This window comes from Oculina patagonica, chromosome 5 (genome assembly GCF_052425735.1).
Source record: "Oculina patagonica isolate OP01 chromosome 5, crgOcupat, whole genome shotgun sequence".
Taxonomy (NCBI): Eukaryota; Metazoa; Cnidaria; class Anthozoa; order Scleractinia; family Oculinidae; genus Oculina; species Oculina patagonica.
Genome location: NC_135762.1, coordinates 22,121,849 through 22,239,738, shown reverse-complemented (window position 1 = coordinate 22,239,738; position 117,890 = coordinate 22,121,849). Strand labels below are relative to the sequence as shown.

General features: G+C 39.2%; 7 protein-coding genes and 2 pseudogenes across 8 annotated transcripts; 3 read left to right on the top strand and 6 right to left on the bottom strand.

The window, feature by feature from the left end:
- Positions 1 to 3,799: 3,799 nt before the first annotated feature.
- Positions 3,800 to 9,755, bottom strand: LOC144654098 (uncharacterized; annotated as a pseudogene).
- Positions 9,756 to 9,778: 23 nt separating this feature from the next.
- Positions 9,779 to 10,404, bottom strand: LOC144654097 (uncharacterized; annotated as a pseudogene).
- Positions 10,405 to 13,805: 3,401 nt separating this feature from the next.
- LOC144653319 (protein YIPF5-like) lies at positions 13,806 to 18,580 on the bottom strand. Its single transcript, XM_078513293.1, has 5 exons — positions 18,159 to 18,580; positions 17,748 to 17,782; positions 16,764 to 16,874; positions 15,876 to 16,060; positions 13,806 to 15,280 (listed from the first exon to the last, which is right to left on the bottom strand). The coding sequence occupies exons 1-5, from the start codon at positions 18,523 to 18,525 to the stop codon at positions 15,118 to 15,120; spliced, it is 861 nt and encodes a 286-aa protein (XP_078369419.1). The 5' UTR covers positions 18,526 to 18,580; the 3' UTR covers positions 13,806 to 15,117.
- A 51-nt stretch (positions 18,581 to 18,631) lies between these two features.
- On the top strand, positions 18,632 to 41,549 carry LOC144653305 (H(+)/Cl(-) exchange transporter 5-like). The gene is made up of 17 exons (XM_078513280.1): positions 18,632 to 19,395; positions 21,937 to 22,143; positions 22,651 to 22,731; positions 23,383 to 23,565; positions 26,509 to 26,598; positions 27,626 to 27,681; positions 30,230 to 30,298; positions 31,247 to 31,397; positions 32,147 to 32,232; positions 32,841 to 32,965; positions 33,061 to 33,175; positions 34,175 to 34,270; positions 34,679 to 34,737; positions 36,055 to 36,162; positions 36,905 to 37,029; positions 39,384 to 39,478; positions 40,747 to 41,549. Exons 1-17 carry the CDS (start codon positions 18,736 to 18,738, stop codon positions 40,835 to 40,837), a joined length of 2,397 nt encoding a protein of 798 aa, XP_078369406.1. The 5' UTR covers positions 18,632 to 18,735; the 3' UTR covers positions 40,838 to 41,549.
- A 14,043-nt stretch (positions 41,550 to 55,592) lies between these two features.
- Positions 55,593 to 59,231, bottom strand: LOC144653329 (uncharacterized). Its single transcript, XM_078513303.1, has 3 exons — positions 59,097 to 59,231; positions 57,017 to 57,196; positions 55,593 to 55,909 (listed from the first exon to the last, which is right to left on the bottom strand). Exons 1-3 carry the CDS (start codon positions 59,153 to 59,155, stop codon positions 55,699 to 55,701), a joined length of 450 nt encoding a protein of 149 aa, XP_078369429.1. The 5' UTR covers positions 59,156 to 59,231; the 3' UTR covers positions 55,593 to 55,698.
- A 4,765-nt stretch (positions 59,232 to 63,996) lies between these two features.
- Positions 63,997 to 70,889, bottom strand: LOC144653325 (uncharacterized). Its single transcript, XM_078513299.1, has 5 exons — positions 70,758 to 70,889; positions 70,435 to 70,655; positions 67,049 to 67,096; positions 66,126 to 66,290; positions 63,997 to 65,187 (listed from the first exon to the last, which is right to left on the bottom strand). Exons 1-5 carry the CDS (start codon positions 70,849 to 70,851, stop codon positions 65,140 to 65,142), a joined length of 576 nt encoding a protein of 191 aa, XP_078369425.1. The 5' UTR covers positions 70,852 to 70,889; the 3' UTR covers positions 63,997 to 65,139.
- A 37-nt stretch (positions 70,890 to 70,926) lies between these two features.
- Positions 70,927 to 80,297, top strand: LOC144653320 (AN1-type zinc finger protein 2A-like). Of its 2 annotated transcripts, XM_078513294.1 has the most exons (12): positions 70,928 to 71,084; positions 71,282 to 71,324; positions 71,585 to 71,636; positions 72,103 to 72,177; positions 75,719 to 75,775; positions 76,201 to 76,245; positions 76,730 to 76,833; positions 77,394 to 77,420; positions 77,561 to 77,662; positions 78,090 to 78,156; positions 79,367 to 79,531; positions 80,067 to 80,295. In XM_078513294.1, exons 1-12 carry the CDS (start codon positions 71,030 to 71,032, stop codon positions 80,100 to 80,102), a joined length of 828 nt encoding a protein of 275 aa, XP_078369420.1. In that variant the 5' UTR covers positions 70,928 to 71,029; the 3' UTR covers positions 80,103 to 80,295. The 2 variants fall into 2 exon arrangements, with proteins under 2 accessions (XP_078369421.1, XP_078369420.1); XM_078513295.1 differs by lacking the exon at positions 77,394 to 77,420 and having other exon boundaries at positions 70,927 to 71,084; positions 80,067 to 80,297.
- Positions 80,298 to 83,655: 3,358 nt separating this feature from the next.
- Positions 83,656 to 87,737, bottom strand: LOC144653310 (vesicular inhibitory amino acid transporter-like). Its single transcript, XM_078513285.1, has 2 exons — positions 87,653 to 87,737; positions 83,656 to 85,140 (listed from the first exon to the last, which is right to left on the bottom strand). Exon 2 carries the CDS (start codon positions 84,988 to 84,990, stop codon positions 83,656 to 83,658), a length of 1,335 nt encoding a protein of 444 aa, XP_078369411.1. The 5' UTR covers positions 84,991 to 85,140; positions 87,653 to 87,737.
- A 2,530-nt stretch (positions 87,738 to 90,267) lies between these two features.
- LOC144653292 (uncharacterized) lies at positions 90,268 to 115,813 on the top strand. Its single transcript, XM_078513248.1, is given in 12 exon segments — positions 90,268 to 90,833; positions 91,791 to 92,023; positions 94,992 to 95,325; positions 96,571 to 96,679; positions 97,512 to 98,898; positions 98,900 to 102,865; positions 104,450 to 105,262; positions 106,873 to 107,100; positions 109,970 to 111,818; positions 113,726 to 113,931; positions 114,705 to 114,858; positions 115,175 to 115,813. Coding segments are annotated over 12 exon segments (9,849 nt in total). The 5' UTR covers positions 90,268 to 90,349; the 3' UTR covers positions 115,261 to 115,813.
- The last annotated feature ends 2,077 nt before the right edge of the window (positions 115,814 to 117,890 follow it).

Sequence of the window (117,890 nt, the reverse complement as noted above, 5' to 3'; positions counted from 1 at the left end):
GTGTAAAGTTTAGAATAAAAACGTAGAGCCGTAGAAGTGTAAAGTTTAGAATAAAAACGTAGAGCCGTAGAAGTGTCAAGTTTAGAATGAAAACGTAGAGCCGTAGAAGTGTAAAGTTTAGAATAAAAACGTAGAGCCGTAGAAGTGTATAGTTTAGAATAAAAACGTAGAGCCGTAGAAGTGTCAAGTTTAGAATGAAAACGTAGAGCCGTAGAAGTGTAAAGTTTAGAATGAAAACGTAGAGCCGTAGAAGTGTCAAGATTAGAATGAAAACGTAGGGCCGTAGAAGTGTACAGTTTAGAATGAAAACGTAGGGCCTTAGAAATGTACAGTTTAGAATAAAAACTAGAGCTGTAAAACGTAAAGTTTAGAATAAAACGTATGACCTAAGAAGTGTACAGTTAAGAATGAAAAAGAAGAGCCGTAAAAGCGTAAAGTTTAGAATGAAACGTAGGACCGTAAAAGCGTAAAGTTTAGAATGAAAACGTAGGGCTGTAAAAGCGTAAAGTTTAGAATGAAAAGGATGAACCGTAAAAGCGTAAAGTTTAGAATGAAAACGTAGGGCCGTAAAAGCGTAAAGTTTAGAATGAAAAGGTAGAGCCGTAAAAATGTAAAGTTTAGAATGAAAAGGTAGAGCCGTAAAAATGTAAAGTTTAGAATGAAAAGGTAGAGCCGTAAAACTGTAAAGTTTAGAATGAAAACGTGGGGCCGTAGTAATGTACAGTTAAGAATAAAAACGTAGGGCCGTAGAAATGTACAGTTAAGAATAAAACTGACGTAAAGCCGTAGAAGTGTAAAGTTTAGAATGAAAACGTAGAGTCGTAGAAGTGTCAAGTTTAGAATGAAAACGTAGGGCCGTAAAAGCGTAAAGTTCAGAATGAAAACGTAGAGCCGTAGAAATGTACAGTTAAGAATGAAAACGTAAAGCCGTAGAAGTGTCAAGTTTAGAATGGAAAGGTAGAGCCGTAAAAGCGTAAAGTTTAGAATCAAAACGTAGGGCCGTAAAAGTGTCAAGTTTAGAATGAAAACCTAGAGCCGTAAAAGCGTAAAGTTTAGAATCAAAACGTAGAGCCGTAGAAATGTACAGTTAAGAATGAAAACGTAAAGCCGTAGCGTAAAGCCGTTCAGTATTATAAATTATTTGTAAATAGCGTAGTTAAATTTTAGTCTGTTTTTATTGTAAATATCAATTTTAAGTCTTTTTATTATTATTATTTTTATTTATTTTATGTGTCCCCTATTAGTAGAGAGTGTTTCACTCTCGGCTAGAATTCCCTTTGACACATTAATAAAGTTGTTGATTAAAAGTTGTTGAAGTGTAAAGTTTAGAATGAAAACGTAGGGCCGTAGAAGTGTACAGTTTAGTCGAGTGGAGTGGAGTGGAGTAGAGTTAACTGGAATCGAGTCGAGTAGAGCAGAGTCGAGTTGAGTCGAGTCGAGTCGAGTCGAGTAGAGTACAGTCGAGAAGAGTAGAGTGGAGAAGGGTTGAGTTGAGTCAAGTGAAGTAGAGTCAAGTCGAGTATAGAGTAGAGTCGAGTCGAGTAGAGGTGATTCAAGTCAGTCGAGTCCAGTATAGAGTCGAGTCGAGTCTAGTTGAGTCGATTTGCCTACAGTAGGGTAAACTTGAATGAAATATAGCAGAGTAGAGTCGAGTCGAGTAGAGCAGCGTTCAGAAGAGTAGACTCGAATAAAGTATATTATACTAGAGTAGAGTAGAGTAAAGTAGCGTAATAGTATAGTAGACTCGAATCAAGTATAGTAGACTAGAGCAAAGTAGAGTACAGTACAGTAGAGTCGAGTGGAATAGAGATGAGAACAGTCACATAAGCTTATATAAACGTACAGTAGCGTAGCGGAGACGAATAAAGAAGTGTTGAGAGTAGAGACCAGTCCAATCGACAATCGTAAAGTAGAGACAACTAGAATATTGTTAATAGAGTAGAGTAGAACAGAGTGTAATCTAGTAGAGACGAGTTCAGTCAAGTAACGTACGTAGATGCGGGAGTAGAGTACATGATAGTAAACCAGGTTCAAGTGGTGTCCAGCAGAGTAGGGTACAACAGTTGGGTATCCACGTATTGCGTCGAGTTGAAAAAAGTTGTGATGGTGTAGTAGAGTTGAGTCGAGTTGAGAAAAGTTGTTATTATGTGTTATATTTGACTTGAGAGATAAGAGTAGAAAGTTTACGCGAGATGATAAGAGTAAAGATGTGATGTTAGTACTTAGTTGCGAAGAGTTGAGAAAACCTATTATCATGTGGTAGGGTTCAATCAAGATAATGAGAAGAGTTTTGATGGTCTAATAGACTTTATTGTGGTTCAGAGTGAATCGAGTATAGTTGAGTACTTACAGATCAACCGGAATGTTACTAAAAGAGGCCGGACTAATAACGTACAGAATAACTTAATGTAAAGGCAGTCGAGCTAGTCGAGATACAGAAAAAACTCCACCAAAATTTTCTATCCAATTTCGTGCCAGGTATAATACAGGGATCCATATTCATTTTTTCTCCAAGTCGTCAGCCGGGCAAGTATGCAAGATGACATACTTGCCCTGGCAAAATTTTACTTGCCCGTTCAAAAGTGAAAAATGGCGACCGTACAACAAGTAAATGAAAAGTTGACTTTTTTGTTATTATCACATGTATGTAACACTGTGTATACATGAAATCTTCAAGACAACGAATCTGTTTTAATAAAGTTTGATTCACAAGTATTTGTTAATGAGACTTTTTACTTGTCTACCTTGGCTGCCGGTTTACAAATTTCACAAAACATCACGCCCCCAAGCGGCTTGCGATGTTGCAGAAGCGTATGATGCGGGCACAAATGAAAGCCAGGGCCTCTTCGACTGCAACCACGGAAGAAAAGAACGCTTTTGCTCTTCTTATTCATATTTGGTTTGTTTTTCTGAAGTGTTAACATTGCTTTTTTTTCTTTGCTGGCAGCGCCAGACCGAGATAACGGCAAATTTTGATCAAAACATCAGCTGATGCGATCGCCTCGTGTTTTCGCGGATGCAGCTGCAGTACAAAATATCAGCGGTTGAGAGCTTGAAAATTGAGCCTGCAATGATTTCATTGATGGAAAATACCGCATCAGCCAAGATGGCGGCCAAAATTATGATTTTATCGCGACAGAACAGGGTCGGTCAGGGTTTTTAGGTATACAGTATACAGGGGCATTTTAAACTGGGTATACTGTATTTTTACCTCAAATTGGGCCTTTTTGGGTATAAAGTATACTGTGTTATTCCAAATTTTGGTATTTTGCATGATTTTGAGGGGAAATTTTGGGTATACCGGGTACATGCTTTTCAGGTATACTGGTATACCGCTTACCCCCCTGGCCGACCCTGACAGAAAGTTGCAAATTATGTTCTGTTTTCGAAAAGTTATGAATGGATGACAAGTGGTCAGAACGCAAGTAACTCATAAGGAAACTTAATAATTGTTTTTTTTTTTCATTAAGTCAAACTTAAGTCGTCCAGCGGACGAGTTTATGTAATCATTTGGTCGTCCATACGATGTTTTAGGGGCGACCCTAAAACGCGGAACGACGGAATGGCGGAATGACGGAACGGCGGAACGGCGGAAAACCCCACCGGCGGACGCACTAAAGAGCGGAACTGCCTTGGAACGTTACCCCAAAAAAAAAATAAAAATAGCAAAAAAAAATAAAAATAGAGGAAAAAAAAAACAACTCTCATATAGCGGGGCTTCTTAATAAAAAAACATAAGCTAATGTAAAAAAAAAAACGGCTGTCATCGTCACCTAGGCTAATTTTAAAAAATCTAATTTCATTGGCCGCTTTTTTCCTCGCGAAAAAAGTGCAGACAAAATACTAATACACTCTTGAAATGGGCACTCCACCTACTTTTTCCCCTCCTCCTTTCGGCTTTCGACCCACAAGGGTAAATTTTCCCGTGGGCGCGACGAATGCAAACATTTGGGTGGTATGGACTGGCTCTGGCTTGAACGACATCTTAATCTCATACGCTAGGGATTGGCCTTATTTCCAGTCTCGCAAGAAAAAATCCCATGGTGGTGGGGGAACTACTTCGGCGTCTTTCTGGGGTTCGGACGGATGTTTTGCCGAAGCCATAACATTTGTACACTTTAGAGTTCTTAAGCCATTTGACTTTGAATGTAGTTGTGTCTAGAGTTGGTTTTGAAGGTGTTGGAACTCTCTGGGTATATCCATCAGTGGCGTTGCGTCTGCGGCACACGTTTTCGTTTCTCTCTGCTTCTCCTGGTTTTTCACCGACTGACTTTGGTACATTTTTATACGCACACTAGTCAAATTTTTTGCTTGCTTCTTGGTAGGATTAGTTGGTCCTCTTCCCAGGTGTAAAGCCGCCTCCATGGAAAGTTCGTGAACCTTCTTATTGATCTTTGCTTTTTCGGCGTGTGACTTGCCGATGTAGGCAGAGAAAGAAACCTGAAGCTTTGTAGTGAAGGTATCCCTTATTTTGTAGGGCCCTCATCCATAGCTCTCTCAAATCCTTTCCTCCTCTTCGGATAGACTTCAGTAGTCGACCTTTGTCCAGGTGAGTTTTCGTCCCGTACATCTTCACCTTTCGGGCCTTTATCCGTTGATGTTTTGACTCGGCTGCGTTGTTGTAGTAAAAGATTCGCCAAGGCCTGCTTGTTTTCTAACAGGTGCAATCATTTTCTTCTTCATTCTTGGGAAACGTGCGTAACGAAATAGGCGTGAAATTCCGCTGCACTTGACTCAGACAGCGCCGTCCCTCTTGCCTTCTTTTCTCTGGAATTCCAAACCTCTTGCAAGCTGTCCAGCTTAGCATCGAAATCTTCGCATCCGTCTGAGTCGATAAGCCCCTTTTCTTGCTTGAAATCAGACCCAAATATGTCATGAAGGAATGCTGTGCAATGCTCTGACGAGATTCCTAAAGAGTGAAGCTTCCTTTACAATCCTCTTCTACATGTCTTTTACATGCAGCCATGTTGCTATGGGAAGAAAAGGACTCTTCCCTTCTCCACTCTTTTCACGATCCGACCCTAAAAATCGTACATTCTTCACTTCGTTGTCAGTCCGGTTAGTGTGGCGCCGAAGTAGTTGAAAGTGTCGTGTTCTTTCTCGTGTGTATTAATGTTGGCCCTAGTAAAAGGGGGGACTTCCCAGTCTTTCTGTCTTCCAACAGAAGATGTCTGTAAGTTGTTGGCGTCACGTAAAAGTTACCTATATTGAATGTTGTGTCGATGGAAAGTATAGAGAACTGGAGAGTAGCGTTGGCACAAAACCGCTTAACATCGCCAACCTGCCTATTAGAGGCTAAAACACATGCTGGACTCGGGGCAACTTGCAGGCGTCGTATATAAACTTTTCCTGTTTCTTCCTCGTCTTTTGACTTGAGTGTAAGATCATACAACTCGTCTTGACTTCGGACTGCTTTTCCTTGATATTTGGCATTCTCGACTTGCTTTCTATTTCTTGGAATATCTGAAATACTGCAGACGTTAAGAAGACCGCCGGCTTCCTCGAACACCTCGTCATAAACTTGTGACGGTGGAGCAGAAGCTTTTACTTTGCCTTTAATGCTCTCTAAAACTCCTGGTTTGGTGCGAGTGAAGGCTTTCCCTGACTTGGAATTACCGTGAGCTTGTCCAGTAATCGCATGTGGTTTTCCGATGAAACTGTACTGTAGAAGTATGAATTTCTCTGGGGTGAAATTCTGTCCATCATACCTGAATAGTTCAAAGGCTTTCCTGTGGAAATCAGAATGGACACCATGCTTCCAATACGTCCTCTTTAGAAGGATGGTATGGCGGTTGCAGTTCTCGGGCTTTGTTCTAGAGACGTATCTGACTTCCGAAGCTTTTTCTTCGTAGTAAGCGACAACACGACTGCCATCATTTTTAAAAACACCAAATCATCTGCTTTCCAATCGTTTCTATTCCGAAAATAGGATGACTTTGTATCGATTAAGAAGACATGATTTTCTTGACACTTCACAGGTGGCTTGGACGCTATCTTCTCTTCGGGTGGATCCAGCAACAATCGTGCGATATCGATGTTCGACAATTCCTTAATGTCAGTAGAAAAAATTGGAATGTTATTATCATCGAGATAAAAAGGGGAGACTCCTCAAACTTCGACTTGTCCAGTTTGCATTGACTCTGAGCAGAGTCATTAGATTCATCAGATGCAACCCTACGAGAAATTATAGAGGAACGAATATCTTAGCCAATGCAAGAATTTCATGAGAGGTGGCATTGCAAAGCATGACTGAAAGATACCTGCCGCTACAACCAAACTGCAAGTAGATTTTATGGAAGTAAATAAATTAGAATTGAACGCTGATTATTTGTTTAGCCATCACGATCTGGGTCAAAAATATGTAATTTAAAGATAAAGGTCTACAATACTAACACGAGAGTGAATTGGTAAACCTAGAGTGAGCTAAAAAGGCAATGGCGTGACCTGCCACTCCTCACCTCTCTCCATCACTACCGCTGGACATGCTAACAGCAACCCCGTCATCTTCATCTGAGACTTTGTTGTTGCGGCTACAACAAAGAGGAAATGGATACATCAGAGGTGTTACAACAACTATTAACAACTATTCACCGAAGTGGAGGTGGCTAGAGGTGGATAGCTAACACTAGCCACCTACAACGAGGTGAATAGTTGTTTTAGTATATGCTCAAACAGTGAGATAAAATAGCCCGAAAGGATAATTTTCGACTAGTTTTTGTTCCCTGTCAACGAGTAAAGTTTTTGCGCGCAGACCAACAATATTTTGAACGCCAACAGAATCAATTTAACGCTTAAAAACTGCGAGAGAAGGTTTACAAAAGTAAGCGGCCTTTTAGAAAATATTTGAAGGGTAATAAAGACAATAGCGTAACAATACAATATGTTCTTGATAAGCCAATGTCGTGACCTCCCCCTCCTCACCTCTCTCCTTCACTGCCGCTTGAAATGCTTGCACGACTGTGGTCAACTCCATCAGCTCGTTCACCGTTGCTCGGACTCGGAACGGGTGCATCTGATACTTTGTTGCTGTGGCTACAATAAATAAATGTTATGGGATACCATATCAAAAAGTGACTGGCGATTATTTCTTTGACTTCTAGGAACTGGTTTAAAAAAAATAAAATATGCGTTTTAATTTAGCGACAAAGATATACTTTGATAAATCGATACTGAAATCAAGTGTGAAATCATAAGGCAATTGTTTGCTATGCCCCGCCTTCGACCAGTGCCGTGGTTTACAGATAGTCGCAGACGTCAATGTTTCCAACTGTCTCTTTTCCGTGCAGCTATTGCCCTTTCGCTTTGAAAGTAGTACACATGTTGACTTGTTAACACTTGTACTTCTGCAAGTGTTGGTAAAGATTGAGTAAGCAAAGCGGATGTATAGCTACCTGTTTGCGACAGGAACACTTGAATTCCTTACACATTGTTGCACGTCTTCTTCTGAACTGTCAAGGACAGTAGGATCTAGGACATTGCTAGTTTTGCTGTAAAAAAATTGACAGGAATAAGGGGTTTCTTTATCATTGTCATTTCCTGGAGCTTCATCAGGGGCGGTTTTTATTCACAAAGTTCTCTACGGGGAGACTCTTCCCTATCGTCCCACCCTTTACCCTTGCATATACCATTTAGAAGATAAGGTACTTTCGTAAACCTCCTTCTGAATAAAGGTACCCCTTTTATATGCCATGTCATTTTTATGAAGGGGAAAAAGAAATAAAATATACAGCCATAAGGTGCTTCTGTTTGAAACATTTTAATTGAACGCCCTTTTCAAAACCTAAATAACCGATATCCCTACCCTTTCATATAAATGAAGTCTGAAAAATAACCGGAAGTAGCCTGCCCCCCACCGGGTAGCATCACGGCGTGATTATATATCAGTAACTGTTACCTGTCCAGGTTAAGCCTCTTTTTACACAGCTCATTTCCTTTTCTGTCAGCAGGTTCAAACCTAAAAGATGTCAATGTATTACAGTAATTTTGCAGTAAGATATAAATAGTGAAGAAACAGTAACAAATTTGAAAAAGCAAAACCTTTTTATTTTTTCTTTAAAGGAGATCGTGAAGGTGAAAAGGTGAGTGTTCGGCCTTTTAAGAGCGCTATTAGTATTAGAATGTAAAATTAAAATGCGGTTTATAACATACTTTGGAATGCACCTTTCTATTTAAGTTGGCGTCATACCGAGTCGAGATCATGAACTGTGTAACAAGAAAAAATAAGGACATGCTGATTTGAACGAAAACTATAATCTCTAAGCCACTCAAAATTTAAGTACGATAAGAAAATAAATTAAAATAATTTGTTTGGCACTTATTATAAAGGTAACCGCTTCATCACTCATGCAAATCCTTGTCCCCCTTGCCTCCCAACGGGATGGGTTCCAAGGATAGTTATTATTTCTAATACTAACGGTGACCGGATGCGCCTTCGGTATTAATATTTATTTTATCTTGTTATTATATTTTTTTATTTCATATCATAGAAAAAAATTTAGTTATAGTATATACTTACTTGAGACATGTCGTCCATGCAGTATCTGCGCTGCTTCGTGCTGTTGCTACAAAAAAGAGAAAGAGAAACAGGTGCTGACCGAGTCCTCTCATTGCAATTACTAACTTGTGGGACGTTTGCTAATGTTGATCTCACTTTGTGTAAATTCTCAGTACATGTAACGGGTTTGACTTAAGTTACCTTTTTTAATATTTATTATATTTTGCTGTTACCTGTACTTTCTCATTCGGCCAATGACTGCCTGGCCATCTGAACTCCGCTTAGCCGGAGTCGTCGCCCCACGAACACATCGTCTACAGCTACTGTAAGTCACTTTGAAGAAAACCTTCACCACCCGTTGCCGTCACCACCGGCTCTCCAGGCATGACATGCGTGTCCATAATGAACAGCTGTCCGAGTGCCCATCCTATCGTAAAGATGTAGCCCCCGCAAGAATAGAAGGCAATCCTCATCTTTGTTTCCGTCGTAAGACGGAATACGGCCGCCATTAGCTCCTCTCTAGCACTGCCTGTGTAAGCGCCATGATTGCCAAGAATTTCCTCTGTAAATTCGTACTCCTCTTCGACCACTTTAGATTCCCTCAAAAGTCCGTAAGCCTCCAGAACATCATAATGTCTACCCTTGTCGCGAAAGGGGTTGAACTTTAGGGGAGAATTAATGATGACATCCTCGGCCACGCGGGAAATATCTTCGAATTTACTGATTGCCATCCTCTCATTTAAGCATATCAAAAGTTCACCGAAGTGAACAGACATAAATGCGCAAGCATTTGTCCCGTCATCAGGAATGTTAGAGCAATTTGCGTTCTCGACTGAGCTTCCTTGGCTTACTTTGAATGCGATATCTCTGCTGTTTCCCTGTGCTTCATTGCCTAAGATATCCACTACATATTTTGCATCTGGCCTGTCTTTGGGATTAAAACGCGTACAATGGTCGTGTAATTTGCGCAAACGGAGACAACTTGTTGCATGCTCTATGCAGTAGTAATCCGAGTGAGCCGGCTTCTCGTTTTTAGAAATTAGCCTTTCTAAAACTGAAAGAGAATTTCCGGTTTGAACCTTCTCCAATTCTAACTGATAAGGATACTTTACATCTGATTTATTAGCACAAATAAGAGCATACCTAGGGCCCAAACATCCACAGCTTTTAGGTCTTCTAAGGACAGCGATGATCCGCTCTGACGGAAAAGTTCAGGTGCTCGATAAGCGGGAGTTCCCCGGATAATATTGCTAGTCACCATGCGGCAGACACTGTTAGTCTGGTTTATGGCTGAGCGGCTTTCTCCAAAGTCTGCAGCTTGCAAACTATTGGCCTGGTCTGGAACATCTGTTCAAGTTCGTGTTTGTCCTTTGAAGCACAATAGTGTTGGTTGGAGACCAGCACATTGGCGGGCTTGATGTCTCGGTGGACGATCCCAAGATCATGCAAATGTGCAAGCCCTGCCGCTGTTTCTCGGGCGATCCTTTCTTGAAAGGCAAATTGTTCGACTGCCTTATTGGAATGGATGTACTGAAGAAATTTATCGAGGCTGCTCACCTTTTGTGATACTCCGAATGGAGCAAAGTCGAAGTACAGATATTCAAGCATCATTGCGCACGGTTCGATGCAAGCGGCTTTGAACTTAACGACATGTTCACTTGTGATGCCTTGAAGAATTTTCGCTTCTTTTAGGAACAGTCGCTTTTCCGTGTTCTCGTCACTCAGTATTTCTTTATCACGACCTTCTCCCCCTTCGCTTTTGCCACAAAAACCAATCCAAAGGAGCCACGGCCGTGTCTCCTCCTTGTCTTGTAGAAGACCCCAGTCAAACAGTGTTAGGCCCGTATAATCTTCGATAGAAGGTTTTCCGAATTTACCCTCCCATTAAGGGAGGGCAATTTAAAAGCCATACAATCTAACAATTACGATGAGACAAGATATATTCGGGTTCAATATCGACTTCAAAAATAAATCTGCACGTGACGCGAGTGTAATTGCTCCCGGGATTGCTGTGTTAGCCGTCGGGTCAATTATTACTTGTCAGTCGTCTGTAAGTCAGAATCTGGACTTTTTTCTGATTGGTCAGGAAACAAAAGGGAACATTAAACTCTATCCTGATTGGCTAATTGAGTTCGAGTGTAACTTCCGGTCCAAAACTATCACGCATAGAGGATTTTATTTGTGTTGAGCAGAATGAAGTAGAGAGCGAGTTTTCTAGCTTTAAGAAAATCCCTCAAAAGTTGTATTAACAAAACACTTAAAGATGAACAAAGGGAGTGTATTCGACGAATAGTTTGTGAAAGAAAAGATGTTTTGGCGGTGCTTTCGACGGGACAAGAGCGTAATCTATCGCCAATGGTGTCGAAGATTATCACAACATTCCCGGGCAACATCGCACCACACGCCAGACGATCGTGCCAGTGACGAAAACTACGACCTTGAAATGTCTGATCTGACAATTTTGTCCAGAGCGTTGGAGCCTTGCACAAAATGAGCCTTTGCTGAAAAAAATTTTTAAAACCCGCCGATCAGTAAAAATATAATTGAAGGCGTTTGAATAATGCGACACGACCACAAAAAGGTTCACGGGGATTTCGTGCGGCCTGCTTCAATTTTTTACAAAGGGATCAGTACCTTCACCAACCGAGACATACTTAAGAGGTGTATTTTTTTCTTCGTCTGCATTCTCAAAATAAAACAACCTTTGCTGCAAGCTAGCTTATCTCTTATCTGATGGCATCGCCGACTCCGACGTTGACAGACACTTTAATTAGGGGGCGACAGACGACTTGAAGTATTGTATCAGGCGTTCATTTTTCCGTTGACTGCACCGCCGCGAGAAAAATAAACGCCTGATCGCAGGTTAGCTGCAAAGCAGCTGAGATTTCGAGTAAAGAATCAGATCGTTGGGCGGTTTAAAATTCCACTTAACGATTAAAATATGAAGATGTTAAGTTTATTTTTATTCCTCTATTATTATTATTATTATTATTATTATTATTATTATTATTATTATTATTATTACTTTTTTTGCTATTTTGCATTTTGTATTTTTTTTTTTTTGTATTTTATTCCGCCTTTTAGGGTTTGCGGTGTTTTCCGCCATTCCGTCGTTTAGGATTTGGGGTAGTTTTCCGTCTTCCTCATTTAGGGTTTGCAGTATTTTCCGCCATTCCGTCTTTTAGGATTTGGGGTTATTTTCCGCCGTTCCGTCATTCCGTCGTTCCGCGTTTTAGGGTCGCCCATGTTTTAGTCGTCTCTCGTCTCGGACGACCGGACGACTGCGAATATGGATCCCTGGGTATACTGATAGACACTGCTGTTCCGTTTACGTCTTTTTCCATTTCTTAGCACACCAAAGAGGGAAAAATTTCTCACTTATTATACTAGTATATAGTATATTTCTAGTATACTAGTATATATTTCACGCTTTTAAATTTTATTTGCGCTCCGAGTTTGAAAACATTTTAAACCCTTTTAACTATGTATCCGGAGCAGGAAACCAATATTTTCAATTGTATTATACTAGTCTTTTTTACGTTTTCCACGTATTTGTGTGTTAAGTCCATGGGAAAACTGAAACAGTACATAACATTAATTCATAAACAATTATTGAAGAAATACAGAAATTGATAACAGAAGCTATCTACAACCACCATCTATAATTCATAATTGCAAAGTGTTGAGAAGAGAGTTTACTGGTGAAAGCCTAAAGCGCAGGCTGAAGACAGACAGGCAAAACTGATGTTGTAATCACAAGCCATCTAGGGGGGTCAGGGGGCATGCTCCACCGGGAAATGTTTATATTTAGGCCTCCTGAAATCGCTAGAAAAACTGCTCACTTCAAAAAATTTATCAATTTATACTGATATAAATAAGATGACACACCCCCTACGTGTAGATCAAAACTACATAACCAACCCCTATTGGAGGGCTCAAAACCTGATGACCCACCCCCTTTCTGCTCCAGCACACCCCCCCCCCCCGCTCTACTTATTGACCAGTCCCTAATTTCCCTGAAAACTACTCTAGCTGAATGCCAAAATTAAAGAGACCAATAGAAAGAGCACAGACTGAGACGAAAAAAAATGGAAAATCTAAAAAATTATATTAACTTATTGCATGCATGGGTGAAAAAGAAATTGTAGATATTTTCTACCATGCCAAAATGAAAGTCATTGTTAAATAAACTCATAAGTTTAAGGGATCACAGACGAGGGCTCAAAATAGCGGCTAGTCATCAAACAATGTCCAGTCAAGATGACAATTTCTCCTGACAAAATAAATTTACGGTTTGCCGGTCATTTTAACCGGTCACTTTGACCAGTGACATACATGGCTTTATAAAATAATAACCAATGACCAGAAAAAAAATTAATAAGGGAAGCGTTGAGACTGAATTTTAAAAAAGCCTGCTAGGCATGCTTTGAACCGAGAATGAGAAAACCAATTTTGTATTCTTTTGCTGTAATTAAGAAGAGCTATAATAAGAACAAGAATCGTTGTAATTTGCAGGCGCGTAGGAGGGGGGTTCGAAGGGTTCGAACGAACCCCCTTTGGAGGTCAATAAAGGAGGACTGAAACACAAACTGTTGATTTTCAGCTTTTAGCAAATAGTGGGGGAATGGAAAACAAACTTTGAGTGTTGCAGCTTTTAAATTACCCTGCAAGAAAACGCTAAAAGTTTCGGGAAAGTATTAAATTGTTAGGAGAAGTGGATCCAAGTGACCTAGTATTATATGCAGTCAAAATAATCCCATCGTTGAAAAAATATTTCCTTAACAGGCGTTCGGGATTTGATAAATGGAGTATCAATAGACGACTGGCGGGGATTACAATTTCGGGGGATCCAGGTGATACGTGTATTTAGTGCATATTGACGCTTTGACGCCGCTTTTAGTACATTGACGATGGAGCCAGGGGGTGGGGGCTTAACCTTTTACCCTGAGATGCCTTTGCAGCACATGTCAAGCTTTTGTAAAACGTTTCGTGTACTAAGCCGGTATGTATGTATAAATGTATCAAGTTAACAAAACGCCGGATATATTGTTGTTATGACTAAAAATACCTGTTATTTTATACTCCATTGAAAATAGCATTTTCGGGCCTCTAGATTTTAAAATATTCTGGGGGGCTGCCCCCAGACCCCCCGAGAGGCTCGCGCCTTCGGCGCTCATATTAAGTAACCCCCCCTCAATAAATGTTCCTACCAATACGAACACCCTTCCAAAAACCTCAGCTACGCGCCTGATTTAAAACAGTTTTTATTCAAAAGCAAAGCAATAAATTAGCAGTAAATTATTTTTTTAAATTTATGTCCTTTCTTCACCAAGTACATACTGTTGAACCTCAACTTCCTATTATAGCCAGAGCTTTTTTCCCAGCATGCTCATCAATACACATACCTTTAGTGAATCTCCTTTACAATTCTCTGCAATGGCCAGTTAATTCTATGCCATGGGTGGCCAGCATAATGATATAGCCTGGGAACGCAGACGTATTTACGACTGTCGCTTGTCTTTACCAAGACCCCAGGGGGGTACTCAAAGTATTCATGATGGGGGCCGACGGAGCTTTATATTGCAAACCCAAAAAATACACACCCCTGAAATTTTAGACCCCAAAAAATACCTGGCATCAGTTTGAATGAATATTTTTCTGATCCTCTGATCGCAACAAAAACCCAAAACGAAAAGTTCGCTGGGAGATAAGACCCCCAAAAATACGCATATTTTTTAAGACCTAAAAAAATACGTGACAGATCCCTTGACCCAAAAAATACCAAGTGTGTAAATTTTCAACTCAAAAAAATACGCCAGACCCCCCCCCCCCATCATTTATACTTCGAGTACCTCCCCTGGGACCAAGACAAGCGGCAGTCAGAAATACATCTGCATTCGCAGGCTTGCCATCATAGAGAACTTCAAGATTCTCCAAAACTAAGTGTATTTTCAACTTTAACAAGAATAACCAAGTTGGCAGCTTTTCCAGTTTTAAAATGTGTGCAAAGCCTGAGAGTAACTGTAATTACAAAATCCAATGTCAAAAAATTTCCCAGATAACATAAGTTTTTTTTTTTTTTTACTTTCTTACATTGTCTTTGTTGTATTTAGATAGTAATTATATATTTCAATCTGCAAGTACACGTACACTTGAGATTTAAAAAATATGAGGAATGTAAATTTACTAAAAGTGTGCAGTCAATCATCCAATACTTAGTTCCTTCCAAACACATATTTCATTTGACAAACACCATGAAATAATTACCTAAATGAATTTATTTAGCAAACTACAATACAAGTAAAGCACTTCACGCAGTAATGTGTTGTTCCAGAAAATATCTATAACACCTCTAATTGACAGTTTTTTGGGGGTTATCAACCCCCCCCCCACCCCCCTAGAAATCCCAGTTTAGTTTCATATAGAGACCCCCACCCGCTCAGAATTTCAAATAACCATCCATGGGAGGTTATGGATATTTTCTGGAACCAAACAATAAATTAATTTTTGAACATCACCAATGGTTAAAAAGTGGCATGACCTTCATCTGGCCTCATTATTAGTTCAGTTTGTTGCAGACCAATGGAATGGCAACACTAGCTTTGATAATGTTTATGTTGCTGCTAAAAAACTGTCAGAAGAGCAAACACGCCGTACAACAGAGCACAAGGGTAAGCTACAAGAAGCTGCTGTGCATCCATAGCAAGCACTGTTACAAACAGCTTTGATGCCGACAAGCTGCACCAACCTATCGTTGTGGCCGTCAATAATGTCCCAAGGATTCCTCTGTAAAAAAAAATAACAACAGTGAAACATTCAATCACTCATCAGTAGCAATGGGGGGCTAACTTCACGACATCACAAACATCAAATTCTGAATTTTAAGGATTTGAACAGTAACAATCTTGGAACTGCCTCCCTGAATTATTACTATTTTATCAAAAATAGCCCACTATAGCATAACAGGCTGAGATGTAGAGGCATTTCAACACCAAAGGATACAAGGCAGAACTAGTCTTTCTTATGTTGTGTCTCCTTTTGTTTAGAACAATAATGTTTTCTGGGAAAGTGGTCTGAACTTCCCACTCAATTCCCTACCTTTTTTCTCCCGCTTCTTGCCCTTCCTAAGTCATTCCCACCTCTTGGAGCTTTTCACATTGCAAAATATCACAAAATTTTACATTTTTTCCCTTGTTCTCCCAGTCCCATCACCTTTACTTGGGAATACCACTTCCCACCCTTTCTTCTCCATCACCCATAGAGCTACCACCCACCCTACACAGCACAACACTTCCCCAGCTAGGCCTCGAAACCTGGATCTTTAATCTGGGACCCAGCACACTAACCATAAAGCCACAAGTAATATTAAAACAATACTCACTGTAATGAAAAAAGTATGGGAATGCAGGACAATATGACCATAGGTAGCAGACAGTAACCAAGAACGCTAATAACACAGCTAAAAGAAACTCCTGTCATACTCATAAGATTCAGAATGGCGTACATAGATAAACAGCCTAGGAGACCAACTCCGTAGATATAACCAAACCCATGAACCTTGCCAGACTAAATGGAAAACAAAAAAATAATGATATTAAAACAAACAACTAATCTTATGCTTGGTAATGTTCTAAAATAACACAATCCTAGTTATAATCCCTTAGCATATCATAGCTCAGCAAAGCATTGCATAGCATATTTCAGCACAGCATATACGTACCATGACATACCACACTATACTGCTCGTAATACACCACACATTTGTTATTTTGTTGTTGACCAAGCATAAGGTCAAGATCCCAGGGGGTATGCACTCCAACATGAAAGGGACAGAGCCCGAGGGAGGTACTCTGTAAAATTTTGGGTGGGGGCACCAAAAATCTATACCCTATCCCAGACTCCCTTCTTTTCCGAATTGTATCACTATTTGTGTTTTTAATGGAAAACTACAGTATCTGTCAACAACATTGGCGTGATGATTTTATTTATGTTTATGAATGCCTCTTTCTCTTCAGAGTTTATATTCCTATTCTGGACTTAGATGCTTCCTACCACTGATCAGTTTTCCGGCAAATGACACCCTATTCTAGACCAAAACTCTTGATTTCTACATCCTTACCCAAAGGAGGCAAATCTGGGCGTGGCTCAAGCCTTTTTTGACCCCTAAAAGATACCATTTTTCATGGCACATTGGTCTAGACTACCAATACAGTATGATGGAGGTTATTGTTTGTTTCTCTGCTGATCATAAGCTACCCTTATCTCTCACCAACAACAGGCATCCACCAAATGCCAAACAAAACACCAGGGGACCAGCAAGATCTGTGTCATCCATTATGTTAGCTTCTGTGTGTTGCAATGGATTTAAAACAGACAGTGTCTACAACACAAGAGAGAGAAAAAAATCAGCTTTTTTTGTGAGAAACACAGACTCAGGCTAAAAGTTGTGAGCCAGGGGTAAAAATTGATCCACACATATGCATGACAATGCAGAAGAATGGACGCCATCTTGACGAGTAGGCAAAATGGGAAGAAATTACAGTGTTTCTATGGGAATCCAATGGCAAATATCTTTTACAAAAATTGAATTCAGGACAATTTATGAATTGTAAAGGTAAGATACTAGGCAAAAGGTTTTATTCGCCAAGTTTGAAGGTTGTCGCTGGGCTAGAAAGTGTTCAGTTACGTTTTTAATTTTTCCATACATTTGTCTATAATTTTCCCTGCGAACCACGTCAATCGTGGGGAAAAAAATATAGACAAATGTATGGGAAATTAAAAACGCAACTGAACGCTTTCTAGCCCAGCTACATCCTTCAAACTTGGCGAATAAAAACTTTTGCCTAGTATCTTAACTTTACAATAATATTCACGAGTTGTCCAGAATTCGAATCCCTGTACAAACACTGTAATTACTATCTGCTTTGCCTACTTGTCAAGATGGCGTCGAAAACTGTGATAAGGCCTTTAAACTTTCAGACCTGCAGGTTTGATACTTATGCATAATTAACAATCTAACAGGTATACCATTTCATACTAGACTTGTCAAAATCAAGAAACTAGCACTCATAAATTGTTTCAAAAGAGGGTCTCAAAATGATTCAAAACAGATTTTAATTAAGAAATTAAGTAATTAATTTTTAGTTAATAAAAATCAATTCATCAAGGGGTTGATTTATAGCCCTTTCGCCCTTATCAAGAAGTTGACAACCCATATCTGCCACTGCATAATTAGCAAAACAAAACAACTCACCTTTTGCCATATATGTTCAAAATTGATTCCTAATTCTGCAAAAAGAAGTAACACATGTACAACATGTCTTTCAAAATAAATTTTATTGCTTTTTAAAGTGAGGATTGAAATTTTGATGGGTGCAATTTCTGTTTCTGTTTCACTTGAAACGAAAGCTTTCTATGTACTTCTAAGTTATACTGACTTGTCAAAGTAAGCTTAACTTACTTACAGTTTACAACTTGACAGAACAAAAGGTTTCATTACAAAGGGTATAGGGTACAAAATTATCAAAATTGGTCGTATACATTCTATTCAAAGCTAAAGGAAGAGTCGTAAGTAGTACTCGAACTCAGAATTTTTCCGTGGTAACGCCAAGAATGTGAAATCGTATTAAATTTCCGTCACTCTATGCCACGTTGTTAAGCTTACCTTCCAAAAGAGGAGGCTCGTCCTCAAAACTTGTGTAGTCCTCGCTCGTCTGTCGCGGTCTCATCGATCCTTCTATTCCATAACCTCCACCACTGCTAGACCTCATCGTTGTCGGGCCTGAAGCACCGTAGTCGTAAGATAATTTCCCACCATACTCGTACGAAGTTGAGTCGTAAAACCCTTGTGCATTTTCTGCAGAAGGGTAGTCATAAGTCGGCACTTGCTGTGCCGTTTGTCCGTAATCTGGGTACTGTTGACCGTAATTGTATCCGCCATACCCCTGTTCTTTCTGTTCACCGTAACTGTAGCCGCTATCGAAGAAATCCTGATCTATAGAAACGCTGCTATCCGTGTTGAAGTTCGACATTTTTTTGCGACATGTACAGATCTTGTTGTTGTCTGGGCGGCTTGGTGACCACGCTACACGTTGTAGTCGTAAGGCCTGGCTGCTCAGCGATAGGGAACAAGTGCAAAAGACTTTCGTTTCCGTTCGTGTGTAAGCCATCTGATCTTGTTAGTCTTTTATTTCCCCGTTTCATAGAGTCCAGATGAGTGATTAAAAAGAAGGAAATACAACATGAATTGTGACCGTATGTCGTCGTCAGATGTTTCTGAGATTTCGCCGAGAGATTATAGACTTCAGAACGTTTTAGGAAGTTTCGACGATGAAGAATCTACAATCGTCGATGGTAGCAACTTGCGCTTTTCACGAAGTGCAAGAGACGATGTCTTTCTCGAAGAACCCGAGGCTGCCGCTCTAGCGCAATACGACGATTTTAACACTATTGATTGGGTGCGTGATCGGCAAAGAGAACGAAAGCGGTTTCGAGAAATGAGAAGGATGAAACGAGGGACTATTTGGGAGCGAATTCGGCAAGCGAACGATGCATGGGCAGGCTGGCTTATAGTCTTCCTTGTTGGTCTCGCCGCGGGACTATGCGCTGGGATCATAGACATTGGAGCTACCTGGATGACAGATCTTAAGCTTGGGCTATGCCCAGAAAATCTCTGGTTTAATCGAGAGACTTGCTGCTGGTCGGATAACTCGAGTTTTGAAGAAGTTGGTTGCCATCAGTGGAAGTCATGGGCACAGATATTGACTGGCTCTGACAGCGGAGCCGGAGCATATGTCCTTGACTATTTTCTCTACATAATTATATCTTTATCGTTTGGTTTGCTTGCTGTAACCCTTGTTCGATGGTTTGCGCCATATGCTTGTGGTAGTGGCATTCCGGAGGTGAGCTGTCACAATGTTTATGATCTACAGGTCAAAATTAATTGAGATTGAACGCCAGGTTAATTACGTTTCTGTTAATATAAACTTTTATAACAGGGCTATCTCTTTATATATGTGGTGGTTTAAATTTATCTTTGGTTTTAAGTGTTTTTTTTTTTTCGTTGTTTCAATTTCATTATCGTAATCTGAAACAAAAGGAAATAAAAATCAAACTGGTTCAAAAAATTTTAAACCAAAGATAACTTTGAACCACAACATATGTCTATCCCCCACCCCCTAGACAAGATTTCCTAAAGGCAGGGCTGGAAATAACGGCCGGTCAACGGACAATGTCCGGTCTGATTGGGGATTTGACCGGTCAAACTTTCCACTTGCCGGTCATGTTGACCGGTCACATTCAATTATATTGAAGTAAAGTAAAGTTTTCATGCTGTTCAGTTGTTTTCTATACGTAGGCACATCGCTTAATTGTGGAACTTTGACCTGAAATGATCTGTAACTGTTGCATTTGAAACAGACATCGGCGTTCTCACACATCCGGTCTAGACGGTCTTATACTCTTTATTCCGTAATTTTCAAGTTCTCCATTTCCTCCCGCATTTAAAAAAGCTCTAAATCCCAGAAATAAAAAAAATATAATTTAAAGAAGTTACAATTAAAACAATATTTCACATCTTTGCACGTTTTGTAGTCTGTTACTTGCTGTGGCATTTTCGTAGTGTAAATACGTGCGGCGAACGTAGCAATACGAACCCAGTTGTTTACATTGAATAATTTCATGTCTATAAATACTACAAGCAGTTGAATGAAAAAATGAAAAAGCATTTTATTGTCGTGAATGAGAACGGCTCTCAAATAGTTAATACACAGAAAATAACAATCAGATCAGAACACAAAAATTATTAGAGCGAGTTTTTATTCTTAATTAATGTCTCAACTACTTTTATTTGCAAGTTCAAATTTATGCAAATTTCGTGTGAAATGTAATTTGATTCTACAGTCTTCTTTTTCATGTTTATGAATGGTGAAAACAAAACTTTTATAAAGCAAGTTGTATTTTCATGAATGAAACACTGTTTCACTTGAATTTAAAAGTCAATTGCTGACTACAATGTAATTTAATTTCTATTTTTCGAAGTTTTTTTGTAACATGAAACGAATGATGTGATTTTGCAAGTGTCTCACGTCTGGCTCATAATTTGTATTTGTCTGAATCGCTAAACTTAACAAATGGGACATTACTTTTCAATGCTTGGGGCCATGGGTTATAAGCCCTTTTTAGATTATCAATGATTTGTACAGTAACAAAATCTGTGGTCTCCTTTTTGGAACTTTTGCAAAATCTAATTTTAGACACAAGTATCACCTCCGGAATTTTTTCATGAAAAGATGTAGATTTCACGTTGCGTTTTGCATCTATTAAAATATAAAACAAGCAGTAAGAATAAGAACATTTTCAACAGCTTTAGAAAAAAGGTCGGCTTGTACTTTAGGGATGGGGGGTCAATTGTATTTGATTAGAAGAAAACGTCATGTTGTGTTTGACCGGCCAGAAATGAGGTATGACCGAGCTAAAATTTATTTGGCCGGACATCTTGACCGGCGATCATGCGGCCGTTATTTCCAGCCCTGTAAAGGGTCTTTAAAAGTCATTTTTAAAGGGAGTTGCTCCATTGACAATCTTTGATTTTTTGAGTATTTCTGAAGGGGTTTGGATACAGGCATAAGAAGAGTCAATCTGTCTCACAGAAAGTCAGTTTGTGTGTGACTTAATCCTCGACATGACCTGGGAAAAGGGGTGAAACTGATCGTGATGATCTAGCCAAGTTGCGACAACCCGTCTATGCAATAGTCAATTCATCATAGGGAGAAGTCAGCTGGCAAGAGACTTGGAAAATAACCTCCACATGACCTGGGAGAAGGGGCGAACTATGCTGATGGATCGTAATGATCTGACCAACCAGAGAAACCCCCTTGAAAAATGATTTTTTAAAGCCTTTCAGAAAACCTCTGTCATCAATCTGGGGGTGGGGGTGGGGTGGATATAAAAATGAAATAAACTTGATCCCACCTGACATTTTAAGATTTGGGCATGCAACATGTACATATTTGTATAGCTGGTCTCAAATTGTGAGTCATTTTAAAATAGTTGATATTCGTGCCAAATTTATTCATGACAGGGAGCAGTATTTTGGTACTTTTCACAGACCAATGCCTACACTCTAATTCTGAAATAATTATGAGAAAAGGACTTGTAGGTGGAATTCTTTGGTCAGAAATCAATTTCTGGTCTGTTTTGGTTCAGTCCCACAAAAAAATTAGGCACTACCTCTGGAGGTGGTCCTCTTTGATCAGTCAGACCATTGAGACCAGTCAGACCAAAATTTACTGTTCCATGCTAACAAAGCAGAACATTGCAGTACTTCAGAGGTGGTCCCAAATTTTATGGTGGGACTGCACTGAAACAGTCCATTTGACTTGCGACCAAAATTTGAGTTAATGGAAAGCACCCATAGCTACCATACTTTCTTTCTCTTGCAGATCAAGACAATTTTAAGTGGTTTTATCATTCGTGGTTATCTTGGTCGTTGGACCCTGATCATCAAATCATTATCAATGATGCTTGCTGTGTCTGCTGGTCTGAGCTTAGGAAAAGAAGGTCCTCTTGTCCATGTGGCAAGTTGCTGTGGAAACTTCTTCTCATACGTTTTTGCCAAATATCACAAGAATGAAGCTAAGAAAAGGGAGGTGTGTTCCCAACTCCTAATTAGTGTATTGTTACAAAGAAATGTACACTTTTGTAATTTTTTAGTGCTTTGAAGTGAATTTCAACAAGGCGCTTGCAAGCTCTAACAGGGGGTCATATGCACTAAAGTGGAACAAACAAACATGGGAACAGGTCTGTTACTTTGTGATTAACTGACTGTGTGAATCAAAAATGTCCGTGTAAGACCAAAGAAAAAAAATTGGCAAGGTTATTATTTCACAGTTTTCACTACCAACACCAACGTGAGGTATGGACTAGACAACCAACTATAACAACTGCATGCTTGAGCTTGAGTTGATGGAAAATGTCTCTTCTCTTGCTGCTAGTGCCACTAGTGGGCACTGAATCTTGTGATTTGGTGCAAGCTGTCAAATATGCAAATTCCAAGACTCAACTACATTTATTTTTGGCTATTTTCACTCATTCATTTCCCTGACCATTTCAAGGGCTAGTAATGTGCTTGTAAACGTGTGTTGTGTTGTTTGTAGGTTTTGTCAGCCGCTGCTGCAGCTGGTGTGTCTGTGGCTTTTGGTGCTCCTATAGGTGGTGTCCTGTTCAGCTTAGAAGAGGTGAGTGTTTTCTGTCACGCAAGTGTTGACATCCAAAACTGTACTAGTGTTTGAGAAGACTAGCCCTCTGGGAAGGTTGTTACTTATGATCTGAAACTGTCTCTTGAGTGGTAGAGTTAAAACACCCATTTTATTGCAACTGCATGATCAAATGCAATTACATTTCCTTGACTGATTGTTAACTCCTCATCGAAGCCCTGCTTACTTGATCAATTTAGTTTGCTATTAGAAATATAAAATTGATATTTAGTTTTGTATGTTTTTCTAGTTTTTGATGGCTCTAGATCCATAGATCCAATCAACATAGACTTCACAGATTTGCAGTAATGTACATGTTATTTACATGAATCACATGCAAAGTCCCTAAGGACAGATGCATAAAAAATGACTTCAAAAATGCTGTTGACTAACTTTCTTTGTGTTGTTCCAGAAAATATCAATATCGATCCCCACTCAAGGTTTTTCAGTTTGAACACCCCTTCCCACCCCGCTGGAAATTCCAGCTGAGCTTTATAATTTCCTTTAAAAAAAAATTGACATTTGAGACCCCCCACCCCCTCGAAATTTTCAAATACCTTCTGTGGGGTGGGTATGGAAACACACATTCATCATGTAAGAAAAATTTATTCTGGAATTTTTGTTCTGTACCAGGTCAGTTATTACTTTCCAATGAAGACATTATGGAGATCTTTCTTCTGTGCAATGATTGCTGCCTTCACACTGAAGTACATGAATCCATTTGGAACTGGTCGCCTGGTTATGTTTTATGTGGAATATGACAATCCTTGGAAACTGTTTGAACTTCTCCCATTTATTATCTTGGGCGCTTTAGGGGTGAGTCTTCTTTATAAGTAAAAATGTTCTGGGATCTACATGTGTGGGCTGAAGAGTTTTTGGTACAAGGCAAGAAGTCCACATTTAAACTGTGGTTATTGGCACTGTGTTGTGTTCTTGGGTGTGACATGCAACTGTCACAGTACTCATCTCCACCAATTGTGTTTTCATCAGAAAGTTTACAGGAATGTAGATAATTGACAATTATACGTAACTTACAGTATTGAAAGCTTACATGAGAATGTAGGGTTTGTGATCCCATTTGGCTTAAAAACTGAAGTGTAAATATTGAGTTGTGGCCATTGCTTCACTGTCTTCTATAGTGCTGTACCTAGGTAGGTAAAAGGTAAAGTCTGCTTCGAGCCTAGTGGCCCATACAGGCCGGAGCTTATCTCGGTTTCCGTAGCATTAAGCGACTAGGAGTATTGCTACTCCCCCCTGGATGGGATGCTAGTCCATCGCAGGGTTACCCCCAGCAGTAAATTCGCCGGTACCCATTTATACATCTGGGTGGAGAGAGGCACTGTGAGAGTAAAGTGTCTTGCCCAAGAACACAACGCAGCGCCCCGGCCAGGCCTCGAACCCGGGCCGTTCGACTCGGAGTCGAGCACGCTAACCATTAGGCCACCGCGCCTCTCTAGTGCTGTACTTAAGTTCGTATTAAATAGGTACCAGCTAGTGTGTATGTTGTGGTTTAATTTTTGCCAGTGGTTCATTTTTTTTTTTTTTTCAAACCAGTTTATTTTTTTGAACCAGTTCAATTTTTTTTAAACCAGTTTATTTATCAACTGTCTGAAAAGGGCTTTCATTTTTTGGGGTGTGGTGAAAAATAGGAGCATGGTATTTTTAGGGGGTTAAAAGAATAAACACGGAAAAATTACGGGAAATTTTCAGTCCCTACCTCCCTAATCTCTTTCTCCCCTTCACCTCCCCCCTGATATAACCTACACCCTCCCCCTTTTTATACTACCCCCACTACCCCCGATACACAGATATTTATTTATTTATTTTTTTCTTATACCTTACCGGGTCTTGAACCACTGAACTTCCCGCTCTGTAATACTTCGCCTCTATCTAATCCAATTCACCACGAAGGATTTGTTGCAAATTTCACCCAGATTTGTTGTTATTATAACTTATAAGCTAAATATGCGTACATGCGCACTTCACAGCAAATGAGACTTAAAAAATTCGAAAGATGGCTGAACCATGCCATATGTGTTTGGAAAGAAACATTTTGCAAAGAATTAGCGGCATTGAAAGAGAAACAAGTGAAAAAAGAATCGCCAATAACGCTATTTATCAGAGACAAGTTCTTTGACATTAGCAAAGCCAAAGCTTACCTGAAATACCAGACCGTGAAGCAGCATGGAATTCAATCGCAAGAAGACAGCTATTGAACGTTCGAAGTGGGAAATCTCGACAATAACAGGTAGGAAGTGGGCTTATTTCAGCAGACAAAAGAAAAGTGGTGGCTAAAAGAGATTTTTACGGAGTGCTATTTCTCCCTCGAACTGCTCATTGTGGTCAAGAAATTACTTGTAAACAGAGACATGACAACTATTCCGAAGTCAACGTGAAAGTGACAGCCATGTTTGCCCATCTGTTCGTACAGTTTTTCATGCGAAGCAGCAGTCAAGCACAAGTTGTGTTAAGATTGTTGATAAACCTATTCTGTCTCCGAAACTGTTATCTTTCCTGGAGATTGATTTAATGGATTCTCGTAACTGTCCATGCAATTGCAGCAAGGAACATAAGTGGGCCATGAACATAACTGCTCATCACACAAAGTATATTAATCATGGTGCAGCCCAAGGCGCTAAAACAGCCGGAGAGACACAAAGAGTATTCAAACGCTACTTCTTCAGTTGGAGACTTTATCTCTATTAAAGTTGATAGTGTCGACAAGACATTGTTCCTTCATTCAAATCTCCTTCTGGGAAAAATTGAAGTAATTGTAATTACTTATGCACATGTTGTGACCGAGTTTGGTAGAATAAATGCATTATTTCACCCACCAGTTTATATCCTTGAACAGCTAGCACTCAGAACATTGAACTTGATTATACTACTGTGCTGTCATTTTCTGCAGCATGTAGAAAGGGTATTTAAATGCATTCTTAGAATAAACCCAAATATCCAATTCTAAATACCTGTTGTTTTTAATTAGTGACTGGGTGACTTTGTTGTGCAATGTCCTAACCTCAAATAAAAGTTAACCGTCCAAAATGAGTGCTCTACCCTAATCACTAAACTGAGTGCTTAATCCTTCTGGCTTACAGTTGATTTCAGTTTACTTTGGCCGCTCGCTTTGCAAAGTTCGTTGCGAAATTGGAAACTTTGTTATGAAGTTGCCAATTTTCGAATATAGAGTGTAGACGTGTAGAGTGTCAAGTAGACCATGTCAGTGGTATACAAGTTATGCAATGCAAAGAAAATGTTGGAAATCTCAAGAAATTGTTGTCAGTGGCTTTTCCAAAACCAGAATCCTGCGAGTTGGGAAATGTCAACTGGGATATTTGGGGTAAAATTTGGCACACATTTGTCAGCTTCGAGTGCAAAAACTACGATCTTAGTGATCTTACAAGCTGTCAGACATGCATGCTATTTCGCACTGATTTTTCATCTAAATCACCGGTGATGTCATAAAACGTCCAATACTTTGCAGTGAAACCACTAGCCTAATGGCTTGTGGTTTCACTCATTACAAGTTTGTACAGTTTATGGCATCATTTCTTTGGTCTGTACTAATGAAGACCATGGAAAATGTTGTCAATCTGTTAATTGGAGAGGAAGGAGAAACTATAATTGACTAGCCCCCATCCAGGGGGAAAGTGGGAACATGTAGAAATGCTTGAGTTGTTTTGTTCTTTAGAAACAAACTTGCATTGGCTTATACATCAACATCACCTTTAATACTCCACTTGCTCTCTCTTGTTTTAGGGGCTGATTGGTGCTTTTTTTATCAAAGCTAATTTGTGGTATTGTAAACTCAGGAAAACTTCAAAATTGGGAAAATATCCAGTTACAGAGGTAAGTCAGAAGTTGTTGCAAATAAAAAATTTTAATACCCGGTAGTTGAAACAAATACCTTAAGGTTACTATTTTTAGCGGCTACTATTTTCGGTGACATTTTTAGAGCAAGATTTAGTGACTATTTAATTATAAATAAGCAATTTTCCGAAAATTTTAAAAGTTAGTGATATCATGTAAATCAGTTTTTAAGGAACATATAGCTAAGATGGAAATAAATGTTCAGTAAAAAAACAAACTCACTTGAAATTGAACGACCATTTGTATTGGTAAAATTGAAAGAACGAAGTTACCAGCATGTATTTTTAAAAGAATTTTTCAAGTTGACTATGCTTATTTTGTTTCCCTTTGGGGTGGGGGGGGGGGGGTACTTAAAGGGGCCTTTATCACGGATTTTACCAAATTTTTGAACATCCAAAATTTATATTTGCATCATTGGAAACCTGAAAATAATGGTACATTTTTATTAGATATTGCTATATTAGAGCAGTGAAACTGTAAACAAGCATCTTTTGCTGCGGATAGCTTGGATGAAAATGGATTGTAATTTGAAAAGTTAAGGCTTAATTTTTCAAATGGTTTCTGCACATCTTCAAAAAATCGTTATTTATAGCCATAGCTTGATTTCTATCGGCAAATTAAGAGCATATCTTCCTTTAGATTTTCAAAGATAATATTTTTCATGGGTTAAGTTGCCTACCACTAATTTCAGAGCAGTTTGGATCAAAAATCTGCTCAATCTCCATGACGTAGCCCCTTTAAGTTAAACGAGTATTAAATTTGACTGAGACAAATTTTAGCGAGCACTACATCTAGCGATTTTTGCTTAACTCGCTAAACTTAGTAACCGCTAACAATAGTAACCTAAAGGTAATTTAAATTTTTATTCATTTTTTCCCAGTCCTCCCATGTTTTTGCAATGAACTTTTTCAAACAATAATGCAATTTTTTAAAGTAACAGTCTTTGGAGTGAAAGTAGGACTTAGTGTTGTGTTTGATTATTCTGCTGGGTTTTGTTTTTCTTTAGGTTTTACTGGTGACTCTTGTTACTGCTTTGTTAGCATACCCCAATCCATATTCAAGGTAAAAGAATATAATGAGAGATCTTATTTCATACAGAGCAAAAGTACCTATGACAAATCTCTTTAAATCATTGTTTTGATCCATACTGACTTACTATTGCATAGCAAATGACATCTTAGCAAAAGCATAGTACAGTACAGTTCAGCACAGCATACCAAAGTTTTTTTTTGTATTTTAATATTTTTATTTATTATTATTATTAGTAGTATAATATTTAATTATTTATTTTATTTATTTAAATTTATTTATTTACCAATTGAAAGTGACCACCCCACACCACAGCGCACATAATACATCACACATTATGGTTGTAACTGGCCAAGCGTGAGTGCCAGATGGTTGGGGGAGGGGAGGAACTCCTACATGAAAGGGACGGGAATGCCTGTTGGACAATTTGAATTAAACCCCTAAAGGAGACCAATCTGGGCGTGGCTCAAGCTTTCTTGGACTGCTCGAAGATACCATTTTCCATGCCTAATCAGTCTAAACCACCAACACAGTATGACAGTGTTTTTTTATTTCTTCACACGCAACCTTAAACAAGACCTCCTTTCACTTCCTCTAAAAGGGAAGCCATAAGCCAAGCGGCCCACACTGCCGGAGCTTATCCTGGTTTCCGTAGCATTAAGCGGCTAGGAATATTTCTACTCCCCCCTGAATGGGATGCTAGTCCATTGCAGGGTTATCCTCCAGCATTTTGTTGCCGGTACCCATTTATACACCTGGGTGGAGAGAGGCACTATGAGAGTAAAGTGATTTGCCCAAGAACACAACAGAAGTGACCCCGGCCAGGGCTCGAACTCAGATCACTCGATTCGGAGTCCGGTACACTAAACATTAGGCCACTGCGCCTCCCACAGAAGCTACCTCCTCTAAGTCAGATGCAAATTAAGGCTTTATTAATAAATTAAAAGGTAAAATGTAAGAATAACAAATAAAGACAATTATACAAGGAATATTAATCAAACTATTCCCAACAAATATGAGTGTGCAAATGCTTGTGCTAAAAAAGTTAGGCAGTAATAATAATTAAATATAGTCGTGTGGTAAGACTGCAGGCTCAAGAACACTGCAAACGTACATTTACTGTGTTTGTAGTATTCTATAGCTTGTAGTTTTATTGAATAAATACTATCTGGTGACAAAATCTTGTGTTTCAACCAAGCTAAACATACCATTACTTCTGCATCATTTTTACTTTTTAGCCTACCCTACCCTACTCTGACTATGCCATGCTACTCTATGCTTCTCTACCCTACTCTACTCTACTCTACTCTACTCTACTCTACTCTACTCTACTCTACTCTACTCTACTCTACTCTACTCTACTCTACTCTACTCTACTCTACTCTACTCTACTCTACTCTACTCTACTCTACTCTACTCTACTCTACTCTACTCTACTCTACTCTACTCTACTCTACTCTACTCTACTCTACTCTACTCTACTCTACTCTACTCTACTCTACTCTACTCTACTCTACTCTACTCTACTCTACTCTACTCTACTCTACTCTACTCTACTCTACTCTACTCTTTTCTACTCTACTCTACTCTACTCTACTCTACTCTACTCTACTCTACTCTACTCTACTCTACTCTACTCTACACTACACTACTCTACTCTTTACTCTACTCTACTCTACTCTACTCTACTCTACTCAACTCAACTCTGCTTTACTCTAAGTACTCTACTCTACTCAACACGAAAGTATGCCTTACTTTACACTAGCATCGCAAGTGCTCTACTCTACTCAACACGAAGTATGCCTTTCTTTACACTAGCATCGCAAGTGCTCTACTATACTCAACACGAAGTATGCCTTTCTTTACACTAGCATCGCATTTTATGGCATTTTTGTTGGGGCATGTGCTCAAATTGAAATTTTGAGTTAGTTTTTGGAAAAGAAGTGCCCTACTACTATAGGCTTTTCGTTTTTCAATTTTTTTTTTCTCTTTTCCTTTTTCTCCTTTTCTTATCTTTTTGCTGCAGTTGTTGGCCTTCCACTGGGCTTTCTTTTAGATCAAGAATTGCTGAGAAAGGAACATCCTAGCAGGAAACTCTTGCCATTAAGTCGCCAAGGGTGCTTGAGGCATTTTTTCCACGAGTTTCCCCCTTAAATTTCTCAGCATTTTTGTGTGTTTCAAGCTTAATTAACCCAATTAGTGTGACCTGTGTATTACTGGAAAGATCATTTCCTCCAGCAGAGATTGAGTATAAGTTATGCCTTTTTTGGTCAAAGATGATGACGTCAGAAGTGGAACAAAGGGCAACATTTGTCACAGCCGGTTTTGGCCAGCACTAGGCACCAATGGGTTAAATGCAAGATACCTGAGTTAATACCATGTGATAGGTCTCTTGTGCCTTTAACTTCAACTTTTAATTTCAATGCCATATCAATTTAATACAATATACAGGCTAAGCCACATTAAGCCTTAATGGCTAGTCAAGACAGCTAGTCTGTCTTGTTGTGTCGCTTACAACAGTGTGTTGGTAATGACAATACCAGCTGGACAGTTTGTATTTTTGCTTTTTTTGTTCTTGTAGAATGAGCAGCAGTGTCCTCATCAAGCAACTGTTTACTCAATGTGGCCCTGATGATGTCACAGAGTTATGGTATGACAACTCAACATCTAATTTCTTTAAATCAGTAAGTCATTAAGATGACAGCTTATGGAAATGGGTATTGTCTTGTGGAGTGGGACAGGGGGCGGGAGCCCCAGAGAAAAGGGGCAGGAGATGGGAAAAGAGAGGGCGGGAAGTAGGATTCCTAAGGTGGTGGGAACCGGGAGAAAACCATTTCGCAATAGATATGGGACAAAGAGGAAGGAACCACTACGTAAAGGGGTGGGAAGCAGGAGTAAAAGTACAGGAGGTTCAGACCCCCCTGTCCCTCTCCACTGTCTTGATATACATTCCCTAAATTCTCAGTTCTGGCATAAAGAAAATGTATATATGCGCTTTGCAAAGTTGCCCCCTTTGTGATTAGGAAAGTAATACACAGATAAAAATTGGTGAACTTACAGTGGCTTTGATGCACAAATGCCAAAAGAGTACAGACATGCAAAAGTTAGAATTCTACCAATAAAAAAATGGCTGCAACCAGCTGAGGGAATATTTTTTAATCAGAATGATGCTGGAACTTTAAGGATACCATATTTATTCGATTAAGCGCCCAACCTCGAATAAGTGCCCACCTCGAATAAGCACCCACCCTGAAGGTAGGAAAAGTTAATAAGCGCCCAGCCTCGAATAAGCGCCCACCCCCTTAGTATTTTACAGAAACTTTCAATGAACAGTTAAAATTCTGCTTTGGTACATCTTCACATTTTGTTATTATTTATTGTTTTGTTACGAAAAAAAACTTACTATTTGCTGAAAATCATGAACATTTAATAAGCACCCACTCTCAAGGTCCAAAAATTTAATAAGCGCCCAGGGCACTTAATCGTATACCACGGTATGCTGTCATAAAGTCCTACAATTTTTTAAGAGTACATTGCTGGTTACCACAACTGCTGTTACTGGTAATCTTTTAAGCATTTTCAATTGATTTTTTTGCAGTGACTATGAGAGTGCTAACTCCACACTGAATGTTAATGATCCTCGCTGGCCAGGAGCCAAGGCAGGGCCTGGAGTACATACCGCAGTTTGGCAGCTGATTTTGGTAATGATTTTTAAGGCTGTCATCACCATCTTTACATTTGGAATAAAGGTAATGAAGCTAAATGGATGTTGTCATCAACGAGGCCTTCCAAGGGGTGAAAATTTTGGCAACACAGGAACATTTTAACAGCCACAAGCGACATCATTACGGCACTGAAATGCGACAGCGACATAGTGCAACAGCAACACAATAGAGCGAAAAACAACAGCGACATTTACAGCTGTTGGCTAGGCAACATTGGTTCCCAGAAACATGCGACATTGCGAGACGGCTACCCCCTTGGAAGGCCTTATCTATGAACAAGCCTCATTTTAAGATAACTAGTGACTCTACTCGAAATGTCGAACTTAAATATAAAACCTTGCCCATGTTAAAAAGAGGGAATGGTGGCCAAATGTTGTTTGCACTAGACTCCTGGTCAAGTGTTTCAAATAAATTTTTTATTGTTAATTTTGTTTATTTTTAGCATAATTTTGTTAAAAACTCTAAAACATTCAAAGTGTAGTGCAACTAAGTTGGTTTAACAAATGCACTTGGCTTCAAAAATTGCTTTGTTTTATCTGATATTTATAGTTGTACAGTGTGAATGCAATGGAGATTTTGTGTTATCTGAGGCATTAAACAGTTGATTCAAAATATGAAATTTTTTCAATAGATTTAGTTAATCAATGTAACTTCATCCGTCAAGTTGCTTTTCTACATTCATGTAATAAGACTTCCAACTCTTACCACCAAATTTTGCTTGGTAATTTACTTACAGTTACTCTTAACATGTAATATACAAATGTACTTTTCAGGTGCCTGCTGGTTTGTTCATTCCAAGTATGGCAATTGGTGCTTGTATGGGAAGAGTTCTTGGTATTGGAATGGAGCAACTTGCCTAGTAAGTTAGTTACCACGACATTTGGAATTTAGAGATTTGGGCCAGTCCACATCCATCCATATTCATTTGAAACCCAGCTTTTCTACCTTTATTTACACGGTAAAGATTAAAGCTATAAGCTTGTGGGGCCGTGTATTCCTGATGGAATTGGAATTTTGAAGTGTTGATTTTTGTGGAAGGTGGAAAACCGGAGAACCCAGAGAAAACCCTCGGAGCAAGGACGAGAACCAACAACAAATCAACCCACATATGACACCAGGCGAGAATCGAACCCGGGCCACATTGGTGGGAGGCGAGCGCTCTCACCACTGCGCCATCCCTGCTCCCCTTCTCCCATCCACTAGTGGTTCCCAATGAAAATGGCCACCAAAAACACAACAGTTACTTTTCAAAAGTGCTCTTCAAAGTGAAAATTTGTTAAAATTATGTTTTCTGTACTTGTGTAGATAGGGAAAACAGAACTTTTCAAGAAAGCAGAATTTACCTTTACACTCAGACAGTCCGAGTCTCCAAACCACTACCCCAAAGTACATGTATACCTTCCCTCCTTTGTAAGATCCACAAATTTCTAACCATATTTATTTATTATTTTCTGTTTTCTTCATTAGCTACAATCCACACTGGTACATATTTGAGTCATCGTGTGGCAAGTCAATAGCAACCTGCATAACGCCTGGTTTGTATGCAATGGTTGGTGCTGCGGCAGTGCTTGGCGGAGTCACGAAAATGACAGGTGCTTGCATTTTCATGAATTAAGCCCTGCTCTTTCTCCATTCATAACATACTTCCCTCCCCTATCTTAACTGACCTTTTTTGTTTTTCTTGCAGTTTCACTTGTTGTGATCATGTTTGAGTTGACCGGAGGATTAATGTACATTGTGCCACTAATGGTGGCCGTCATGACAAGTAAATGGGTTGGAGATGCATTTATCAAGGAAGGAATGTATCCTGCTGTACCAGTTATAGCTGTTTAAGACGGATTCCGCTGAAAGTTCGAGCAATGAGTGCGAAAATTAAGTACCAAAAATCTACTCATAGTAATGCAACATTTTGTATACCATTTAAAAGATTTTATCGAAATTCATTTGTCTTAGTGACCCCGCAATTAAATTCTAAAGCATTCTCGAGAAAATTAAAGTCAAACGTCAAAAAAATGTATAAAACACGCGCCGTTTTGTTTTGAACTGGCGCGAAACGTCCATTTTAACTGAAATAAAGACAACTTCAAATCCATTTTTCTCTCGCGGGGTCAGCTTGAGTGCTAAATTTTTGGCAGGTTTTTGTTAGCTGTACTAAAACTGTTGCCATGATAAGAGGTCTTTTTGGTAACTTTATTTTTGCCTGTATTGCTCGAAAATTGTGCGGAAACCATCTTAATACACATTCTCTAGAACATGTAAATTAATGTCTGAATAATGGCAGCATAAAGTGGCTAGGAGTATTGCTTCTCCTTGTGGATGGTATGCTAGCCCATCGTAGACTAGCCCCTGGCAAATTGATAAGTTGCCCTAACAAGTCTGCATACGATCCTAGTGGCCCATCAGGCGAAGCGTATCCCACTTTCCATAGCATGAAACAACTAGGAGTATATCTACTTCCCCCCCCCCCCCCTAAATGGCCGGTACCCATTTGTACACCTGGGTGAAGAGAGGCACCACGAGAGTTAAGTGTCTAGCCCAGGAACATTATTGGGAAGTGCCCTGACCAGGAATCGAACCTGGACTGCTCAATCCGGAGTCCAGCTCACTAACCATTAGGCCACCACACCTCCCGAACACCAGGGTAGGGAGGCCAGGGTGGAGAGAGGTGAAAACAAACACAACACAGTGACCCTGGCCAGAGTATAATAGCTCTGGTCACCAGATCTGGAGTCCAATACTCTGACTGCTACCACATATGGTACCCTTTTGTGTTATGTTCAAAGCCTTGACTTCCTTCAAAGTTATGATGGACACATTCATCTCAATGGCTACCCATTCCTTGACAGCAAAGAAGAATTCACTCACACAACACTGGCAGCAGATGTCATGAGACCCAGGTAATCACTTTGCAAACTATGTATGCAAAAAAGAGGGTTATATATTTTAAATTTAAGACATTGGTGTAAGAATCCATTGATATGGTCCTGTAGAATACAGTATTGAGTACTGGAAGTTGACATGTGTAAAGACCCGATGGCAGCGATTTCAAAGAAATGTTTTGAAGTAGGCGTCAGCAACTGGAAGAGTAGACGGCTGTGGCAAGCCAAAGTAACCGGTGACATAAAATCAAGAAGCCAGTGGAGCTCTAGCGGGTGCCAGCTTGTTTTGAAAACCCGTGATGGATTGACCTGAGCTGGTCAGGAAAAAAGTTCTCCAGTCCACAGATGTCAGCAATTCATTGAAATATTTTTACATAATATTTCCTACCAAGATAAGGTCAAAAACCCTTTTTCTTGTCTCTGCAGGAAAAATGACCCTCCTTTATCATGCATAACTCAAGACAGCTTTACTGTTGGAGAAATAGGTATGTACTTACTACACTCTGTATTCCCCAAGTCAAACTAGAACTGCCTGTAACTTGCAGTGCAAACCAATGTTAGGAGTGTTTCTTTTTTTCAAATAAAAATAACATCATTTAGTGTTATTCACCCTTACAAGCTTCCATTGCAAGCTAGTTACTGTTCAATCTAAATGGTCATTCCTGACTTATAAAACACAACAGTTGGGGACAACTAAAGCTCCATGCTTGGTTTAAGTCTCCAAACACGGGTGGAAAACTCCTTATGGAACTCATGATATCTGAGGGCAGCATATTGACTTCGAGCTGAATCATTCTGTCTTACGTCTAGGGTGGTGAGTTTCTTGTGAGACTCATGTTATCTGAGGGCAGCATATTGACTGCGAGCTGAATCATTCTGTCTTACGTCTAGGGTGGTGAGTTCCTTATGGAACTCATGTTAATTGAGGCAGCATATTGACCTCGAGCTGAATCTTTCTGTCTTACTTGGTTGGTGAGTTCCTTGTGGGACTCATGTTATCTGAGGGCAGCATATTGACTGCGAGCTGAATCATTCTGTCTTACGTCTAGGGTGGTGAGTTCCTTGTGGAACTCATGTTAATTGAGGCAGCATATTGACCTCGAGCTGAATTTTTCTGTCTTACTTGGTTGGTGAGTTCCTTATGGAACTCATGTTATCTGAGGGCAGCATATTGACCTCAAGCTGAATCAGTCTATCTCATGTCTTGGCTGGTGAGTTCCTTATGGAACTCATGTTATCTGTGAGCAGCATATTTTCCTCGAGCTGAATCAGTTTGTCTCACGTCTTGTTTGGTGAGTTCATTATGGAACTTATGTTATCTGTGAGCAGCATATTGACCTTGTGCTGAATCATTCTGTCTCACGTCTTGGGTGGTGAGTTCATTATGGAACTCATGTTATCTCAGGGCAGCATGTTGACCTTGAGCTAAATCGTTCTGTCTTACTTGGTTGGTGAGTTCCTTATGGAACTCATGTTATCTGAGGGTAGCATGTTAACCTTGAGCTAAATCGTTCTGTCTTACTTGGTTGGTGAGTTCCTTATGGAACTCATGTTATCTGTGAGCAGCATATTTGCCTTGAGCTGAATCATTCTGTCTCACGTCTTGGTTGATGAGTTCCACAGCCATTTATCAACACTAATGTCTTAAGCTCAATAAAGGTTTTCAGGACACATGTACAGTGCCATTGCTTTTGTTAGGGATTTTTCTGACATATGAAAGACCAGCTTTATGGAATAATATGTTAATCTTAGTCTAATATTTTTAATCAGTTTTTTTTAACCAAACTTTTTTTTTCTCAAAGAACAACTTCTAGAAGAAACAGACTTCAAGGGATTTCCAGTGATTGTAGATAATGAATCTCAAAGACTTGCAGGGTTTGTTTTGAGGAGAGATCTCAACATTGCCATTAGTAAGTACACATTTAACCCCTTGATCTTTCTTCAGGTGGTGAAATTGGCACACTCAGAACATTTTGGTACGTGCAGTATCATCAATAGGGAACTTGAATGTCAGCTTGATTGTTCAAAGGATGATTAATCAAGCTTATCTAAGACTGATGGCTAATCTTCAAATTCAGTTTTGCATCAAGTTATGATCATCATGATCTCAATCAAAATCCTTCACTGCTTTAGTTGCTGTATCTCTGACAAGTTGTAATGTGTTGTTCCAGAAAATATCCATACAGCTCCCATGAAAGGTTGTTTGGTTTGAACCACCTCAACCCCTCAGGCAATTCCAGTTTTGCTTCCTACTTTCTTTTAAAATTTTGGTTTTAAACCTCCTCCTCCTCCCTCCCCCCCCCCCTCAGAATTTCCAATGACTTCCTTGGCTTGGGTATGGATGTTTCCTGGAACTGCACAGTCGTGCTTTATAGCACTTTGCCTGTAAGTGTATGCCAGTTAGGTTAAGGATTTAAGAAGATTATGCAGGCTTTAACTATAAACCACTTGTTTAAACACTTCAACAAAAGTGGACAACCTATAAATGAAAAAACTTTGAGAGGGGCATACCCTATTTGCACATCACAATTTACCCTTTTCGTCACTAAATTTGACAGTTGCCCTTGCTGAAGTTGATGCTTGCTTTGTTGATTGATTCCTGGTACAGTTATAGTGTTTAGTGTGTACTTATTTTATGCTATCTATGCAAAGGTCATGCAAGGGCACGGGATGAAGAAGTGGTGTCAGCGTCACCAGTTTACTTCTTACCAAACCCCCCAAGGTACCCCCCTCCTGGCCAGCCACCTGCTTTGAGCCTCAGACACATTGTGGACAAGGTGAGAAAATAATCACTCACAAGTTTTGAGTTTTCGTGGTTTAGTTGTCAAGGCATTGAGCTTTAATGGTGCAAATCCCACTTTCTCTAGTCAACTCCTGAGCTAAAATAGGGATGGAAGCTGCCAAATAGGATTTTTTAAAAAGAAACCAAACATTTCAGGCAATGGCCCTTCTTTGGTGGTAAACGTTGCACATTGTTAAAAGCTTCCTCCTCGCTAACTCTGACAATATCATACCACTTTTATTGCGGGGATGTAGCTGAGAAAAAAACTAAGCAGGCTTATTATCAAACTCTGTCAAGCTTTTCTGGCTCCTGTGTACTTTCAAAATTATCCCAAGTCTTTGTTTTCTAGTGAAAATTCAGCTGGTAATAAGCTCTCATTCAGCTAGTGAAATTAGCCAGTAACTGGCTTTTAGGTTCATCCCTGTATTGAGCTTGATTGATTGAAAAGTCTTGGCAAATGAAAGGCTCCCGACAAAAACGTCCCCTGGACTTTCTTGCTAAATCTAACGTTATCAAAACAACTCCAAATTGCGCATGCAGGTTTGTTTACGTGTGCTAAACACTGTCCTGTGTTGCATTCGGCTGGTCTTTTCTTCGTTTTTCAGAAATTATGTATGCAAAAAAAGGCATTTTGCAAGCTTACGTGCTCCCAGTCAGCTAGCAGTCTGAGTTTTCCAACGCTTTGCGTGTACATCTTTCCCTGTAGGGTTTTCTAAGCGTCTACGGAAGGCGAGAAACCATTTAACAAGCATGTCTTCGACTCGCTGCGCATGTTTGTTGTTGATTTGAGAAGAGTAGGACTGGATACTGCATTGTGACGTAAGGTCACATGTTAGAGGCGGAAGAGTTTGAATTGAGCGAAATGGCGCCTGTGAAAGTAAAACGGAAAAGTTTATAGCTTTAGCTCCAGTGCGGCTGCCAGGTGGTTGAAGGACATCATTAAGTCTGAATACCCGTAAGTTTACAGCATCGCTCGAAGAACTGAGTGATGTTTTTGAAAAAACGTTGCAAACAAGGTAGTTTTGAGCCTGGCAGCATAGAAGGCCTAAAACAAGAGGTTTCTTGCCTTGAACTTCGTCAACGCGAGTTTTACAGGGTCCGCTTGGGTTCTGCCGGGTTCTGTTTGGGTTCTGACAAAGTTGCCGAGAAGTGACCTGGTTTTAGACTTTCAAAAATTCTTTATAGGTTTGGCAGGGGACCTCCCCTTGCCAAATTATTTTCTGTGCCTCATTAAATATTCATCAATCAATAAATCAATAAATCGATTCGTGCCTTAGTTTATCTTGTTTTCGTGAGATTTTGTAGATGTGTGATGATGTAAGGAGTGGAGATAGAAGTGAGAGCAAGCCGGCAGCACTTAACTGAAAGCAAAACTAGTATAATGTGACAACACGAGCAAACGTATTCAATCAACAATCAGTCTTTATTTCACTTTCACCTCAAAATTACAGCTAACGGTAACAGATTACAATAGTCTTGCCCGAAACAACAAAAAGAAGCTAACCGCAAGCAGACTGCCGCTTGAAACGCTAACCCTAACCCTAACCCTTAAACTTGGGTTTAGCTTTTTAACCCTAAATTTGAAATGAAACCCTAGTGTCAGACCCTAACCCTACCCCTTGGGGTTTAGGGTTAAGCTTTTTTCGCTAGGGTTAAGCTAAGGGGTTGGGGCTAGGCCTGTAATCCCAAAACTTTAGCTGACTTCATCGTTTTGAGAAACAAAAGGTTTCCTTTGTTTATCGTTTGTAAAAGAAAAGACAAAAGAAGCCGCGCGAGCAAAAACCTTGTCTTTTTGCATGTGTAATTTTTCAAAAACGAAATAAAGACCAGTGAAATAAAAGACAGGACAGTGTTAAGCACACGTAAACAAACCTGCATGCGTAATTTGGAGCTGTTTCGATAACGTTCGATTTAGCAAGAAAGTCCAGGGGAAGTTTTTGACGGGAGCCTTTCAAATGTTCTCAATAGTTTTTCTTAAATAAATTGCTAACGTGTGTGGTGCCGGACAGTTTTTACTGGGTCTGTGCATGTCTAGCCTGATTCTCAGATGGTCCAGTTTACTTGCAGCCGGCCGGCTAGTGCATGTCAACCCATCTCACCCTACACACAGTATTGTTTTCTGCTGCTGCTGCTCCGGTAGTCTCTTTTTTAACCCTCCTCCACATTATAAGCCCTCTCCCAGGGAGGGGCCCTTATGTATTTTTAGGTATTTGACGAAACTGGGATAATTACCGGCAAGCACAATAATTTTGACAATCATCAGTGGTGTTAAATTTTGTATAAATATTTGCAAAGTACGTATGAAGCATGGGATTAGTCATTGTCTCATTTGTGTTTGTTGTAATTTAGAGCCCAATACAGATCACTGATGCTACGCCCATGGAAACAGTGGTGGAAATGTTTCGTAAGGTGGGACTGCGACAGACATTGATTACACACAATGGGTAAGTTAAAGATCAACATAATAGCACTGTTAGGTCAAATGAAGGGGTGCATTGAATGAGGCCCTAAGTGACTCCTAATCTAATACCGTAATGATTGGATTTAGCGCCCTCCTTCCAATAAGCGCCCACCTTCGAATGTGTTTTTGTCAATAAGTGCCCCTATTCCAATAAGTGCCCCTATTGTGGATAACTGCCCCTACTGAAGTCATCCACATCGAATAGATGTGGAATAGATTCTGCGAACCTTGCAAAATCCATCATTCTCTGAAGAAGACTGCAGAAGGCGATCGAAAATTTAGAGTATCCTTTTATATTTTTAGATCTGTTTAAACCATTTTTATATTTTAAGCTATGACCACAGATCGCTCCAGCAGTTTTATTGAATAGATAAATTCTAGAACATTCACTGAACCGTACATGCATATTTTTACTGTTAAAATGAACAATTCTTTTAAAAGTAACTGAACTTTTAACAATTTGTAACTCTTACAGTTTCTGTTTTTGTCAGTTTTTTTAATATTTATAAAAGTTGATAAGTTCAATGATCTTCATTAATAACAATAATAATTATTATTAATACAGGCATATGGATCAATTACTGGGGCTACCACCCATCCCTCCCTTCCCTCCCCCCCCCCCCCAAATTGTGTTAGATCATTTGCCATAGAAGTTCACAACTACAGACGAAGCTCTCGTAAGCGGACACCCTCGGGACGCGAAAAAAGTGTCCGTAACTGGAGCTGGCCGCTTACGAGAATGGTATTCGTAAGCGTCCACTAGAGGTGCAGGGGATAAATGGCCGCTTAAGGAAGCTTGCCCTGCTAGCAATAACCGGACGGACGTGGATGACGACAAAACAAGCACTGAAATATGGTACTGTAATTACTTTAAAATCATTGTGACGAACGGCGGTGTGAAATTTGATGAATAAACACAAGATGCAGAGGTTGTTAATAGGTTTTCCTTTGGGGTGTCCGTTTACGGGAGCTTAAAAACAAAGAAAAAGTCTAAGTCGTAATCTCTGAAAGTGTCCGCGGCCGCTTACAGGAATGTCCGCTTACGAGAATGTAAAAATACAGAGTTTGTATGGGAGTAAAAACGGGGTTCAAACAAGGCGGTCGTAAGTAGAGCTGTCCGCTTACGAGAGTGTCCGTTAAGAGAGCTTCGACTGTACCCATTTATACTCCTGAGTGGGGAAAAAGCTCTTTTAAAAGCAGCTCACTACTTACAGTTTTTATTGATTTTTTTATTTTTTTTTTTTATTTCAGTCGTTTACTGGGAATCATCACTAAGAAGGATGTTCTACGTCACATTGCCACACTAGCCAATCAGGATCCAGACTCTATACTCTTTCATTAATAGTTATAATATAAAGCATCTTGGTCATTCTGATTACAAGAGATATTTGTATTCTTGCAGCTTTCACTGGAATATCTATAGTATCACTAAAAACAACTTGCCATTTTCATTTGAAAACATTTGCTGCAATAGACTCGCATTGCAACTAAGTTTGAACTGTGCTTTAAGAATACAAAGTATTTTTTGAATATATTATATTTGCTGCAAACATACGAAATTAGACCTAAATCATGTTTAGTCACAGATACTTTCAATTTGTGCGGTAGTCTTACACGAAACATGAAATTAATAACCATAAGCCCAAGAAATATTAGTTAGATGTTAATTAATTTAATAAATGTGTGACAGTATTTTATCAACTTTGAAAAACATAATAAAGCCAAGTGAATTTAGACCCTTTAAAACACATGCTGCGAGTTTTTGAAAAACAAAGGGCATGTTCCTATGGAATTAACAAAATCACTTTTTTGTGGAGGGAAGAAATTTAGCAAATAGACCATTAATAACTACTGTAAAATAGTATGGAAGAGAAATGTAAGGAGCATGCATGTATATAACATCGAGGGAAGTGATGGAAGGGCCATGGGCTAATGAATTATTACTTAACAGAGTTTTTTATGTACTTTGTATATTGAATTTAATTGCCCTCCGTTGTACCAGTTGTCGGGATCATCATCATCATCATCATCATCATCATCATCATCATCATCATCATCATCGTGATAAAACATCGTATGGAAACTTACATGTTATAAGCTTGTTGGATTGGACATTGTACTTTAGTTTATAAAAGTATTAATATTAGAATATTCTAGCAAGCTGTTGCAAGTGTTACAATATATCTGACTGGTGAACATTACGAAATAAATTTGATAAATAATGAGCTAGAAGTATGCAAAACACCATACATTGTAATTTAAAAAAATTTAAATAATGCTACAAAAAGTTGTACAGAACCTAAAAGCATAGCAATGTTTTAAAAGAATATTCATTTTGGACCTTGCCAGACAGCTGGATCACTAAAATTGTAAAGTTTTTCTATGGCCTAATCAAAGATGAATCCTTAAATTAAATTACATTTATTTTCATGTTTGCTGTTTCAATTAGATGTGTGAAATTAATGGTTACAAAAGATTATTTAATAAATGACTTCATTGTAAACTGTTGAGAGGGTAGTTATGGGTATTTTAACAGCTGTGAAATGAATGTTTCGTTGTGAAATCCGTATTACCTTAGTGTTCAGCATCTGCTTTATAGTGGTAAGCCATAATTCACTATTATAATAATATCATCTGTGAAAGAAAAAGAGAATATAATTTTTATTTACAAGCTGTAAACCTTAATTTTGCAATCATCCTCATAATTACGTGGAAAATCATTTGACTATCTAGTTACAGTGCGACTATTCACACTGCATACATTAAAGCAACGCATATAAGATTAGTGCACATGAATAAATTATCACTTTGGCTCAACTGCCGTACGGTGCGGATCGTTCTTTTTCGTTCCTCGTGTTTCCTTCTTTTCTCATTTAATGGCGGACGTACAGTATCCTGCGGGACAAGGAGCCCCTGCTCAAGCCGCTCTACCGGTTGCCCAAGGAATTCAGCCAGCCGACGAACTAGCAGCTCAAGCGACCGGTGGTCAAGTAGCTCAAGTAGTTCAACAAGTTGTCGGACAGGACGCTTTGCCGGCGGCCGAACACGTGGCTCAGGAAATTCAACAAGCTGCGGCTCAAGTACCTCAACAAGCTGTGGGACAAGCTCAACCCGGAGAGTTGGAGGTAGAATATGTTTACTTTTGTCGCTTATGTGTCTTTGTTTTATAAATTACGAGCAGGGACAAGGGCGGCAACCCTTTATTTGTCTTCTTCTTTGCTTGTGTTCGGTTTTCCCGCTTATTCATTGCTCGCGCTTTAGTCATTTTTGTTTGTTGTTATTAAGCTTATCGGTAATTCGAGTGTATTTCGGGTCTTGGCGGGTTTTTATGGGTGACTGTATGTTGTTAACGTCCTTAGCGTGTATATTTTTTCTCGTGGATATGGGAATGTTTGTTATCGGCTCGGTTATTATTCTTTTGTTGTTATTGCTGTTCAAAACTGTTAGCGGCGGCGTACCGCTGGTATTTGTTTGACGCTTCTATAGAATGTTGAAAATTTACCAAAGCAAAACAATAGCTGTAAGATGGTGTCAAACTTCACCTTTTGAGTGACAAAATATATATGTATTCTCATGGCAATGGGGTGAGTGTTCACCAGGAACAGTTAAATGGGTGAGAGTTCACCACGGAAATAGGCAATGGGGTGAGAGTTCACCAGAAAAAAAAAAAAAAAAAAAAAAAAAAGAGCGAAGGGGTGAGAGTTCATCATAGTAAATAAAGAGCAATGGGTGAGAGGTCACCATGGAAAAGAGCAATGGGGTGAGAGTTCGCCATAGTAATGATAAAGAGCAATGGGTGAGAGTTCACCATAAAAAAAAAAAAAAAAAAAAAAAAAATGAGCAATGGGGGTGAGAGTTCACCATGGTAAAGATAAAGAGCACGTGAAAAAAAAAAAAAAAAAAAAAAAAAATTGAGCAATGGGGGTGAGAGTTCACCATAGTAATTAAAGATAAAGAGAAATGGGTGAGAGGTCACCATGAGAAAACAGTAATGGAGTGAGAGTTCACCATAAAAAGAGATGCGAGTTCATTATGTACAGGCAATGGGGTAATAGTTCCCCAGGGTAACAAGAAGAGCAATGGGGTGAGAGTTCACCACAGAATGGCACGGTTTTGCTTTATTTTGGGGCTGTTAAGGGCCTGTGAGGGTGATGTTGTACATTAAGTCAATTTTCCCTTTTTTATTATTCTAGACTCTAAAGAAAAACTTTGCTGACCTCCAAAGTCTCTTGATGAGCTGACAAGGCTCTCAGTGGCTGCCATGCAGCACGGCCGCTCTCTGAGTTCAATGAGTTTGAGGCGATAGACATCCTAGAAACCCTCCAGAATACATCCCGCGATAATCAGGATGAGAAACGTGAATTTTATCGTTTGGTGTACCAGACAGCTAGAGGAAAAGTGGACCTTCCAAAAGAGCACTTCCGGGCCCTGATTCTACGCCTTGTTGGGGATAAAGATCACACTAAAGTGTATGAAGCTGTCGCAAAGGTGGAAAAAGCGATGGGCACAGGGGGCCCATGGTCTGGTTCGTCTCACCGTGGGCGCAGTAGTGATGTTCCGTACAGGGGGCGTGGCATGAGAAGTAGTGCTCCAGTCCAATGCTATTTTTGTGGAAAGTTCGGCCACATTATGGCAAGGTGCTACGCGAGAAGAGATATGCAGCAGAAGCCCCCCGGCGACCCGTGGTCGCGCTAGGGACAATTAGCAATAGAGAATCTGGAATTAAATAGAAGCAAGGCGTGTTTTTCCTTTTGTTCCACAAATACGTATATATTCTATTTCTTGATTGTAACAAGTACAATTAAATGGATCTTGGAGTTGATTGTTGTTTGATTTAATCCAATGCGAGGCGTTGTGTCAAGTTAACAAAGTTTTACATGAGGGTTTTCAAGTGAGCAACTAAATATCACAAAGGAGTGGAATGAATATATGCTTCTATTCCTACTTAAACCCAATACTCCTTTTTTCTCCCTTTTTCTTGGGATTTGCCCTTAGTGCGAATATCCCTTTCTTTTCACTTTCCGATATTTTACTCCGATTGTACTCTGGTCACAGAGAGTTGAGAGTTTTGACAACGGGGTATCTCAACACCCTCCCGGTCATACTGGGTCAAAGCTGTCCTCTCTCTGCTGACTTGTACGGGGTCTTTTGTACATGTAAATAAGATTCCTTTTTTTTTTTTTCTTTTCTTTTTTTCCCTTTAGGCGATATTCTGGTCATGGGAAAAAGATGATAACTTTGACAACCTTATCAGTAATGCTGATGTTTGCGCAGGTGCGATACAGTGGGTAGACATAAGGGGAAACCCCGTATCGGTCAGCAGTGAGTGGACAGGAAATGACCGGTTGGGGCAGAAAGCCCGTCTAGTTGAAAAGGGAGAGATCGTTGGGCACGTAGATGAGTTACTGTTCCGAGATCCTGATCATTTTGTGGCAGGGGAGCTCCACAAACATGCAGCTAATTGGGCAGAAATCGCAAAATTAGCTCCCTCTTTACAACAGGAAGAGGTGTTGTCGTGGATTGGGAATAAGGTGTCAATATTCCCATATTTCAGACATTTTAAAGGAACGTTTAAGGGGGAGCGTTACGATTCTGATCAGCCACCCCACAGGTTGTTTAAGAATAACGTATCGTGCAAACAGTTCGGAGAATTTGTTAGAACAACGCTACTAAGTCGCCTGAAATCCGGTGCGATTTCTCTGGTGGGCAAGGTTGGTCAAGTAAGTCCACCTCATATCGTTTTACCGTTAACAGTTGAGCCTACGAAGCCGAGACTGTGTCACGATGCGCGATATTTAAACCTGTGGATGCTGGAGAAGCCTTTCTCGTTGGACAAGGTGACCGACTTACCCCGGTATGTCTTCAAGGATTCCTATCAGACAGTTCTAGACGACAAGTCAGGATATGACCACCTCTTGCTTTCTGAAGAAAGCCGCACGTATTTTGGTATCCAGTGGGGCGGTTGGTTTTTTACCTATAATACGCTACCATTTGGTTGGAAAATTTCACCTTATGTATATCACTCGACGGGCCTTATGGCGTCAAATTTTCTGCGCTCCTTAGGTGTTCCGTGTCTCTTGTATATCGATGATAGACATAATGGCCAGCTCCAGGTGTCGCTTGACAAGGGACAATATGACACTTTAGATTCTATTGATGAGCGCAACCTCGCGGCTGCTAAATCAGCAGTGTTTCTCGTAGCATTTCATTTGGTACGCTTAGGGTATTTCCTTGGTTTATCAAAGTCAATTTTAATTCCTCAGAAGATGATCCCTTATCTCGGTTTTTTGATAGACTCCGGTAGCGAAGTTTTCCGCCTGATCCCAGAGAAGAAGCGCAAGTTTGTAGGGCTCATCCGGGAAACGTTAAACTCACGTTATGTATCGGTCAAGACGCTCCAGAGATTGGTGGGTAAATGTGTCTCCTTCTCCCTTGCGGTTCCAGCGGCCCGTCTGTTCACCAGGGAGATGTCAGCGGCAATTTCTGTCGGTATGCGCACGTTGAAACCAATTGCGGTCCAGGGTGCTCTGCGCGATGAAATTGCCCATTGGCTTTTTCTAGAGGATTGGGACGACCCTCTTCCTTGGCGTGAAGAGAGACATCTTCAGATTGAGTTAGCTACGGATGCCTCCCAAACTGGATGGGGAGGGGTCATTTCCACACCTGTGAAGCAGGAAACATCTGATTATTGGTCAAAGGATGAGATGATGTTGGACATTGCGACTAGGGAGGCCATTGCTGTGAATAAGGTCTTACATGCATTTAAGGACCTTGTCAAGGATTGTCGCGTCGATGTAATGATTGACAACCTGGCGGTCATGTATGCATGGAATAATCAAGGGGGTAAAGGTCGTGACTTGAACAATGCTATAAAGGCTTTGTTCTTTACTACTATGGATCTGAACATCCTACTGCACATGTTGTACGTTCCGTCTCAAGAAAATCCAGCGGACGCCCCTTCTCGCAGATTGTCATCTTTAGACTATACACTCACATCGGAGATCTGGAATGAAGTACAACTGAGGTTCGGGGGTGGACTGGGCCACACGTGTGATCTGATGGCCCTCGATTCCAACGCCATGCCTGATAGGCTGGGGCGTCCTCTCCCCCATTTTACGCCATTTCCTTCGCCTGGTTCGATAGGTGTGAACTTGTTAGCGCAAGATTTGACTCAGTTTTCGACAGTGATGCAGCGTCCGTATGTTTTCCCGCCAAATGTTTTAGTCGGCCCAGTCTTGCGCTTCCTTCAGTCCTATAGGCAACCATGCACAATTGTGGTCCTGGATACATACCCGAGAAAGTACTGGTGGCCTCTTTTACAACGGTTTTTCTAGAAAAGCGCAGAAGCTGGCAGGTGCAGGTGATTCTCAAGCCTTGTTATCACCCTCTAAGAAAGGTTGGAGTGGAGAAAGCGGGATCCCAGCCGACTTGTGGGCTTTCCAGATAGATTTTCCTTTAGAGCTCTGACTTTGTCTGTGTCAGTGACAATTTTTAAGAAACACTAGCAATATATTAAATTGACGTTGAAAAACAAGAAAAAAAAAAAAAAAAAACCTGGAATTTGGGATCCCTTAGTCAGAATAAGAAAATTTTTCTCCCTCCCTTGTATAATCCTGGGGTATGCAAATACGAAATTTGCCACTAAAGGAGAATAAAGAGTGTTTTGATAGACTACAAGCCTCTCGTCCTTTCTCTACTTAGGATCTCCCCATCGTTGCCAAGCTGTTTACACCTTCTGTTAGATGTCCAAAATGCTCACATGCGAATGACCAGGATTTTAGATTCTGCCAACGTTGTGGTTATAACCGACAAATCGTGACACCGTTTCATATTGACAAGACTGATATCGATCTGAAGAGCATCGACCAGCGCTTACGTCAATTAATGGACTTTGATCGTGCTACCAGCTATGCTAAACAGAAGGACTCGCTAAGAAAGGAGTTTGAAACCTTTCTTGCTTCACTTCCCGGCCATATCACACTAGCCACTGTGACTCCACGGGATATTTGCCGGTTCCTTGTCTTTAAAGACAAGAATGGAAAAACTCAGATTCACCGTAATGGCTGTAAGTACCTTGGCCAAGCGGGACGATATACTTGTGGATGCCCTGTACGTCTATCTTATAAGACAGTAGACTCTTATATCGGTAAGCTTCGAGCTATTCTCCATTCCATTGGACGAGACGGCGAGTGGGACAAGCGTCTAGGTTTGGGCAATCCAGCTTCTGACAAGTCGGTGAAGGATTTCTTGAGGCTGGTAACCGCGGAACAATTACAGGCACGGGTAACACCAAGGCAGGCCACCCCTTTCTTCGTTGATAAGCTAACACAACTATGTTCTCACCTAGACAAAAAATTGCGGGACTCTGATAGAGCGATTGATAGATTTGTGATAGCCCGCGATCAGGCGTATTTTAAACTAGTTTTCTTTAGTGGTGATCGACCTGGCGACTTGGGACAGATTAAGGTCCCTGAAATCCTACGTTTCCCCAATGACGACGGTTTGCTCTTCAATCACATTTGGGGAAAGACGTTAAGGGATGGGGACGACAATGTGTTTGGAGTGAGGAGAAATACGCAAGCGGAAATCTGTCCTGTTCGAGGCATTGAGCGTTATATGGAGGTGACGCGTGATATAAGGGTGGATTTAACGCGCGGTTACCTATTTCGTCCAATCACACCTGATTTGGGCATAAAAGACGCCCCTTTTACTTCCTCTGCAGCTGAATCACGCTTAAAGGGTTACCTTAAGGAGATGAATGCAGATAACGGCGAGACGCTCCATGGTTTCCGCTCCGGCTGTGCGATCACCTTGGGTCTTACAGGTGCGGATCTGGCCGAGATCATGGATCATGTTGGTTGGACTAGGCGTCACACAGCCCTATACTACATGCAATTAGCGAAAGTCTTAAATCCGGCTGGAGCCTCTGCTCGGCTAGCCTCAAACATCGGTGCGGAACCGTCCTGTTCATGGCAGGATATTAACCAGCTGAAACGGTTTGTGTGTGCATTCCCTGCAGTCGACCGCGGGAAGAGGTCTTATGAACAAGAGCGACTGTAAGGTTAGGCGAAAAATCCCTTTTGCCAGACTTGGAGAGCTGGGTTTCGGTTTAGTTTTGGGGAATTATGACTTGGGTTGGGGGGCTGACTCCTTGAAGAATCTAACGATGGTCTCCTTTAATAGGTAGTGGTTAGTTTTGGGGAGGAGTCCATCGTTAGCCTGGTCAATGAGAACAAACTGAGTGACACTATAACGAACGGGAGCCAAATTTATCCCCAATCTTATTGCGGTGTGACAATGGATGCAGTGTGGAATAGTTTACTATTCACACTGCATACATTAAAGCAACGCATATAAGATTAGTGCACATGAATAAATTATCACTTTGGCTCAACTGCCGTACGGTGCGGGGATCGTACAGGTACGGGACGATTGGTGCTTGCGGGGAGGCCCCGGGGATTTAATGCTAGTTTTTTGTCTTCCCCACCCTCCCACCCTCTAGTCTCACACTGTGACCGTTGTCGGATCGCCAAATTTATCCCCAATCTTATTGCGGTGTGACAATGGATGCAGTGTGGAATAGTTTACTACTTGAACCGGGCCACTTGGAAGAAAGTTGACCAATCAAAACGTTAATTGAGAACAATGGATGGCTAACTCCCCCCCCCCCCCTCCCAACCCCAGCTTCAGTTGAACCATTTGTCACCTCCCTGAGCAGACGGAATTAACTGGTTATTGTAGGGAGGATTTAAGTGAAGGGAAAAGTATGGATAAGGATTGGCATAGAATAGGTGAATGCTTAACTTGTTAAGGTTCTCATACATTGAACAACTAGAGCCTAGTGTGTTCAAGCTAGGAGATGTTTATCCTGATATGCATGTAGAGTGTAGAGCAGAAAAAACCGGTGTTTAAAATAATATAATTTGACGTTTTATATTTTGTTGACCTACGTATTGTAAAACTATATGTAACAACAGTACTGTTTGGTAGCATTTTACAACTCCTTAAATATTTTTGTAATAGAGTCAAATGGCAGCAACTAAATTAAGAATCAGTTGACTTAATAAAATGGAAAACCCAATACAATGCTGACAATTTCCTATATCTTGTGACAGCTGTCAAATTGTATGCATTAGGAAAGGACACGGACTTGGAAACAAGTTTGTAACTTTCATTCAATTGCAAGAAATATAATGGTGATGTTTGAAAACCCAGTACCTACTATGATAGCCTGTACACAGTCTCCAGTGTAGGGTACAGGAACTGTAGAGTGAAAAAACATCAGAAAAGGTCCGTCCTCACCGAGCACATACCCTGGCTGTGCTTAGCTCTCTCTGCTCGCTGATTTTGTTTTTTCGCTCTGTACTTTTAAACCTAGCAAGAGTGAGCAGGAGGGCATTTTGCGTGCGCATGCGTCGATATGGGCTAGTGCGCACGACAGAGAAGTTCTGCTTTCGATTGTTTACATATTTTTCACAATTTATGGCCTAATTTTCAGCTCAAAATAAAAGGTGTTTTAAGATTTATTTGCTGTATACGATACTAAGAGTCCTTGCTTTATCTTCTGACAACAACAAGCATACTTTGCTGTCGGCGTGCCGTTTATCTGATCGACTTTGGCTATGTGTATTAAACATTGCGCGTGGACAAAATGGCGACCGAATGTCGAGAACCTAAATACCTTGCCCATGTTTTTAATAGCTGGGAGATCTAAACGGACAAAGCGCTACGGCTACTTAGTACTAAAATATAAAACAGCAGTTTTAACTATACGATGTTATAATCAAGTATCCCGGGTTTGAGCGAGTGGTCATGATTTTGTTCAGATTTTTCATAAAACTGCCATTTCATCGTTCTCACGATGCAAAAATCTCAAAATCTAACCTTGATCTCCAGCGTTTACCGATGATATATGGAGCCTGAAGTACTTGAACTATCGTCTAATGCTGCGAAGGTAGCGTTAAAAAATGGTCTATTGTGGTAATTTTTAGCTTTCTTTAACGTACGTTCTCGCTGGTTTATTCTAACAGAGAAACTATCGTTTGTGATTATTTCCTTAAACTTAAGCATTGGTCAAAATAACTTCTCATTTCGATGTACCACAATTATTCCGTTGAACAAGAAAAGAATTACTGAGATCGGTCTTAATTTTAAAGTGTTATGGTAATTCTTTGCTGGTAGACTATTTGTTTACATTTTACTATGTTAATTAGTACATTTTTGGCTCCTTTATCAAAATCTAGCCTTGATCACCAGTCAAAAAATAGCATGAAACGAACAAGCGATATATATATTTTTCAGAAACGTTCTAATAACTGCTGCATAAAATGTCTTAAGAAATAATTTTTGAACATAAACAACGTTATTTTCAAATTTTCATTCAACGTTTGTTTCTTTAAGATTGATGTTCGTTCTGTTATAACGACTGTTTTACTTCTGTGTCGCCTAAATGTGATTTAAAGAACTGCAGTTCTTGTTACAGGAAACCGTGTTTGCCAGTCGAGGGCAAGTTGGCTTTGCTTTAGAGTCATCAGTGAGCTGCATTATCATGTGCAGAACACCCAAACATGTCTTTCCCCCTCAGGGAAAACCCTTTTCTTTGGTGGCCGTCCCTTTAGGCAAAAAATCTCGCGACAAGCTATAATATTGCTCGCACTCTGCCTGTATTACAGCAATTGATTTGATGTGAAGTTTTGATCCTAATATATCACACTCCAGCACACGAATAAATGTTTTCCTCTTTTTACGGCCTGTTTGATTTTTGTCGGTGAAGGCTTTCCTACCTGTCCCACATATTTTCCTATTATTTGCAACAACGATCCCGAAGCAGGCCAGAAAATCTGCTTTATAAGAGCCTTGCCACACACAAAACACTTTTTCTTAGCGAAATTTACGTCTATATTAAATTATGTGACGATAAACAGTACAAAAAACAAAGTTTGAATCTTCCGCGCCATTTTTATACCCAAGATCACGCGGTCTTTGTACAGCGGTTGCACGCATGCGCCCGCAAAATGCCCTCCTGCTGCAAGAGTGTTGCTCCCGCATTTGACTTTGTCTCGTTAATGTTATTTCTTTGTTTTCGTTATTTCATTGTTTCGTTCGCTTTCGTGTTTTCGTTCAGTCCATTTATATTCTGTTAGGTTTTTTACGCATAATTTCGACTTGTTTCGTTTGGTTGTTCGTGTAAGTTTTACCGTAAGTTTTGTCATTCGTCTTCAAGGTTTAGTATCGTACGCTACGTCCGATCTTATCTCAAGGATTTTAATTTCTCATCGTTTGTTCCTGTAGCCATACAAGTTACAACGTTTGTAAGTGTCTTTTCTTGTTGTCTTTATAGTTTTGTTTATTTTCTTGTCGCATTCTTTTCATTTTATTTTATCATAACGTGTTATTTTCGTGTTTGTTTTTTAGCAACCGTATCTCTTCATATTTGACCGTGTAATTCGTATTTCTTCGATTGGTTAATAAATTTGTACATACGGTACGCGTCTGGAAATGTATGGCAGTCACAAAGAGGTTATCTAACATTTCACCACATTTCACTGTAGGAAGTTGTTATACAACGCCATTATAAAGCCTATCCTAGAGTACTGTTGCACTGTCGGGGGTAATTGTTCCAAAGAGAATTTAATTACACTATTAAGAATCCAAAAACGGTGTGCGCGATTTATACTTGATGCTAAGTTTTCTGATAAGTCTGTGAAGTTATTTACCAAATTAGGATGGCTCGGCTATTGACGATATTATATGTAGCTGAAAGCTTTATCTATTACTGGCATAAGATCAGTTTTGGGCACTGCCCAGATTACTTTATTTCATATATACATATATATTCTCAGAGGACCCTCCTGAAAACCACCCCCTAGGTGATTGGAGGCCTCCTCTTAAAATATTTATTATTATTATTATTATTATTATTATTATTATTGTTATTATTATTATTATTATTATTATTATTATTATTATTATTATTATTATACGTTATCTGAAGGACACTCGTAACTACAACACTAAAGCTACAACCAAGAATAACCTAGTTCTTCCTAAGTGCAAGAGAGTTTCAGGTTGCAGGACATTTCATACAAGTGCAACTCGCCTTTGTAAAAATGCTGATGTTTCCATTCGTGATACTACATCACTCAAACAATTTACAGGAAAATTGCGCCAGAAGCTACTAGAGCAAAATGCTGGACTAGAACACTTTGAAACTACTAGCACTTTTTAGATTATATTAGTATTAAGTCAAATTTTTATCACTAGTCATTAGTACATGTACCGTATATATGTGGTTTACAAGAAGCTACCCACTTCTTTGGCTAACAAGAAAGCCTAAAGTTTTATAGACGGACCCATAAGCGTTTGTGTTTCATTTTGTTGAAGAAGTGCGTTATGTTGAAGCGTGACATCCGATAAACGATATTCGGCCGCCAGTATTAAAGGTCAAATCTGCTTTGATCACTTTTGAATGTATAGATGTCAGAGTTTTCTTTCTTCTACTAAAACTCATGATCATAAAATATAATATGTCTCTTTCGTTTATATCTCATACTGGTCATTTATAAGTACCCGGTTCTATTCTGCTTTGTGGTCCAAGCGAGAATTCCTTGTCGCATTAAAAAATGTAAAGAGCAACGTACCAGATTCAAGTGATAAAATTCTCTCTTTGGTTGTCAATTTCATAAAACAAAAGAACATAACCCTGTAAGAACCAATCAGAGGAACTGCGTGTGTTTCTCGACTTGAATTTTTAACATTACTTTCCACAGAAAAGGCTTTAAGTTCAAGATACGTAGAAAGTACCGCGCGGCACCCATGTAGATAGGAATTAATGGTTATTTATGAGTATTATGGTGTGGCGGTAGTAGGCAATACTGCCGATATGCCAAAACCTCCTGGGTTACTACCCACCGGGGTTAAGATTTTCTTTGTCCAGTGGGAACCTTCTGAAAACTCCTTTTAACGCGTAGTAACCCAGGGGGCTTTGGCATATCGGCAATATTGCCTACTACCGGCACACCATAATACTTATAAATATTCATTAATTCCTATTCTTAAAATCTCTCGTTTTTCGTGAGCCAACGCGAAAAGTACCCCAAGGCCTTGGATTTAGTTACGTGGTTGCGTCAGACATGCTGTGACGTCATACAATTTTGTGCCAAATCAAGTAAGTAAGAACGGAACTCCTGGGTTCTAGCCTGAGAATCGTCTTGTTCAAACCACGCACGAACTGTTCCTAGTGATGGGAGGCTGGATAAGTGTGGGAGGGGGTAGGGGTGGGTGAGTGAGTTAGTTAGAACTGGACTCGACAATGGTATGGCTTGAAAAAGCCTGAAATATTTATAATAACAACAATTTAAGCCCACAGATTCAAAACAAAAACTTTCTTATTCATAACAATACGGACATTACATGAACCTATTCTCATCAAATGTACATGCAAAATGATCCACTTCTAATATGCCGTGGATGATACGTTAACATGTAATACTATTTACAAAATCTTCTGTACAAAATCCGTCTCTGATGTACCGCGTGGATGATACGGACGTTGTGTAAACATATTCTTGTCCAATTTACATGTAGCGCTATTAAAAAAATAGGGCCCCAATGGGTCCATGTGTTTTGCTGCTAGAGCAAAGTCTTAGGGAACATGTTGATGAAAGACAAGTGAGTCGAGATTGAAATCCAACGTCTTTTATTGTCTGTCACTTGTGTGCAGGTTAATAATTGCACTATATTGTAGTCACTTTGTGTTAATTCAATCCTGATAATTTTACTGATCAAAATTCAGAAATTATAAATAATCGCACGCGCACCGGCGTACAACAACAGAAAGACGGCGTTGAACGTAACGCAAAGTTCATTTTGAAAGCGAAAGTTTACAAATAATTATTATCATTCGTCAGTCATCCCTTCACGCATGAACACTCGTCGAATTTCAGTGTCTTCACAACAAGATCGGAAGATCGATAAGGACCAATTTTTGATTCTGCGAAAGTTCGTTTTCTTAAAGTTTTAGAAATTTGTGAAGTTGGAGGATTCACTGAGGACTGCGTAGCCGAAGATGCAGTGGCTCGCTGGACATCAAATTCTATTTTTCACGGCGTTTAATTAATCTTCACAAAATAAACATGTGGCGCCAGCGCGTCTGGCAGTCAAAAATTCATTTTTCAAAAAACTTTCCCTTTCCAGCTATTTTAGCGGGGCTTATACTATAGTACCTACCTGTCAGTCGTAGAAAAGCTGAAATTTAAGGATGAACTGTTTATTAAATGAAGACCGTATTATTTTTTAATAACTATAGTAAACAAACTGGTCGCCACGCATTTAAACACGAACTGACGAATGTTGCATCTGATGCAGTGAATCTGGTGAATGAGAACTTCCTTTAATATTTCTTTGTTTTCGACGGTGTGAACCACTGAATAAGTTTCTTTCCCATTGTGATGTTACTAGTATTAATTCGTTTCTAGCTGTCTTTTATATAGCTCGAATACAGCTACAATTAGCGGTGCAGCCTACCAGCATGGTATATTCCTTTCCAGCTGTCTTTGCGTGACAAGTTACACGTTCATACATTTTATTTTAAAATATGAAGTTCAGAGTTAATACAGTACTAGTATGCTGTAGACAGTGTAGACAAGGTGAGGGTAAGTTTATTTTCAAAGCGAAAGTTTACAAACTGTGCACTAACCGGTCCTTTGGAGAAAATATTTATGACCTTCGGCGAGGTTCCAAGTCTTCGCTCTTTTCGTAAATGATGAAAACTGCAGAATAATTTTCTCATAAAACTGGAGTGGTCGCGCCACAGTTTGTTTTCTTTCCCAATGCGATATACTTTTAAATCGGTTTTCTGTTTTCCAACGTGTCCAACGTGGTTTGCGTTCGAATACTTTGGCCCGTAACTTCGAATGCGATCAGCGCCACGGTTCATTGGTTTCGATTTTGTTTGTTCATGGATTTGATTGACATCGGTAGTTCAGATTTCTCCTCTGTTACGGCACTTACACCTTACACCTTACGGTCCTTACGGCACAAACTTCAGCTCTCAATGTGTTTTGCTTGCAGCCATTGCGGCTGCAGCAAAACACAAAAATCTTTTTACAAAATCCACTTCTGATATGTTCTGAATCAAGAGATGACCTTTATCAATTACATGTTCTCCAAAGTACATATTATTCTTTTCAAAGTTCCCTGTCTTTACAGGCACGTTACGTTTGGAAGCGAACCCACTGTCCATTTCTTCAGCGGATGCTCCCTCACAAACTGTGCGAACTGACAGGCTTCACGCATTAATCTCTGAGATTCAGAGTCAATGGATTGAGGGAGGTCTGGTGCCTCACTTTGTTCAGATTCGTTCCCTGGGAACGAAATTGTTTTTCCTTCTGTCAGTTTGTTGATTGCAGGAGAGCTGGAAAGACATACAAGAAGATGATTACAGAGTGAAAGACAAAAAAGTGCACGAGATAGAAGGCGCTTAAATTTGGGGAAAAGTTTCTTGGTTAGAATTTGATATTTTGAGCAGATAAACGTTGTAGGGGGCACAATATTTTTGCGTTTTGAACATGTTGAGAGAATCAGCCATGCAAATTTGGAAAGAAGAATTTACGAGCCAAAGATATTACTGCGCCTTTTGATAGCACGAGAACACTAATGAATCAACTCTTGCGTTTGTCGCAGCCCTCGTTCATCTTAGGACACCTCTTAGAGAACAGGCCCCGATTGTTCAAAAGACGGATAATGCTATCCACTAGATAAATCACTATCCAGTGGATAGCGTAGTCTGTTCTGTTAAGACTTATCCACTGGATAGCGATTTTAATATCCGTTGGATAGCGTTATCCACCCTTTGAACAACTGGGCCCTGAAGCTCACTTTAACGGAAGTCTCAAAAAGCTAAGTCACATCTGTAGATTGCGATTGAAAGGTTTCGATTCATTTTTTTTTTTTTCTTTTTGAAGGTTTGTTGATTGTGGTCGTAATAATGATCGACGGCAGCGAAAAACGTATTAAATCGTTAGTTAAGTTTTGAACTTCAAAGTTTGAAAGGTGCAGTAAGTTTCTTTAGTGCTTAGCTTTGATCCTAGATGTTCTATTAACTCACATTAATTCACTGCATTTAGGTGAGTCCATTCTCGTTCTCATAGCCCTTTCGTTTCTCTTAGCCACCTGGGCCTTGGCAAAACGAAGGGCTCTGGGGACACAGGATTTCCAGTCCTAGATTCTAGGACTTCCGGTCTTCATGTATGCAGTCATGACGTTTCAAAAGAATGTATGAGAGAGTCGTTATGTTTTCGACTTCCGTTTAGGAATTCTTTGTTCCAAACAGCCAATCAAACAAATTCGGACTAATTCAGAAATCCTATATCCCCAGAGTCCTTCGTTTTCTCGATCGTGAAAAGCCGGCTTAGAGAAACGAAAGGGCTATGGGGACGAGAATGAGACGAGTCGACCTTTTAAACAGTATGACGGGTGATTAAGTCTATATAAAGTATCGAACTATGTTAGGTTCTTTTACCTTAAAGTCTTGACCAGATGCTGACGCCTGTTGCTTCTGTCAATAAGCGCACGTTTTTCATAGTTAATCTGTTCCTCAAGAGCTTGGATTTGTTGCTCCATTTGAGTAAGTAAGTAAGTTTTCATCTTTATCATCTTTGCCCTCTCGGACTTTGATAAGGAACTGCGAAGCCTCTGCTTCCTATAGGGAACGACAAGCGACATTCAGTATTAATAAAGTTTCTTCTTTTTCCTTAAGGTTACTGTTTTTAGCGACTACTAATTTTAGCAATTTTTTCAGAGCAAGATTCAATTTAGCGATTTTCCGAAAAATTTAAAGTAAGTGATATCGTGTAAACCAGTTTTAATAAACATATAGATAAGATGGAAATAAATGCTCGGAAAAAGAACAAACTCACTTGAAATTGAACGAACATTTGCATTGCAAGAAAGAAAAAAGTTACCGGAATCTATTTTTAAAAGAATTTTTCAAGTCGACTATGCTTAATCTTGTTTCCCTTTGGGGTGGGAGGGGAGTACTTAAATCTATTTAACGAGTATTAAATTTGACCGAGACAAATTTTAACGAGCACTAAATTAAGCGATTTTTGCCCAACTCGCTAAAATCGCTAAAATAAGTAGCCGCTAACAATAGTAACCTTAATGTATTTAATTTATTTATTTGATAATTTAATCTGCCAAGAACTACATCGATGTGATGTCATAAGAACTAACATGATGACGCGCGGGCAACGTCGTTCCCAGGGCCCTATCGAAGACGTAGGGCATTTGGAACGGCTGGCACACAGAAAGTTCAAACTCCAAAATGACTAATATTTATATCCAATTTTGCCGCCACTTAATGCTTTTCTTATTTTTCCAGACATATATTTTTAAGCTAAGAAGGTATTTCCAGCAATTTAGTGTTCGATAACAAGTAGTTTATTTCAGCAGTGCGGCAAGCTCACTTGTCAACTGATCAGTCGGATAACTCCGGATCGAGTGGTCCGCGTTAGAGCCCTGGGCCGGGGTCGTTGCGTTTGTGAGAAGTTACTTTAGCCTCACAGCATTCTCGTCCCAAGAGCCGCCTATCTCGCTTAGCCGGCGAAGCCTGTGCATGAGAAACAAGTGGCTCTGGGGACAAATTATTAAAATTGGCTAGATTTTAACAAAAGGAACAGCCAATCAAACAAACCGTTTTAAAAACCCTTTGTTATACGAGAGTTTTAAACGGTTAATTTGTTTGTCTAGATTTGAAACTCTCTTTGTTGAAATGTGGCCAATGAAATCACATGTCCCCAAAGCCACTTGTTTCTCGTACACAGGCTCTGCCGGCTTGAAGAGTCAAGCGGCTCTAGGGACGAGAATGCTCTCACAGTGCCTCTCTCTCGCGTACACAAGGTGTATAACTGGGTACCGGCGAATTCAGTGTTAGGGGGTGACCCTACAATGGAGTAACATCCCATCCAGGGGTGGAAAAAAGAAATATTCCTAGTCGCTTACAGTCATGGATGAGTAGTGGCCGTTATGGGCCACTGGACTCAAACGCGGACTTTTTTTTTCATATTTCAAAAGTAAACTGGTTTTCTTTGTGGAGAAAGCAAAATGCTTTGTCTCGCCGAACTGAAATGTAAAACGATAAAAATAATGAAACGTATATTGGGAGTGCCTTTGAAATACTGTAAAAAAACCAACAGACGTTTCGGGGATGGCCCCTTGATCAGTGCTTGTAGATGTCTCTGAGACAATACCGTGTTGTCTTTGGCCATCTAGAAACACTAATGAAGGGGCTATTCCTTAAACATCGATCTGTTTTCAAAGGAACTCCCATTATACATTTCACTATTTTTATCAGTTAGTTTGAGTGCTAGGCAGCAAATCTAAAAATGTACTCCCTGAAATGCGCAATGAATAGAAAATAGAAGTGGCTGATTTGTCCGCCGCATTTGGCAGGAGAACGCCTGTTAGATCAAAGTTATGATCTTAAACTTTTCATAGTTCAGATTTTTTTGTAGTGGCCGTGGTTGGCGCGTCGGTTATTTCCGTTTTATTTCCGTTGATTCCGTTAATCACAAACAATAACAACGAAATAACGGTCAAACCTTTTAAGTTCCTTTCTCTCCTTTCTCTTTTCTTTGTAAGAACTCCAAGCAATACCCATTTTGGGCAATTTAATAACAAGTTTTCTCTCTTTGCAAAAACACGTCTAGAGCAAACGAATTTGTTTTGCGACTGAAAAATTTTCCTTTATGACATAACAATGGGAAAAAAGCGCGTGCGAAAATCAGCCAATGAGATTTGTTTTAGTTGCGTCTGATGCAAGCGCGCGCTGGGGTGCAATCTCGTGCCCAGAGTCCGCCAGCACCTCGGTTGCTGACCGAGGAGCCGGCAAACTCTGGGCATGAGATTGGCTGTCGACTGGCTCGATCGCGAAAAAAAAACATTATGTGGAGCGGCAAAAGGTTGGTCGAGAAGCGTTTTTACGTAAGCGGTCGCTTCGAGATCGCTATTGCTTGCGCTTACGACCAGCATTCCCAAAAGGCCCTTATCGAATGTGCTAGTAAAAGTAGCATACCGTATTTACTCGAATAAGCGCCGCGGCGCTTATTAAATTATTTTTCGCGCCTCAAGTGCAGCGCTTATTCGAAGGTGACGCTTATTTGAGGGCGGCGCTTATTTAAAAATTGGACGCCACAAACAATCGAATATAGACGAAACTTCTACAGTAACAAAAAGAAAGGACTTTTGATTGTCAGTATTCGTCTCTTACGGAAGAGAGTTTTTGCGCTTGCTGTCCCAACAAAGTTCACGGCCTTCACAACGTTAACAGAACTACGTATTGTAAGAATTTTGGATAGAAAAAATAATGGGCGAGCGGTACAATATAATAACTTTGAACTGCGAAACATCGCTTTTGACGAAAAGGAATTTCCAAGGCTGTTTTAGAGTTGCTTTGTAGTGCTATATTTAGTTACACGGAATTCCTCGAATAAGCGCCACATCGTGACTGCGGCGCTTATTCGGGGGTGGCGCTTATTAACTTTTTGGTCCCAAATGTGGCCCTTATTCGGGGACGGCGCTTATTCGAGTAAATACGGCATTATGCTATTGCAGTGTCCGATTTTTTCCTAATTATGTACCTGAAGAAGGCTGGTTTGGCCAGCCGAAATATAGTACAAAACTAATTCTCTCATTCTACGTTGTATCAGTCTCTGCTTTTCAATTTCAAAATTAAGCTCGTTTTTGAAAATTATGATATTTTCCTTACTTTTTCTTAAAGTATGCTCAAGAAATGTGACTGTTTTCACGTCAGCTAGATGCCTCCTTTGGTCTGTTTCAGGCTCCGATTTTTCGGGACTGACGCAAACTTTACTTCTGGTGTTCCAGGAGTCCATCAGACGACGAACGACACAGTATTGTGGTAACCTTCTCCCCCCTCCCCAACGGATGAAAATAGTCTGAGCCACAGACAGAACTTAAAAATTATCAATGTTAGGCCAAGAAAAAAAAAAATTCGTCCCCGCCTGCTTCATTTTTGGGGGCCGCCTTATTTGTTATTGGAAAAGTTGCAACGATCAAAAACCAACGGGCGTTACTTTCACTTTGTACCTACTACCTAGTTCTCCTCAATTAAGTAGAAAGAAGATTCTGTCTTTTGTCTGCGTTTTATAATGTAATACGAACTCAGGTCAAAATTTTAAAGCCTCGGCACGCTATGTCCGTACTGGACAGGTCAATTACCTTGCAGGATTTATTTTGCAAGTTCGCTTTTGGAGAATTTGACGATGAAAAAAACAATGAATTACAAAAAAGCGCCCTCCCGCTCTCTTTTTTATAGAAATCCGGACGAGAAACATTTGCTTTTTTTACTTGACCTTTTACATGACTCTGGTAATGTTTCCTTTAAAAATACAAAAAGTGTGCAAATTATGCTAGCAGTGCTACTTTTATAAAAAGTGCAAAAGTTATGCTTGTTTTTCCAAATTATGCCAAAAATCATGCTTGCACAATCGATAAGGGCCAAATTCGCAAAAGACGTTTCTAATCTTTTCGCACCCACCTATTTTACACCTCCTTAGTATCAATCTTTTCCATATTAGACTACGTACGAGCAGTCATTATGTTCCCGGTTTTGTTCGTCAAGCAAGAATCTAAAAAAAAAGCGCGAGGAATAAATTGCCGGGTGAACGACTAATTTTTTACTCATGCTTGTTTTTCACTTTTCGTTGGAAGAACTGAGGGAAAAGGGGAACTGCTCGTACACAACCTCCGATTCTTACTCGTTCCCTACCCATTCGTCACCGCACTTCTTTCCCCACCGTTTTTTCATCGTTTGTATGCCCCACTCGTATGGTCCGAATTCGCGCCTTGGCTGGACTCAATGTGTTGCGTTCTTGGGTAAGAAACTTAACTCATGCACTGCTTTACTTCAGGTGTATAAATGGGCACCTAGTCACTTAATGGCACAGAAGGAGGATCAGAACTGGTCGCTATTAGCCCTTAGGCCCAAAAGCGGGTTATTTTTTCTATCAGCAGTAAAAAACCCCTTGGGAAGTGAAACAAAAGAGTTTTCGCCGTCCTGAGTAGAAAGGTGTATCGATTGCAATCCGTCACATTCGAAACTCCGGCTGCAGAACGCCTGTGCCTCGGTGGTGGCAACGAGGGCACAATGTTGCGGATACATCATCCCTCATGATGTTTCTTGGTTGAGCAAACGAGCGCGACACATGCAAAACAAATGTTTTGTGTCCGTGCCGCGCAAACCAGGAAAAATGTGTTGCGCACAAAAATGTTTCCGACAAAACTCAAAAACAGTTTAGTGTCTCGGATACAAATTTTGTGTCCGCGACAAATGTTGCTCGTGTTGGCAAACGGGGTAACATTTGTGTCCGCAACAATGTAACCGCAACATTGTATCCTTGCTTGCCACCACCTTGAACTTTTCTTAGGTCAGGTTTTCTTTCGCGTCGGTTATTTTCGTTGATTGCGTTAATCACAAATAAAAGCAAACGAAATAACGGTCAAACCTTTTAAGTTTCTTTCTCTCCTTTCTCTTTTCTTTGTAAGAACTCCAAACGATACCCATTTTGAGCAATTTAATAAAAAGTTTTCTCTCTTTGCAAAAACACTTCTGAAGCAAATGAATTTGTTTTGCGACTGAAAAACTTTCCTTTATGACATAACAATGGGAAAAACGCGCGTGCGAAAATCAGCCAATGAGATTTGTTTTAGTTGCGTCTGATGCAAGCGCGCACGCCCGCGCGCTCGAACGCAAAAAAGATCAACTTCCCGACTACTTCAAAATACTCGATGTTGTGAGCTGCCTCAAAGATGTTAAAAGACTAACTAATCAAACAAACAAACAAAAAAGAATAAATGAAGAGAAGATCCTCGCAGTTTGTGAAAAGAAAGCCTGAAGAAATCAGGCTTGCCGGGACTCGAACCCTGACCTCTGCGATACCGGTGCAGCGCTCTAACCAATTAAGCTAACAAGCCACTGGGGGTTGGTCATTAAATTGGTTCGTAATATACCCGGGAAAGATGAAGATGATGAAGATGAAATAACTGCTTAAACAATGTGTGGTTTATCTTTTTTTATGTGATTTGTGCGATGCAAATTATGTGGGCTACACAGCCCGACACCTTCACCAGCGTGTTGTTGAACATAAGAACTCTGCGATTGGAAAACATTTCTTGGAAGCCCATGGGAGCATAAGCCTCCTCAAGGATAGCCAATTTCAAGTTCTCCGAAAAAGAAATTTTGATTGTCTCATTTATGAGATGTTGTACATCATGGAACGGAGACTGGCTCCATCCGTGCAAAACTCTTTGTTTGAAAGAACATTCAAACATTTTTATTTATTGTGCGATTGATCTATTGTTTTTACTCAGTATTTATACATTTTTATCAACATCCATTTTGACTTGATAATGACGTTAGCTTAACGTCGAAACGCCGTCCTTTTTTAACTTTTTTTAAAGAAACCCCCATGATGGGGGTTTCTCTTAATAGGAGACTTTACAGGGAGGGTCCACCTAAAGCAGGAACCTTTTTCAGGCTGTAAGTATTTAAAAGGGTAGGGAATTTAGGCCCCGTCCACACTGACCCGGGTAAATTTGAAAACGCATCTTTTTTTCTCCGGTTAGGCCAACCGTCCACACTGAACCGGCGGGTTTTCGGTCACCGAAAACGGAGCTTTTCAAAAACGCTCTCCCTGAAGTGGGTATTGTTTTCAAATTTACCCGGGCTAATGTGGACTGAAAACATTTTACGCGGCGTTTTCAAGTTTACCCGGGTCGGTGTGGACCGGGCCTTAGAGGATGGAGCATACAAAATGGTAAGGAGAACTGTCATTTAGGTATTTCTATATCTAAAAGAAAAACATTTCAAGCAGACCCACCAAATGGTCGATTCATTGTGGTATTTTAAAGGATTATCCAAGTGAAAAAGAAAAAAAAGAAAAGAGATGTGGTATTGCTTCTGTAGGTATACGAAAGCGGTACCATTTTCCTCTGGAAGGAATACAAAAGGGTCACCTTTTCTGTTGAAAAACGGTATATGAACTGGACTTCGGCGCAGATCCTCTCTGAATAACAATTTTTTGAGTACCCCCAACCCGGGCTATTCACAGGCTACCACTACAAAGGCCAATCTAATAAAAAAGTAATACACTTATATAGAGCGGTTTTCACTTGAGTGTCGAAAGTTAATTGCGTTTGCTTTTGTTTTGCATTGCTACGCTTAGTGATTGGCTTAAAAATCTCGCGCCACTTTCTCAGCCAATCAGAGCTAAAACCAAAACCAATCGTGACTCGCTCACGCACGTTTTCCCGCGCTTCGTGCCGGCTACATGTATTTGCTTTGAGTTTCGATTGGTTCACAGGATTGTCTGTGCCCTTTGTGATTGGCCAGAGTAATTACTTTGGTTTTGGTTTTACGACACTCAATTGAAAACTGCTCTACATCACTACGTATATGTACAGCAAAGTAAAAGACAGTAATTTTCAAAATGCCACTTTTTATTTTCAATGTACAGTTGTGTTCACAAAATGCCTTCAAACTTAGCTCTGTTTTCACACACCATGATTGGAGTCAAGCCTTTGGTATAATACTTTAGGAGTTTATTTCACTCACAAATTATTGTAAATAGGGTTGTAATCAGCCAATCACTTGCAAATGTGTAATAATCCAAGATGCTGGCAACAAAAATGCAACAGGTGCCAAGCACTTGAAAGATGAGTTTGTCAAATAACAATTTTGGGACTGGATTATACATCTGGCATTCTGGATTGACCTTGTTGATGCACAATACAAGAATAAATTGAATTATTTAGACTGCCTATTGCAAGGAGCTCACACATTAGGAATACTGTAAAAGCAATATTTTAAAAGCTGATTTTCCTTGAAAGCACGAGTTTCGCCCATAATTGATTGGTCCATAAGATGAATTGTTTTAGTCTCAATTTCGAAATATATGTTGCCATTACCTATGTCAGAAATACAATCTTTAAAAACCCTTGATTCCTTTTTTTTAGTATTTGCGACTCCGTATTTGTAATTTCGATTGCGAAACTTATCTTTCGTGTACAAAAGATTTGCAACGATTATGTGTTCCACGCGCAAGTGTTTTCAACAGCGATTAATTTGCTTCAACTCAAAACAAACGCGACCTTCTCGAGAAACTCGATATGGGCGAAACTCGCTATATCCGTATTAGAGGGTGTGGGGAGGGTTTACGTAAACACAAAAATTGATGTAGACTTTTTGATTGACAAAAAAGGCAACAAAAAGTATGTGGTGGATTGGAACGATCAAATGAATTTCCTGCAAAATATTACTGAAATTCTGGGGTTCTGGAGGCTTCAAAGAAAGGATGCCTAAATAAAACTTTTACAGTAACCTCATCGAAAGTTAAAATTCTGGTTTCAGCAAAGGGACACCTTAATTTTTACAATATCAACCTGTTTACAAAACTGTACGAGGCAATTTGTAATTGTCCATACTGCAAGCAAGCTCGCAGTTAACCTTTCTATGAACCAATCTTCCAAGTAAGACCATGATTTTGTTGCAAACTAAATTTTATCTTTTTAAGAATTGAACTTAGGTAATTTAACAGTTCAAAAATAAAACTTCTCTGGAGATTTCTACTCATACCAAGATGCTTCTCTTGATTTCACTAGGAATGTCTCCACCTGTTCCAAAAAAAATGCAATTAAATATGCTAAGTAACGTGGATTGTCTGTTTTTTAAATTCTTGAATATCTTATGCAGGAGATTCAATATAAAGGTTTTGGGCATGTGGGCATCAGGGTTTTACACCCAGGCAAAGTATCAAGGCCCTACCTTCTTTGGTTATCTAAAGTCAGTTCAGGTGTTGAAAAAACCCCGGGCAAAGTCGTATTCACAGCTGGGCAATTTGCCTGGTGTCTGACCCTTAATGAAACCCATGACCTTAAGGCTTTTTTTTTCCTTAGGCACAAGCAAAAACATAAGTGCAAAAGAGATGTGCATGCTTATTCTTCTAATGCGGTCCTCACAAGGAATAAGCATAAGCATAAACACGAAAACAAAATTATTATTTTGTTCTTGTGCTTATGCTTTATCCTAGCAAGAATGTAGCATAACTAACAAGAATGAGTTTGTTTGTTCTTCTTATGCTCATGCTCATGGCAAGTAAAATGGAGCCTTTTAGGGGCAGATTACATGGAGAATTTCAGCCAGGGCTGAAATTTCGAACTGAGGGGCAGGCCTCAGCCCAGGTTAAAACTGGAAACTTTTCGTGGCACCATTTTGTTTCATTGAAAACACCATCACGGTGCATCCCCAGAGTCACTTTTTAACCTGGGATGAAATTTGAATGAAATTAGATGAGGTTTATCAGCCCATTTGTCTGGGCTGAAATTGCCAGCCCAGTTTCACAAATCAGGCTGGAAATTTCAGGCCATGAATTTCAGCCCAGGCTGTAACTCTCTTTATGTCTTCACAAACGTCTTCTTAAGAAGATTTCTTCTGGAAGCCATGGATGCTGAAATCTCAGCATGGTTAACCAGGCTGAAATTCGCCATGTTATCACTCCCTGTGAGTCACACGGAGTCCACTAACAACATTTTTGTTAGCAATGGAGACAAACCTTTTCTCTCAGCTCATCAGGAGGTTCAACACTCATTTCTTCCATCAGTCTCCAAAACGTTCCCACGCCGTCTCTATCGTTGTATTTGATAAGTAGATCAAAGGCCTCTTCAAATATGTCTAGGTCAAACTTGGCTTCTGGAGTATCAAAGTATCTGTCCATCAACTGCAAATCAAAACAATGATTTTGTATTATATTTACAGGAAGATCACATTGGTCTTGGGTCAGACAAAAGAGTTAGGTTAAAGCTGGTTTCCGTATGTCGGTAAAATCCAGGGCAATCGGAGATTTCACTGTTTCCCAACCATCCCAGACATACTGGCAAATCTAGGACCAGAGGCGCCAGGAGCCAAGAAATTAAAGGATTGGTAAAAGCTAAAACTATCATACATCTTGAATGATTGCAGACCATCGCAGAAATATGGGACGCTTCGGGAAAATGACGCTCCAAATTTTTCTGATTTGTCTGCGATCATACCAGTTGTTCAGGAATGTCTTTGATTTTGAGTTTTCATTAGTTGACAAATTCTGGGATGGTTGGGAAACGATGAAATCACCAATTGGTTGGAAGTTTCTCAACATGTGAAAACCAGCCTTTTGTATGCTTAATAGACTAGGTAATACTGTTCCAGTAGACTAAAGTTCACATTCACGGTATTGAGCAGGACTGAAACTAGCTTGCAAAAAAGGTTAATGTGGAGAATCTTGTAACAAATAGCTTCACATCATTTCCATCTAAAAGACTTCCTGGTATACAGTGTGTAAGTCTCCATCCCAAGTTTGTCCAGTCATATACCAGAAAGTACTCTTGCAAGTGTTGATCTCAAATCTTGCAACTTTGTTTGACCAAGGCTTTAAGTTCGCAATATACAGTATGATTAATGATAGACAAGGACTCAAGAACAAATAATATGAAAAGATACCTTTTCAACCATTTTTTCCCTCTCATTGTATTCTTCTTCTGACATAAGCTACAAAAAATAAAAAGAAATTTTGATTTGATTTGTGCAATGAATGTGAAGAGTGACCAGCCACACAACACACACACAAAATGTATTGCTTTACAGTTCTACTTTTTTGTGGTTACCAAGGTAACCATAATGTTACTACCTGTGTAAGTAAGTAAGACTTTCCGAAGCACGAAGTAAGAACGAGAGCGTACCGAAAGGGCACGATGATTTCTCAAGTTCTCTAGGTAGCTTTTTACGATTACAATACTATTCTTTAGAAGAATATATGAGTTACGGTGATGAATTGTTAGGATTTAGTTAAATATGAGGATTCCGAATAAAAAAAGCCACTTTCAAAATCATTATGGCGCTTTCGAACTGTCCACGATCGACAATCGACTGCTTTGATGAACCGCTGGCCGAACGTAGTTGGAACATGGTGCTTGGCACGTGCATATAAGTGAACGTAGTTGGAAAATGATGATTGCCACGTGCATATGGCCGAACGTAGTTGGAACATGATGCTTGGCACGTGCATATGGGCGAACGTAGTTGGAATATGTTGATTGCCACGTCCATGTGGCCGAACGTAGTTGGAACATGATGCTTGGCACAAGGATATTGCTTCGAAGTAATATTTTCCGAAGCACGAAGGAAAGAACGAAATCGTACCTGAAACGGCACAAGGATTTACCTAATAACTTCTGCCCATGCATAAAACTCTTTCCCGTACTGCCCTTTATACAATATCGTTTCTTCAGGAAAGAGTTACCAAAAATTTATTCTTTGTCCGATCGCTACAAATTTTGGTAGAATGCGTGACAAGGTTATTACCCAATCCCCCCCGCAAATTTGAATGTGGCCTACACGACAAGAAGGAAGTAATAATAGAATGTCTATTGATCTTGATCGTCAACTGCGAAATACAACCGATGAATCTATCGAAATCGAGGTAAGAGTTGTGTACTACGTACAGTACGAACGCACATGGTCTGAAATGCAGTGAAATGTTATTTATATTTATATTGCTTGGAATCAATATCTGAATTTATCTCTTAGTATAAGAAGATCGTTATATTTCGCAGAAAAGGGTCAACCCGTTGCCTTTAATATGTTTCCCCCCTTATTAGGACCAGAGGTAAACCAAAAACACATTTAGACCCGCCAACAACACTATTTGTTATTTGTTTTGCAAGAAAGCCTACGACAACTACGTTCACCAAAAATCTCTCAGAAAATCTTTAACATATTTTTGTCTAATTTCTTGTAAAATAATTGATGAAGGCGGGAGTGGGGGTGATTACTTTCATCATTACTACACTATGAAACATTCCAGAACCATTTTAGCTATTCACTATTTCCTCAGTTCGACTAAGTGTGTTAAAATATCGGTAACCACATGACCTCTTAGAGGGCTGTTATTTACTTATCCTACATGTACATCCTGTATGTGCTCACCAAAACACTGCAAGATTTGTATTAATACACAGTGATATAATAAACCAAAATGTTTCATTAAATAAATATATAGTAAAAGCTTTGGGCTAATACAACTTCCCAAGGGCTTTGGAGTTGGCTTATAAATGGGAGGGCTTATATCCCGGGGGGGGGGGGGGTACTCTGACTTTTAAACGACGGGAATGATCGAATGAAGGCAAAACTCAGGACCCAAAAAAATCCCCAAGTGTTCCTACATTACCCAAAAAAATCCCTGGACCAAAAATAACCCCTTAAAAATCCCTTAATGTCACAGTTCCTATGCAAATTCGCTTTGGACATTTATAAAGTAAATAAACACAGTAACCACACAGTATATGGCATTAAGGGGGGATCACCGCTCCGCAATCGGCGTGACAAGCGAACTTCCATTGCGTTACCAAACTTATCTCCCCAGCGGTAAAACCTGCGCTGGATCGGACAAGTTGGCAGGGTCATAAGCTTACGCGTCCTATAAGCCTAACTCTAAACGGCACTACGAGCTGACCTCCGGTCAGCAACGTGCTAGAGTATAGACAATTGTGACTTCACGAGCCTTACTTATCTCCCCAGCACTACGAGCCAACTCCGCCGGCACGTGCTGGATCGGACAAGAAAAGGCATAAAGAGCGTAAAATAAGTTTACTAAACGAAGCTTGGGGAAGTCGCTGCGAGACTTAACCGAAGGCGTGATACGCAGTGGTGAACCCCAATTTATTATTAATAACAATAAACAAACCTCCAAAGGGAGGGAGGGTGGGAATTACAAATTTTTTAGACGAACTAAAGTTGCAGTAGCGATATTGCTAGCGAATGATGCTAAAGTTCAAACCTTGCACTATTTATAGCCAGACAGCTGTCTGAGTTTAGCCCAATGGCGAAATGTGTACTATGGACAACAAGAACTGCTTGCAACATAGATCGAGACATGAATAGAGGTATTATTGAAACCAGCCATACAAAATGCGTAATCTAAAAATACTAGACGATATTGCAACATGTACACTGTAAGAGTCCATTATAACCATTGTCTTGTTGAGACAAGAAAAGGTCTAAAGATCTGTTGCGTTACATTACACTAGAACACAAATAGAAAACCCACTAGGGGCCTCGGGAGCGTCACGCTCCATTAACTGCGCTTTAAACGATTCTCTTTAAAGCTTTATTGTCAAATTACCCCTAAATTGCCAGGAGGGGCAATAACGCTCGCGTTTGATTATTTATAAATACGCCAAGGCCGTGCCAAAGCACTTTAGTTTGTTTTTAACACCCTAAAAGATCCCCTATTTGAATCAAGTCACCCAAAAAAATACTTGCCAAATCTTCTTACCCAAAAAAATCCCAGAATCGAAAATTTCAAACCCAAAAAAATCCTTCGATCATCCCATGCATTTACAAGCCGGAGTACCCCCCCTGGGGCTTATATCCGGGGGGGAGGGGGGGCATTTTGAAATATCAGTGATAATCAAAATACATTTTTCATTGTCTGATTTTGAATTGAGCTTTCGTGTAAAATCTCATAATAAATCACATTCATTTCAACATCTGGAACAACATTGGGAGAGCAAACCTTATATCGGGGAGGGGGGGGGGGGACATACAGTCAGATGTATTTAGTGTCTGTAGGTAGATGGGCCTATAACCAAATAGGCTTATAAGCAAGGGGCTTATAGGTGGAATTTTATGTTATTTAATTCCCATATCTATATACATAAAGTTGGCTTAATAATAAGTGCAAGTGTAATATTATTTAATTCAAGAAAGTATCTTAAAATGATTAGCAATAACTCTGCTCTTATTATATATTAGCAATATACCCACCATATCAGAAAAATAAATAAATTTGGGCCCTCAGTCAGCTACGTCAAGGTTTAAGCACTTACACTATTCTCGATTTCATCAACGTCGTGCATATATCTCCACAACCAACTTTTGTTTTTCGCTTCTTCAAGCCACTCCTGTAATTCCTTGTCAGCTACAGGTGGGCCTTGCTCTCCATGGCCAGTAAACGTTGCCCGACTTCTTCGAAAGTACGTTTGGTATGGTATAATTGTAGACGGTCTTAGTTGACTTACTCCAAGACAAGATGATAACCGCCTCGTGACTAGACACACGACCAAAAATTTATAGTCAACAATAAGATCATTATTAATCACTAATAAAGCAAAATAACTCCGAATAAATAAACACGAAGTATTTTAAATACCTAAAGACGACGGTTTGGCGATCTGTCTCGAAGCAGGGACGAGAAATAATCTACAACATGTTGGTACCGTTCGCCGGGCCACGACCGTCGCCATGTTTTGAGCAATATCGCATCCCTCCAAGTGCAGTCTGGGAATTTAGGCCTGGTTGCAAATTATTCCTAATACGCTTACATGAAGAACTTGATGAAATTTAAGGTAAAAAGGAAAATTACATTTTACTACCGAGAGTTTGACCGGAAGAGAAAATTTAGTTCAGTTAGTAAATTGAAAGATGGAATTTCCTGAACTCGGAGCAAATTGCGCTCTTACAACCTGCAAACAGTTAGGTGAGTTAGATTTGAACTTTCTTTGGTTGGTTGGTTGTTGTTTGCGTGCGTTTTTTCAGGTTTTTTCTTGGTTCGTCAGATGATGACTGTGCGAAAATCTTTATGCTATTTCGGTATAAAGCTTTTAAGCACACATTTCCTTAAACTTTTAACTTAGATCTAAGAATAAATACTAAATACTAAATTCTCTTTTCTAGATTTCCTTCCCATGAAATGTGATGCCTGTTCCAAGCTATTTTGGTGGGTGTTCTATTTTAATTATGATTATTGGTATCAATAATTCGTTCTGTTATTAACAGTTAATTTAATGGACTATTAGACAGTTTTTACAAAACATTATTAAAAGCTATGTCAATTCATGGCTAGAGAGTTTGAAGGAGCTCTTCATCATATAGATTGCCTTGGCTTGTAATTCACCCCCCCCCCCCCCCGGGCTAAATTGTATTTTAAGTCTTATTATTTTGGTTTACTGGAAAACACCTGTTTGTTTCTTTTCATAGTAAGGATCACATCAAGTATACAGAACACAGTTGTGAAAATGCCTATAAAAAGGTAGTTTTAGAGTTTAGACATTATTTTAAGTTTTTCTTCGTAACAAACAAATCCTTCTGTGTTGTGCTTACATAGTGCTTGCTTGTTTTGTTTTGTTTTAACCCAAACTTTTCTGAATCCGCCATAGTTTCTTGGTTGAAACTGCCAGATAATAGGAATATACTCGCAAACCGACACTCAAAATTGGCTTAAACCACCAGAGTATAATATAGTATATATGTTGTGGTTTAATTTTATCTCTGGTTTAAAATTTTTCAAACCAGTTTGATTTTTATTTCCCTTTGTTTCAGATTATGATAATGAATGTGAGACAATAGAAAATAAAAATCAAACTGGTTTGAAAAATTTTAAACCAAATATAAAATTAAACCACAACATATATGCTTCTTGCTCTAATAAATATTACCATTACAGAAAAAATTATTATCAATTAATGACAATATTTTTTTGGACTGCCTAATAATAGGACTTTCAAGTGCCAGTTTGTCCCTTATGCAACAAAGCAGTACCTGTGCCACGTGGAGAACAACCAGATATAAAGGTATTTATTATGCTCTTTTGTTATTGTTGTTTTATTTTAATTACTTTGTTGGTCTATTTTTGATTAATTATTTAGTGATCATGGCAAAAGGAAGGTAAAGTAAGTCTGTTACCCGGGGGGGGGGGGGGTACTCCCATATGTGGCCTATATAGGTATGTGCCGCCCGATAGGGTATGGTTTTTGAGGTTCTCGGTCCTTAAATAGGGTATCATTTTTGCTCTTTTTGGAAATGTGTTCCCGCTGTGATCCTTAGATAGGGTACCTAAATTCTATTAGCTAAAACTAGTTGTACCTATCGGTAAGTGCCAACGAGCGAAATACTCATGTTTGTTCATAAGAACAGATATTGAATGGTTTTTGATAGAACTATATTTGAAATGACCAAAATATGGTAAATTGTATTTTAGGTAATATGCGAAAAAAGTGCTATTTCTCTGGTGTTCATAATGACACGTAGTTTCCAGCGCGCGTATTCTCGCGATCGCGCACTCTTTTAAACACACTAAAAAACGTACACAGATGTCTGCTACGCAGGCTACGGGTTTGACACATTGATAACTCTTGACAAATCTTTAAATTCTTTTCAACGTTAAATTAACTATTAAATGAGGTTTAATCACTGTTTGTTAAATACAACACGCGATGGTTAAAATGTTTCCGTCCACAATAGGGATAGTTGCATTTCAAGAACTTCTTATAAATCAAATCCCAAAATCAAAACTGCTAAGATGCTTTTTTAAAAATAATTTTCAGTAATCAGAAACAGTAATGCACGGGTCAGATTTCAGTCTCGCATGCGAAGTGTCATGTTCAGTTACGCAAAACTTGAAAAATTTGAACAGAAAACAAAACTTGAACGGTCAAGGATGATTTGGAGACAAAATTTTTATTCAAGTTAACATTACATTTGCCGTTAGAAGCAAAAAACTTTTGACTTTCTTGTGTGTATGACATGCAGTAATTTTAGTGTCTTTGTATTGATGTTATTCCTACGCGGAGCGAAAATGCGTGCCAAATAAAATATAAACGGTATATGATTTGGAATAAATCATCGGTCAAACAATTACTATAAACACAATCAACACTAAAAGGAAGCATTTACCCGACTTCAGCATTCTCATAAGTCAAGAAAACTCTATTTGAAGTCAACAGTCCGCCTTTGATTTCCATGTCTCTCTTCGATCATAAATCAAAGGACTCCAAAGTCGAAAGATTATTTCATCGCTTTGAAGACCTTGATGTTCATTTTTTCGGCGGTCGAATATTCTGTAGGGTATTCTCTTTCGATTTATAATTCCCTAAAGGTGTATTTATTGGTAAATGGATTAATGACCACATTGAAAATTTTAACAGCGAGCCGCGTGGACGCCATTTTGGTCATTTGCTCTCTAGCAAGGAGTGAGAGACTGGGAACCAGTTGGGAAGAACAATACAACCCAAATATGGGGTTTACTTACACCCAAATATGGTAAAAAAAAAAAGTCCCTTAAGCAGAACTTAAGATTTTCTCTGCCTATACACTCATAGGCACACGGCTCTATGATTCTGCCGCCTAGACAGCCTCGCCTCTTGGCTCGGCTGTCTCGTTGGCAATAAACGCCCAGCTTAACAAAAAAAAGATATCTGAAAACTGAATTTTCAGTTCAGGTATTAGAAAAGCGATTTTATAAAGATTTGTGTCTTGCCGTGCGCGGTTAGCCATTATTGGGGTCATCACGGAATGTTTCTCCTCCCGTTGAATAGGGTGTCATTTTTCGGTTTTGGGCCTTAAAAAGGGTATCAATTTTCGCTTTCTTTATCCTTAAATAGGGTCAGGGTTTAAGAACCTTGGTGGCACACCCCTATCCGAAATTTATGGGAGTACCCCCCCCCCCCCGGGGTCTGTTACTAGACTGCAACCTGTCTCTTTCTTTTCCTCCACTTACTATTTCGCATTTTCCCCAAAGGTGGCCACTTTATACAGTCTTGTCTGTACTACGGAACCAAATCCTCAGAACTTACTATTAAAGCGTGCAGCTTAAAAGCATACATGCGAATGAAGACTGAATAGCAACCGACTGCCCGCAGTCTAGTTTAGGACAGTTCCAGGAATCCAACAAGTCATTACAGAATTGCACCCATTGAAACATGTCGCACAGGAAAATGCAAATAAGCTCAAAATTAAGCACAGAGCATGCGTAACTAACTGTCAATCATGTAATCCCCTGTGTAGGTCAATTTCTCAAGCATTGTTTTTGCTCAGACGGCAGAAAAATTCCTCTTTTGATAATTTGTGGTTAGTCCCGGGAGGCAAATATAATTGTCAGTCGCCACTACAAGACAATTAAATGATTTGAAATAAGTTGTTTTTACTTTGGCTCGGTGAAAAATTTTAACTCTGTCGATTGCCCTTTCTCTTAACAGTTGTTATCTTTCTTGTTAGAATGATTTCCAATCAGTTCAAATAAGGTTCCCCAATAAAATGAAATTAAATAACACATGTAGCTAATTAAAGTGGTATCTTGTTCACAACACGTACCAAAGCGGCGAGAGCCACGGAATATTCGGTTGCCTTCTTTCCAAAGTGTTTCGCTTCGGACTCAACAACATTTCTCGTCGAAATTCTCGCCACGACAAAGATATTTTCACGGCTTTTGATAACCAAACCTTGAACAAGACTTGGAATGTGCGTTGATGATTTTCACATGTAATCGGCTGCCAATGTGTAAACAACTTTATGTAAATTTCGCGTTGAAAATTGACTCGTGTATCGAGTAGCAAATTTCACTTGGCTCAGAACCGCTTTCCCTTGTTGACATAAAGAATAATTGCTTTCTTCGCAGAAATCCGAGCTTTAAACAACAAGACTGACTTGAAAAGTTGTTGAAATCACAGCCAGATGACTTTATTTTCAAAATTCGACATGATGTGGACGGTGCTTCGAACTTGGTCGTGAAATATTACTTAGGAGGTTTTGCATAAACACGTCGATAAAAAGAGCTTGCCAATACGTCCAAATAATGCAAAATTGCTTTATTTCTATCAGCATTGTCATCTAAAGGACTCAGGGGCATAACGTTTAACTCCCTTTTGCAAATTTGTCACTTCAGGATCTAAAGAAACTGAAAACAGCGGCAGCTTTTGCAATCTCGTTTCCAAGGCGTGATGCCTACAAAGCATCATGGGTACCCCACTTTTCCCCGGCGACGCATTTCAATGGGCGCAGTTCTGTAATGTGGTGTACCCCACTTACTCCAGTTTCTAGAGTTAGCAATGAAATGAAGACAAGTATAAAGTTCTATTCCCCATGTCTGGACCCATGTAGCATTAATTATGTCAGGTTTCTTAAACATTTATGAGTATTCATTTGTAAATGTGGGTGAATAGTTAAAATGCTGGGAGGGTGTAAGGAGGGGGGCTTGCTCTCCTGGATCAGCCAATTGATGTGCTCTACAAATAAATGATTGCCCTTGCAACATTCAGGACCTTCATTCTGTTGATAATAACCAGATTACTTTTGTTAGTAAATAGACTTGGAAACTAATGTACTCTATTCCTGTAGGTTGGAGAACACATTGATAGAGATTGCCAGTCCGACCCAGCAGTGGCTAAGAGAAAGGTTATTAACCCTTGCTTGCTTTTTCAACTCATTTTTGTTGAATCAGGCTTATTGGCTAATGGCCAGCATACAAAAGTGGCTGCTTTGTTGATTCTTCGGGGGAGGGGAGGGAAGATTGAGTGATGAGCCCAGAGAAAGTGTGCATAAAAGGCTTTAAGTAGTTAACTGTATAACATTCATTCTGAAAGTCTGGCAATGGACATGTTAACTTTAAGTAGCTTTTATTTCTTGCCAAAAAGGAAAGAAATTGTAGGAAGTTTTAGATCTACAGTGTTTGTCTATTTTATAAATAATTTGTTAAACTTTGATATCAGGAGAAAATCTTTTGAGTATATTATTGTGCAAATTAGAGTTTCTTGTTTGTGTTACAAATTAAAGTTTCTTCTACCAGTTATTAATTTTAGTCTCAATTATTCTTGCTATAGGCTTATCTTAATAGATGTTCCGTGAAAGGATGTAAACAAAAAGAGGTATGTGAAAAAAAATTTTTTCCTTACAATTAACGAGAATAATGGTCTGCTACGGAGTAATGGTTTCTAGTGTCAAGTGACATCCCCCTTCTAACCAGTTTACCCAGGGGGGAGGGGATAAGCTTCCTGTTCCTGCAATTGTTCCAGAGAATTTTTTTCAGAAAAACTCTACATGCCCCTTGTAGTATATCATGATTTTGTTTCATTGGACAAGCCAGACCAGTGGTAGTTTCAGTAGTCTCCCACGTAGTTGTTTTTGGGGCCCATTTTGTTTCACTAGTGAAACACGATTGCGGCTAAAAATGACTGTGTAGGAGGCTATTGTTTCAGGGAAGTTGCCCAGGCACCCCAGCCCCCCACCTTTTTGTCCAAACTGAGACTCAAAGAGCCCCCATTTGGCCCATAACTAACATTGTTGATTTTTTTGTTAAAAGTAAAGTGAGTGATATTGTTAGTAAATGTGCTGTATTAACATCCATTTCAGCTTATCCCTGTTAGATGTGAATCTTGTCGACAAAACTTTTGCCTCAAACACAGACATGAGCAAGATCACAGTTGTTCTGCAGTTGTAAGGGGAGGTGCTGGAAGGTCAGCGTTTTTTCTTTGTAACCATTTATTTGGTGGCTGAGTACACTGCCAGCTTTATATGATGGACACTCTTCTTTTGGCAATTTTTGAGCATCGACCATCCTTGTTTAGGGCTTGAGGAACAAATTAATTGTGTTAGGACTTTTTAAATCTAAAGAGTGGGGCACGAAGTTCCTGGTGTTGTGGTCTGGCCTTTGTGTAGTAAATTACAGTATGTGTACAACACATTTGAACATTACATATGAAAAATGCACTATATAAATTGATTATCATTATCATTATCATAATTTTCCTAAATTTCCTTAATTATGTCCCAGAACCCCATACTCATATTTGGTGAACCCAAGAAACTCTTACCAAAACTCTCTATCCAATTTTGGGACACATTTTGAGAAAGAGGGTAAAGTAAAGTGAAGTGAGGAAATATACACACAATATTTCAAGCTCTTAAAGTCGATGTGTCATAATTTACAAGTCAGCACCATGCTCAAGAAATAAATAACTGCAGAGCTCTGCTTTAAGGCCTGGCTTAATCTATATATTATATACTTAATTTTCAGCAAAACAAGTGCTTCTTTGAAAGCTGGGTATGTTTCTACATATTTTCTGTTCTCATTAGAAATTTTTCATTTGTTACACTAATAAAATTTTTGTTTTGTTTGGTCAATTAAAATTGACCAAACATTCATTTTCATTGTTTGTTATTGATTGATTGATTTTCTTAAAGGGAGGCTGCAACTGCCAGATTAAAGAATGCAAAGCCATCATCAAAAGTACAAAATAAACCACAGCAAACATCTCTCTCATCAATAGGAAGAGATTTGGACAGGTACACAATGACAAGCACCTTATCACTGATTAAGCTACCCTTTAAATTTGCAATATTTTCTAACACTGTAGGCACATAATGGTTCAGTTATCCATAATTATTTAGCACCATGACTGAACAGGAGGCTATGGAGAGAGACTGTTGGTGGCCTATGCTCCTGAGAAGCAGTGAAGGGTTAACTACTACCATGACTGTATCTTCTTATTGGAAGGTTACAGCTACATAGCCCTCAGCACGCATTACGTGCCTACGATGCTAAGAAATTATCTATTGATATTGATATTTATTATGTTTTAAAAGTAGTTTTTGAATTTTTTTGGCATGTGAAGTCAGTTTTATTTATCCTGGATAAATGCCACTGACTAAATTATATAAAAAAAAACAAGTTTGTTTTGGAAACTAGCAAGTGCATTTACTTGGCTTTCAGGTCCAGACGCGAGCGGCAAGAGCAGCCACAAAGTCATCAACCTACCGGTATTCCACAGCCAGCAATGGTAAATATCATTAAACATTTTGTTTGGCTTTTGTGTTCAATCGGGGAGGCGTAGTGGCCTAAAATGGTTAGCACGCTTAAATCCGAGTCGAGAGGTCCAGCAGCAGTCATTGTGTTGTGTTCTTGGGCAAGACACTTTACTACGATTTCCAGTTGAGTAAGGCACAAACAAAGTTTGGTGATGAGGTTTCAACGTTACAATGGCATTGTTGTCAAGGGCAACTTTCTCTGTTTCCATTGGTAACAAATTTGCATTTGTAACTGTCTTGCTCGACAATCTTGGTGCTTAAATAAATACAAACACTACAAAATTAATATGGTTAGCAACACTTAATTACACTTTCAAATAAAAAAATATATACACAGAGACAAGGATAAAAGAAACAAATAATGAAACATATTATGCCTTAGCTGTTTTACATCGACGGTAACAGATCTGTGTTGAGAGTTGACGTTATGTTCAACGTGCGTCACTTTACCTTCATCGTAAGAGTTACTGTTCAACTGAAATTAAATCGTTTTCCAACTCCAGGGATTTTCTAGCAGCTTTAAGAATTCCTTCAGCTTTAAATATTATATCTTTCTCAAGTGCAAAATGAATAACTCGCGAACTAAAATGAAGAATATTTGGCGCTTCGTAAAGCTGTCAAAAGCTGACACCATTTCGGATCGAAATTTCAAAAAATTAGCCAACCAAAAAATTGCTTAATTAAAACTGACGCCATCTTGGATCAACATTAGCCAATCAAAAAATTCCTCTGTTTCCTGAGAGGTCCTCCTTGTATAAAAGAACAATGGTGGTCAGTACCTGTAACGACAGTTACCAATGGAAACAGAGAAAGTTGCCCTTAACAACAATGCCGTTGTAACATTGAAACCTCGTCACCAAGCTTTGTTTGTGCCTTACTCAACTGGAAATTGTAGTACTCTCATAGTGCTCATAGTGCCTCTCTCCATCCAGGTGTATAAATGGGTACTGGCGAACTAATGTTGGGGGGGTAACCCTGTAATGGACTAGCATTCCATCCAGGGGGAGTAGTAATACTCCTAGTTGCTTCGTGCTACAGAAACCAAAATATGCTTCCGCTTGTATGGGCCACTTGGCTTGACGCAGACTTTACCCATGTTTTACCTTGTGTTCAGTCAACTCACAACAGTATTGGTGTTGATGCAAACATTATAATTACAAGTTGAAATAACATTTTTCATAGAGTGAGGATGAAGCTCTAGCACTAGCAATACAAGCCTCTCTGCAAGATCAGTCAAAGGCAAAGTCTTCCAGTCCACCACAGACATCACAAGAAGATGAAGACCAGGCTTTAGCCCGAGCCCTCGCAGAATCCGAGAGAGAAGAACAAAATAGAAGACGACGACAGGTATGTTTGCAACATTAACCTTTCCCACACTTAAAACCAGTCGCAAGGTTTTACTTTGAGCTCTGATTGGTTCACTGCAAAGAATTTTTTCGGTCATTTGCATTTTTTTTATTGAATTTTATTTACGCTTATGCTATAAGACTTACTTACAAGATATTTCTTACTCACAATTCAACACTTTTAAAGTACCTTATTGCTACTTATTTTCGTGGGAACTTAATTTCGCGAAAATGGAACGGGTATATTTCGCGGGACTTAATTTTTTCGATTTGGCCAAAAATATGTAATAAACATAAAAAGTACAATAAAAAACGTTTATTTTGAAAATTGTGAAAATCGCGAAAATTATGGTAAGTCCCACAAAAATAAGTAGCAATAAGGTACAATTTTACATTACGCTAATTACATTAATACAATGCTTTGAGACACATTTCGGTGATTTGCATGGTTTGATAACCAGTACTTTGGTTTTGGTTTTTTGAAAGTCATACGAGAAGTACCACAAATAAAATTCTCTTTCTTCTCTGAATTACAGGAACAAGAAAAGAAGTCAGACTGTCGTGTAACATAACCTTCCACCTTACATATTCAATTCAAACTAGCTAGTTATTACTTTGAAATGCAAATAAAGAATGGGATCAACTGGGGATGCAATAAGTATAGGCCTTTTCGCAGTAAATAACAGTGTGTGACAAAGTTTGCAGACATCTTATACTTATTGCTTATTTAAGAAATTGAACACTGTTAATGAAGTTGGGAGAAAAATTATTTCTGCAAATTATGAGTTATAATACAATAAGCTAATCTGAATCAGCTACTTATTTTAAATTATGTAGATATTCTTTCCAGGCATTACTAAGCAAGCATTCAGTAATGGAATTCATTTGAGCTCAGTCTGATAAAATCACGACTGGATTTGATTGTGTCCCGGGGGGGGGGGGGGGCACTTCCTATAAATGGGCTAATGGGGATGTGCCGCTGGATGGGGTCGCATTTTCATGACTGGACTGACTATAATGGGGTCAGCTTTTCAAGCATTTTTTATAGGGTGACCGGCTAGAATGGGGTCACACTTTTCCGTGATTTTGAGAGTAAGAAAATTCTGGCAAGTTGTGATTTCTAAACGGAAAGATTCGCCGAAAAAAAATATTACCGTATTTATTGCTGTTGTTTAATATTTGACAAATGGCTCCCATTAAATTTCCGGCCTGGAAATTACGACTTAACTATAACCAGTTGCACGTTAGTCCAGAACAAAGTCCACATTTGTGTTAGGGTATTTAATTGCTATTCTGCATCCATCGAAGTTAAGAAAACTTTGATCTTCTTTTGCTTAAAATGACTTAGTTAAAACCAGGCATAACTAATCGATGATATCAATGACATCAATGACATCAATGAGTAATCAATGAGTAATCGATGGGTAATCAGTTGATTAGTCATTGATTATTGCCGATGATCAATGAGTAATCGATGACTAATCGATAGGCCACAAATTTTTGGTCATCGATTAGTCATCGATTGCATCGATTAGTCATTGATTGCATTGATTACTCATCGATATAGTATCGTGGTTGAAAACCGGAACTTGTAAAAGTTGTACACGCTATAACAATCTAACAATATCATGGTTACACGTGAAAAAAGTACAGAAAGTAAAAGTGCTTGCAGCTGTTCCGGTGCTTAATGTAGGTGCTTGTGACGGCTGTCTCCCTAAGCCGAAGCAGTTTTACTTTGCTGACAAACACACACCGAACAAAATCTATAACCCCGTAGTCGATTCTTGTCTCCGTACTTGTTAGTTTCATTTCCAGACTGGTTGGTTTTCCCTGTTCAATTGTATTGTTATTAAATAAAGAGTTGGGTAAAGTGAAATATTGAAATATCATCAGTATTTGTGATTAGCCCTTCACGTCTTAATATGCCAGAAGGTTATTTGACCTTTTGTGAAGGCGTAATTTCTTCAACAAGAATGCCAGTTATAAAGCAAAATATGACTAACATAGATAAAAAAAAAACAAATAATGGAACAAGAAAGCAAGGAATGTGTCTTTTGTGTGCAGTATGATAGTTGATGAGTAATCGATGGGTCATCGATGAGTAATCAATAACATCAATAGGTAATCAATTACATCAATGAGTAATCGATGTCATCGATGAGTAATCGATAGGCCACAAAAATTTTGGGCTTCGATAACTCATCGATTAGTCATTGATTATCGCCAATAATCAATGACTAATCAACTGATTACCCATCGATTACTCATTGATTACCAATTGATGTCATTGATCATCGATTAGTTATGCCTGGTTAAAAGGATTTATACGGTAGACGCAAAAACAGAAAGTGACTAAGTTGGGGTCGTAAAAATTACATTTACCCAAAAGTGACTAAGATGGGGTCTATAATTGGCCATAGAATATGACTATAATGGGGTCGGGGTTCTGAGAGGCCAGCGGCACATACCCAACAAAAATTGACGCAAGTACCCCCTTCCCCCCGGGGATTGTGTTCAGTGATCACTCGAAATGAATTGGAACTTTGCTTCTGAAAAAGTGAGAATGCCATATAAGATGTTTAACTTTACCTTGAATGCAAAATAAAATTATCTTCTTGCAGCACTGACTGTGTTTGTTAAGGTTTCTGATCGTGTACTTTCTTTCAATAATTGAGATGTCATCTCTTCAAAATAGATCTCTCTGCACGAATTGCAGGCCTATGATGTTAGATTTTTTAGCTCTGTGCAGACACTGCAGGCCTGTAATGCTACAATTGTTCCACAATGCTCCTCTCCAGTTTAGACTGTCACATAACACGGGGTGAGCATTCCATGATAACCAATAGGAAGGCAGAATGGCCTAATGGTTAGTGTGCTGGACTCCAGATTGAGCAGTCAGATATCTTTTTCTCAAGATATCCTGTATTTTCAGTTTAAAAACTTTATAACACCAGACAAGCCACAAGCTAAAATAAACGCCCCCACACACGGGGAAGTTAACAAGGAGTTAGCACTAGGTAAAGTCTGACATTCACTTGCGTATAACAGGACAAGATCACCGCAAATTTTCTTCACTAGGTCCGAGTTTACGCCCATTCCGTTTGTGAAAACCAACTCTACATATTATCTTCTTTTACAGAATGAATTGTCTTATGAGAAATAGTAGTAGTACTTTATTTAAACACATGTCACCAATGAGCCTGGAGCTCGTTTAAAAGTGAACGTCTATTCTAAAAATAACAATGTAAAAAATTTAAATATGATTATCTATTCAATAAAAATACAAAAATTAGACTATAAAATTTAAAAACTACGTAGACAATAAAATTTAAAAATGTAAACTAATCGATACAAAGATTACAGCAGCAGTTGGCCTCGGTGGTCAGGTTAACATTGTTCAGTAAATTTTTAAAAATTTTAAGAGAGGACGCTCCTCTTATATTGTCAGGTAGGTTGTTCCATAAACGTGAAGTTATGTATCGATAAGATTTATGTAAACACTTTGATTTAAAAGAAGACTGATTAAGCTTACAATAGCCTCTTAGATCATAATTGCTAGAACGCAAATTGGGTCCCGGTCAAGTCTACATAATTACTGTTTCTTTGTTTGATTGTTTTTTCGCGAGGCTTCGCTGCTCGTCTCGAAGCATCCACCGCGCGCGAGAAAAAACTCTGGTACCCAAGTCAGCCTTGTACAACGGCCGTCCTAAGAATTTCCTTTGCCTGTCGACTCTATACAGTCGACTCTCGCCTTGCGGACACACCGCTTTTGCGGACATCCGCTATATTACGGACAAAATCCAGATCCCCGGCGAAAGAGGTTCGACTGGAAATGACTCCTGTTATTACGGACTCTCGATACAGTCAACTCTCGTAAAAGCGGACACGCTCGGGGCGTCGTTTAGTGTCCGTTATATCGAGAGTCCATAATAACAGGAGTCATTTCCAGTCAAACCTCTTTCGCCGGGGATCTGGACTTTGTCCGTAATAGCGGGTGTCCGCAAGGTGAGAGTTGACTGTATAACGGACCCTAAACGACGCCCCGAGCGTGTCCGCTATAACAAGAGTTGACTGTAGCTTCAAAATCAGCAGGTTTTGGCATTTTGAGTATATTAGAATAGTAGTTTATTTTTCATAAAACTCGATAAGAGTTTTAATGGACACTGTTGTACCGAATATCATTACGATTACCCCGAAGATTACCAAAAAACAATCAATAGCAATTTGATGTATCTTTAGCTGCTTATACTTGAGCTTTAAGTGGCAGACAAAAGGAAAAATGTAACATGCGAGAGAATTCCCCGTGCTTCCCATGAATGAAATAATTACCAAGAAATTTGGCACTGAAATAGCCACAACAACTGTACCAAGAACTAGTGTGACTCGAGCCAGTGCATACGTCAAAAAGCTAGGTATTTTATCATTTTGAATGCGTGCGGTAACTGCATTGTGGACAGACTCCATCAATGGATAAATGGCAAGAGTGTACGAAAGTATACAATTAAAAGCGAAAAAAGAACTAACAGTTATGTGAACAATCCCTGGGGGAAGGTTGTTGAGAATAACCTTGTTGGTGTTGACACCGAATGAAAGAAATGCAAACATTGAAAACGATAATTTCACCAACATGCTTAAAAGATAGGCCAAAGTTAAAACTCTGTTAAACTTTGATTTATCAGACATACTTCCCTCTACAGATGGCATAATAAGATAGGCGCTATAACTGTAAAGTATAATAGACAAAGACATGACCACACCCTCACTGTCCCAAAATAGGATGGTGCTCAGGTCCCACTCGGACGCGTGCTCTGCTCCGTACCATACAACGGCCACCACAACTGCAACTAAAGCGAACACACTGATCACACTCAACCAGGCAATCTGTGAGAGAGACTTTAGGAACGTTGTTGGTAGGACCAAACCTCCAGCGATACAGATCCACGTCAACTCTGTGATGGGTACATACGGAAGGGCGTGGTGCATAACAGAGCCACAGAGGACAAGATAAGAAACAGACAACAGAACCACCTCTAGCTGCACAACACCAAACACTACATAACCGCCATATTTAGGTACAAGCACGTCACCTAAATCTTTATAGCTTGATCTTGCACGAATTTTTCTTCCGAGGCTGTCTTCGTCATAGAGACACTCGCTTAAAGTTTTTCCCATGTACCACATGATAACAGGGTTTATTATAAACGCCACTATTGCTGCAATTCCTCCTTCTTTGAGCGCATAGGGTATAGCTAGGAAGCCAACACCTTCTATATAGTTGACAAGATTTGCTGCTGCTTTCCATACTGAGGCATCGTGAGCAATCTTTTTGTTTGCTCGAGGGGTAATATCATCGTTGGATGCGCTCTCGGAGTCTGGAGACTGTAGCAGCGTTAAGTTTTCATCATCTTTATGTCCATCATGTTGTTGCCTTTCTAATAAGGGAGAAGAAGCTGTGTTCATCCCCAAATAAAATAGCTTCACTTGACTTCGATGCAACTGTAATGATCTGTAAAGCGTCCGCACACAAAGCGAATTTTCCGCTCACCTCCAAAAAGCTTTATACGTCTTTGTGCCTGCCCAGAAAGTCTTTGCCAGCTTTTGTTGTCAATCCTAAATCAAAAGCAGCAAAATAAGCCTCTCGTGCTAAAAAAAAAAGCCCCATTGCTGTACGCTCGGTTGTGTGCCTAGAACGTACAGGGATTATAAAGCCCTTCACACTAAAATATCTGTTTGCGCAAACGGAAACCATTCCTTGGTGGATGACATCATGAATCGGACAGCATTCCCGAAATAGCAGGCCCGTAGGGAGAGGGGGTGCGATGGGTGCGTCCGCACCCCCCCCCCCCCAAGAGCCTTGGAAGTCCGCTCGTTGTGAAAAAAAATATGAAAATAAATAAATAAATAAATAAACGGAAATGGTATTTATGTACTTCAACTATTTACATTCGATATGGTCCTTTGGGTTGAAGGTCCATCATTTTTAGATTCGTGTGGTATATTTTGGACCAAATTGTGTGATTCTAGGTTAATTTCAAAGATACATTCTACCTAATGTCCTTCATAGTCGAACCGTTCGAAGTTTTTCCTAACAAACTGTCTTCAAAACGCACGAAATGCTGTCTCAGATAACCTATTTTTTCAAAATTTCCTGGGGGAGGATACCCCCAGTTCCCCCTACGTCATATCGCGCCTGCGGCGCTCATACGCACCCTCCCCCCTGCAAAATCCTGGTTATGAGCCTAAATAGAGTATGGAGTTTCGAGTTCGATCTAAAATAGACACTAGGGTAAAGTAAACTGAAATATCTTGGTCTGAAATAGGGTGGTCTATTGAAAAGGTGATGTTCAATTTTAGTTGCGCAAATTTTGAAAGCTTGCGTCTGGGATTTCTTGCAGGCCTTGTGCAGTTTTTGTGTAAGCTGGGACAATCCGATTTACTGGCTTTTGCTGTACTTAGGAAGGTTTCAAAAAAGCAAGTGTATCGATAGATAAGATGTTGTCGTCCCATTGTACAGTTACCTACAAAGTGTTAAAAGAGACCGTGTCACGGATTTTAGCCAAACTTAGGCATAGGAAATGACCATCAAATTCGTTTAAATATCGTAAAAATCCGGTTACAAGCCCTGGGCTTATACAACTTCGTAAGGGGTTTTGTGTGGGCTTATAAGTGGAGGGACTTATATTCGGGAGGGCTTTTAAGCGGAATTAAAAAAACGTTTCGAAACGAGCCACGGGAGTGTTGATCGAAATACGTTTTTAAGTTAAAAACGCACAATAAAGCAACATTAGGCCTATTCAGTACTGTCTTCCAGCAGAGGGGGCTTATAATCGGATGTATTTTTTTGTTTCCAGGTAGATGGGCTTATAACCGGGGGGGGGGGGCTTATAAGCAGGGGAGGCCTTGTAACCGGGGATAAAATAACCTCTTAATGGGATACTGTCGCCAGTTTTACTTCAAAACCTCAAGAGTCTTGAGACATATGGAAACGAGAGTGGTCCAATTTCGTTAAAATTCACCATGCAAGTGTACTGAAGCAATAAACCAGTGATATTATTGTGATGCCATCAGGAACTTTAGATCTGAACTTGAAAGAACAGGCACGGCGGAGCCGGGGGCTGGGGGGGCTTTAGCCCCCCCAGAATTTCCGAAAAATAAAGACTTAGTAAGAGAAAAGTCTTTTAAGCCCTCCCACTTCAAGTCACTAGTCAGCCCCCCCCCCCCCCCACCCCCACTTGGAAAATTGCTCCGCCGTCCTTGAAGAATCAGACTGATTTTTCAAGTTTTGTCTTTGAATTATTATGGCTCCCCTCTCCCATCAACAACAATTCATTTTATATCTTCATCTTGATGTACTAGGTGCATTTCATGTACGAGAAGATCTATTTGCCAATTTTAGTACTTTTTACCGAAAAATTGCAGGAATATTTAAAAAACACAACAAATGCAAAAGAAGGTACGGATGGCCAAAAGTGTCGAAGATTGAAACAGATTACGATATGGGTTTTTGAAATATGGTCCGGCGGAACAGTTTTCAAAAAAATCTTGTCTGCTTGTAACTTTGAATTATAACACCCGGGAGACACATTTGGCTGCAAAGAATGTATTGTCATTTAGAATCATAGAATAAATTGCTTTGCAAACATTTAGTTTCATAGCGAATATTTGACAAAATTTAATAACATAACTTAACTTCACCGTGGCACAGTCACTTTAATTTGTGTGTGTATACCTTCCCGCTGTATACTATGTTTGCAAACCATGTGCCCGCTTTTTCAGCTAGAGTGTATGCATAAGATATGAGTTTTTCGCCAGGTCTTCGAGTCACCTTAGAGGCGATCTCTGTAGTTTGACAACAACAAAATATATTTCATAAAATGCCATCAAAATAGTTAGTGCCAGCAAAAGAAGCTCAGCCATTATATTTTCGAGTTGCCTTTTTTCCTACAGTACTCTTGCACAAGTTCGTTGTTCCGTTGATCCCATCGGAAAACTTTAAAAATAACTAAAAGATACGAAGCAATAGGGACATCTGACAACCGTTCGAGAGAAGAAGAAGATAAAAGAAGAAGAAGCTTAGTTGTAGTGCTTGATTAAACCAAAGACTTTTGCTAGAATTGCTTACGTCTATTGATGTTTTGCTTTTGTTGCCGCTGTCCTGTGACTTTCTCCCTCTTGATAACGGCCACAAAAAACTAATTAAGGCGAAGAAGCTATCCGCGTCGGGTATTATAAAACCGACAAGCAATAGCTCGAAATAGCCAATGAGATCCGTGTGGTTGAATCGGAATAATAAATATTGAATACTCAGTTAAAATCGTCGAGGCAGAATATTGAATAATTAGGCTTAAAATCGTCAAGGAATATTAAATATTTTCAATGAAGTAATATAAACACTGGTTAGAGAAAAAATAACGAATATCGACCTGAAAGTAGAGACTTAATCACGGTACCTAATAAAATACTCGTAGAGAAACTTGAATGTATTTATAGTAGAGCAATTTTTAACGTTAATTTAACCAGCATTTTGCGCAGCAAGTTGCATGGTAATAATTGTCATGAAACTTGTGAACACACAACTTGAGAGCTCTAACAGTTACACAGCATGAAAATTGGGATTTACGTGAAATTAAAGTGGTTAAATCTGGTTTAAAGTTGCTTATTCAACTTTACACCATCAATTAAATGTTGTTAAAGGTGCCGGTTAAACCAATCTTCTGAAATCTTTACGCTACCATGTGTAAATGTGATTTAGAGTTGGTGTAAAGAAGTCCCATTACCCTGCCTTTAAACTTGAGTGTAATGCTGGCATAAAGGTCAGCTTTAAAAAATGTAAACTGTCAGCGTATAGCTGAATAAATTCCAAATTTACGCGGCTTTATTTGAGCTTTACACCACGGTAAAGTTATGTTTTCTTGCTGTGTAAGGCTTAATCAAATGAGCAAGGAAAAAGATCTGTCGTCGTGTTTAAATCATATGCTTACTGTCGATTGCATCTACCTGTGAACGCACGCGCTAAAAACATGTTTTCAAATGACGTCAAACGTCAGCGTTTCAGGTGTCAAACTTTGAAGTTTAGCAGACCGAAACGCGAAGTTTTGCACTCAAAATACTCACCATAAACACTGAGTACGGGCGAAACTTTACACTAGAAATGATTTAAGTGAACCTGTGTAAGCATATCGACAAAGATCAGCATCAGTTTCTCAGAAGAAGTTTCTATATCTAATCTTTCCGCCATTTCGAAACCGGAATGTGTTGAACTTTCGGTGCGAAATTTGCCGTTACGAACTGCTAAAACTTCAAAGTTTGACACCTGAAACGCTGGCGTTTGACATCATTTGAAAACATGTTTTTGGCGCGTACGTTCACAGGTAGATGCAATCGACAGTATGCTTACTATTGCAATAAAAAATAATAATATCATTTTCGTAAAATTCAAACATTCAAACATTCCCCTTGAAAACCAACATGTAAACACTGCACTAACTGTGGAAGGACACAAAGTTGTGTTTCCGTTGTTGCATTTGATGCATTTGTGACTCATTTGCACATGACAGTTAAATAAACTACCCCGACAGTATCACTCATATTGCAGAGACTTAGCGATTTTATTGATCGCATATGGAACAATTAATCACCAACCATATCCCGATACAACGATATTTTTGGTCATTTTTAGTTGCTTTGCCGCAAAATCGTTAATCGGGACTTCGTTTACAATAGGGAGATTAAGCTTGACGTTATACGACAAACGGCAAACGCGAGTTTGCCTTTCATTTTGCTACCTTATTAAGTCAATTTTTTCTTTTAAAAAGTGTATTAAGCAAAAATTTCTTTCCCAGCAGGGCAATGACAGTAGTGGCAAATAATTAACAATTATTTTCAGTCTTTATTGCTTCTTCAAAGTATCTTTCATAAGATTGTTGTTATCTTTTAATTGAATTGTGAATCAGTTTAAGTTATGTAATGACCGCTTAAGGGGGTCTACTATTTCAAGCATTTTTGCTTTTCTGCAGACTCCTCATCACTTTTGATTTTTTTAAAAAATTATGTATAAATCATTTATGTAAGTGATGGAAGTAATAAAGTTGAAGTTGAAGTTGAATTCTACAATTAATCCCTCATAAAATAGGGAAAAAATCCGACATTCACAACAAAACAAAAAACTATTCATTTCCGCGTACAAACGCCAAACGGCAGACGGCAGAAGTTGAATTACAGCCGTTCGCGGGAAAAATAAACGTCATGCTTAACCTCTCTAATGAAATCCCGATTAAACGATATGATTTTGTCGTCCCCTTGCGGCATATAAAAAATTAGTAAAATCGGGGTTATGTCGACAACCCTATCCCAAGAGAGTAGTTATAAAATAATTTGAAACGTATTTGATCGGTGTTCGAGTCCAGGTCTTGGACATCTAATTTTGCAGTAAACCTTTCCTTCCGATCCGTGTGTTTAGTGTCCCCTAATTAGTATGGTATTATTTTCCAGGCTATACGGTTTTGACACTTAAATAAAGTTTCTTATCTTATCTTTTTTAGGAGATTTCAGATTTTTGAAGTTATTTTATGCAAATTTTCCAGCAGCACGAAAAAGACTGGGCAGAGCTTTTAGCCTCACTTTGAATTTCCCACGTTTTCTCAAACCGACCAATCACATTCGAGAACGGGCTTGGTTTGAAGACGAACTGTCATTCACGATTTGAATCATTCGCGTTGCTTCGATCGTGTAGAATGCTCGACATAAGGCAAGAAATGTGATCTTCTTCTAGTTCTGTTTTACCTTAGTTCTCCACGAAGCTGCGAAGCTCTTGTCCATTATGAGCTGGGCAAAGGAAGAGTGGAAGCAGGAATTATCTGCAAGTGGTCTTCAACATGTCTACGATCTCGAGCAGCGATGTGAGACATTGCTCAAGGAGAGCAAACAAAAGCAGTATCAAATGGACAGTTTACAGGCTTCTATCGCAAAGCAGAAAAAGCTCTTAGAAGAGGAAAAAGCGAACGCCTCCCTGTTGAAGAAGGAGAATTATTCGCTCGGCGAATCTATTCAAGACTTGGAGCGAAAGCTTGAAAGGAATCTTCACGATTTGAATGCAAAAGATGGTCAGATTCGTTGTCTCGATGGAAAGCTTTCGCGGTCGCAGCAAATGCTAGAAGCTGAAAGTGCAAACAGTCTACAGTTGAAGAACGAATTGGATCAATTACAGTACAATCAAAACCAACTTGCGTCAAAATTTGAAAAGCAGGCGGCTGATTTTTCCAAAGTAAAGGAAGCTAATGCCCATCTACAAAGGCAGCTTGCAGGTAAGCTTTGAAATGCAAGATGTTTTGATTGCAGTTGGTCTGTTGTGCTTTACATGTTAGCGCTGCGCTCTGTTCCCTTGAGCGCTTTTTTGCAGCAATCTTTATAACCATTTTGTCATGGCCGTGCTAAGGTTTATGTTTTATGATGTAAGCTTACACGTGAAACGCTCTGTTTCGATTTAAAAAGCATTCTTACACACGAGGACTGCAAGCCCGCCAAAATGTGATGAAATATAATTCTCAAAGTGGGGTGGCATGTAGTTGATTAGCCCACCATAGTAAGAAGATGAAATGAAAGATTTTCTCTTATTTTAAAATACATCTGTGAGCTTGGAAAGATAGCACCATAAGGAGAGCAGAAGGTTTTCAGAAACAAATATACATGTGTATAAATAGCCTTTGTAACTGGTATAAAGTCATAGTAAACACTTTGTGTGGCTTTAACTGCCAATTCAACAATCCATGTGTCCCATTCATAATTACAATCCAGAATCTCTCCAGATCCTGAAGACTCTACTGGAGACCCTCTGAAAAGCTTATCTTTGTGAGGTCTGGGGTTTTCAAAATTTGAAAATTTGAAACCTTTTTTAGAAACAAATTGGAAGTTGAAAAGGACCCTCTTAAACATGCAATAAAATAGCTTTAAAAATTAATGCTCTTTATAAATTCTGACACTGACTTATCTGAGCATAAAACAACACTCATAATGTACGTTTTTTCAAGATGTTTCGACCGAGAACCTTCGGGCTTCTTCGGTTGTTAACATGGCAGAAAAAGCAACAGCTTTTTGTAACGGTTACACATTTGTACTTGCGCAAGTGACTAATACAACAAGTACACGCGAACGTAGCCTCCCACGCAGTCGTTCTTAGGGGCGATCGTGTTACACTACATGGGGAGGAGTGTAACATGATCGCCCCTAATTGTTTATTTATTTCATTTTTTTTTTCTTGAAAGGCCATAAAGAGCAAGTGAGAACTTTGGAAAGTCAGATTAAAAGTCTTGGAGAAGAACCACATTCCAGAACAAAGAAAAGTTCTGGATCAGACTCAGATGTTGAACAGCAATCTAGTCATGTGAACAAACTGAAGGAGCTAGAAACAAGCCTTCAACTGGAGAAAGACCAACGTCTCAAAATTGAAAAAGAACTCTCTCAGCTTAAAGCTTATTCTCCTAAACTCAATACTGAGGTATGCATGTACACGTGTTATTACGATTTTCAGTGATATGCGTACTCTGAAATTAATCTCTTGTTGGTTTACGCTTTTTGCTGCTGTCAATCATCTTAGCGGACCTCTTGGGAAGCAGACATTCACTTCAACTGGGTCAAAAGGTCATGTCTCTTGATTGTGATTGGTAGATTTCGATCCATTTTGTTTGTTTCTGTTTTTCATGGTTCGCTAGCTGTTGCTTTAATTATGATTGACGGCAGCGAAAAACGCAATCGTTAGTTGGATTATTAATTTTCAGAGTTTGCATTTAACTGAAAACCACAATAAATAAATATATTCTACAGGGTTTGTATGGATCATGGAAAACCTGGAAAGTCATGGAATTTTAAAATTTTATTTTCCAGGCCTGAAAAGTCATAGAATTTAAGTGTGGGTCATGGAAAGTCATGGAACATGTTATTGATTATACAAAGTGAATTAGGCAGGAAAAGGGTGAAAACGTACCTGAAATCAAGATAATTTTTGAAAATTTCCAAGAAAAGGGTCAAATTTTGGTCATGGAAAACTTTGAAAGTTATGGAAAAGGTCATGAAGGGGGGTTGTTTGGTTTTTTTGGGTTGGGGGTTGGTGGTTTTTGGGGGGGCCAGAAGAAAGGGCCCCCCCAAAAACAAAATCCAATTTCTTTCTTTATCTGGGTCTGGAAAAGGTCAAATTACAATAGCTCAAAAGAGTACGGACCCTGATTCTAAGCTATATTTCATGTTTAGTGTACATGCATAATATTTTTGTATGGTATTTTTTTATTGCTCTCGTCCTTAGCTGATGGGTACACGCTAATGAATATATAAACTTAGGACTATAATCTTAAATGTTGAAATCACAACTTAACATTCCAACCTAATTGAATCAATCATCGTGTTCTACTTTCGGACTACACGAACATTCTGGCGTCTTGGAGGTTGTTTTGGTTTTGATAGGCAGCATTTGGCAAAGTGACCAGTTTTGGAACTTGCACTGCATTTCTTCGCTAGCTGGGCATGAATCCCATCCATTATCGTGAGGAAATGGTCCTCCGCAATACATGCATTTCCAAACTTGTTCGTCGTTTTCTTTCTTTATCTGGGTCTGTTCCGGCTTACGCTGTTGTTTTTGGCGATGACGTGTTTTTCTCCGCTGCTTTTCTCTTTGTTGGCAATTGGTGTAGTTTACTGTTTCATTTTGGGGCCTTATGCGTCCAATGGCGCGAAAAGGATCGATGATGATGACTGTTTCATTTTGACGACTGTTTTCGATGCGTTTGGAGTCGAGGTCTGATATTTCCAAGGAATATCCATAATCCAAAAGAGCTGTCAGATCCATGGATTCGCGAAGAGCTTTTCGACGAACTCTGGAATTCGTGGTATGATGGATAATCTGTGTTTTGATCTCTGCATCTTGGTTGGGGAATTCGCAAAGAATGGCTTTCTCTTTTAGACGGCGGTGGACGTTTTGCAGTGATTCTCCTGGTTCTTGCTTTATTTGCCAAAAGTCGTAAATATCCATGTCTTTGTTTCGGACTGGGTCAAAATGAGGGGTGAGGCGGGCAATGGCTGTTGCATAATCGGTGCCTGTGTGGAATAGCGTGTCAAAGATGTCATTTGTGGCCTCGCCGACATACGTGAGAAGTAGTCCCCTGCGAAATTGGAGTATTGAACTCACGCAAACTGATGAGCAGGTTTTTCGAAGCGCCTTGTCCATTTTTTGCCAGCGAAGATCTATACTTGCTCGGTCGCTGTGTGGATCGAACGGGGCAAATAGGCCGCTGCGAGGAACATTTGCGTTGGTACTCGTGCTTGCGGTACTTGAGGTTGTGCCTTGTGAAGGCTGTGTTGCAGTTGCGCCTTGTGAAGACTGTATTCCGGGAGTTGGCGGGGTTCCTTCGTTGTTGCTCATTGCTGTTTTGTAAACTTAGGTTGTTGAGAGGAGTGTTGCTTGCTCTACGCTTAAAAAGGTTTCCAGGTTTTCCTCGTTGCCACTTTTGTATTGATATCAATGACGCTTTATTGCTCTCGTCCCTAGCTGATGGGTACACGCTAATGAATATATAAACTTAGGACTATAATCTTAAATGTCCAAATCACAACTTAACATTCCAACCTACCGTAATGATTCGATTTAGCGCCTTCCTTCCAATAAGCGCCCCCGTTCCGAATAAGTGCCCCCAGTCGAATATGTTTTTGTAAATAGGCACCCCTATTCCAATAAGCGCCCCCATTCTAATAAGCGTCCTCATTCTTTCAAGCGCCCTTATTCTAATAAGCGCCCCTACTGTGGATAACTGAAGTCATTGACGTCGAATAGATAAACTCATGAACATTTGCCGTACCGTACAGGTATATATTTACTGCTAAAAATGTCAACAATTTGTTACTGTTACAGTTTCTGTTATTGTTATTTATTTTAATATTTATTTCAGTTTTGTTTTGAACATTTGGTTGTTTCTCAAAAAATTAAATAAGCGCCCTGTCGCGAATAAGCGCCCTGTCTCGAATAAGCGCTCTCCCTTGAGGCGCCAAAAGTAAATAAGCGCTCCGGGCGCTAAATCGAATCATTACGGTAATTGAATCAATCATGGTGTTCTACTTTTGAACTAGAGTTCATTGTTCACTCATGATTTGACAGTTTGATAACAGTTCGATATGACAATATTCAAGGAAACTGGCCTGACTGGCCACCAAGCACCATAGTTAACTTTTAGCCATGGCACTAGATGTGCTTTGCAAATAACTTGTGTGCAGACACATTTACAAAAAGTTGACTGAGGATTAGGGTTTCTTGGTAGGGCATAACAATTTTTTTTAGCCTATCTACAGATGGGGCCGTATTTAGGGTTCTCAACTCTAAGGGTCATAATGGGAAGAGACATTTTTTTTACTGTTGAGGTCAAAGAGATTGAGACAGTTTTTAGTATTGTTTGCTCACTGTTTTCATTCATTTGTGTTTTCAGGAATCTCTAAATGTACCCTTAACTTCAGAATTGAAAGAACCCGCTATGGAGCCTGATCAGTTGCAATCAAGAGCCACACAACTAGCCACAGACTCTGAACTGCTACAAAAGATAAAGGAGTTGAATGAACGTTTACATACAAAGGAGAATGAGGTTTCGGAGATGACTGCAAAGCTGACAGAGATTTCTAAGATTAAATCTCAATTGGATGAAGAGTTGAATGAACGCTTACATAAGAAGGAGACTGAAGTTTCAGAGATGGCTGCGAAGCTGGCAGAGTATTCTAAAGTTAAATCTCAACTGGAAGAAGCAAATGCTCATGTAGATGCTTTAGGTAAGAGATGCTCTAAGTCTTTCTCAAATATAAATGTACTGGACATGAAATGTTCAACACGACACAAGCGCGGGACAAAGGAAAAATCTGAGTCACCGACGGGAATCGAACCCATAACCTCCCAAATACCGGTTGGGTGCTCTAAACAACTGAGCTACGAGAGACTTGTGGTGAGCTGGGCCATTTACTAGGTTGATATGTGACACGCATCCTGCATACTGCTAGGATCAGCAATGTCAAAATCATCAAGTTTGTAGTAAATAATAAAGATGGTAAATTTTTAGCTTGGTATAAGTAATGGAGATGAAATGTTTAACATGACACCAGTGTGGGACAACGAAAAAAATCTGAGTCCCCCACAAAACTGTATACTATTCATTCCCATAGGGGACTAAGATTTTTTCTTTGTCCCAGTCTCCTGTCATGTTGAACATTTCATCTACATTATTTATTACTGAGCTTAAAATTTACCACCTTTATTATTTACATAAAATTAATGGGTACAGAACTACATTGTGTAGATACGGGTAATCTTACAGACAGGCATCTCTTCTGTATCTCTGTATGTCATCAGTACACAATTTTTTCAGGTCAAATCTTGGATGTCAGCTTGGACCACTATAGAGGGGCTAGTACTAAAAGCCGGGATGCCGGAATACTAAAACCCGGAACGCTGGAATACTAAAACCTGGAACGTATAAAATATATCGTGTAACCCTTACAAATAAACGTAACAGCTAACCGTAAACAGTCTAACCAAACTACATAGTAGGCTAACCAAGGTGAAAAGTTGGCTAACCGGAGTGGATAGTAGGGTTATTAGAGTGCATAGTACATGTAGGCTTATTATTCCCCCTGGTTAGCCTACGTCTATTCACCTCGGTTAGCCTACTATGTACTTCAGTTAGCCTGTTTACGGTTAGCTCTTTATATTTGCAAGGGTTACGCAATGTATCTTATGTGTTCCGGTTTCGAGTATTCCGGCGTTCCGGATTTTAGTATTCCCGCGTTCCAGGTTGCGTTCCGACATTCCAGCTTTTAGTACTAGCCTGTAAAGTGGCACATAATCTGTTTCCTCAGGTTAAATAGAGCACTGGATGGTGTCTTGACCAAGAATTGTATACTATTCAGTTTTTTGTTGTACAGACTTGAAAAGATAATTATAAATTCAAAATTAAATACAATCTCCAGATTTACAGTTATAATTCACCATATCAACAATAATAACTATATCATTATCCACAGAAAAAAAGGCAAAACAGAGGGAACTGGATATGCAGTGTCAACGTCATAATTCAGAGGCAGTTATTAACGGACTGAATGATAAATTAAAAGAAAAGGATAAAGAACACAGGTATGATTTTGTAATAATAATATAAGAAAAACTCATGTATAAAAATCTAACAGTCTAAGAACCTGCTGGTGAAATTTTCCATTTTACAGTGGGTTTCACAAAACTTTGGACAAACAGTTTCTGAAGTTCGTTTGAAATTCCTGAAGTTCGCTATGAACTTGGGAAATTCATTACGTAGTTTGTCATGTTGCAAACCTGCGAAATGAATCCGTTCACAGGAAAAGGACCAACAGAAATAAGAAGGGAGTTAACAATTAATAAATTATTTCTTATTCTGTGAATGTTTATTTGTAATATTTGATGGCTCCGACATTTTGGCCAGTGATAGGAGGAGGATGATGATGAAGTGTTGATTAACTGCAGCAATGATATTTTTGCCACAGTGCAAAGATATAACTTTTTACTTTATGATATCCTGGCATTCTACCATTATAACCATGTCCCCTAGCCCCCACCACTAAAGTTCACAAAGATATTTACACCTTTTATGGTATTTAAAAACAAAGGAACATGTACAGTAAGCAGGGACAAAATCGTAAAATGTACATACAAAATGCATAATGTCCATAATGTTTGCTTTATAAAATATATACTATATACAAGGCTAAAAAGAGTAAAAAATGGTAAAATTAAAAATAATAAAACCAAACGTTTGAACCCTGATGATGGCAAACAGCCGAAAACGTTTGGTTTTATCATTTTAATTTTACCATTTTTAACTCTTTTTAGCCTTGTATATAGTATATAAAATGCATAATCATCTGCAATTTTCTTGAATATGAAGTTTTTAAGTGATGCAGAAGTAAATCAGTCTTTGTTGTATTGTTAACAGAGAAGAGATGCACTCCCAGTCACAGGCTTTTACTGCATTGGAGAAACAGTGTGCTGATTTGGAGAAGAAGTCTAGCAATCTGCAGAACAAACTTGATAACAGTCAGAAAATGATAGAGGCAAAAGAGCAGGACATAGCAAGGTTCAAAGCAAGTCTTACTGAAGCAGAAAGCAGAAGTAAACAACAGAGCTCTCATCAGGACAGCAGGTTCACTGAATTAGAGCAGAAAGTAAAAGAGCAGCAGGAAGAATATGTGAAGATGAAGCAGGAATTAGATAAAGCCAAATTAACTCTAACAGAATATGAGAGGAACATAGAACAGCTGAGCCAAACAATTCAAGAGAAGGAGGAAGACTTGAGTATGAAGGAGAAAGAAATTCATGAGGCACAGGGTGAAGACAGCAAACACCTAACTGCAGCACTGGAACAGATTTCAGTGTTAAAGAAGCAGAAAGCTGACCTGGAAGCAGAAAGCCAAAAGGCATTACAGGAAATCTCAGATGAAGCTGCCACCTCTGTAACGAAGTATGAACTTGAAAGACAAGAAGTTGTGAAGCTCAAGGAAAGAGTGTTTCACTTGGAGAATGTTGTGTCTGGTAAGGAGAAAGAAAGTCAGAAGAGTGACGACATGTACAAGACGTTGTGTGAGAAGCTGGAAGCAACAGAGGTAGATCTGGCCAATAGCAAGGCAGAGTGGGCGACAGAGAAGATTGTTTTAGAGGAAAAAGAAAGATTTTTGCAAAGTTCCCTTGAAGCAATGAAGAATGATTCTAAAGCAATGCAACATGACTACAAGAAAGCTTGTGAGCTGGCTGATATGAAGTCTGCAGAGACCACTGACTTGGTTGATAAGTTGGAATCTTCCCAGAAGAATGTACGTGAACTTCAGCAAAGACTGAGGCGCACTGAGGCAGTTCTAAAGGAAAAGGAAAGCTCTGTCAGTATCATGATGCAAGAAAAAGAGGAATTGTCAAAGAAACAAAAACTTAGAGAAGAAGAAGCTGAAAAGAAGAAGGAAGAGCTACAACAATTGTGTGCTGATGGGAATAGAGAAATGGAGAGACTGAGGGAAGTATTAGAGACTTCAAAAAAGAACTTGGATGCATCCAGGGCTGAATGCACAGAAAAAGAAAATGACATTCAAAAACTCTCTATAAAGCTTGGAAATGTTGAGTTGCAGTGTCAGGAATTGCAAAATTCTCTCAAAACTTTTGAAGAAAATTTGTCAAACAGCAACGAAATGGTAAAGAGGAAAGAGATTCATGTGCAAGAAGTATCAGTTGAGTTAGAATCAAAGTTGAAGATTTTAAGTGAGTTGCAACAGCAATATACAGAGACTGTAGCAAGGCTTAAGGAATTAGAGCAAGTGCACAGTTCCCGCGAACATCCAAAAAGATGAAGATCTAAAAGTCATCAAGAGCAAGGATGAAGAAATCACTACATTAGTGAAGGAGCTAAATGAGATTCAAGAAAGGCTTGCAGAATCCTGTGATCAGGCAGCCAAGACGAAAGAAGAAAATGATGCATTGCTGATCAAACTGCAACAAAACTCATCAGCTCTTGAACACAAAGAAAGGGAACTGAAAGAAATGAGAAGCATGCAGCAGTCAGAATGCATGGATACAGAAAGCCTTAACGAAAAAGTTGCATCACTGTCAGAAAGACTTGAGAAATCGAAAGCTGTTGTTGTTGTTAAAGACCAGGAGATAATGTCCATGATCCAACAGCTGAAAATGGCAGAGGAAGAGAAAGCAGTTAAAAAGGAAGAAAGTCAGAAGAGTGACGACATGTACAAGACAATGTGTGAGAAGCTGGAAGCAACAGAGGTAGATCTGGCCAATAGCAAGGCAGAGTGGGCAAACGAGAAGACTGTTTTAGAGGAAAAGGAAAGATCTTTACAGAGGTCCCTTGAAGCAATGAAGAATGACTCCAAAGCAATGCATTGTGACTACAAGAAAGCTTGCGAGCTGGCTAATATGAAGTCTGCAGAGACCACTGACTTGGTTGATAAGTTGGAATTATCCCAGAAGAGTGTACATGAACTTCAGCAAAGACTGAGTCGCACCGAGGCAGTTCTAAAGGAAAAGGAAAGCTCTGTCAGTGTCATGATGCAAGAAAAAGAGGGTTTGTTGAAGGAACAAAATCTTAGAAAAGAAGAAGCTGAAAAGAAGAAGGAAGAGCTACAACAATTGTGTGCTGATGGGAATAGAGAAATGCAGAGACTGAGAGAAGTATTAGAGACTGCAAAAAAGAACTTGGATGCATCCAGGGCTGAATGCACAGAAAAAGAAAATGACATTCAAAAACTCTCTATAAAGCTTGAAAATGTTGAGTTGCAGTGTCAGGAATTGCAAAATTCTCTCACAACATTTGAAGGAAATTTGTCAAACAGCAATGAAATGGTAAAGAAGAAAGAGATTCATGTGCAAGAAGTATCAATTGAGTTAGAATCAAAGGAGAAGATTTTAAGTGAGTTGCAACAGCAATATACAGAGACTGTAGCAAGGCTTAATGAATTAGAACAAGTGCACAGTTCCCTGAACATCCAAAAAGATGAAGATCTAAAAGTCATCAAGAGCAAGGATGAAGAAATCACTACATTAGTGAAGGAGCTAAATGAGATTCAAGAAAGGCTTGCAGAATCCTGTGATCAGGCAGCCAAGACGAAAGAAGAAAATGATGCATTGCTGATCAAACTGCAACAGAATTCAACAGCTCTTGAGCACAAAGAAACAAAACTGAAAGAAATTTCCGAACTATTAGAAGCTGAGAGAAAGAAGCAGCAGTCAGAACCAGATGTGAACTGCTTGGAAACAGAAAACCTTAAGGAAGAAGTTGCATCGCTGTCAGAAAGACTCGAGAAAGCAAGAGCTGTCATTGATGTTAAAGATCAGGAGATAATGTCTATGATTCAACAGCTGAAAATGGCAGAAGAAGAGAAGGCAGGTCTTGCAAATAATCACGATGAACTGAATAGCTTAAGCTCCAATTTGCAGGAGAAAAATACAGAGTTGGAAAACAGGCTGGAACAGTTATCAAAAGTACTAAAAACCAACCAGGATGAATTGAGCATAAAATGCAATCTGATTGAAGAGTTACAGACAGGAAGTGAAAAGGAAGTAGCTGAATTAAAAGAACAAGATGAGTCACAAAAGAGTCAGCTTTTGCAGTTACAAGAAAAGTGTAGTCATTTGGAAGCCTGTGTTAATAATAAAGAATCAGAGTTGAATGATTTGCGTTGTAAAGTTGGTGCATCTGAGAACACAGCTGAGGTGCAATTTGCAAGTTTAACAGAGAAATTGACAAATGTGGAAAAAGAGTTAAAGAGCAAAGAGTGTTCAGAGCAAGAACTTGCCAGCAAGCTTGCAGTTAAAGAAAATCAGCTTAAGGATGCAAACAAAATGGTGCACCAGCAGAGTGAAGACATAGGACAGTTAGAAACACAGAAGGAAATGTTACAGATGGATCTAGAAGACAAGGATTCTTTTATTGAGTCACTGAACAAAAAGGTTGAACACCTAGAGAATACAGTGTTGGAATTGAAGAAGAAAATTACTGAAAAAGAAGAATCAAATGAGTCCCTGCAAAGTAAACTTGTGACTCTTGGCAATCAACTTGCTGAAAGTGTGTCGAATGATGAAAAGAACGAGACCAGTGTTAAGCAGCTTATGCAAAATATCCAAACTTTGGAGACCCAGTTGTTGACAGAAACAAAGGAAAAAGGAACACTGTTAGAAGAACTACAGAATTTGCAGGAAAAACTGAACAACACACATGATAGACTTGAGGAACAAGTGAATGAAATACAAGAACTGAGGGAGAACAAGGTTGTTAATGAAGATAAAGTGTCTAAACTCCTGATTCAACTTGATGACTTGGAGAAGTCTCTTAGCAAGGCAAGTGATCACAGACTTGAGATGGAGCAGCTGCTACAAACTGCTGAAATAAAACATGAAGAAGACAATACAAGATTGGAAATGGAAAAGGAATCTGCAGTCCTTGAATGGAACAAGCGGTTGCGAGAAAAATCCCAGGAGTGTTCTTCTGCACTTGAACAGCTTGAGAAAAGTAAAGAGAAGATGGAACAACTAAAAGACACAGTTGTTCACCTTGAAAATGTTTCAACCTCCAAAGACCAGGAGAAGATGAAGATGGAAAGATCCTATGAAGCCTTTAGGGAGAAAACCCAAAAGAGAGAGGAAGAGTTGTTAGGATCTTGCAAAGATCTTGAAGAGGAAAAATCGTCACTTCTTGAAAAGTCAAGAGAATGCCAAGCAACGATGGAAGCTTTAAAGCATGAATGCAAAGTTTATCAACAAGACTGCAAAAAGGCTTGTGAGCTTGCTGACTTAAAGGGTCAGGAATACAGAGATGTGGTTGACAAACTTGATGATTCACAGAAGCATCTACAGCAAACACGCCATCAGCTTTCTTGTGCTGAAAATGAACTGAAAAAGGCTAAAGATGATATACAAAACATAAAGGAAGAGAAGGATGAGTTGTCTGAACAGATGAAACAGCAAAAGGAAGAACTTGAAGCTAGAATAGAAGAGTTAAGATGTGAGATCTCCACTGGTCAAGAAAACGTTCTAGAACTTTTAGGGCAAATGGAAGGAGGTGAAGCCTTGGTTAGAAGTATGGAAACTGAGAAGCACGAGGTTGAAGAAATGTTGAAGCACACGAAGGAAGAACTCTGTAAAGCTGAGGAAAAGTTGAAGTCCTTTGCCAGTGACAGAGATGAGAGAGAAGTAATAATGAGGAGCAAAGAGGAAAGTGAAAAAGTGATAAACATTCTTCAGGAACAGATACAATCATTGGAGGCCAGCAAAGGCGAGCTGAAATCTGAATTAGAACACACAAAGGTGGAGTTGACCCAACTTCAAGATGCTTTGAATCATATAGAAGCTCAACATGCATCGGCAATGTCCTTAAAAGATTCTGAACTTGACCAAAAGAGAGAAATGACAAATGAAAAAGAGCAATTGGCCAAACATATGATAGAGAAACTACAGAAAGATATTGATTCCTGTGATGAAAGAGCTCGAGTGGCAGAAACTAAAATTGAAGACCTTTTGTCAGAGAAGCAAGAACTTTGTTCAATGGTGGACAACAACGCTGCAGAGGTGGCACAGTTGTCTACCAAAAACGATGAGCTGGAGCATGCCTGTGAAGAGTTAAAACAAGTTAAGGAAAGTATGGAGGACAGACTTGTCAGGCAGAAGAGTGAATTAGAAGAGATGTCAAGTGAGAAAGCAACACTTGAGGAAGAGTTATCTGTCATTAAAATGCAACTGGAAAAGGCAAAGGAACAGTCAGTGGAGAACATGCAGAGAGAGGAAGAGGCTCGGGAACAGGTTAGAAATGTCAATTTGTTGTTCATTTGTGATACTGATATTCTGTTACAGTGCTTGGTAAAATTTAACCAATAATGTATTATTGCGGTTTCATTGAAATGCGAACTCTGCAATTCAATCCTCAACCAACGGTTTATGCTTTTTGCTGCCGTCAATCATCTTAGCGGACCTCTCAGGAAACAGAAGTTCACTTCAATCGGGGTCAAATGGTCAAATATGTCAGTTATGATTGGTAGATTTTGATCCGTTTTGTTTGTTCCTTTTTTCATGGTTCGTTGGCTGTCGCCATAATTATGATTGACGACAGCAAAAAATGCAATCGTAATTGAATTTTGAATTTCAGAGTTCGCATTTCACTGAAAACCGCAATAAGCCAAAAAAAAAAAACTCAAAATGCTTCTGCAATGAACTCAACTCATAAAGTAAAGTTTCTATTTCGTTTGCACCAACTTCTCAATGAAACCAACAATAATAAGAATTCTCTTGGAAGGAAAAAATAGCAATGGTTACCTCATGGTTACCATAATTATTGAAATAATAAACCGTAATAAATAATAAACCGTAGGTCCCGTCTCCTGTATCTTCAGTCTTATAACAGGGGACGTTAAAGAACCCACACACTATTCGCAAAGAGTAGGGCACGAAGCTCCCAGTGTTGTGGTCTGGCCTTTACAATTGTGTAGTAAAATTACAGCATGTGTAAAGCGCATTTGAACATATACATATGAAAAATGCGCTATATAAATACATTATCATTATCATTAAATAATGGGAGACACAGTGGTCTGATGGTTAGGGCACTGGCATTTGAATTAATATATTTGCTCTTTTCCAAGTTGGCCTTAGTAATGAGGAAGTTAAATGGTGGGGTTCATGTTCTATGCGATGTGCGTTTGTGGTCACTTTTGGCATTACCATACACTAATCATTTGAATCGGAAACTGAGTAGTTTTCACTTGAGTGTGGATTCTAGCAGGGATGTAGCTAAAAAAACTCTAAGCTGGCTCATCTACAAGCCCAGCTGTTTTTTCTGACCTTGGCAGCTCTAAAAGTTCACCTAAGTCTCTGTTCTCATGTGAAATTTCAGCCAGATTTAAGTTCTCTTTCAGCTGGTGAAATTAGCCGGCAGCCAGCCCTTAGCGACATTTCTGTTCTAGTTAGTTGCATTTGGTTTGGTTTTGCATTACTACACTCCATGATTGGTTAAAAAAAAACCCTGCCAATGCTTGATTTCCTCTATGGCACGTGCCTGCAGGGAAACATGGTAGTTGTATTCATCGTTGCTAAGTCTTACGCATGGTTTGATGAATACAACTATCCTGATTCCCTGCTGGCACGTGCCATGGAGGGAATCAGACATATCTCAGGCAATCAGAACGTAAACCAAAACCAATAATGACTCGCTCGCACACACTTTCTGGCACTATTTGTTAGCTACATGTATTTGCTTCAAGTTTTGATTGGATCACTGGATTGTTTGCATCCTTTGTGATTGGCGAGAGGGATTACTTTAGTTTTGGTTTTACTACAACAATTTAAAACTGCTCTATGTACATAATTATGTATGCCTTTTTTGATTTGCAGAAGGACAAAGAGTTAGAAAAGCTACAGAACTTGCTAGCAGCAAGATGTTCTCAGGTGAAAAAACTGCAAAGAAATCTCAGTGAGCAGACTGAAAAGCTTGAGTCACTCAAGAATCAAGTCAGCTCACTATCAGAAGAGTTGGACACCATCAAAGCAGAGCATGAACAGTGCCAGCAGAAAGATGATGGGTCAGGAAAACTGCAAGAACAAATTTTTGAGTTGAAACACTTGTTGTCTCGAGAACAATCGAACAACGAAGCCATGATGCACGCCTTTCAAGAACAGGAAGAACAGTGGGAAGAGGAGAAAAAGAAGATCCTGTCTTCACTGAAGAGTGACTCTGAAAGTTCTAATCCACTGATTGCAGAAGAGAATGCTAATTTGAAAAGAAAGGTAGATGAGTTGCAGAGAGATCTTAGTAGCAAGGAACTGGAGTGCACAGAGTTGGTTCGACAGAAACAGATGCGAACTTCTTTAGCTGCAAATGTGAAACTAGATCTCGAAACTAAAATAAAAGCGCTTGAATTTCAGTGTGAAGAACTGAAGTACAACTTGAAACAGAAAGAAGAAGAAATATTTGTGAAGAATGAGAGTTTAAAGCAAACAAATCTGGAAGTCAGTAGCCTTGAGGCTAAGTATGTTGCAGCCGAGGAGGTTGAGCGTGAGCTACGGCATCACTTGGGAGAGGTTACCCAGCAGTTGGAGTGGAGGAGAGATAACAAACCTGAAACAGTTGAACCAGAAGGCTTCAGTAACGGAGGCAGTGAGCAGAAAAAGTCAAAGGAAGATTTAAGTGCTGCTGAGAAGGACGAGGTAAGGATGTTGCTTTTCATTTTCTTTATTTTTCCTTTTGAACACTTGAAGAGCTGTGTCACATTATCTTGAAAAAAATTAGCCTAAATTTTTTAAGTTCATTGATTGCAATCTGACTTCTTCCATGTTCATTTTTTATTTATTATTTCCTCCTCTGCCAAGTTTCACTGGTCTCTGCAGCGATTAACCAAGATGGCTGTATTTTAATTTAACCGTATTAACTGTATTTTTAATTTATACTTGGCATAAAATTGAGTTGAGTAGATGATGTCATCAGTCCCCTAATTTGCATATTTCTGAAAACAGAAAACAGCATTTTAAATCTTTCATGGAATTCTTTATGATTCACCTAAAATCACAAGGGGTGAAAATTTGATCATACAGGACAACTCGGATTAATATTAATCCTAATGATTATTATAATCCAGTAATAGATTATTATAATCTATTACTGAGGTTTGAGCCGTGCCTTAATCTATTAAGATTAATATTAATCTTACATAAGATTAATATTAATCTTAATGATGAATCTCAACAACGCAATCCTAGTCCAAAGCTTCCGAAGATTGATCTAAGGCGGCCCTATCAATATCTTATGCATTCTTGGACCGGCCGACCCTTTTGCTTGGTATCTAATATAACAGATATCTGATTAGTAAAATTAACGAAGAAAAATGTGAAAGGTTTCACACAATCGTAGAAGTGCTCGATGCAAATAAATGCAGAGCAGAATACTATAATTAAAGATAGAAACTTCACGGGCAGTTACTCAGAGTTTCACACATGAAGCGATCATCAGACTGTGCCGTTAGATGCAGGTGAAATACAATTTAAACTATGTTCATGAAGGACGGTTGGAACAGAGACAGGATTGTTCCAACCGTCCTCCATTGACGTAGTTTAAATTGTATTTCACCCGCATCTAACGGCACAGTCTGAAGATCAGTAAAATATAAAGATATTTTTTAATTAGTGCGTCTGCTGATGACAGTAACTGTTTGCAAATTGTTTAATTAATGAGCTACTAAACAATATTTTAAATAAACGTATCTTTCGATTTGCTGTTATCTGAACATTCACGAGCTTTTATCGGGATTATAATAGAGATTAATATTAATCCGGATTATAATATTAATAATAATCCAATCCTTCCAATTTTTTGCCGTGCCTTAATCTATTACTGGATGATAATAATCTATTACTGGATTATTATAATCTATTATTATTATAATCCTCAGATTAATATTAATCCGAGTTGATTAGTATATTTAAGATTGTACTTGTGTTATTTAGATTTATTTGATTTGTAGTTTAGTCGGGTCAGGGAAGGGTTTTTTCGGGATATTTTTTAGGGGGCTGGGTGTGGGTGTTTTAACCAAGTAGGGGACTTATGTCCTATTGTTAAGCACCTGTACTTGTATGAATCCTTTCAAAAACCTTTCAAAAACATTCAAATGCTTCAGGAATCACTGAACATCACTCAAAAGCAAGTAAAAAAAATATGTACATCTGAGATCTCTTATGACTTACATTATACAGTGTAGCTTGCTTACGAAATACAAAGTATGCATGTGTATAAGAAATTATTGTCATTTATGCCTCTATCACAGCTTGAAGAACTGAGAGTGGAAAAGCAAGATAAAGTCAAGTGGCTTGAAGACCAGAGACAACAAATTGTTGAAGCAGCCAGAGAGTTTGCCCTGCAACAAGAGCAGACATTCACAAAAAAGATTCAGAATCTGGAAGAGAAACTGACAAGAAAAGATGAAGACTTGCAGGAGATGGAATCAGCTGTTCACCAGCTGCAACATGATTTAAGAGCTGTACAACAAGAAAAGGTCAGTAAAGTTTTGAATAGACCTTTTTACATATGGGCGGCGTGGTGGCCTAATGGTTAGTGCGCCGGACTCTGAATCGAGCAGTCCAAGTTCTAGCCCCGGCCAGGGTCACTGTGTTGTGTTCTTGGGCAAGACACTTAACTGTCATAGTGCCTTTCTCCACCCAAGTGTATAAATGGGTACTGGCGACATAATGCAACATAATGGTACCCTGCGATGGACGTTTAATGCTACAGAAACCTGATAAGCTCCAGCAGTGTGGGCCGCATGGCTCAGTGGCCATTTTGGATTCTATTGTTTCAAATAGCTATTATGGGATACCCAGAGGTAAATACATATTAATTTCCCGCCCTGAGCATCCCGTAATGTCTTTCAAAACAAGAGAAATCAAAATGGTAAATGTATCAGTAAAAAGGTCTATTATCATCATATCTGGCCTCAGCCTATTATCTCCACCAGCGTTAAAAGATGATTTCCAGTCCGTACTGCGCAGACTCGGGCTTTGTTTACGTTTTTGTTTTGAATTCGTTGAAACGTTACACTTCGGTGACAGCATACATGACGTTTTTTAGTCCGCCATTACAGTTTGTTTCGTTCAAGAAGTTCCGATGAGCTAAAACGTCGGTTTGAAATAGCGTCAAGGTTCTTCCACTCGTTATTATTTGTTCTGCAAGGATATCTGGCGTTAATAATGAAGAAAAAGGTAAGTTTGTCGCGGAATTTTTAGTTTTGCTTGTAAACATTCCCTTCGTGTGGGCTCACATAAACATTGCAGCCGAGATTGCGCAGTACGGACTGGAATTCATCTTTAAGGCCATCAGTCAGTAAGTCACATTTTCAGCCCACTTTCTGCTACAGGTGTACAGACACTATCAAAATTTGTAATTATTTAATACTTTTTGAGATACATGACCTCTCCTTCACTTCACTGTGTGCTTTATTCAATGTTGGTGGGGTAACGGTTTGTAGATAATAAATCCATGTTCAAGCCTTGTGGCCAATACAGCCAGAAGCGACTGGATTGTCTCTTAAATGGACTATGTCACAGATTTTAACAGATTTTTGAACAGCCAAAATTGCTATTTGTATCGTAGGAAACTTACTTACAGTGCGGCTACTGTAACCGGGGTCACCCAGACAAAGTTAGCTTCAGCCAATGAAATGTCGAGTACAGAACAAAGAAATTTCAACTTCTTCGTTCGCCACGAAAACAGATCGATACAAACTTTGGCTGTATGGCGGCACTGAATTTTCAATTAATTTCAATTGCATCCGTTTTGAACTTGAGTGGTTGTGACAGCAACATTTGGAAGGTAAATATTAGCGATGTTTATGTAAGAGAAGTTCGAAACTGTGTAAAAACGGGTAAAGAAACGACCGTATCGTCTGTGTCAATGGTGCGTGGCGGAGTTCGCTCGTGACAATTTCAAGTTTTATCTACGGCATCAACTGGAGTTTTGGTAGCTGTACCATTTGGAAAATAAATACACGTGATGCTAGCGAAGGAAGACATTCTGCGCTGTATAACGTACCAGTGAAAGTGGCGATGCCAACATTTTTTTGTCGTTTGAGTAAATAAAAATAAAATTTCAATTTGTTCACTCGTGAAGCTTATGTTTTTGCGTGCTTATTCAAGCTAGCTGAATTGCCGAAACTTTCGGATGTATACGGCCGATACGCTTTCGGTGGAACTCAACGATCGGACATCGCAGAAAACTAAATTTATCACGCTGGTAATGTGCTTCGTTGTTTGCAAATACGCCACGCACTTTGCCTAACCTATGACCGTCGCGTTATGATGCCGTAGAGAAAACTTGAAATTGTCACGAGCGAACTCCGCTACGCACCATTGACACAGACGATACGGTCGTTTCTTTCCCCGTTTTTACACAGTTTCGAACTTCTCTTACAGAAACATCGCTAATATTTACCTTCCAAATGTTGCTGTCACAACCACTCAAGTTCAAAGCGGATGAAATTGAAATTAATTGAATACGGCCAAAGTTTGTATCAATCTGTTTTCGTGGCAAACGAAGAAGTTGAAATTTCTTTGTTCTGTACTCGACATTTCATTGGCTGAAGCTAAAAATGTAGAAATCTTTTGTTTCAGTTCTGCTTTGTGATTGGTTAACTTTGTCTGGGTGACCCCGGTTACAGTAGCCGCACTGTAAAAATAATGGTCCATTTTTATTAACAATTGCTATTTTAGAGCACTAACACTGTTAAAAAACGCATTTGGCTGCGGATGGCTTGGATGGAAATGGATTGCAATTTGAAAACGTTAGCCAACGTTTTCAACTTGTTTTCACGCGCCTTAAAAAAAAAATCAATGTTTATAGCCGAAGTTTGTCTATCCCCAAATAAAGTATATATTTTAGTTAACTGAAGATGGTAAAAAAATAATGACTATGTTTTTCATGGGTAAATTGTTGCCTACCAGTTATTTTAGAACAGTTAAGACCAAAAATCTGTGAAATACCTGTGACATAGTCCCTTTAACAGCTGTCATCCCCTGATCCTCAGAAGTGAGACAAACTAGTTACCCATTTAAACCTCATTGTGTAGTTGATGCCCTTATGCCTTTATCCTACCTTGTTGGTGAGACAAAAACACATGACCATCAATAGGCCCCTCCGTCCCCTAGAGATTGGACGGATGGTCAGGGATGTAGCTAAGAAATCACTAAGCCGGCTAATCAACAAGCTTAACTGGCTAAAGTTTCTGTTGGCCGCTCTAAAAGTTTACCTTAGTCTTTGTTTTCATGTGATATTTCAGCCGGATTTTAGTTCTCTTTTAGCCGGTGAAATTAGCCGGCAGCCGGCCCTTAGCAACAACCCTGGATGGTTAAATTTGTTTATTTTCTTTTTAGAATGCTCTTATAGAAGCATCAGATGAGAGAGATAGAGAATTTGATGCTGAAAAGAAACTTTGGAATTCTGGAAGTTACAGCTACGAGACTATTCAACAATACATCGCAGATCTGAATGCAGAACGCCAAAATGTAAATGATCTACAGGAAAAATGCACTGAATTAGAAGAGAAATTGAAAGAACTGGGAAATGTCAACACTTCATTGCAAAAGAATCTTGGTGAGTTTGAGAAAGAGAAAAAGCTTGACAATGAAGAGAGAGAGGTCATGGAAGACGACTTGTATAGCAAAGTTGATTTACTTCGTTCTGAATCGAATAGACTGCAAGACGAATTGAAAGTTAAAGCATCTACAATTACCAGCTTGACTGAGGAAAAGGCAAAGTTGTTAATTAGTGTCGCATCTTCAGAGAAGAAGCAAGTAGAGTCAGCAGAAGCTGTTGCAGAACTGCAACAACAATGCGACATGTTGAGGGAACAGTTAGAGCAGCTTAGGACAGAGAAAGGCCTTCTACAAGAAGAAAAGGATGCATCGGTAATGCAGAAGGGTCAGGAACAGTTGAATTTAGAACATTCTGTGAAGAAAGTGCAAGAACTTGAAGAGAAGCTTAAAGAGGACGTGAAGGAAAAGAATAAACTGTCAAATACTTTGAAGGATGTAGAAGGAATGCTTGAACAAGAAAGGAAATGTCTGGAGGTAAAGACCAAGGAACTTCATGAAATGAAGACCATATTAAAGCTTGCTGATAAGGAGAATGAAGAGTCTGTGAAAGAAAAAGAAACAAAAGTAGTGGAACTTACTTTTGCGTATGAGGATCTTAGGAACAAACTTAATGAAGAGGGGAAAAATTTTGAAGAAAAATGTAAAGAGCTTGAGCAGGTTAAAGTACAGCTTAAAAAAGTGCAGGAGAAGAGTGAAGAGATGAAGGAAGACTATGAAAGAGAGCTAGACAAGATCAAGTTTGAGTTCCAAGATGCCAATAATGATTGTGCATTCCTGAGGGAAGAAATTAAAGAGCTAAAACAAAAATCAACTGAAGATGCAACCCAGTTTAAATGGACTAGAGAGAAGAAAAAACTGCTTCACCAGCTTGAGGAGTCCAAGTTGATGTTAAATCAAGCAAAGCAAAGTAAAGAAAAGATCGATGACGAACTGGCTCAAGCAAACGTCAAGGTGATTACTCTTGAAAGCAAAGCTGTCCGGGCAAGTAGAGAGTTGGCTGCAGGGTTAGAAGAAATAAAACAGCTGAAGACCCAAGTTAGCGAACAAAACAGTGAAATTGAAAAGTTGAAGGCTAATGCTGATAAGGAGAAACCGGCTTCAGATGACATAACACAGAAAGAGGAAGAGATAGGTGGCCTCAGAAAGGAAGTAAACAAACTACAGAAAGAACTTAAAGAGTGGAAGGCTGTAGCTGATGAGAAGAAAAAGGCTGCCGAGAAAACTTTGGCAACCAACTTGAAACTTGTCAACAAGCTGGAAAAGCTTAGTCGAGAGAAGGGCAGTGAATTGGCAAGCACAGGACTTGCTACTGTTGGAAAAAACCCAAATGAATTGTTAAGTACACCAAAACCATCCAGAGTGAACATGGTGCAAGCTGTTGGTAAAAATGAAATCCCTGTCTCACCACTTGCAAAATCCTTGTCGAGCTTGGATATAAAGTCCCTGCCTGCATCTACAGCAACTGTGACAACACAGCCAGCTACTACGCAAGAATCTTTGTCAACCACAACAAGAGACTGTCTACCACAGGGTGTACCTCTGGCACTAAATAAAAGAGATACTGAGCAGCTGGGTGTGGCCACCAGACAAAGTGTCCCAAAGCTAAAGAAAAGAGCAGGGGAGCAAGGTATGCTGTTCTTTGTAACTAGAACTCTTCGTCTGTGATTGGGATTGCAATCAGGCTAATGCTAACTAGTTATTGGCTGTTTTTTGTTTGTTTAGAAGTGCTGAATCAGCCAAATAAAATTATGTCTTTTTTCAAAACTTTCTTTGTATATTGGGTTTGTGGGAGAGAAGGAAATCTACAACCAAAATTTATAACTTTTAGCACCTTGCAAAAAGAATCAATTGCATTTGAATTCTGGGCTTGCTCGAGTGACCATTTGCAGTGTCAGGACTGGTTACATAACATTCCCTTTTTTATGCTTGCATTAGTTAAACCAGTTCCGTCAGTTGATGATAAAAAACATGTTCTAACTGGGTATTATACAGTGCATGATTTGCTGTCAAAATTGAACCGGGTCGGCACTGTGAAAGTCGTCATCAGGATTTGTTTTGCCAAGGGTATCGTAATCTTTTACCATAATTGTTATTAGCTGGGGGATGTTATACAAGTCATTTCTTCTTACTGCTGTTTTGCAGCTACCGAGACTGCAAAACTATAACATTATTCTTGAATCTGATCATTCTTCGGCAACCCAAAATTTGGCCCAAATAGGGTAGCTTTAGTCTGAAATGTCATCCGTCCTCTCATCCCAACCCCCCAACGGAGGGGCGCCCCTCCGTTGGGGGGTTGGGACGAGATGACGGCTGACATTTCAGACTAGGGTAGCTTATGTGGCATACTTATAATTGATCAGTGTAGATGTAATGCTTGTAAATGGAGAGTATGTGGCAGTTGCACACTTTTTTGGTGGTGGTGGGGGGGGGGAGGGGGGAGGGTAGGGACTGTTTCACTTGAATGGGGATTCTTTCCCCACGCATCTTGGTAGAAACCAAACTAAACTGTTTTGTTTTTGCCCATTAGTAGATGTTTAACTGTTAGTTTTGGCTAACAAGTTTTGTTATAGTTTTGATAATAACACAACTTTGTGTCTTTGAATTCTGTCTGTAGTTATACTCTGCTTAAACAAATTTGATTCTCACTTCACGGTCATCCGATTAAGTTAAGCGCTGCAATGATGAATAATTGCGGTCGTTTCGCCTACGAGTTGTTTTGCTAACGACCAGTTCGCTAACGAGTTAGGTCGTTTCGCCTACGTCTAAAGTTGTTTCGCTAACGAGCTGTAGGTCGTTTCGCTAACGTATAAAGTTAATACCCTGACGTCTCTTTTAGTTCTTTTTCATCAACAGAGAAACAAAGCTTCTTCATCAAAAGAATAAGACAATCAAACCCACGCTCTTGCCGAAAGACAAACTCGAATCGCTTCAAAAAGTTAAGCTTTAAGTCTAAACTTTAAGCCTTTGTACTGAATTTGCATATGTTCAGTTAACCGACCCGAATTGGTCGATTGTTGAAGAAAAGCTGGGTGAAATAGACTTTTGATCACGTATACATACATGTACTTGTCTACAATGTTGATCAGTCTTTTATGTTACACGGAGGACTGGGACTTGACTTCCAGCCCTTTTTCAGACAAACATGGAGACCATTTAACTACGGTATGTTTTGAACTGTTTACGTCGCTGAATTTGATTCAACGGGTCTTTAATGCGAATTGATTTGTTATTGTTATGTTCTATTAGTACATATTAGAAAATATGAATCTTCATAATAAGTTAGCGAAACGACCTACAGCTCGTTAGCGAAACGACTTCAGACGTAGGCGAATCGACCTAACTCGTTAGCGAACTGGTCGTTAGCGAAACAACTCGTAGGCGAAACAACCGGTTACCGCAATGATTATAGATTGAATTAAACTCCTCTCTGTCCTATTACCATAATCAGTTTAAAACTCACGTAATGCATAGCTACTGCAAAAAGATGTCAAACTCCCTGCATCTAATGTGATGTAATGTCTTCCTTTTCATTAGCAATAGAAACCCCTGCCAAAAGAACCCGCACGTCAATTGTAAGTCAGACAACAGAGCAACTCCCTAATGGAAAGCCAGAAGTCGTAAGAAAGGCCAACATACCCGTGCCTCCGTCTGTGCGCCGGACAACTACAGGAGTGAAAACCCGCAGTGCAGCAAAGAGAAATGTTACAACTACATCCAGCTACACAGCGACCTTTAATTCAGTAAGGGTCACTTAAACCTTTTAGCTTTTTAATATTCAACATACGACATTGTATTGTACATTGTGACAGAAAAGCCCTGTATAGGGGGTTTGAAATCTAATGTTTTGAGGTTTCCTTCAATTTAAAAAAAATACTTAAAATATATAGAAACACCTGCTTTTATAATCGACCAGTAGAAACAAGGTTGATTATTATTTTGATGAAAATAATTTTGCATCTACCTTAAGGTTTATTTTGTAAGCAGCTACTAATTTTAGCGATTTTAGCGAGTTGGGCAAAGATTGCTAAATTAAGTACTCGCTAAAATTTGTCTCGGTCAAGTTTAATACTCGTTAAATTTTTTAAAAGCCCCTCTCCTCTCACCCCAAAGGGAAACAAAATAAGCATATAGTCGACTTGAAAAATTCTTTTAAAAATAGATGCCAATAACTTTGTTTTTTTCTGCTAATGCAAATGTTCATTCAATTTTAAATGAATTTGTTCTTTTACTGAACATATATTTCCATCTTAGCTATATGTTCATTAAAAAGTGGTTTACACAATATCATTAACTTTTAAAACTTTTCAGAAAATCTCCAAATTAAATAGTTGCTAAATCTTGCTCCGAAAAAATCACTAAAATTAGTAGTCACTAAAAATAGTAACCTTAAGGTATATTTTGCAGGCTTCATGGATATATGATCGCCCCCACATTACAATAAGTTAAAAGTAAAAAAAATTAAACAAACCTTTTGCATTCTTTAATAAAACTACTTCTGTCTTGATATTTTCAGACAGAGAATCCGGGTTCTTCTCGTGCCCAACCAAGAGCACAGTTTGCTCCTCCAGAGATGGCTTTGTCTCCAAGAAAGACAAACATACCACAGCTGGGTCCATCATCACGCATCCCAAAACCCAACAGCAGGAGTCAAATGCCGAGGCCTAATGGTTAGTGATATGATTCTTTAGGGAAATGGTCAAAACTATTGTACTTAGACAGGATCCACTACTCTGCAAAAGACAGGTGGTCTCTTCATGTACCCACCCCCGTTACCCACCTCAAAAGATGGTGTCTTGTTTGTATAGCCCTCACTATATCAGGTGTAGAAACTAAGAAAAAGATTCAAGCATTCCTCCAGCAATGCAAGCTTCATGCACCCCCCCCCCCCATCTTGTTATGACCACTTCACTTATAAAAATGTTTATATCCAACCAGTCTTTATGAAGAGAAGTGTGTCTTGAATAACAAACTTTATTTCCTCAGGTCCCTTGACAAAACAGCCAAAACTGGCTCCCGGACAGCAGGCACCAAGAGCTACAGGCGACCAGAAGGATTGCAAGATGCAATAAACACATGCAAGATCAACAGTTATCCTTTACCCGCATAGTCTAAAACCTGTACTGGAATCTTGACTCTGGACTATTTTTTTCTACTTTTTATTTTAAAAATTAAAATTTATTAAAATATAAAATTAAATATTAATGAGTTAAATATTAATATTAAATATTTGCAATATATTTTTGATAATTTTACAACGTCCTTCTCATTGAGGCTCCAATAATTTTGTGTGATTTTTAACTCCTCAATTTTTTTTCTCATTAGAGTCGATCAGAGGCTCTTCTCAAATTTTTTCTTCTCATTTTTTCTAAACTACTATTGACTCAGGAGCCCAATTGATTACATTACCCAGGCCTCTGGTAGACTGCCTTGATAAAAATCTTGTGACAACTACTCTCCCCTATTCATGGACTACGCCCTGTCTGCCTTCAGAGATGCCAATCTGTCCTTTTTAATCGTGATGGATGAAAAAGTATTTCTCCCAATTACTTTCTTCTCCGTTTTCTGGTTTTAGGGTTGTGATGGATTGTGTTTAAAACTTGTACCAAAAAAAAAAAAGAATAATTCACTACATTACCCAGCCTCTAGCTTGGTGCTACGTCACCGACAAAGGAAAGCGTCTTTCAAAATATCATGATAAAAGATGTTTTGATAACCACACTTGTACAGTCATGTACCAGGAGTTTCCTTTTAATTTTTGTTTTTTGTTTGTGGTTCAAATTTACCCTTGGCACAATCTGGTATTTTCCTTTGTTTTGTGCCCATTATCATTTATTACCAGAACAAAGGAGAATACCAAATTATACTGAGAGTAAAATTGAACCACAACAGATGCATTGTAAAAAGCTGCTTCTTGTTTATCTTTTTATACCATGCCATAGAAAATACAGCCAATCAGAATACAGGAAAGCCGTTGTATATTCGACGGTATTCAACCCAACCTTCCCATAGTGCGCTGCGACTGTATTCTCGACGAAATTTAGTTAGCGTATTTTCTATGGCATGGTATAAAATAGTTACACAACACTTTCTCGTGGTATACTATGGAATATCCCACGAGTCACTTGTATTTTCTTGGTATACACACGAGCCTTTAGGCGAGTGTGTATGCCAAGAAAATGCAAGTGACTCGTGGGATATTCCATAGTATACCACGAGAAAGTGTTGTGTAACTAGTATGTATTATATTTCTGCAAGCTTGTGCTGTTTACGTATATTGCTTGTTGTATGTAATTATTACTGCGTGTTGCATTCTTGGTTGTTGCCAAAAATTAGTTGCAACACTTGCATGTTGGTTGTTCGTTTGTTTCGTTTTTGGGACACATTGTAAAAAGCTGTTTCTTGTGTGCCTTTGTATTATATTTTGAAAGTTTAAAAAAATCTTATTATAATAATTATAATTGGATTTTTAACTTTCAAAATATAATATATAATATAACATTTTAATATAATATAATACTTCAAGAAGGTGTTGTCAAACATTGTAAAATTTCGATTTATCACTAGATATTGAAAAATAAATGCACACCATGAATAAAACTAGAACAGAATTTGTATGTTCAAGGCTTAAAGTAGAATTTGTATGTTTAAAGCAGCATTTGTATGTTTAACACAAAAACTAGCCAGGAATACTGGACTACAAAATAGTGGTATTTTTTTGCGAATACGCGCGGTCTTCAAACGGAAGATCTACTGGCATGTCAGGCTCGCGACCATCTTTGCATTCAGCTTTTCACGCCTTCCAAAAGAAATAAGGAAACCCACTGCTTTGCAGTCTACTGGAATAGAAAACTAAGAAATTTTACATTTTGTTAGAGGTCAAAAAGGTTATAATTTTCGCCTGGTTTTGCAATAAAAATGACTGAATGAATTGTACGATGCCACTTGTTTTACAATAGTGTTTAGATGCGGAGGTGTATGACATTTAATAGCTAGCTGCTTGGGTTGTGTTTTTGCGGGTGTTGGGATTGAGAAAAATAATTATTACACCACTTCAGCCTTGGAACAGAAATTTTAACCAAAAATCGTACAACATTCTAAAGCTAGTTGCCTCCTGGCGACTGGATTTAAAATTTCGTTAATGTCTCCTTTTGAATTTCTAATCACAAAGTTTTGTCCGATCAGACTGGCTTCTTGTCAGGTCAAAACTTGTCCTTGGCTTGACAAATGACCTGCTTACAGACAAATTATTTGCAGTCTTGTTACGAGAAAAGTCGGCTGCTTATCGAGGCTAAAAAAAAAATTTAATCATGACCTGTACGGGAGCGACTTTTAGTCATCTTACATCATTGGAGATTTCTAGTGTTGTAAAATTTGCCTCTGTAAGTCTTCTGTGCATGCGTTCAGCCCATACATCCGTGAACTTGAAAATAAAGCACCACAAGGAGGGCAGTTTAGGTTTTTAAAAACAAATAAATAGCCTTTGTGTACTCCGTATAAAGTAACGTTGATGAGGTACGAGTTTTGCACCCACCTCAAAATAGCGTCTTTTGATTGTCAGTATTCGTCTCTTGCTCAAGAGAGAAGTGGCGCTAGCTGTCCTGGCAAAGTTCGAGGCCTTCACAAGAGTTCCAGAACTATAGAGATCTGCGTAATTGGGACACTCAATTTGAAAATATGCTCAGCAAAGCGAATTATAGAC

Coding starts and splice junctions, on each gene's coding strand:
- LOC144653325 (XM_078513299.1), bottom strand. CDS start 70,851: ATGGCGACGGTCGTGGCCCGGCGAACGGTACCAACATGTTGTAGATTA. Junction 70,656..70,757: donor CGCCAAACCGTCGTCTTTAG/GTATTTAAAATA, acceptor TCGTGTGTCTAG/TCACGAGGCGGTTATCATCT. Junction 65,188..66,125: donor CTGATGAGCTGAGAGAAAAG/GTTTGTCTCCAT, acceptor TTTTTGGAACAG/GTGGAGACATTCCTAGTGAA.
- LOC144653320 (XM_078513294.1), top strand. CDS start 71,030: ATGGAATTTCCTGAACTCGGAGCAAATTGCGCTCTTACAACCTGCAAA. Junction 76,834..77,393: donor GTAAGGGGAGGTGCTGGAAG/GTCAGCGTTTTT, acceptor CTTAATTTTCAG/CAAAACAAGTGCTTCTTTGA. Junction 77,421..77,560: donor AGTGCTTCTTTGAAAGCTGG/GTATGTTTCTAC, acceptor ATTTTCTTAAAG/GGAGGCTGCAACTGCCAGAT.
- LOC144653310 (XM_078513285.1), bottom strand. CDS start 84,990: ATGAACACAGCTTCTTCTCCCTTATTAGAAAGGCAACAACATGATGGA.
- LOC144653305 (XM_078513280.1), top strand. CDS start 18,736: ATGAATTGTGACCGTATGTCGTCGTCAGATGTTTCTGAGATTTCGCCG. Junction 33,176..34,174: donor GCATTTATCAAGGAAGGAAT/GTATCCTGCTGT, acceptor CTTCCTTCAAAG/TTATGATGGACACATTCATC. Junction 37,030..39,383: donor TCAGACACATTGTGGACAAG/GTGAGAAAATAA, acceptor GTTGTAATTTAG/AGCCCAATACAGATCACTGA.
- LOC144653329 (XM_078513303.1), bottom strand. CDS start 59,155: ATGGGTATTGCTTGGAGTTCTTACAAAGAAAAGAGAAAGGAGAGAAAG. Junction 57,197..59,096: donor GAGAGAAAGGAACTTAAAAG/GTTTGACCGTTA, acceptor CGTTCCCTATAG/GAAGCAGAGGCTTCGCAGTT. Junction 55,910..57,016: donor CATCTGGTCAAGACTTTAAG/GTAAAAGAACCT, acceptor ATGTCTTTCCAG/CTCTCCTGCAATCAACAAAC.
- LOC144653319 (XM_078513293.1), bottom strand. CDS start 18,525: ATGTCGAACTTCAACACGGATAGCAGCGTTTCTATAGATCAGGATTTC. Junction 17,783..18,158: donor CGAGCCTCCTCTTTTGGAAG/GTAAGCTTAACA, acceptor TTCTTTTTGCAG/AATTAGGAATCAATTTTGAA. Junction 16,875..17,747: donor TTGAACATATATGGCAAAAG/GTGAGTTGTTTT, acceptor CTTGTGTTGTAG/ACACTGTCTGTTTTAAATCC.